At 41.9% G+C, this 144,179-nt stretch overlaps 1 protein-coding gene across 1 annotated transcript; it reads right to left on the bottom strand.

Annotated features, from left to right (window-relative positions):
* Nucleotides 1-91,767: 91,767 nt before the first annotated feature.
* LOC145404723 (uncharacterized) lies at nucleotides 91,768-137,850 on the bottom strand. The gene is made up of 22 exons (XM_080276273.1): nucleotides 137,708-137,850; nucleotides 132,121-132,394; nucleotides 131,374-131,511; nucleotides 125,960-126,196; nucleotides 125,245-125,467; nucleotides 124,175-124,281; nucleotides 119,857-120,001; nucleotides 117,977-118,126; nucleotides 116,661-116,851; nucleotides 116,075-116,313; nucleotides 112,727-112,907; nucleotides 110,333-110,440; nucleotides 108,664-108,819; nucleotides 104,362-104,500; nucleotides 102,436-102,508; nucleotides 98,854-98,914; nucleotides 96,907-97,001; nucleotides 96,047-96,171; nucleotides 95,805-95,885; nucleotides 95,650-95,695; nucleotides 94,347-94,429; nucleotides 91,768-91,956 (listed from the first exon to the last, which is right to left on the bottom strand). Exons 1-22 carry the CDS (start codon nucleotides 137,848-137,850, stop codon nucleotides 91,886-91,888), a joined length of 3,066 nt encoding a protein of 1,021 aa, XP_080132399.1. The 3' UTR covers nucleotides 91,768-91,885.
* Between the last annotated feature and the right edge of the window lie 6,329 nt (nucleotides 137,851-144,179).

The following is a 144,179-nucleotide window of genomic DNA, read 5'->3' as shown; positions in this document are numbered from 1 at the left end:
CACAGTCTCGCTTCTCACCATCTGTGGCAAAGTACCGGACGAGCATCCAAGTCAGGCTTTGATCAGATCCTGCTACAATAATTCCTCTACACAAGAAGTGAGCTAGGTCCTACCGGACTGGTAAAACACCTGCGCTAATTATTTCTGTTTGCACCGTTGATCAGTCAACAATGTTTACGTTCACTTCGTCTTTTCGGTATTGTAACAAAACATTCTCAGTTCTCTCGGTACTGCTGACGCTATGGGACTCACTATCACATCTCACAAAGCACACTCTTTACCTCGGTTCATATTATGTCAAGCTATGTTAAAACTTCTGTTAGTTTAAAAGTTTGCTGTTTAGTGACATTCACTCCATCTTGCTTATGTTGTGATAGTAGGTCAGGTGCTGGATAGGTGGCGCTGTCGTTCCCACTCTCGCCTCCCCGCCAATTTCAACTCGAATATCCATTTTTATCATTATCATTATTATTATTTGTAAACGATATGTATATTCTGATGTACTTTCCCTTCCGCTAAAGATCAGTGTGTACCTAATTATCACGAAAATAAGGCAATAGACACAAGTCTACGGAGGTACGTAATCAAGCAACAAGGTGGTCACTTCCACAATCTCAAAAACGGACATTTTACGGCAACGACTCAACGAACCCACAAAGAAAACCATAGTCTAGCCTGACGTTGCATCCTCTGAAGAGTAGCCTCAACAAAAGGACTTCTGGCGTGTCTATCCCGATTCAGCAACGACCAATCTTGTGACGCACCGGGATCATCACATTTACCTCTCCCTCTCCCCCCAGTCACCTCGTTCTCATAGTCTCCTAAGCTCTTTAAAATGCAGCATAGTGCCCCCTTGAACACCCAGAAACCCCCACAAGGAATCCAGCATTGTGCCCCCGTGAACACCTGGACAACCCCACAAGCAGCCCACGGAGGAGCAGCAGCAGCGCGCCGGGACTTGGTGCGACAACGGCCTAAGTCAGCCCGGGCCGAGCGCCCCTGTTACCTGGAGCCCGCCCGCCGTCACCATAGCAGGAATACTGCACTACCTTCCGGGCGAGCCTTCATCAACTAGCTAAGGGGTGGAGCTGCCTTTCTAGCTCTTGCCGGCACCCCAAAGGAGACGGCCAGTAGCCGCTCCCGCCTTCATCAGGAGACTGCCGGTAGCCTCTCTGAAGGTGTCTTCCTGTTTGAGACGGCTGGTAGCTGCTCACTCCTCGCTAAGGAGACGTCCTGCAGCCGCTCTGAGGGTAATTAGGAGACGACCGGTAGCCACTCCCGCCTTCGTCAGGAGACGACCTGTAGTTGCTCGGAAGGTGTTCTTCCGGAGATGGCTGGCAGCCGCTACAAACCCTTCCTGAAGGAGACGGCCTGTAGCTACTCCCACCTTCGCCAAATGGCCTGTAGCCGCTCAGAAGGTATTCCCCCTGAGACGGCCTGTAGCTGCTCACCCCTCCTGAAGGAGACGGCCAGTAGCCACTCTGAGGGTAACAAGGAGAAGGCCTGTAGCCATTCCCGCCTTCATCAGACGGCCTGTAGCCGCTCCACACCCCTCCTGAAGGAGACGGCCTGTAGCCTCTCCCACCTTCGTCAGACGCCCTGTAGCCACTCCGAAGATGTTCCCCCTGAGACGGCCGGTAGCTGCTCACCCCTCCTGAAGGAGACGGCCTGTAGCCGCTCTGAGGGTAACGAGGAGACGGCCGGTAGCTGCTCACCCCTCCTGAAGGAGACGGCCTGTAGCCTCTCCCACCTTCGTCAGACGGCCTGTAGCCGCTCCAAAGGTGTTCCCCCTGAGACGGCCGGTAGCCGCTCACCCCTCCTGAAGGAGACGGCCTGTAGCCGCTCTGAGGGTAACGAGGAGACGGCCGGTAGCTGCTCACCCCTCCTGAAGGAGACGGCCTGTAGCCGCTCTGAGGGTAACGAGGAGACGGCCGGTAGCTGCTCCCGCCTTCATCAGACAGCCAGTAGCCACTCCAAAGGTGTTCTCGCTGAGTCAGCTAACACCCCTCCTGCAAGAGGCGGCCTGTAGCCGCTCCCGCCTTCGTCAGATGGCCTGTAGCCGCTTCGAAGGTGCCCCTGGGTTTGCTGGCAGCCACCCACCCTCCCAGGCCACGGCCAGTAGCCAGGCCTTGCCAGCAGTTTGTAGCCGCGCCCCCAGGAAGCCACGGCCAGTAGCCGGGCCCTATGGCAGGAAGCAGCTGATAGCCACCCCGCTGCCTAAACTTGTCGCCTGTTCCCTGACCCCCGACACAGAGGGCGTAGAGGAGTATTGGAGAGGCCCTGTAGTCTCACCCAACCCCTGCTCCCTATGACTGGCTCTGGAGGAGGCCCACCTGACGGACCCTGATGCAGACCAGTGCCGCAGCCCCTTCCTATCGGCGCCGCCCAGCCCCGGGGACCTCAGTCCTTGGGAACCCCAGACCATCCTCAGAATACCTGGGCGGGAACTCCCCACACGTCGACAGCGGAGGTCCTCGTCCTCTGTCAGGAGCCTGAACGACCGGTTCAGGCAATTGTTCGGCCCTAGCCCTGAGGGCCACACTCCTGTCCCCAGCCATGAGAGCGCGGGACCCTTCGCCACCCACAGCCCTGGACGAGAATGGACGCCCTTGCGCGTGATCCCGTGCCCTCTGAGCACGGAGTCTCCTGGTGGTGCTCGGCCCTGTCAGACGCGGTTCTGTGTCGCCCCTCTGCCTCGCCCCTGGTGCCAGGTTCAACCATAGTGATTGTGACTGTGTGCAATAATAGTTGAGCAGTGACAAGGTGGAATAGTGAATTGACAGTGATAGTACCAAAGTATTGGAAAGAAGAATAGATACAGTGAACAGATACGGAACCATTCAGTAATAAGATAAACGCTAAAGCAGTGGAGTAAGTGATGATATAATTGATCAAAAGCAACATACGAGTAGAGAACAACAAAGTGAATATGCTACCATCAGACATTAGCTCATTCTACCATAATACATAATCAGACCCCAGTGCCTTACACCCCCCCCCAGTGAGAACTCTAGCATCTCCACTTGCTTAGAGACCCTGGACTACACCGATTTAGAATATTCCGCCTCAACTGTTATTTTCACAGTATCCTGCGAGATACTATTAACCCTATCTAGTTATAGGAGTTTTATAATCGCCCAGTATACTGTGTTTGTAACATCTACTTATTCCCCTGTCTAACTAAGTAATATACGTGTAAGGTTGTTGCCTGAAGTTTTTGTGTCCTGCCTCTCTCTTATTTGTCCAACCCCGGTCTCGAAAGAGAGCCCTGCTGTATGTTAGGCGTTTAAGGAATGGGAAGCCGAGCCTAAAACACCTAGCATTACACTGGTGGACAGCGGTGGTTCTTGACCCGGGCATACAAGAGAGGTAGTCAGGAAATACCGGAAAAATGGCAACCAAACCTCGACCCCGAACAGTACGATGTTCACACATACCTGGCGATCATCAAACCTTTACTAGATATCAGTTTTGAAAATGACCAACAAAAAATTGCAGTTACACTCCCACTGTTGGGCAAAGCGGTAGCTAATATAGCAACAAAAATCGTTCCGGAGCTCACCTGGCAGAATTTCACGAGACTCATGATCCAAGCCATCACACCATCACTATGGAAAGTGGTGGCACTATCCCAACTGGATAGTTTGACTTTTGACGGGAATCTAGATGATACCCTAATTCGGGCAAGAAGCCTGGTCACCGCTGCCTACCCGGAGGCAGATGATGGAACCTGAGAACAGCATACCTTTAATACTCTCCTGAGAGTGCTCCCCAGTGTTGTAAAAGAACACTTTACGATCCATGACCTGACTGGAGACATGGGTAGAGACATCCAACTAATACAGCACCTCCTGACCTCTCGTCCTACACCCTAGCAGAAAGAAAGTTTCCCACCAAAATTCTGGCTCCCCCAGTCAAGCCACGTCCGCCTATGCCCCGCACCAGCCCCACCCCAGCGCCTAGCCCACCTAGGGCACACCCCACACACCAGCGCCCTGACCACAGGGAGAACCTCAACCTTATCTTAGTGAATCCCTGGAAATTCTCAGCGTGCAGCTCCAGGTGCCCATTGCATGATATCCGGGACCAGTTGAAGGCTGCATGTCGGAAAACTACCACCCCAGGCCAAAGCATAGTCTCCTTTCTAGAGGACGAGGCAACAGAGGATGAACCTGCGCCTGTGGAGGAGACCGATCCTGGGGAACAGGAGCTGGAGCAAGAAGAAGGAGACCCCAGACAGCTGGAATTTTAGGCCCGCCCTCGCACCCTCCCACTGTGGCGGGGACCATTTCCCCCAAATATAGCCCCCCAGTTTACCACAAGATGAAGCTGAACAGGGTGAAAGCCAGACTTCTGGCCGATACAGGAGTGGCCAGATCCTGTCTTTATAGCCATTACTTCTCCCACCACAAATCGACCTTTGGCCTGCTCCGCCCCACAGCTACTCACTTTGTGGATGCGGGGGATGAACCCCTGCCCATCCGTGGGGAGACACGGGCCCTAAGAGTCGACGCCCACCAACCGGTGTCAACCCAGCACCAGTCTATAATTTTCGACTCTTCCTGCCGGAATTATGACGGGTACCTGGGGCTGGACCTGTTGCAGAAGCTAGGGGCCACCATAGATTGCCGCAACAGACAGCTCCAGTTCCATGTACCGCCCGACCCTACCCCCCGGGCCATCTGCACCTGCATGCCACGGCCACGGCTGGAAGACTCCACCCCCCCCTTCCTTTCTCTCCCCCCTCCCCCTCTTATTCCCCCAACTCCCCTCCCTCTTTTCCTGCCACTGTTTCCACCACCGTCACCATCCCCTCCCACCATGAAGCTTGGGTGCCCCTCAACCGGCCCTCCGGCCCCTCCATCCTATTCTCCCCACTCCTGCCGCCGGGAACCCTCTCAGCCTGCCTTCTGCCTCCAACTTTCCTCCCACCACATCATACGGCAGTCCGAATTGCCAACCTCACCCCTTCACCCCTCACCCTCCCTAAAGGCCCGTCAGGGATTGGCTGCAGGCACCTATGCTGGGGGAGTCTGGCAGCTGCTGGGGGCGTCAGGGGCTGTACTGCAGCAACAGGACACCTGGCCTCGGGTTGGTCTCATCCCAGGTACTCTCTGCTGGGGATCCTGTGAGGGAGCAGTTTCCACTCTCCGTGAAGGAGGGAAGGTGGGAGGGGCATCTCGCTCGACCACAGGAGGGGCAGACTGAGCAAGAGATGTCCCTCATGGGGAGCCTCTGGGACTGCAGACTGGTGGCCTGTTCCCCAGCCTGGTGGGCCTGACGGTCCCTGCCGAAACTCCATGCCGGGGCCTAGGAAGGAGGTCTGGAGGACACTCCCTCTTCTGGGCAGGTCCGGAGGACACTGCCTAGGCTCCCTCCCGGGGTGGTGGATGAGGGAGATCCGGTGGATACTCCCTCGGGATGGCAGATCCGGGGGACACTGCCAGGGGACCACTTGTCCAGGGGATGACAAGAGGAGAAGTCCCATAGGGCCTTCTGGGTTACGCAGCAGGTCTGGTAGACTCTGCTGCCCTCCGGGGATAGTGCAGCTGGGGGATGACCGGTGGTCTCTCCCCTTGTGGCAGATCCGGTGGATACCACCACGGGGCCCGCCACCCTCCTGGGGAACACAAGCGAAGGTCGTCGGTAAGACGGTCTGACATGCCGGCTCCTGGAGGTGGGTGGCAGAAGGAGGAGATATGGTAGACGCTCCTCCTACAGTAGATCCGCTGGATGCTACTGTGCTGCTGCTCCCCTGGGGTGAAGTAGGCTTGTGAGCACTAGCTGCGGCTCATCCTCTCTTGAAGGCAGGTCCGGTGGACTCTGCATCTGAGGGCGTACTTGGGACTTTCCTAGGGCAAGTCCCACCCCGATTCTGGCGATTGCTTGCTCCGTCGGAGAGTAATGCACTCAGTCTGAGTACTGCCTGGTGGTCCGGCTGCATGGAAGAGTGGCGTCGGGTCACGGGGGATATATGTCCTTGCCACGCGGAATGCAGATGTACCTCCCCATCGCCTCCTAGTGGGGTGGGGGCTACCTCCCTATGTCCTACTGGGGTGGTGGTGTCGGGCTCACTCCGTCGGTGGGTATTTCATTGAGTATATTCATTTAGTGCTAGCCAGAACATTGTATCAAAGTCTTCAGTTGTCGTTTAAGGGTTAAGGGTATATCACGATACATTTCAGATCAGTGTGATTCTTAAGCCATCTATTTACCTTGCATGCTAATGAGTGTCGGAAATCGCAGCATAGTGTATTTCTTAGTTGCCATGTAACAGTTATGCTGATGTAGTTAGGACTGATATTTGCCCTATGCAGTATACAGGGTGATTCACGAAGGTTTTTCATGAATAACAGCGTGAATTCTTGAAGTTATTTTAATACAAATTAATTTTGTGAGCAAGTTCTGATAACACAATCATTTATACATAAGATCGTATGCTTAAACTGGAAATCGCGAAGTGGGATGCAGACTCCAAGGATTTTACGATAATAATTAAAGCATTTGTGGTAGGTGGTGGCGACCATCATCCACTCACTTGATGTAGTGCTGCCTACTCCTTCCTTAGTCTTTATCATTCTTTTTCTGTGCCTGCCCTCCTCTCTTCCTATTTCTCCCATCTTTCCTGTCACTTCTTATTGCTTTTCTTTCCTTTACATGTGGCTTTACATTGAGTGACAAGGCAAATGGTTTCCTGTAAGCCAGGAAACCATTTACAACGCTGGGTGGTAGCCATATAACCAAACCATACGTGCTCCCTACGTGTCAATAAGTGGGTTGGTGGAGGCTTAGTGCCCCTCCCTGTAAAACAAATAACTCAAAGTCAAATGGCCACCCCTTACGGGATTATGGCGTCTGGCAATAGATAGATAGATAGAATTGAAGCATCTGACGATGGTGGAGTTTATTTGGCCTCCCTATATGATTGTTGACTGCATCCTGTAGTATGGGATCCAGGCTGATCATACGTAATAACCATAGGTGTTCCATTAACAACTGTCCTCCAACATTAGGAGTCCGCACTCTACTTTGCGATTTAAGGTTAAAGCATATAACCTTAACAGCCTTCGAGTACATATCACACTGGAAATTTCCTAAAATAGAAACCAGTAAAAAAAATCATTACTCTTTCTCAGTGCATGTGTCAGTGGGCAATGGAAGTCGGATGCATTGTTACTGGCTATTTCTGATTACACTAGCCTACAACCACTGCATACTCGTGAGGTTCAGTTCATCTTGTGCGAGGCTTAACAACTTAACACCTGGTGATGCACAGAGAATGTTTCTGGATGGAAATCTACCAGTATTTCCTGAAAACATTCCAAACAGGACTCGGCTGAGTATGTGGTTCATGCATAACCGAGCTCCAGCACTTTTCGCCCGTCTAACGATCAAGTACAGTACTCTGGATAGGGCGTGGTGGCTTAATTCCATGGGTGTCTTGTTCACCACTTCTGAATGTTTTTGATTACTTGATGTGAGGCCATGTGAAAGGCATTTTTTACGAATCGAAGGTTCATACACAAAGGTGTACAAAGGAGGTTCTGCGGCTGTCAGCATATCAGCGATAGCTTTTTTTTTTTTTTTTTTTTTTTTTAGCGAGTCTGATAATAAACACTTCGTCGTGCTAGGACATGAATACAAGTAGATGGGAGACAATTTAAGCTTTGTTGCAAATTTTTGTTATGGGAAATAAGTATTGTGCGAAAAGGCTACGACTGTTTCACTCCACTTTTCCACAGATATTTCTATACGGCTATCATATGCAAACGACGGTGTTTTCGGAGTCTACTCAGAGCAAAATGTCTTAAACTTACCCCAGGAATTCACCTCCACATTAATGAATGGCCTTGATAAATCACCCTGCATATGACATACGTACTGGATATTCTCTCCCAAGAATTAATGATGTTTGGAGTAATCCTTTGCATTTCATCATGATTTTTTTTTTTTTCATCTTTCGGTTCCTAGAACAGTTTTGTCTGGACATATTGAAAGGAAATTATTTTTTTCAGTAACGGTACATTTTTTTTGTTTTCCTTCCTTACATGTTCACGTGTCTTTTGTTTGTAATGTAGTATAATATAATACACAATAAAATGTATAGCACTGTATTTAGCTAGGGATTTATAAAGAATACAACTATATCTTCAACTTTTGGTGAAAATGTGGAGTTTCTCCTAGTAGTCCGCTTTAGTTATATTGATCACTGAAGCCATATGGATGTGTGTGTGTGTGTGTGTGTGTGTGTGTGTGTGTGTGTGTGTGTGTGTGTGTGTGTGTAAAGTAAAAGTAAAGTAAGACTATTTTTATTGCCAATATGAGAACACAATACATATATCAATACAATACGAAGTAAGAAGCGGCACGGTCTGCCGAGCCGGAGCTCCTTGGCAGACATGATAGTGGCTATATTGTTTCTTAGAGTTAGTACAGGCAAATACACAAATCTAAAATCCTGTATTATATATTCATACACATGTTACATATTAAACATTACATATGCATGCACACATACACATATATAGATTTACACATATACATACACATGCCCACAGATACACACATATATACGTACATAAATAACATTACTCCAAAATTACGAACATTGTAGAGTAAATAAATAACCTTTAATTTTCCTTTTAAATGAAGATCTATTACACGAGTTAATAAGATCCTTTATATCTGCAGGCAGAGCGTTCAATAACTGAGGACCGGTACATAGTATGCTATTTTTTTAAAAAATGTTCGAAATTGTGGACTTATGAGAATAATGTTATTCCCTATAGTGTTATGAATAGTGTGTACTAGTGTAAAAACTATTTCCTGAGCAGTCTTTGATATCATTAAAAACAAATAACAAAAGAAAATATTTATGAACAAATTGAAACGTGCAGTTTTGCAGACAAATATGTTGTCAGTGGAGTCAAATTTACCCTCAAAATATATGCATCTCAGAATTTTTTTCTGTGCTGCTATTACTCTGTTTAAGAATGATGGCCAGGTACAGCCCCACACAGACACACAGTAGATAAGGTGAGGGTACCATAACGTATATATGCTAATCATAGCTTCAGTAGTAAGCTGATAGCGGATCCTATATAGTACAGCGCACATTTTTTATAGTTTCGTGCATACTGCATTAATGTGACAACTCCAATTTGAATTTTCATCGATATAGATGCCAAGAAACTCTGTGTTGTCAACCCATTTTATTATTTCACTCTCTAATATCAAAGGAGGCATACTGTTTTTCATAAGACGATTTAGAAAGAAAATATAATTAGTTTTGGTCACATTTAACTGTAGTATGTTACATTTAACCCACTTAATTTATTTTAACTCTCTGCTCAACTAATTGTGTAAAGAAGTAATATTCTTATCTGCTAATAGAAGATCGGTGTTATCAGCATACATAACAAATTTGAAATTGGAGCTAGCACAAGTTATTCATATAGATAAGGAACAAAATAGTGCCCAAACTTGATCTCCGAGATACTCCTTTTGATATAGATTTAAAAAGAGAATACTTAGAATTACAATAGACTGCTTGCGACCTATTACCGATGTAGTTCTAAAATAGCTGCAGTGGTACACCTCTAATCAACATGTTTTAATTTTAATCTGTCAATTAATATATGATGGTTCAAAGAATCAAAAGCTTTGGATAAATCAATAAACACCCCTGCAACATACAACTTTTCTTCCAAATATTCGCGCGCGCGCGCGCGTGTGTGTGTGTGTGTGTGTGTGTGTGTGTGTGTGTGTGTGTGTGTGTGTGTGTGTGTGTGTGTGTGTGTGTGTGTGTGTGTGTGTGTGTGTGTGTGTACTTGTCAACTTAACAGCACTGAATGTGGGTTAACCAATGGCAGGTTGAGAGGAAATGGTGTATGGTGTGGGTTGGAGGTGGGATGGTAGGAGCGATGAAGTCGCAAGTGTCAGTGTGCTGAATGGAGTGGTACTGGTGAGAGTGTTGCCCCGTCTCAGTTCTGCATTAGGAGGGAGGCCGCTACACGACTCCTGGTAGCCTTCTGGGTTCATGAACTCCTCATCCTGCTCCCCGCCAAACGAGGATGCTCTCTTTAGGTAAGGGCAAGCTAAATACTTACATTTACAACATTCAGAAGAAAAAATAATCAATTTTCTAAATACATGAAAGTCTCAAATTATTGCAATGGTGGGTCCAGGATTTTCTTTTTTTCCCGTGAAGACGCATCGGACCTCACACTGTTTTACAAATCACAGACTTTACAGTATATTCAGTGATAACATGGACAGTTACCATATTGTCGAACAGAAAAACAAATACATTAATGTTTTGCAGCGTATTCGGGTCCAGACTCCTCGGGTTCAGATACGGTGCGGGCCTTGGGTTCTTTGTTCTTGATCGGGCCAGAGTATGCAGACAAGGACGTGAGGACCAAACACAAACTGATCAAATGCACACTTGTATTAAGCAGGGAACAAAGTACAAAAATCACAGACTACGATATACGCAACGGTGCATGACCAATCCTATACATTACAGATATATTAAATAATACAGAGCATGGCCACTTTCCCTCTTCATTGACAGTACTGCCACCAACCCTATATACCATTGCCTTTCTATCTTTACTCTCAAGCCGTTTTGTCCCATACCATCTCTCCACTTTCTAAATTTTTCCTCCGCCTCCCTTTCTTTCTCCACAATCAACAACAAATCATCGGCATACATCTCCCACGGAAGTTCATTTCTGAAGTCACGTGAGGGATTCAAGCGCCATGATAAAAATAAAAGGCTCAAGACTGACCTCTGATGCACACCAGCATTCACGAAAAACTCATCACTCATCTTTCCATTCACCCTTACGTGGGTGCAAGCACCCATATACATAGCCATTACCACTCCAGCCAGGCACTCCTCGATCCCAAGCTCTCTCATTGCCCACGTCACAACCTCTCTGGGGACTCTGTCAAAGACCTTCTCCAAATCAATTAAAACAAAGTACAGTTTCCTTTTCTTTCCTATATATTTTTCCTGAAGCTGTTGAACAATGAATATGGCATCAGTGGTCCTTTTGCCTGCCATAAATCCAAACTGCATCTCGTCAATATTCATTCTTTCTCTTATAATACCATCTAAAATTCTCCCCATTACCTTCATTATCAGGTCCACAAGGTTTATGCCTCTATTATTTCCTCATTCCAGGGCATCACCCTTCCCCTTGTACACATTTACAATCACACTCTTCAGCCAATCGTCTGGGACAACACACATATAATCGTATTTATCAAGCCAGTAACTAACTCCACTCCTATGTCTCCTGAGGCCTTCAACTCAGCAGTCCGCCCAGACACACCTGCTGCCATTCCCAAGCGCAACCTGCCTATTGCCCTGCTCATACTAGCAGCATCAATCAAAGGCCAAGGGCCGAACACTGGATCTGCTGACTGCAAATCTTCCCTGCTCCAGTCAAACTCCCAGTTCAGCAACCAGTTATAATGCTCCCTTCAGGAGTCTTTAATATCCGCACTGTTCACCACTACATTTCCTTCATCATTCTTCACACACTGCTCACTTATGATATCCCTGTTTTCCCTCCTCATCTGATTTGCCATATTAAATATTATATTCTTTCTCTGCACATTATATAGGTTATCCAAGTCTTTGAGTTAGATTTAGCCCTGTATACCACATTCTTAGCCCTACTCTTGGCAGCTAAGCATTCCTCTTTGTTACCACCCCTTTTTCATTCCCGGAAAAACCTTTTCTCCCTAAATGCAGCTTCGACACCCTCATCCCACCACCAAATTATTTATGTCTTGGGGGGAGGGGGCTTGTCTATGCAATGAATTACTTGTTATAGACTGATCTCAAGATTTGCAGCCTCTCTGTTGGACTAAGTGATTCTCTCAGTGGGAGGTATTAAGATGCAGATTGATCGTTTAGCATATAAAGGATTAATTTACACTTATTCTGTCGATTTTTCTGACCAACTTACCTCCCTCCATACCGTAATTTCCTGCTTACCTCCGTACCTTCTTCCACTTCCATCTACCGACCTGCTTTACTGGTTACCTATCTATCTCCTTCCCTGCCCACCTCCCTTCCTGTCTTCCTGCCTGCTCCCTACCTATCTGTCTGTCAGCTTCCCTGCCTACCTTTCTCTCTTTTTTCCTACCTGCTTACCTCCCTACTTATCTCCCTGCTTATTGAACTACTTACATACCTCCGTGCTTCTTCCCCTCATCAAGTCCCTGTTTACCTCCCTGCCTACCTATCTCCCTGCTTACCTTCTTCCCTTCTTATTTTCCTGCTTACTTTCCTACCTACCTGTCTGTCTGTCAGCTTCCTACTCAGTAGATCCTCAGTCGAATGATAGGAATTAGATGTAGGCTAGAAGGTCTATGAGGGAAGGATGGTATGTTTGTGGATGTTTGGGACGGTTTTAGTCATGACAAGCTTGTATGATCGGGGCGGCCTGTACCTAAATACGGTAGGAAATGCTAGTTCAATGGAGTTATAGATGATAGTGTTAGGCATGCTTTAGTTAGTGTTAGAGAGGTGAAAAGAGAGACAGTTTATGGTGTAGTAATAAACAATACAATCCCTGAGGCTAATGGTGGTAGCATAGGTGAGGTGAAGTCAGATCACCAGGACTGACAGGTAGACATGACTTTACCTCAGGTACAGGTATATAAAGTCAGGGGGTTTCTGGGGAGAGAGGGGACGTCACTTCAGTGATTCGTAGGAGTGTTGCAATCTCTGCTGAGGACAACGATTAAACAGGGCTAATTTTAGTGTGTCTCATGTCCCTACTAGATCCAGCTGTACTATGAATGTTATGTACATGAATGCGAGACGTTTTATTTCAAAGCGAGATGAATTAATTACTTTTGCAACTGTCGAAAATCCCGATATAATTATGAATATGGAATCATGGTTCAACCCTTGTGACAAGATTCTTATTGGAAAACTAAATATATAAAAACTGAGACTGCAAAAAGCAGGCTGAGGAGTTCTAATAATAATAATAATAATATATATATATATATATATATATATATATATATATATATATAAACACGTAAATGCAATACAGATCAATAAAGTGGATGTTGAAACATACAATTCTTTGCATGTCGAAATCTTCATAGAGTCATAAATACTTTCTTTTCAGTGTAGTATAAAGACCGCCCAAGTTAGATGAGGAAAACGATAATTTATTGTATAGTGAAATAAAATTAGTCACAGGAAAGAATGACAGCGTTATTTTAGAGGACTTCAATTATCCAATATTGAGTGGAAAAATTCTTGTGTGGAAAAAGATGAGAATATGTTGTTAGAATTGGCAGACAATGCATTGTTTAGTCGGGAAGTGATTATACCAATGCGTGGCTATAATATACTCGACCTTGCCCTGGCAATTGACAATGACTTAATAAATTTGTGTGATGAAGAAAATTTTTGTAGCAGCGATCTTAATAAGACTTGAAATTAAAATATTCTGTAAAACTAATAAAAGCAAAGTTTTAGTTCCTAACTTTAAAGAGGCTAACATCGATAACTGGGAAACAAAACTGCCGACACCAGCTGGCTTAAATTTCTACACGTGGATAACATTGAAGAAATGTGGGAAATATTCACTAATCATCTGATGTCTTACGAATGAAAAATACGAGTATACCTAGAAGTACCTGGAAAAAATAACTGCACTAATGAACCAGACTGCATGTCGAAAAGTTTTGAAGAAATAATCGGTCGCAAGGGAAAGCATATAAAAATACACACGTACAGAAAATCTATCTATCTATCTATCTATAGCCCGACGCCCTAATCCCGCAAAGGGTGGCCGCAGACAAAACGCCTCCAAGTTCCCAGCTCACTCCCCCCTCCCTCATATACCTCTCAACTCCATCCCTCCATCTCATCCTCGGTCTACCCCTCCCTCTCCCTCCCTCCACCTCACCTACATACACCCTCTTAGTCAGTCGTTCATTCTCCATTCTCTCCACATGCCCAAACCACCTCAGTGTATTTCTCCTAATCTTCACAACCACATCCACATCCACCCCACAACGTTCCTTCACTTCTTCATTCGTCAACCTGTCCCTCCATGTCACTCCACATGCTCCTCTCAAGTAACTCATTTCCACTGCTCTCGCTCTTGACTTGTTCCCCTCTTGCAAGGTCCACGCCTCGCTTCCATACGTAAGGGTAGGGATGACAATACTATCATGCAGTGACTTTTTAACTTCCATACTCACCTCCCTATTTCTCATCACTGCTTTCAGTGAACCAACAACCTTCCTTCCCTGCTGTACCTTTTCATGCACTTCATCCCCCAGAGTTCCATCCTTACTCATCACACTACCAAAGTACTTGAATGCACTCACATTCTCCATATCCTCACCATTCAACCTCACTGTACATTCTGTGACTTCATTCCTCTCAAACACCGTAACTTTACTTTTGTTTACATTAACTTTCAGCTTCCTCCTCCTACACACTATCCCAAATTCATTCACCAAACCTTGCAACTCCCATTCATCTTCACTCAACAATACTGTATCATCAGCAAACAGCAACACCGTAATCTTCCAAATCTCACCCCCATTCATTAGAGCCACCCCTACATCCACTGCCCTACCTTGCACCTCCTTTACAACCCCAACCATGTGTATATTAAACAGCCATGGAGACATCACACAACCCTGTTTCAGTCCTACATTGAGATCAAAGAACTCAGCTCGCCATCCACTCGCACCGTAGCCCTAACTCCTTCGTACATACTCATCACAGCACTCAACAATTTCCCCTCCACTCCATATATTCTTAATACCTTCCACAAACCTTGCCTATCTATTCTGTCATAAGCCTTCTCCAAGTCCATGAAGGCAGCATGCACTTTCTTTCCTTTCTCTAGATACTTCTCCACTAAACATACAGAAAATCAAGATGATAAAATACCAAGAAAACTAAGCGAGGATATTTGGTAGAAAAATTCCCGCTATGCAAACTAAAACCCCAAGAGATTGTTTCATTGAGGAATAAAAAAAAAAAAAAGTAAAAGCATTTGCCCATTAATATCCTTGGAAGGCAATCTCGTTTACGATAAACATACCTGACTGACGTCATTACAACCTATCATTAATATGTATAACTTCCCAAACATCGTGGTCGGGATGGCGTGAATTAACTACCACGTAGACAGCAATCAGTCAGGATGTGTGGATCAAAAAGGAAAAGCCCCATAATCGTGTGACTTCCACACATCTTTTAGCACCGCAGTGACCAAGGTGGGTTCGAGCCCCACAGTGTGGCGGTGCTGTACTTGCCCGATGTTATTTAAAGTAAAGTTTCAACCCACCGAATAGGAACTCGCAACTGTAGGGTTGTTTTTTCAGATATTTCCACACCAGCTCATATCAGAGCAAAAATTTGTTGCGGTGGCTTCATAAGACTATCAAATAACTTCTTGGCAATAACACAGTCTGTCTACTGGGTTGAGGTTGTGGATTTCACATGTGCTATGGCTGAGCTTACCTGGCCCACATCGATCAGTGCACCGTCTATGCAAAAGAAGAGTGTAATCAATTGGCGAGGATGAAGTGGACACAGGTGGCTTCTGACATGCCACACTTGCAGCTCCCCACTCCCCATCACACTCGCAAAGTCATCATTCTCGTCTCTCACTCGGGGCTGCTTCATGTATATGGTTGTTGAACTAGTCCAGCAGTCGCGCCAACAGGGGGTGAGTTCTCATTAAAGAAAACATACACATTAGGGCGGGTCTAAAAGTAACGAACTTAGGTCTGCCAGGTTGAAACATACAGTAGTCAGAATGGTGCTCCTTTAGAATGACAGTAATACTACGAAAAAAATGTTTCAATATGTACGTGCCCATTCCAGTAACTTCGATCTAAAAATAGAGTTATTTATCAAAAAACTTAGAAACACATGCTATTTTTTCGGATGAACTAAAATGCAATTTCTGTGTTAAACTTCAGTTTTAAAAGTAAAAGTAAGAGTTGAAATATATATATTCAAATAATATGCATGGCATTATTTTTTCATGAAAAAGAAAAAGAACAGTAGAAATGACATGAACTGTTGAACACATCAAAAGTCTTGTTTACCTTCACGCTTAGGGAACAAGCTGCGAGATCGCTTACATTGGACGAGCATACCATGACGTGATTCATGCCCAAATACTTTACTTGTGGTGGATGTGACGTCCTTGACGCAGCGTTCCACTCTTTGGGAATTGCAAGGGTACACGTCCAGTACGATGGGCTGGCTTTCGTCCATTTGGTAGTGTGTATTCTTCAGCAATGGAGGAACTGTGGCACAAGAAAGCTCTACCAGCTCAGTGTACTTCTTGGCATCGAAGTTTGTTTTCAGTGCCGATTTTTCAAATATTCCAACTGAGGCTTGGCCATTACTCTCATCCATCTGTGCTTGTTTCATCAACTTGATCGCCATCGAGCGTACGCCAACATCTTCATCAGCAACAGCCGACAACAGGATGTTCTCTGGGTGACATAAGTAGCTGATACTGGCAAGCACAGGGCGAATGATCGTCTGATCCTCAAACGGCAGCTTTTGAAGGAGCTCCACCATGAAGAAGAAATTTTAGGCCCCATCCTGACACGAGATGCTGGCTTTCACCCTGAACCACACAGGAGCCTAGTAGTTCGCAATGAATGAAACGAGACGTTTTAGGGTTGGTGATGGTTGCTCCTTTGACATGTAAAGTCGCAGTATGCGATTAGCTTTCGTAAGCCACCTGCATGATTCAGCGGTCCTGGTTATGCAGATGGTCCCACACCTTCATTAGCATCTCCACTTGGCAATTGCACTGCCAAACATGCACGGTACAGGTAGTTCTGTTCTTTGCTGAGATCGCTTACAACTCCCACTGGTAAAATGCAAGTTTTTCCAGCAACACGTTCATAACCAACAACTGGAAGATCTTTTGGGTCAAATTCAAGCGATTGACCTACTTCTCCTCTGCAGCCTTGTGGACCTGTTGTCGAACCATCAATTGCCTTGAAATACTTCGGAAAATGATTTCAACAAGATGCAACAAACAAACAAGACACTATAGTGGTCTGCCAAGCTGTGTTTCGAGCTCATGGATCACTGCATTTCTCTTTCCAGTATTGACATTCGTCCCATCACAGACGATAGCTTGCAACGAATCTGTTGAATCTGTTTCTCGAATGGCAGACATGACACTTCCTTGGCAATATCTGTTGCTCTTCCACTTTCGGTTGAAACGTGGTCGATGTAAACGGCGTCAAGAAAAGCAACTACTGAGTAGTGATCTTCTTTCACGATTACCTGACCATCTGGGGTTTTCTTGAGCGTCTGATCGATTTTTTCATCGAAACCGATGCAAACGAACTCCTTCAAGTCATTTTTATGCTGTTGCAATGTGACATCTCTCCAGTATTTTCTCTGACGGCTGAGTTTTTTTTTTTTATGCGAGGAAGGAGGAACCAAAGGCCATGAGCCCGCAATAACAGTTCCCTCCAAGAGAAAAAACAAAATACAAGAGAGAGCCAATTTCAAGATCCATTCATTTTGAGATGCCTGGACACACTGCGTTTGAAAGACTGGAGATCATAGGCAGCAGGAAATACAGACAGAGGGAGACAGTTCCAGAGTTGACCTGTTGCATAAATGAAGGACTGGGAGTAACGGTTAACTCTTGCATTAGAAAGTTGGACAGAAAAGGGATGAGAGTTTGCTGCTAGACGGGTGTTACGCGTCCATCGTAGAGGTGGAGGAATGCAAGCAGACAGTTCAGAGGAGCAGTGACCATTAAAGTAGCGATAGAAAAGAGATAAAGATGCAACAGTGCGGCGAAGAGAAAGAGGTCGAAGGGTGTCAGTAAGAGGAGGAGAATTAATGAGACGAAAAGTCTTTGACTCCACCCTATTGAGAAGAGCTGTATGTGGGGAGCCTCCCCACACATGAGAGTTGTACTCCACACAGGGGCGGATAAAACCCCTGTATAGAGTCAACAACTGTGCAGGGGTAAAGAAAGAACGGAGTCGGCTTAGCACACCCAATCTCATGGAAGCAGATTTTACAAGAGATGTAATATGATCTTTCCAAGGTAAGTCCCGAGTAAATGAAACCCCAAGCATGTTCAAGGATGATGCAGGATTAAGCTGAATATTATTAAACATTAGTGGGTACACCTGAGGAAGATTTTGACGGGTTGATAGGTGTAAGAACTGAGTCTTAGATGCATTAAAAACAACAAGATTATTTTTACCCGAGTCAGAGATACGAGCTAAGTCAGACATTAGGTGTGCCATAGCCTCATCCCTTGTTTGCTGAAGTAACTGCTGAGATGGGCTTTGCGGGAACCGAATGGAAAGGTGAAGGGTGGAGTCATCAGCATAAGAGTGGATAGGGTTAGATGTACAGCTTAGAAGGTCATTGATGAATAAAAGGAAGAGAATTGGTGATAGGACAGAGCCCTGAGGAACACAACTGTTGATAGATCTAGGAGAAGAACGATGGCCGTCTACAACAGCGGCTATAGAACGACCAGAAAGGAAGCTAGAGATGAAGGTGCAGACAGAAGGATAGAAACCGTAAGAGGGCAGTTTGGAAATTAAAGATTTATGCCAGACTTGATCGAAAGCCTTTGAGATGTCAAATGCAATGGCAAAGCTTTTGCCAAAGTCCCGAAAGGAGGATGACCAGGAGTCTGAAAGGTAGGTGAGAAGATCGCCAGTGGAGCGTCCCTGACGGAACCCATACTGACGATCAGAAGGAAGTTTGCGATAAGAGAAAGATGCCTTAAAATTTTTCTATCGAGAATTGACTCAAAAACATTTGAAATACAGGACGTTAAAGCAATTGGACGATAGTTGGAGGGTTGGGAGTAGTCACCCTTCTTTGGGACTGGCTGAATGAGAGCAAACTTCCAGCAAGAAGGAAAGGTACAAGTTGACAGACAAAGGCGAATGAGTTTGCCTAGGCAGGGTGTAAGCACAGAAACACAGTTCTTGAGAACAACAGGAGGGACTCCATCAGGCCCATATGCCTTGTTAGTATTGAGGCCAGCAATGGCAGAAAATACATCAGCTGAAGACATTTTAATGTCAGCCATGAGGAAGTCAGAGGGGGGAAGTGATGGAGGAACAGCACCGGAATCGTCTAAGGTGGAATTGGAGGAGAAAGTCTGTGCTAAGAGATCTGCTTTATCAGTAGAAGAAATAGCTACAGAACCATCAGAGTAGAAAAGAGGAGGGAAGGATGATGAGGTAAAGTTGTTAGAAAGGGTTTTGGCAAGGTGCCAGAAGGAGCAGGAAGAATTCGAGTTGGAGAGTTGAGAGCATTTAGTACGGATGAAATTATTTTTAGTAGAGCGAAGAACAGACTTAGCACAATTCCGGGCAGAAACGTAAAGATGATGTGATTCAGGGGTGGGTTGGCTCCGGTACCTTTTGTAGGCCCTCTCCTTGTTGCGGACAGCATTACAACAAGCATGATTAAACCAAGGCTTTCTTGCGTTAGTCAAAGGATATGAGAAAGGAATGTATGCTTCCATGCCCGAGAGAATAACCTCCGTAATGCGCAAGGCACACTCAGATGGCTCCCGGCCATGGAAGCAATAATCATTCCAGGGAAAATCAAAGAAGTACTGCCTGAGGGCCTCCCAATCCGCAGCTCCAAAATGCCACAGACGACATTTCCTTGGAGGGTCCACTGTTCGTACCAGAGTGATAGGACAGGTTAAGGTGATAAGGTTGTGATTGGAGGAGCCCAACGGAGAGAAAAGATTAACAGTGTAAGCAGAAGGATTAGTAGTAAGGAAGAGGTCAGTATGTTGGAGCTCTCTCCAAGGCGGTCTGATCAAGACAGAAAGGCCACTCCTCAGGCGATATCTTGTGTGCTCTAGCGCATTGACACTCAGACATCTCACGTGCATTGCAGTTTTTGAAACATTTGCAACGACTAATGTCAAATGTGTCAAAGCTGGCGAGTTTCTCTACGTAAGTGTTGGAAGTCCTTTAGCTCACTGGATATTTCCTAAGCTCCTGTGCCTTTGCTATCAGGCGTTTCACACGAATAACTACACTGTTGTAATCAATAGTTGAGATGGAGGCTTTCTCGTAAATTCCTGCTACTTCAGGTGCAACAGTTTCCGCAGAGGCTTGGGTGCTCAATGACGGATTTGTGGATTTACGTTCCAAATATACCCTTATGACATCAAAGCTAGTGGGCAACTGATTTACCGGAAGACTACGTGATGAGCCGAAAACAAAGTCTTTCGTGCTTTCTCGTGTGCTGCAACTGGTCATGATTCCAGTAAAATATGCAAACTCGTACAAAGTTCAAAACTGTAAACCAGTACCAGTTCGTAGTTGGTAACAGAAACGCAAAACAATGGGTTATCATTTATAGAGTTGCCAATCACCGGTAATCACTGAATGCTTGGGGCGTCAGTGCCGTAAAAACTGAATTGAAAATTGCTGGCGTACCACTGACTCATTTTTAAAAATACAATTAGTTCATGTGAAAACATACTATAGGTCATCAAAATAGCCATTTTTCGTCGAATTTTCAATTTTTTACCCACCTTAAAACACACACACACACACACACACACACACACACACACACACATCCTGCATCATCCTTGAACATGCTTGGGGTTTCATTCACTCTGAACTTATCTTGGAAAGATCATATTACATCTCTTGTAAAATCTGCTTCCGAGAGATTAGGTGTGCTAAGCCGACTCCGTTCCTTCTTTACCCTTGCACAGTTGTTGACTTTATACACGGGTTTTATTCGCTCCTGTGCAGAGTACGACTCTCATGTGTGAGGAGGCTCTCACATACTGTAGAGCTCCTCTCAATAGAGTGGAGTTAAAGGCTTTTCGTCTCATTAACTCTCCTCCTCTTACTGGCTTCCTTCAATCTCTGTCTCTTCGTCGCACTGTTGCCTCTTTATCTCTTTTCTATCGCTACTTCAGTGGTCATTGCTCCTCTGAACTGTCTGCTTGCATCTCTTCACCTTTACGACGGGTGCGTAGCACCGGTCTAGCAACAAACTCTCATCCCTTTTCTGTTCAACTCTCTAATGCAAGAGATAACCGTTACTCCCAGTCCTTCATTTATGCAACAGGTCAACTCTGGAACTGTCTCCCTCTGTCTGTACTTCCTACTTCCTATGATCTCCAGTCTTTGAAACGCTGTGTGTCCAGGCTTCTCGATATGAACGGATCTTGAATTTGGCCCTCTTTTGTATTGTTTTTTTTTTTCTTGGAAGGAATTGTTTTGCGGGCTCCTAGCCTTTGGTTCTTCTTCCTCGCATAAACACACACACACACACACACACACACACACACACACACACACACACACACACACACATGCACCCACGCCCTGGGTATAATATTATCATTTGATATAACTGCCCTATTTATTATAATACCAAACTTTTCTGTAAGCAGTATGAACTACCATATATACACATTTAATGACACAGAATTCTAGAATCTGAGATATATTCCCAAGAATGAAATATTTCTCACCAAATACGCTTGAAAATGCTGAAGAACTACTGTAAACTAATGGGTGCAAAAGGAACTGAACTAATATTACAACAGAATGTAATATCATGAAAACTGCAAATTCGAGTTGCGAGAATTCTGAAGAACGAGTGACGCTGGAAACGAGCAACATCTGAGGTGAATGGTATCCCAGCTTGGAAACGGGAAATATTTCCGATGTAGATATTCATCGAGATGCAGCATTAGACTGCCAGTACGTGCATGCTAATTTGTACTTTTAAAAAGTTCTAATTCTTGTGGAAATATATATTCCCAACCGAAATTAATGCAATCAATAGTACTGTTACTGGCAAAGTTAATTTTCCCTGTTCTTTCTTTGTTAACGGAGCTACAGTGAGTAAGCAACCAGGGTACTTGTCTCGTATCTCGCTGGACGAGGGATTGATATTTACAAACAACAGCAAACATTTAAATTTGGCGGCAGTAGGTAAGCTCATGCGTTAACACATCCTCCCGGTAAGGCTTTTCAGGGATGTATGCAGACCCTGTCAATCACGCGCACTGCAACTCCAACCGAGTAGCCCGCATCGCCACACGCTGTTATACCTAGCACTCAAAAAAGCCTCTCTAACTTGTACCTGTGCTCCTATCTTGGAGAGAGGTAGGTGCAGCACATTCCTCCAGTGATATAGAAGGCAGTGTGAAATACAGGATGATAAAATACCGTCTAACGTGGAGAGAGGCAGGAACAGTACATTCCTTCAGTGACAGAAAACTTTTTGTGAAATATCGGTGGCCAAAACAAAACTTATCGATCATTAAGGTGTTTGCAAGCTGTCTGCCACGGAAAACATGGATGTTCAGTACATTCTATCCATCTGTCTATTGCCAGACGCCTTCATCCCGTAAGGGGTGGCCACAAACAAATCGCCTCCACGTCGTCCTGTCCCCTCCCATTTCACTGCCCTGCTCTCAGCTCACATCCCCCTCTCTCATATATCTCTCCACTCCATCCGTCCATCTCATCCTTGGCCTCCCCCTCCATCTTCCCCCCACCACCTCACTCCCATACACTCTTCTCGTCAGTCTCTCACTCTCCATCCTCCCCACATGGCCAAACCACCTCAATGTGTTTCTCCTAACGCTTCCTATCACATCCACATCCACACCACAACGCTTCCTGACTTCCTTATTTGTCAGGCTGTCTCTTCATGTGACTTCACATGCTCCTCTCAAATAACCCATTTCCACTGCTCTCACTCTTTACTTCTGTCCCTCCAACAAGTCTCAAGTTTCACTTCCATACGTTAGAGTTGGTATTACAATACTGTCATGTAGTAGCTTTTTCATTTCCATTCTCACTTCCCTGTTTCTTATCACTGCTTTCAAGGAACCACCAACCTTTCTTCTCTGTTGTACCAAGTACTTAAATGCACTCACATTTTCCATTTCCTCCTAATCCAGTCTCACTGTACACTACATTCACTGACTTTACTTCTTTTGCAGACCATACCTTTACTTTTCCCTACATTCACCTTTAGATCCCGTCTCTTTCACACTCTTCCAAACTCATCCACCAAGCCTTGCAGCTCCCCTTCGTCTTCACCCAACAACACAGTATCATCTGCAAACAACAGTACAGGTAGTTTCCAAACACTGCCTCTCTCACTAGGGCGGCTCCAACATCCACTACCCTACCTTGCATCTCTTTTATAACCCCATCAGTATTGAACAACCATGGGGACATGACATATCCTTGTTTCAATCCAACCTTCAAATAGAAAAAATCACTCAGTCCACTATCCACATGCACTGCACCCGTAGCACTCTCATACACATTCTTCGCAGCCTTTAACAACTTCCCATGTACTCCATTTATTCTTAATACTTTCCACAATCCTTGTCTATCCAACCCGTCATATGCTTTCTCTAAATCCATGAAGGCTGCATACAACTTTTTTCCCTTCTCTAGAAACTTTTCCACTAAAGATCTAAGAATGAATATCTGATCTACACAACCTCTTCCCTTCTTAAAACCTCCCTGCCCTTCTCCAACTATTTCCTCTGTTATTTCCCTAACGCTGTCAAGATGTATCCTACCATATACTTTTCCTATTACACTAAGAAGACAAATGCCCTATGATTACCACACACTTCTTTTTCCCCTTTTCTTTGTAGAGGAGAATAATTATCCCAGACTTCCAATCCTCCGAGACTCTACCTCCCTCCCAGGCCGATCTGCATATCTTCCACATCCATTCAACTACTATCTCTCCCCCATTGTCATGACAGAACTCCACATAGTGTAAATTGTGAACGATTTGCTCGGTAGTTAAGGGTTTGTTTTGGTAGTATGGGATGTCTGTGGAATTCGTAGCGGAGTTTTGGGAATCAGTCATGCTGTAGTTCGAGGGTGAGGCAGTGTGGCTCACTGGATCACAGGTGTCTTCCTAAGGACGAGAAAGGATGGATATTGCCCTTATGTCCGAAACCCATTACTCTTATGTATCACAAAAGGTATGTTAGTGTTTACTATAAATATCAAATGTTCCGAGTGTTCATATTTATATAATCGGGAGTGAGACTACGTATAACGTAAACACGTTCATATGTTTGATTGGGAAATTGCACTCGTTTATCATTACAAACTAGTTGGTGAAATTGTACTACATGTTTTCGAGAGAACTGTTAGTACTTTAAATCGGTTATGTTGTGTTTATTTAAGGGGTAATTAGTTAAGGCATTGTGCTTCATTGTGAATGGGAAGTACCCTTCAGACATGTAAATTAGCAAAGGCAAATGAATTGCAGGAGTTCTTGCGAGCAGAGTGAGTGACGGAACGTGGGTGTGCAGAGTGCTCACTACGGGTTCGAGCAGGCGCCATAGCAGTGTGGGGCTGTGTCGCAAGAGGAATATGGGGTGCCAACATTAACTTCATCTTCAACTCCAACGTCATTGTTACTTATGGAATACTCCGCGTGTATTGTGACGAGAGGCTATTTGAGTGTTGGTATGAAGCGCAAGTGACGCATGGTTGGTGGTGTTAATCAACAGTGTTTATGAGGATTTAAGCTGTTACCTGTATATGTCTCTTTATATATATAGCTGGTTAATTATAATTATGCATATTTTGAGATTTGTTATCTGTTCCCTTACTACTGTGATACGACTCGCCAGGGTTCATAGCCGTTTAGTTAACTTCTGACCGTATGATACGAGTGTTTTCCGCAAGGACACACCATAGGTTCTCTACACCCATGCTTCAGCATTTCACCACGCACTCCATCAATTCCTGGTGCTTTCCCCATTTTAACTTTCTTCATTGCTTCAACTTCCGTCCTACTGATTTCTTCCTCTCATATCCCTGTTCTCACATCTCTCCTTCTCCCAGCCATTCCCCAGCCACGCATTATTTTTATTCTCTATGTCAACAATTCCTTCAAGCGTTCTCTCCATCTGCTCACTTTTTCTCCCTTCTCCACTATTAATCTACAATTTCTATCTTTCACTCCCCGACTCAGGGGCTCACCTAAGGGGGTTTCCTGGTTGCCTGGAAACCCTGATTCATCCAGCTACTGCAAGGTGTGATCTGACCAGGCCTAACTTTCATACACCTGAATAACCTGAATGCAATTCAGCACTGCCATACAGTGTCAAATATTTATGATGTCTGTTTAGTAAGTTATGATATGATGTCCGTTTAATAAAATTGTAAGAGCGTTAAAGCAAAGCAATTAATACAATGACTGGATTATTTTAATGCAGTGATCTATTCACCAATTATTGGTTAGATTTCAAAAAGAATTTCCTGAGGGGCCTACAGTACCCCTCATCCGGGAACTCACAGCTGTATGGGTTTGCTTTGCTCACAAGGACTTATCAGTAATTTGGAAATCTCCCCCACTCAGTTTCTGGGTGCGCCCCTGCCCCGACTATCTTCATTGCTACCCTGTCCAACTCTCTTTACCTCTTTCCAGAACATTTTCTTACATTCCCTCCCCTATACACTCAAGTTCCTTCCAAACTCCTCATCTACTCTATTCTTCTTCTCTCTTACTAATCATTTCACCTCTCTTTTCCTCTCTACATATAACTCTCTCTTCCGTCTCACAATTTCTTCTACGCCCCTGTTTCTCATCCACTCACTATATGCTTTCTTCTTTTGTGCCAGAGCCTCTCTCACCTCTTCAGTCCACCATGCTGTTCCCTGTACCCCCTTTCGTCTGCTCTTCACCCCACACACCACCTTATATGCTGCGCAGATTTCTTCTGTGAATATCTTGAGCTGGGGCGAGGGGAGTCAAATGGTGGGTGACAGAGTGACTTGGAGGCGTTTTGTCTGTGGCCACCCTTTGCGGGATTAGGGCGTCGGGCTATAGATAGATAGATAGATAGACCTTCCACTTCCCCCATCTGCTCCAATCTATAGGCTATTTACACAATTGCTCCACTTCCCTCTTATATTCTGCCTTTTTTCCATCCTCTTGTAACTTTTCCACCTTCCTTGTATGTAGTAGTAGTAGTAGTAGTAGTAGTACTCTACAATATTTACCAAAATATCAAAGAGTTATTTTGCCCACTTCCCCCATTTTGTATTCTTTATAAGTTTTGAAAGAGAAGTATCTCCCTCAAAATAATGATAAAACATATTATACAGTAGACGACATTAATCATTAGCTCCCAGGGTTCCTGTGTTAGGGACTGTGCCGGAAGGGTACTAAGCGTACTGCCCTCCGCTTATCAGTTCATGGTTGCGAGGCTCATAGGTCCCTACCCTGGGGTTCCCTTCTTTGTTAACTTTTGAAAATGCCCAGTTCCGTCCTACGCTGAGGACACTAGGCACAAATGGTTTAACAAGGAACTAGACGAACTGACTTCAGAAGTTGCTTTGAAATCGTGCTTACTTTCTCCTATATCTGATCGTTTTTATTTTCGGGAGGAGGGCTAATTCCCCCCAAGTCATTGAGGGGAAGGGGGATACGTTTCTCATATACAACATTACGGATGAGAGCTTTAAGCCACGGTTAGTGCACGTCCCACCTGCACTATGGGTAAAGTACAGCTTCAATATTCTCCGCATACAACTGCACTGCGTTAGTTTCAAAGACATAACAACACTCTACAGATCCAGGATTCCCGCAGGTCTCTGTGCTGTGAAGGATCTCTCTCTCTCTCTCTCTCTCTCTCTCTCTCTCTCTCTCAGGATTCTTGTCGGATAAGAAGCTTATGTGTTACCTGCTCAGGAAGAATTTTCTTATTTTAGCAGCCGGTATCTAGCAAACGTTTTAAGTAATGCAAGGCCAGTAACAGGTACTGAGTGTTCTAATTCATATTTTACTCTCATCTTATGAATCTCAAGATCTTCTGATTAATGCTACGTTCATATTATCAATCTATAACCCACTGACAGTCCCCCATATCTGATCCTTCGAGCAACCCATCAATAACTTCATTGAGTCGGGTGGCAGGTTAAGCAAGTGTGGCAACAGGTGTGGTCGTCTCTCAAATGTCACTTCTCTTAAAGAAGAAACGCCACATAAATAAACAAGGTGTAGTTCTACTGACGTTCACAAAAAAACTACCTGAACATAAAAAATATCAACAAAAGTTTTATTTCTCTTTGCATATACTCACAGGTAGTACATCCATTGAATTATTGATGCCCGTGACAAAGCTTACACTTCACACACACACACACACACACACACACACAGTGTGAGGAGTAGACTGTAGCACCAGTCGAGCAGGGCAGTACTCCCAAGGTGGATGGAAAGCTGATGACAGGGAGAGCTGGAGCTCCCGTTTCATCAACCCTCGGGACCAGGTCCCGACCATCCCCCTTTGCTGAACTTTTTCAGTGTCTCAGTAACACAGAGAGTAGGCCAGCATGCTCTCCAATACAAGTTTCTCTAACTAACTATCAACACCAAAGTACATGCACAGTACACATTTCACTTCCTTTCTCAAAATTAAAAAATCATGGCAGCACTACAAGTGGCCTTTGGAGTCCCCAGGGGGGGGGACAATTAATGCCCCCACCTTCTGCCCCTCTCCCGGTGACGATTCGAGCTGCCTGGAACCACTGTCTGACTCTCTTCTTCTTTATTTCTGCAACATTCGCGGCCTTTCCTCTAACTTTCGCTCTGTTGAGCACCACCTCTCCTTCTCGACAGAAAACCCTTTTCTGTATCCTCCTACTTTTTCTATACTCATTTCAAAGCCAAAGGTGGATGTTGCGTATATGTACGCAACGACCTATCTTGTTCCCGTGTTCCTGAACTTGAGTCTTCTGAATTCTCTACACTCTGGCTTCGGCTTTCCTGTCATTCCCTGACTAAATATATCTGCACTGTTTACTTATCTCCTAATTCTACTGACTATCAAAAATTCTTCGACTATCTTACTTCTACGATGGAACACATTCTACCCATTTCTCCTTTCCCTGAAATCTCCATTCTAGGAGATTTCAATGTTCACCACCACCTTTGGCTCTCCTCTCCTTTCACTGATCCACCTGGTGAATTAGCCTACACCTTTTCTATCCTTAATGACCTAGAGCACCTTGTACAGCACCCTACCCGTATCCCTGACTGCCTTGGAGAGAGCTCCAACATACTTGACCCCATCCTTACTACTAATCCTTCTGCTTACACTGTTAATGTTTTCTCTCAGTTGGGCTCCTCCGATCACATCCTTATCACCTTAACCTGTCCTATCGCTCCTGTACGGCCTGTGGACCCTCCAAAGAAACGTCGTCTGTGGCACTTTGGAGCTGCGGATTGGGAGGCCCTCAGGCAGAACTTCTTTGACGTTCCATGGAATTATTGCTTCAATGGTCAAGAACCATCTGCGTGTGCCTTGCGCATTACGGAGGTTATTCTCTCGGGCATGGAAGCATACATTCCTTTCTCATATCCTCTGCCTAATGCTGTCAGCAACAAGGACAGGGCCTATAAAAGGTACAGAGCCAACCCACCCGTGAATCACATCTTTTATACGTTTCTTCCCGGAATCGTGCTAAGTCTGTTCTTCGCTCTGCTAAAAATAATTTCATCCATACTAAATGCTCTCAACTCTCCAACTCGAATTCTTCCTGCTCCTTTTGGGACCTTGCCAAAAACCTTTCTAACAACTTTTTCTCATCATCCTTCCCTCCACTTTTCTACTCTGATGGTTCTGTAGCTATTTCTTCTACTGATAAAGCAGATCTCTTTGATCAGACTTTCTCCTCCAGTTCCACTTTAGACGATTCCGGTGCTGTTCCTCCATCACTTCCCCCCTCTGACTTCCTCATGGCTGACATTAAAATTTCTTCAGCTGATGTATTTTCTGCCGTTGCTGGCCTCAACACTAATAAGGCATATGGGCCTGATGGAGTCCCTCCTGTTGTTCTCAAGAACTGTGCTTCTGTGCTTACACCCTGCCTAGGCGAGCTCTTTCGTCTTTGTCTGTCAACTTGTACCTTTCCTTCATGCTGGAAGTTTGCTCTCATTCAGCCAGTCCCAGAGAAGGGTGACCATTCCCAACCCTCTAACTATCCCTTTAAGATCCTGTATCTCAAAAGTTTTTGAGTAATTTCTTAATAGAAAAATTTTAAAGCATCTTTCCTGTCACAACCTTCTTTCTGATCGTCAGTATGGGTTCCGTCATTGACGCTCCACTGGCGATCTTCTCACCTATCTTTCAGGCTCCTGGTCATCCTCCTTTCGGGACTTTGGCAAAAGCTTTGCCATTGCACTTGACATCTCTAAGGCTTTTAATCGGGTCTGGCATAAATCTTTAATTGCCAAACTACCCTCTTACGGTTTCTATCCTTCTATCTGTTCCTTCATCTCTAGCTTCCTTTCTGGTCGTTCTATAGCCGCTGTTGTAGATAGCCATCGTTCTTCTCCTAGATCTATCAACAGTGGTGTTCCTCAGGGCTCTGTCCTATCACCAACTCTTTTCCCTTTATTCATCAATGACCTTCTAAGGTGTACATCTAACCCTATCCACTCTTATGCTGATGACTCCACCCTTCACATTTCCATTCGGTTCCTGCAACGCCCATCTCAGCAGTTATATATATATATATATATATGCCTTTGTATGTCTGTCTCTATCTCTCTATATTCACTCAAGTTTTATATACTCACATTAGCTGAAGCAGTTCTTGATATGAACGTTTTGGTTACCGACATTTACGCTAGTTGCTGAGGGAATGACATGCATGTGTTTGTGTCTATGCGCAGGTTTGTGGTGGCGGCGTCGGCTGGGGGTTGTACCAGCTGGATCACTGAAGCTGGCCGCAGCCATTTCACTAGCAGCCGCCATTGCCTTTCTCACCGTCCATACCTCCGTACTGCATGAGGACAATCATGCCCGCCTGTTCATGTTGCGTTGGGTATCTCAGGTAATCTACACGTAGTCTGTTTTGTATTGTCCTCTAGCACTAAACTAGATTGCATATGGATGAATTAAAACAAAAATGAAAGGATCACCGAGATTGTGAATGCCATTTCCGGTAATTCGATAATTTGTGGGTTGCAGAAAGGATTAACATTCGTTCTCTGAAAGACCTGAATACTAATATGCGATATATCAGTGCATCTAAATAATGTGTTACATGCAGACAGAGGAACCCTTGTCTGGAGACAACAACGGAGCCTTGAGAAATTCACACAAAACCAAAGGCAACGAGAGGAAGAGAGAGTTACTACGGGACTACCCAGATCCATCTCCCAGCGAATCAGATAAGACGGAGACGAGAAGTAAAAGTATGGATGAGGCGAGGCACAAAGTGTCACACATCACAGACAGTTTCCTCTCCAACCAACCACAGCAGTTTCCTTTCAGGTGACTAACTTGCACTCGTATTATTTTATTTCATTACATTTATTTATCAATCCTGTGAAGCAATGTGGTATAATTTACGGCAACTCTCCATGTCCCCCTGGGCAATATCCAGCCTGTCTGTGTGTCCGTCAATGCCTTCACCACTCCTGGGCTATTTGATGGATATGAATGAAATTTTCTAGGTGAGTTCGTCTGGTTATTCCGAAAGCCTTCCACTATATACATATTTTTTAACCATGATTTTTAGGAGGGTCAGCCCCCTTACCAAATAAAAAAATATCAGCAATACTGAAAGGAGAGCAGATAAGTGTTTGATATCTTAGTATATGCTATACAGTGGACTTTCAATCGTAGTACAATATTAGGAAGCGTGACTCCCCGACAGATCAGAAGCAGACAAGAGTCGACCCATGGATTTCAACGAAACTTCTCACTGATAATGTCTTTCGCTATATAAAAATGTCAACCTTTAATTTTAAGGGAGGTCGGCCTCCTCCATGATACAAAATAGGGAAAGGAGGACAGATATCGCTTTGGTATCTTGGTAGGCTACATGCTGTAGATTGGGCCGCTATTACTATACTACTACTACCGTGCTACTACTACTACTACTACTACTCACTCAGTGTATTCTGGGATATCAACCCTCTGTAATATCTCACTCATATTTGCCACCATTGCGATCATGTGACTTTTACGTTATGAGACTAGGATCTTTTATGACGTAATAAAAAACTTTGCAATTCGGTTAATGAGCATGCATATCGCAGGACTGGGTATGCAGTTTCCTTTTTTTTTCCTTAATTCACAGGAAGAAACTGCATATGTGCATTATTTTTTTATTTTTTTAATAAGATCCGATAGATGCTGAAATCCTACAAGTTTGGAGGATTTCAGTCCTCTCAGTTTTTTTGTGATCTAACCTGACGTAACCCAGACCAACCTAACAAGCCTTAACCTACTCTAGCCTTAATAAACTGTTGGTAGTATGTAGCATTTAAATGCCTGCCTTACAAATACTGGAACTGTTCTCAATAAAATCTGCTTGAAAGGGTTAGAAGTTACTTCAGCATCTTTCTTGCCTATGTTGTACTGTATTCAGAGATACATGTAGGAAACGATGTTGTCCTCAAACTAATCAAGTAAAGATATTTTCTTCTCTCTTTATTGTATGTAATTTGTGATGTTATAAGGTGGAAGGTATGTCCTCGAGAGACAGCACGCTGACATTTTAGAGCTTCCTCTTATGAACGTTTTTAGTATTTTATTTCTCATAGGTATGCATGATCCTCAAATTAATTGTTGCTGACATGATTTTTATCCAGCAGCCTAGTACTGACGAGAACGGCTTTGCTAATGCAAAGACTGGTAAAAATATACAGGTCCTAAAAAGATTTCAAACATCAAAACATACCGTTTCCCGTTTCTTTAAGAACTTTTAAGCTGTATACTTTCAAGGTGGAGGCGATGGCTAAACCGGTAGAGAATTGGCCTGCAGTCCTACCGGACCCAGGTTCAAATCCCTGCTAGGGCAGGGAACAGTTTAAAGAGCCTGCATGACAACAGGAATGCCAGTGTCCATAGGTGGAAGCAAATCCGAGCTCTTCAATATGATTGTCGCTGTAAAACAAAGGTGTATCCTGGCTCCTGTCACTTTCAACATCTGTATCACTGCAGTCACCCTTTTAAGTCACAAACAAAACTAATGAACCATGATGATGAAATAAAAATCCATTTCCATCTACTGTAGATGGTAACATATTTAATCTCAGACGTCTTCAAGCACAAAATAGCTCATTTCCTAGAGCTGCAATATGTTGATGACTGTGCTGTCCTTGCGCTTACCCCAAAAGTCCAACAACGGAGTCTCACCATCGTTTCCAACATATGCAATGGAGCTCCGAATAAATGTCAATAAAACTGAAACAATATCTCAGAAACAACGCAGCAGAGAGTCTTGCATTTCAGATAAATAGCGAAAATGTGATACAGGTGGAGAATTTTACCTACCATGGAAGTGTGCTCATAGATAAACATAACATTGATGCAGAAGTTTTTGCACGAATCAGCCACGCCTCAGCCTCTTTTGGGCATCTCAGATCCAGAGTTTTTGAGACGAAAGTATCACTTTACACAGCTGTATGCCTCTCCACCCTCTCATACATTGCTGAATCCAGGACCATTAACCAGCATCACATGAAACAGCTTGAATCTTTTCACATTCGATGCTTACAGTGCATCCTAGGACTCACATGGGAAGATTAAGTCCCTCACTCACAAATTCTCAACCGGCAACGTCAACCAGCATACGAGTAGAAACCATGTGAGCTAAAAAAACAGCGTAGATGGGTTGGACACGTTAATCGCATGTCTGAGCACCGCCTTCCCCGCCAGGCTGTGTATGGGCAACTCTCTGCAGCACGCCACAATCCAGGGGAACAAAAGAAGAAATATAAAGATCATATAGACAACTCTGAAGAAATGCAACGTCATACCAAAAGATCTTGAAACCAGTGCCTGTAACAGAAAACAATGGCAAGTCCTCTGCAGCAAAGGAACCATTCATCTTGAAAAAACTCGGAACCTGGACAGAGAAGAGCGTAGACAATGGAGGCCAACCAAAACAGAGCCTTCCCAGCAAACCCGGACTTGATATGCCAACTCAGTGGCAATTTCTGCGGAACCAGAATTGGTCTGCAGTCACACACGTTGGCACTAAAGACTGAGAAACACACCCTCTTAGCGAGAGTAATAGCCGTCATCTTCTGTAGAAGAACAGCTTTAAGTGTGTGTGTGTGTGTGTGTGTGTGTGTGTGTGTGTGTGTGTGTGTGTGTCACTCGTGAGTGCATATTTCTCTCTCTCTCTCTCTCCACGTGTGTGTGTGTGTAATTCACCGGGTCGGTCAGGATCACTTGATGGTCGTGATCGTCAGCTTTTACCCTCCCGGAAGGGAGCTGAGAGCTCATATAGTCCGATCTAAGGGCAAGGCTGTGACCTTCACACACGCACACACCCGTCCCCTTGCTCAAGGGGGACAGTAACCACCCACTTCGTCAGTGAAACTTTTCGCAACCTGAGCGAGGCGCGAACTCCCGTCCACCAGTTGGCAAGCGAGAGCGTTACCACTGCACCAGCGAGCGGTGTGTGTGTGTGTGTGTGTGTGTGTGTGTGTGTGTGTGTGTGTGTGTGTGGACTACGGCATCACTCTGAATACCAGTACCCAACTAGAACACTACTCACCCTCGGGACACTGTATAATTAAATACGGTAACTTTTAATATTGTAATAAGTGAATATTGAATAAATTATTTATGTCATTCATTTACAGATATCTCATCAACGAAGAGCACTTGTGTGGCGACAGGGCAGTTAACATTATCAACATCATTCCCATCACTCCCGACAATCAAGAAGCAAGGGACAGAATCAGGTGAATCTTCCTACCATTCCATAAGCTCTGATTTCGTAAGTTAGAATATTATCTTAATAACGGTATTCTTGACACTAAGATGATCGTAAGTGTTATATTCGTGGCAGGAAACTGTGGGGCAGACTGGAGGTGGCACATGCGACACGGATGCGGACGGTGTTTATGGTGGGACTGGCTTCATCTAGCAGCCTGCAGGACCGCATCTACAGAGAGAGCCTTCATCACCACGATATCATACAACTTGATTTCGTTGACTCGTACAGGAACCTATCTCTCAAAACTCTGTCAATTCTACATTGGTCCCTCACCTTCTGCCGGCATGCCAAGTGGATCCTGAAGAGTGACGAGGATGTGGTTGTGAATCCATTTGGTGTAGCTAAATTCTTAACGAAGCACTACAACCACAGCTTCATCTGTCGAATGAACACACATCTAAATGTTTGTCGCCTGGGTGATAAATGCAATGAGAAGTGGGCAGTTAGCATGGATGAATACCCTCACAGTAGCTACCCGCCATACTGCGATGGGCCTGCCTACTTGGTGTCCATGAAGATGGCTTCCCTAATTTATGGGGCGGCCAACAAAACTTTTCCACACTTCATTGAGGATGCTTACTTCACCGGCATTGTTGCCGGCCGCTTCAGCCCTTCCTACATGGATATTAAGCGACGCAGATTTCCTAACAGGATAAAAAAATTGGGAAGGGGTTATTGGAATGGCTTTGTTCTCTTCATGCATAACTTTCATTCGCAAATGAATATTCTTACCGTTATATGGCAAAGGATCCTGAAGCATGATAGGATATTTCTTAATGAAACACTGTCTAATGCACAATAATAACTAGAAACGACTCAGAGAGTGCATACCTCTGCTAATGCCATTGCCATTAAAAAGGATTCGGATCCGGATCCGCTCCCAAATTTAATGAATTCTTTCTTGGCCCATGGCCGACTCTTCCACAAAATTTCATTGGAATTCACTGAAAACTTTTGGAGATATTTTGCGGAATACTCAGGAACCGGATCCGCATCCGCTCCCAAATTTTATCATTTTTTCCCTGGCCCATGGCCCACCCTTCAACAAAATTTCATTGAAATTCATTGAAAATTTTTGGAGATATCCTCTGAAAAAACAGACAGACATAGCCTCCTCATATTTCGCTGGCGGAGATAATTAGGGCTTATAAAATGACATTCTTTTTTACGCATAAACTATTATTACATGCTGTGTTGTAAATCTCCATTTTGCTAAGTCATGAATGGTGTCCTGTTTGTGTTAATAATTTCCAACTTCTAGTTTGTAAATACATTATTTCTAAAATGTTGACGCAGCAGATGCAGTTTATCTAATACCTTTGTTCTGATGGGGTTATACCATAACACATAAAATGTATATGAACTCTTATGTGTACTACATACTTCATATCCTTCATATCTGTTTATACTTCTTCATATACAGTATAAGATCCCTGTATTATATTCAGATTGATAATTTTTATATTAAAACTGATTTTAATATAAACGAAGTTTTAACATTTTGACACGTGAAACCATGCCTCATTATAAGTGAGAAGCTTAGATTGAGTCATAATGCCCATTTGATCAGTATTTTTAGAAGTACTTTACTTTGCTACTTTAAGTTAGAGTACTATCTAATTTACAAAATTTTCCTCAAGTTAAAGTATTGGGGAGTGTATTTACTCTAGCAAAAATTACAAGGCATCATGTTCAACAAGAACTCAAGTACTAGAGGTAAATAGTAATAAGTAATTTCAAGCCAAATCCAAGATATAAACTAGTTAATTATATGGTGTCAGAAATGCGACACTGCCAGAAGCGATGAATGCTGTGACGTGGTTAGAAAGCGGGAAGCCATCAGATGTTTGCAAACAAAAGGTAATAATAATCTGTAATCGTAACTGAAAACAGATCTTCATGTATTCATCGATTACATTCATACAACTTGCAAAGTAATTGCAATAGCAGTTGATTACTTTTGAAAAGAAATAATCAAACTTGCATTGTAAATACATCTCTATACTTATATCTCAACCCACATTTCACTCTCAAAATTTAGCTAAATTGTGTTTGTTACTGTCATTAGGTTACCTAAATAATGTTCTCTCTTGTACACCCAACCGTCTTTAACAACATGATGGCATTTTTTCCTGCGACGCAAGACGTCAGACTAATTTCAGCAACACAAGCGTTTGTTACTTTGTTCTTGCTGTCGTTGTTGAAAACTTTGTATAAATCTTCAGACCTTCAAACTTTTAACTCAACAGCACCCATTATCCAAAGGGTATACTCGCGTGGACTTCCCCATCCCCACCACAGTTCTCTCCCATCCTATTGGTGTATTTGTCTCTCATATCCACCGTGAACCTGCCATTCTTGGAGAATAGTTTGAAATCATCCTTCACTGCACTCAGACCACTAAACCAACAACACCCATTTTCAAAATGTGCATTTTGCAGCCCAACGCCCGCGACCTACCAAAATCCCGGTACATCCTGCCCATTCTTTCAATATCTCGCCTTTGACGGTTTCACGGTGCGACGTATGTCACGTGGTCGTCAAACGCGTTTCTTTTACTAGAATCAATATTAGTTTTTAAAGTGTTCATGAGATGCTTAAAAATTATTCTCGTATATCTATACAGTGTGCAGCCAGGGACTTAATCCAGCAAGCATTCCAGTACGAGAACAGTAACACTACTATTGCTTAATAACACTGGTCAACAGCCAAAATGGTTCTAACTAATTTGTTACCCCGAATATATAAACTGACCCTAAAATTTGTCCACCGTGTAACCTTGACGTCCATCGAAAGTGAGGGAAAATTCCATGAAACATGCAAATTCGTTAAATAAAAATAAGTGTCAATAAGTCTATATATTGTTACAAAAGTAATATACTTAGTCTTTAATTTATATCATATACTAAGCACAAAGCTATATATATACAAAACATTATTTCATGACCTTTGCACATTAGAAATGCCTCTGCATTTTGTATTTGTAGTATCTCTCACTCTGTAAAGTTCAACAATAGTCGCTCATCATGTCTGGATTAAATCGGCCTTGATATCCGCTCTTCATTATGACAAATTCGTGGTGAAACCTTTCGCCACGTTCATCATTGACATTGTCAAGAATAAATAGAAAAAAGTCCAAATGAGAATGGAAGAAATTTATCTTGAGCGACATTCGAGCACCGAGTGCATAGCAACTCTTCAACATTTTGTCCACAAGCTCCTCATAATTCGATGCTCTATAATTTCCTAGTTTAATTTTTGGTAAGAACCATGAAGTTCTCCCAAGCAGCCCTTTCCAGCTCAGATAAGCTCTTTACAAAGTCCTGACCGTTGAGCATAAGATGAATCTGAGGGACTATTGAAAAAACCTGCCCTTACTTTGGCCTCAGATACACTGCCTTGGAACTTCGTTGGTAAAGCAGTGGAAGCCAGCACCATCTTGGTCCATGGCCTTCACAAAGTTCATCATCAAAGTTTCAAATGAAGTAGAGGCAAGAATACCTTCTCAGGGTCAACAAGCGGTTTGTTAAGACAGTTGAACCTTCCAGTCATGTCTTCCGCTCACATTGGCCATTCCTTTTGTGTGGAATGCCTAGTGTCTGCCCTTCTGTCCTATGAACAGAGAAAACACATGTGCTTTGTGTAACCTTGCTAAAGTCCTAGAGGCAAGCAGATCACTTTCAGGTCCCCACAGATGCTCCATTGATGTGTTTTGTAGCCAGTAGCAGTCAACAGTGTACATATTTTCATAACTTTCATTCATTCCATGGGCATGCACGGTTGGAACAGAAGGAAGCTAATTTCCATTATGGAGAAGGACTGCCTTCATTGCATTCTTCCCAGAATCTATGGTCAACCGCCATTTTCCATTTTGATAAGGACTAGACTTACAATGGTGTTTCACTAAGGGTACAACATCATAACAGTAACAAATCACGCCATCCATCGTGAAGTACATTGAGAGCTTTTCATGTCTATGATGGAGGGTGGTGGTACAAACTCCACCTTGTAGCATGTTCCATTGCTTGAGTCAAGAGCCAAGGAAATCATTTTTCTCCTTGGGGGAGTTAAGGTCTCTTATTAGTCATGCAGCTCTATGTGACTGATGAGGTGTGACTCCTTGCTCTCTAAACCTTCTTGAAAGCCGGCATCTATGCAACACTCCTCCTCACTAGATTCTGTTTCACTTGTGGTGCTTAATGGAGGATCTGGAACTGGAAGCTCAGGGCCATGAGGTGCTTGCCTTAGAGAAGGTACGTAAGGATCCTTGATCTTGGACCGAGTTTTCATTGAATTCCCTTTTGTGTTAGTGAGGCAAAAGTATCAGACAGGACAGTGATCATTTGGGTCGCGCCAAACCACTGGTGCAGTGAAAGTCATACCTGATGGCCGTTTCATGTGGTTTACACTGAGCTTTCATGCAATATGGGGAGCCCACTTCTTGTCTTGATTACCATCAGGACATTTGAAGTAATGTTTGCAAGAGGAACGTGGAAGGGAGAATGAGAGTGAGAGGAGGGGAGGAAAAGGAGAGAGGCAGTTTGGAGTGAGAGGGAGAGAGTGTGAAAGAGAAAGAGAGAGGAAGGGAAGGAGGGGGAGGGGGAGGAGAAGCCAGTTTCCACAAAAGTAATATCAGAGTAAATAAACATCTGGTTAACCGGAGGGATTCATAACAATATTCATAGAATATCGTCCCAAGGTATGTAAATAGCTTGAAGTACAGTATATGTATGAAGGGAAAATGAGGTGGGGAACAAAGGACATAGTACATCAGTGGAGTCGCTGTTACCAGATGAAATCTGGGAGAGGCAAATCTGAGGTATGTAAGAATAGTTGTGGCCAATAGTAAATGTCAGGTAAGAAATCAACGGACATCAGCAACCAAATTCTAAATGTTTATCAGTCTTGGAATATTTTTACTTCGGCGAATTCATGTTAATCTCTCTGTAAAATCTTCTGAATTTCTTTGATGTAAGTTATTACGGCTCAAAGAGTACTCACGGAATGTCTTACGCCATAAAATGACCCTGTATGATGTTCAAAAGTTTTTTTTCTTTTTCTTTTCTTTTCTTTTTTTAATCAAGAGGCTTAAGATGCCATATCATTCCCTTAGTCATATAAATAAAAATCAAATCCCTTCTGACTACATTTTTCACTTTTTTCTACGACGCCCTTATCAAACGAAATTTAATGTGTTATTCTCTTGTTAAATGCCTGCTCATTTCACGTGTTGATCAATTTCTTTATACATGCTACTTCACTTCTTGTAGCAGGAAGGTTTTGAAAAATCTGTCGCATTTTTTTCGTTTTCTGAAATGTTTCAATTTTATCAGTAAATGGGCTTGTTTCTCGGCCGACTTATAACTTATTTAACTAAGTTGCATATATGCTGAAATCGCAATTAAAGATGAATCTTTTAGCATCAGTAAATAGGCTTGTTTCTCGGCAAATTAATAGATTATTTAATGAAGTTGCATATTTATTGTTTTCGCATTTAAAGACGCAGTATTTAGCGGTTACCTTTAGCCGCAACTCGTTACAAGAAATTTTTTTAAATTAAAGTGACAGCTACGTTGAATAAAAAAAAAAAAAAAGTCATCGTTCTGAACAATGTTCCTGGAAGCTGCATTTTTTTTTTTTTTTTTTTTTATGTTGTGGACGAGAAATCTACGTACTTCAGCAAAGAAATTCTGTTTATCAGTTCTGTATCAGTATTGGAAAGATTTACTTTGTAGAATTCAGTTTTTTCTGATTGTCAAAACCTCATTTTTTTTTTTTTTAAGTTATCACGTCTCGTAGACGCTTTACTAATAGCTGCATTTTTTTTTTAACATGCTCGAGAAATCTACGTACTTCAGGAATCAAATTCTAAATGTTCTTCAGTTTTACGTCAGTAATGAAGTTTTTTTTTCTCTCTCTCTGGAGAATCGACTTTTGCCAAAAACTCCTCAATTGTATTTTGCGAGTTATGACGGCTCGCAGTGACCTAATATATGGAAATATGTCTTATAATCTAACACGATTCTGTATAATGTTTTTTTTTTTTTTTTATAATTTAGTCAAGCGTTAAAATGCCATTCAGAGTGCTAATAATGATAAAAATAATATCCCTTCAAGATCTACATATTCTCTCTCTCTCTCTCTCTCTCTCTCTTTTGGCGTCATACTTATCAAACAAATCTTATTGATATTCCAACCTCAAATGCCGACTTATTTCAAAAGTGTTTTTTTTTTTTTTTACATATATAACATCATGTCCCCTTATAGCATTTTTTTTTTTTCTAAGTTGCGTCTTCTTGTCCTTTGACATTTTTCCAGACCTTTTTGAGCAGATGAATGTGTTAGGCGACAAATTTACTGTCCATTGAGGACGCGCCTATTCATCGTTTTCATGCTATATGGTGTGATTGGTTGCCCCACTCCAACAGAATCAAAAGAGCTACTCTGAACGCCATTACTTTCAGTCGAAACGATTTCACACTGTATACTATTGTTTTCGTTAATGTAATGACATTCGTTTAATCATGAAAAAGGCATTTGAGACATTGCTTGCTAAATTAAAAATCAAAAGATTCCAGACTTGACAGTAAGGCATTTGAGACATTGCTTGCTAAACTGAAAAGTAAAAGATTCCAAACTTGACATTTATAACAGTCCATGGCTATGCTCCTGCAAGCTGCAATTTCTTTTTGTACGTCATACACGAAATCTACGGACTTCAGCAACCAAATTCAATACGGTTATCAGTTTTTCATGTCAATATTGTAATGATATTTCCACTTTGTCGGTCATTAACATCCGACTGTGAAATGCCCCTTAATTATTTTTATTCGAGTTATCACGGCTCGCGGTGACTATAGGCACAGGAATATGCCAGTGATCTTACACGACCCTGAATAACGGCCAATTATTATTATTATTATTTTTTTTAATCAGGAAGCTCATGATGCCATATGAAATCCCCGGTCAAAAATAAAATCCCTATTACTCTACATTTTTTACTTTTCCTGACCAGGCCCTTATCAAACAATATATAATGTGCAATTCTCACTTGAACTGACAGCTTATTTGAAATGACAACTCAAAATTTTTGGAGAAACACTCCCAATTGTTGATAAAATTCTGGAAACTAACAAAAAGAATCAAATATGACTTTTTTGTTTTAATTGCTGCTTTACGTGGAGGTTATGAAATTGATCGATATGTAAAATTAGCTGTCAGTTCAAATGAGACCCAAACAATAAATTTTGTTTGATAAGTGCTTCGACAAGAAAAGGCAATGAAATGCTGAGTTACAAAGGATTTTTTTTTTTTTTTTATCTTTGTGACAAGGGCTTTCATGCAGCATCTTCAGACCCGATAAAATTTAAAAAATAATTTTTTGACTTTATAAAGGGTCGTGTTCGACCACTGAAATATTTCGGTGTTTAAGGTCACAGAGAGTCATGATATCTTGCACAGAAGCAATTACGAGTAACGAGGTTTTGACAGTGAGAAATAAATGAATTCGAGTTAAAATATCCTTCAAATATTGATATAAGAATCTGATAAACGTGTAGAATTTGGTTTCTCAAGTCCAAAGACCTCGTGCATGACGTACCAATATATTGCAGTTTGAAGGAACATTAACATGAACTGGTATAAATGTCGGCTTGGGAATCTTTTGATTTTTACTTAAGGAAGCAGGATCTCATAAATGCCCCCCCCCCTCCCTTTTTTTTTTTTTTTTTTTTTTTCAACGTATCAGTCATGAATAAAGAAAATGAGCAAAGTGTGAAAACGTTTCATATAAAAGTAACGGCGTTCAGTGTAATTCAAAATCACTCTGCTGGAGATTCATAATAACCTCAAGTTCGACAACAGATTTTGATGTTACAGATATCCGCTATGCCGCGTCCCATGACGCTAAACATAGAAAACGATATTCCCTAGGCAGTTAGAATAGAACAGAATATTTGATAGGTAGGGGAGGACTGAAGGAGAGGTTGGTCGGTGGGACGAGGTATTAGGAGGAAAGAAAAGGGATTAATCCCCGAGCTAGACCTCATCAGATCATATAGCCATGCTAAGGTTACACGAAAGCGTTACCCCTCCCAGCACAGCAACCATCGGGCGGGGCGCGAACTCGCAACCTCACGATTATGAGCCCGACACCCTACCACCGAGCTACCGCGCTCCCCGTAGAAGAAAAGAAATTTGCAGGAATAAAGAAGGTTTGTGTGGCTTGACCACCCTGCTTCGTGGCAAGGTGTGTGTGGAAGTGGACTGGTGTGGAGTAGGAGCGAGTGAGGATGATGGGTAGGTGGGAGTAGGGTCATTACCAACGTATGTGACCTTTGGTTTTGGTAAAAGAAATGCTATTCTCTCTGGATGAACAGTGTGTGAGCGTAAACACAAAAACAAATATAATGCGTCTGGAGCAAAGGAGGGCATGAATGTGTAATACTTTTATGAAAACTAATGTATGAATGTTTTAAAGAGAATATGATGATAATCAGTGTTTGTGGATGTTTTGTACCATCGAAACTATGATACAGCACCTCGAAGTATGCGACATCATCTGTGGACTGGACACCCGTAACACCGTTATTTCAAGTATTATAATGCCAGATATGCATTCACTATGCAAATACAGTATCTCATTACTTCCGCGTGATCCATCAGTATGACTGCACAACATTTTTGCACAAGCCAATAGCTGTCTCAGACTCAGAATAGCTATTATCATAATCCTATGCAATAGGACATTTACTTATTTCATGGCTTGCGAATGTAATCATTGCTTATGCACAACATGGTATGACCGTTGTGTCATTCATATTCATGAATCATTTGCAGCCACCCTGGTTCAACCACAAAAATATTACGGCAGTTGAGTCACACACTCACTAAATTCATGTGAACCACGTTTCGAGACACCGGACATCCCACTTTCTAACATTTATGCTCAGTTACTGTTGTTCAGCACATTGCATGACGAACAGTGACTCCAACATTCATCCAACACACGTTACTGCATATGGAGTTACAGATCACCTCAGAACATCGCTATAATCACAGCCTGCGTGTTTCTTAACGAAACACGACAAAGTTCGATACATATGCCCCCACCACCTGTCTCCCCTCCCCTCCGTTCCACCTCGCCTCACCTCTCTGAGAAAAAAAAAAAAAATGGGCGCAAATGGCAATACTATTTGCTTTTCTTTTTACATTTCACTATACCTACATAGTGAGAAGCTGTGTGCGTCTCCAACAGACACTACATCCTGTACATTGTGTTTATGAGATATATACTAATGCCTATATAATGTCTACAGGCTTGTTAATACAAGGATAGAAACCGTAGCTAGAAAGAAGATTAATAAACTGTTGGACGTTATTATCAATATTTTTTAATCAACTGATGTTGAAATCATCCAATAAAATACATGTTTTCCCGGTTGAAGTAATATTTTGAGGTATATTATCAAATGTTTCAATAAATAAGGGGATATTCGAGTTAGGCCTACGGTATATGACTCCAAGTATAATATGTTTCTCAACAAATAATGTTTCGATATAATCCCATATTACAGATATATCTTTTAGAATATTATGTGAAACGTGATTCTAGATATACATACATACTCCTCCCCCATAGTAATTTCTGTTGTTGGTTAATAATTAATAACCTTTGATAGTGTAAAGTCTTCAACATCGTTGCACAATTTTGTTTCACAGAATGACAAAATATTTACTGTTTGTTGTATGATTGAAATACCAGATTTTAGCAAAAAATTTTCTAAATTGTATGGAATACTATTTACATTGTACAAAACACTTATAGGTAAGGCATACACATAGCCACTGGGGGGGCAGGGGAGGCAGTTTGCCCCCCTTGGAAAATTTTGAGGAAATGCTGAAAGGGATTTTTGGTGTATTTCTTGTATGACAATACAGTTTTCCTAATTTTACCACTGGTATATTAAACATCATTATCTATTTCCAAAAATATTGATGTGGGAACAATAATTTCCTTTGAAATTGAAAACTAGACTAAATATTATAATACCCTTGAGAAAAAATGACTAGTTACAACTTAACAATTCTCCCTGTCACCTTAGATTATGTGGTTAATAGTAGAGCTCTAATTATGTTTTGCACTTGAATCCTGATGAGGTATGAAAATGGTTTTCCTGTCTCCTCAGCCACATCCTCTCACCCTGCAGTCATATCCTTTCACCCTATAGCCAGTTGTGAACAAACTGGACAATTATTGTTACAAACAACTGAAACGAGCAGAATTTTTGAAGGCTGCATGAAGCCATTTTGATCACCTCAGACTACATTTTAGAAGGTAAGCAGATATAAATATGTGTGCCCCCGGCCTTGTTTGAGTGGGGCACAGGGGGACGTGTCCCCCCCACTTTTTGGAGCTTGGGGAACAGAGTATCTTCCCCCCCCCCCACTTTTCTAGGTGAGAATTTTCAGGATGAATACCTTTACGCCGTTTTTCTTTTTTTCCTTAATGGAAAAAATCCTTTCTATACAGTACAGTACAGGTGATGTGAAAATCATTTCCTGCTGAGCGGGGAAGGTCGAGTGGTCACTGAGTCAAGGATTAAGAGAGGCTGTTTCCACATTTAAGGAAATTATCCTTTTCTAAAGAAATTTGGAGTCTACAAGGATGGATCTAAGGAAATGGCAATTCAAAGGAAATTCTAAGGAAATTATGGCAAAATAGTAGGGAAATTTAGAAAAAGTGAAGACATCAAAGTAATTCAACAAAATTTCACTATTGCATATTAAATATAGTTTTGGATCATTTGTGTTATTGAAAGCCACTGAAAAGGTCACCTCCCCCAGCAATCACTGGTACGGTACCAGTCCCGGTTTGATGATATTAACGACTTTGACTATCTTTCCTGTCTGTCTCCAAAAGTTACCCTAAACTTTACTCAGCTAGGCCTAGCACAGGTAATAGCTTAGTTACCCCACCTAAATGGCTTTGTTGATTGTCAAGCTGCTGACCTTGTGTGGAGACAACGAGCTATATTTGGAGATCGTGATGTTATTACGGCCTTCAGGAGGTTTTGGCATATTGTCTTTAATGCAAAAAATTCAGAGGGAGATCTACATTACCAAACCTATGCAAAGTTCTCTGCATATTGTTTTCGTTTCCTTTTTCAAATGCATCAGTTGAAAGAATCTTCAGCCAACTCAAATCAATAAAAACTAAACACAAAATTGTCCTGGAGCATGATTCTCTACTTGGGTTGTTAACAACTAAGCTTGCCTTTCAACAAAAAGGCAATTATCAGGCTGCAAATTCAGACCCACCTAAAGATATAGTTAACCTCTATTCCAAAATGCTCTCAAATGAAGGTAACACAGGATCAGCTAATTTAAAAAGTTCCCAATTAGAATATGTAAGACGTCTTCCAAACAACTAAATATCTAAATTACCAGTACAGTATACTGGAAAACTCCAGTTTACGCCAGTCTTGGATAAGTCCAACTCAAGGTTACAACCATTTTATAGGAAGAGAACAGAACTCTCACTAATCTGGGGTTCTCCTGTAGCCTACTGGTAACTGTTTTGTTTTCCACTCTGATATACAGTAGCTATTGTATTCATAAAAGTTTATTAGACTCCCTTTATTCACAGGAAATATGTTATTTTACAGTAAACAGTATTTTTTAAATGAATCTCATAATTGTCATTGAAAATCTTATAACTACAGAACAAAATACAGTTTACAGTATGTGGTTTAAATACTGGAATATAAATTGTAAATAATATATTTAGTCAATGGTGAGAGGTGTTGGTTTGGGTAACAGTTTGATGAAATTTTATCAGAGCAAGATTAAGACTATAATATTATACTCAGGAATTCTGTTTAAGAGACATGTATTTCTAGTCTGCTACTGGTTATAGCAATTTACTATTCAGTTTTAGGTATCCCATGTATTTTTATTTCTAGTCCACCACTGTCATAAATTAACAACAGTCTTATCCCTTTTTTTAGGCACATTTATTTTGTGAAGCAGTTTGTCAAAGCAGTTTACCGTTCTATTTTTGAGAAACATCTATTTTTATAACATTTTGCTAATAAACTGTACACTTCTGGTATTACGTATTTTATTTAGCATGCTCACTGTACACTAGTTGCTACAGTCCGCAGTCTGGTTCCAATGCAGAAGGAATCAATTATGTATGTGATTACAAATATTGTAACATCATTGGTAATAGAAGGCATTTTTTTTTTTAATGTACAGTACTAATATGGTAAAATTAGTAAATTGCATTGCAGAAAGTAATTATTATTGAAGAAATTGTATTTATTTTTGTTAATTACACACGGAAATTTTAAAGGAAATTCAAAGATGAATTAAAGGAAATTTGGACAACAATCCAAGGAATTTGATTTCCTTTTTGTGGAAAGACTGAAGAGAGGAGTCAAGGATTAAGAGAGGTTAATCCCACCAGATGTATATACTTAGGTCAGTCTCGACGTATGCACCACCCCTGATGCTTGAGCCAATGAGAATCAAACTAAAAGGAAGTAGTGGAAAACAGAATTTTTATTGGCTACCACCACAGCAGTAGTACAAAACAGAATACCAGACTAAGGGTGGATGCGGCAGCGCATTTTAATTTACACGTATATGCTAAGTGGAGAGAGAGAGAGAGAGAGAAGGGGGTATGATCCCCGAGCTTGACCTCATCAGATCATATAGCCCTGCTAGGGTCGCAGGAGAGCGCTACTCCTCCCAGCACAGCAGCCACCGGGCGGGACGCGAACTCGCAACCTCACAATTACGAGCCCGATACCCTACCACTGAGCTACCGCGCTCCCAGAGAGAGAGAGAGAACAGCAAAGGATAGAAAAATAACGATATTATCATGAATGTGGGAAAGTGTGTGTTCGGGACACTCACGCCAGATCTCGAGTTTTCATTGACCTATCCATTCCGCCATTTTTCTTCCAGCAGCCAATCAAAATACAAGGTTTATTTCCGAATATAAACTGATAATATGGACGCCACTGCCTCATGTATGGTAGGTGCTATGCCGATGCGTGGTATATTTCATAATTTCGTAGGTTATTACGCAAAATAGCTGTACTTCCGCATATGTACAGAGATTAAGACAGCAGGTAAATGATGCGCTATTTACCTGCTGTTTTTACCTGCTGTCACTCAGCGGCAAGGGAACATTCATTTCACTGTAATACTTCCATTAATCCCAAGAATTTCAGTATAATAGACATATGTACCAGTATGAATCTAAGAATACTAGAATCCATTCATATTTATAATTGAATACCGGCCCTAAACAAGTCAGACTGCTGTCTCTCTGAATATATTGTGCAGCTAAGCCCCCCTTGTACTTTAACATTGATTTTTTTCTTTGTTATATATGTACGACGAGCTCAAGCTCAAATAGTTCATTTAGACTTTTAATCACCTTACAGGTCAATTTATATTATTTTAGTTCCACTGAAGCTGACGTTGATGAAGATGTCGAAACGTGTGCACATAATGAATATGCTGTTCTTTGCAACAGTGGTATTGCTTTTTCCGTATAAATTGCAGTTCCCTCAGAACAAGCTTGTGTCAGTAGTTTACCTTTCCATTACCACTTTATGACTTATACAAAATGTGGATACCTAGTCCTCAGTCTCCAGTTACTCAGGACTTGTGATTAGTATCTCAGTGCTCTCCAGTTTCCTCTACCATAGTGGGAATGGCTGATTTATGGACAAATTATGATCACATGAAACACTGGATAATAATGATCTGATACAGTGGTCTTTGCAGACTTTTAAACCCGATACAGCCTCGTTATTTTATTTTATTTTATTTTATTTTGATTTTTTCTTTTAAGGATGCAGTTTGCCGAACATCACTGTTTCCTTCTGTATTATGCTATGAAATATGGTTAGATAGTTATAAGGAGCAGATCTATCTGCACTGGTGCTTTCATATGAAATGTGTACAGTACATTCACAATCTTATATCTGTGCACAAGACTTTTAAGCCATTCCTGGCTCTCCACAAATATTTGACGGTGTGACACTATTGCCTCTCTAACGAGTGTTCTGTTGAACATATTTCTTTCAAGGAAGAAAGAAGGAGAGGTTAGAAGCCAGCAACACTGTTTCTTCAAAAAAAAAAAAAAAAAAAAAAAAAAACAAGATATACTGTTCTTTGTTTCTTATAACATGACCAGTTGAGACTGATATATATATCTTTTTTTTTACAGTAATTTATTCCATTGCTGTCAGTAAGGTTTTGCAGCAAACATGATGGTCGTTGAAGTATTGTTCTTATCCTGTCTCATTGTAACCTTGATTTTGTCAACATTATGACAGATGATGGCCTCGATTCTAAAATCCAAGCCTAGAAATTGGTCATCTCCACAACCTTTGTCGTCCCTAACTTCTCCATCTTTTCATATATTAGGCACTTTCCGGTCTTGTGGTGTGCAGTAGCAGCAGGGAATGCGACGGATTCTACTTAAGTCTCTTGCTAGTGATGTGCAAGTAAACATCTGACGCATGCTACTTGATTACGTTATTCTTCCATACATTTAATGCATCAGCTAATTCTATAATGGCCACAAGACCATGGGAAGCCAGGACGAGAGTACTCATTCCAGCCATTTAACGCAAAAGAGGTATTACTCACCCTCTGTGTTGCAAAATGCGAACAGTAAATCGAAATCTCCCTCGGATTTAAACTCTCATAAGGCACGTTTGAGTTTTTCCCTAGAGGGAATTGTTATGCAGAACTGGTATTGCAGGAGGAGGATATTACTATTCTTCGAACAACAGCGTCATTTCATGGCACTCATAAGTGGAACCCGTGAAGAGTTTCAGAATAGCCTTTAATTCATCGTGTTTAACAAATTCAAACATAGTTTGTAGGTGAGAAATCCTTTATTATTGAATGGTGAAGTTATGAAGCTGTTGGGAATTTGGCATAACTACTGTATGAAAACATCCCAAGCACATATATATAATTGCAGAAAGAATGTATCAGTGCCTCATATTCCTGAAAATGGTACCCGAGGGTACAATATAAAGACTAAGCAAATAGTAATACTATTTATCCCAGACCCGCTGGTGTTTATGTTTGTGTGTGTGTGCATGTGTGTGTTTGTCTGTGTGTGTGCTTATGTTTGTGTGTGTGTTTGTGTGTGTGTGTGTGTGTGTGTGTGTGTGTGTGTGTGTGTGTGTGTGTGTGTGTGTGTGTGTGTGTGTGTGTGTGTGTGTGTGTGTGTGTGTGTGTGTGTGTGTGTGTGTGTGTGTGTTCGTTTGTGTGTTTTACCTGTCTGTCTTTTCTTATCTATATAACAAGAATGTCTCGTCCATAATCTCCCGTCCTGTTGTTCTGTTTCACCGTTTCCTTAGATATCCTAGAGTGTGCGCATAACTGTGATCAACAGGAGGGTTTGCGCCACATCCTGAGGAAGTACTGGTACTGGACCCTTAGTTTCTGCTGCTCGTTCTTGTTCTCCATTGCGTCCATTATTCTGAGGAAGGGAACACATGAAACCGGTATCGGTTGTTTATAAATATGAATACCCGTGTTTATATATATATATATATATATATATATATATATATATATATATATATATATATATATATATATATATATATATATACAGTATATGGTAGGTGGAGACGCATATCATCCACCCATTTATTGTAGTGGTACTCTGTTTTTGGGTAGCATTACATCGAGTGGCAAGCCAAATGATTTTCTGTAAACCTGGAAAGCATTTACAGCGCTGGGTGGTATCCTTATAACCAACCGACACGTGTTCCCTACGTGACAGCAAGTGGGTTGTTGGAGGGTTAGTGCCCCTCACAGGAAAGCAACTAAAAAAATGCCAACAAGAAGCCTCGGACCAGAACTGACCAAAAGATGACGACTAAGGACCGAAAAAAGGGCGTGATACGGATGGCGACGTGCAATGAAAGGGGTGCAAAGGATGAGGTGCTTGAGAGTGCGAAAGTGGATGTATGTGGATTAACTGAAACTATATGGTGAGGTGAGAGGTGAGAAAATGAGAGTATGGATGGGGTGTATGTGCAGGAGTAGATGAGAATGAGAGGGCAAGAGAAGGAGTGTGTATTGTTGTGAGTTACAGATGGATGGAGAATATAAGAGAGTATGGATCAGTTGGTTCAAGGATTGTGTGGGTAAGACTGAAAGTTGGACTACAAATGTGGGCGATTGTATGTGTGTAAGTGCCAATGCAAGATCGTGCAAGCAGAGTGAGAGAAGAGTTCTGGACAAATGTGGAAGTGTGCATGGAAAAGTTTGAAAGGAATGAGAGAGTGTTTCTGATTGGTGATATGAATGGTAAAGTAGGGAATGTGAAGGTGAATGGAGTAGTTGGTGAGTGGGGTGTGCCTGCTGAGATAGATGAGAATGGCAGTGCTTTAGTGGACATTTGTGCAGGAGGGAGTTGGTGATAGCCAATACCCTCTTCAGGCACAAAATGATCCAAAGGTATACATGGCAAGTGATGAGAAGGGTGGGTGGTGAACTGAATGAAAGGAAGGCAATGGTTGATTATGTGTGCGTGGATGAAAGGATGTGAAGATCTGTAATGGATGCAAGAGCATATAGAGGTTGGGGGAGTGGACTTTCTGACCACAACTTGGTGGTGGTCAGAATCAAGGTCCAAGTAAAATGGAGAAATAGAAGAAGGGAAGGACGGGAGGAAGGAGTAGATGTAAGGAGGGTGGAAAGGTTACAATAGGATGAGAAAAAAGCAGAATATAAGAGAGAAGTGGAGGAACGATTGGGTAATTATGAACTGAAACAGATGGGGGACGTGGAAGGTGTGTGCAAGATATTCACAGAAGAGATATGTGCAGCATGTGAGGTGGTGTGTGGGGTGAAGAGAAGATGAAAGGGGGTGCATGGAACAGCATGGTGGAATGAAGAGGTGAGACAGGCTGTGGCACAAAAGAAGAAAGCATATAAAGAATGGATGAGAAATAGGGACGTGGAAGAAGGTGAGGGACGGAAGGGAGAGTTATATGTAGAAAAGAAGAGAGAGGTGAAAAGATTAGTAAGAGAGAGTAATAATAGAGTGGATGAGGAATTTGGAAGGGATTTGAGTGTAAAGTAAAGGGAATGTAAGAAAATGTTCTGGAAAGAGGTAAAGAGAGTTAGACAGGGTGGCAATGAAGTTAGTAGGTGAGTGAAAGATAAAAATGGTAGATTACTAGTGGAGAACGGAGAAAAAGTGAGCCGATGGAGAGAACATTTTAAGGAATTGTTGAACATAGAGAATGAAAGAAGTGCGAGTATAAGTGGCTGGGGAATGGCTGGGAGAAGGAGAGAGGTGAGAAGACAGGAAGAAATCAGTAGGACAGAAGTTGTGGAAGCAATGAACAAAGTCAAATTGGGGAAAGCCCCAGGAATTGATCGAGTGTGGTGAAATGCTGAAGCATGGGGGAGAGATGGTAGTAGAATGGATGTGGAAGATGTGCAGATTGGCCTGGGAGGAAGGTAGAGTCCCGGAGGATTGGAAGTCAGATATACCCCTGTACAAAGGGAAAGGGGAAAAAGAAGTATGTGGTAATCATAGGGGCATTTGTCTTCTTAGTGTAATAGGAAAAGTATACGGTAGGATACCTATTGACAGAGTTAGAGAAATAATAAAGTAATTAGTTGGAGAAAAACAGGGAGGCTTTAGGAAGGTAAGAGGTTGTGTTGATCAGATATTCATTCTTAGATCTTTAGTGGAAAAGTTTCTAGGGAAGGGAAAGAAGTTGTATGCGGCCTTCATGGATTTGGAGAAAGCATATGACAGGGTGGATAGACAAGGATTGTGGAAAGTATTAAGAATATATGGAGTAGATGGGAAGTTGTTGAATGCTGTGAAGAGTATGTATGAGGGTGCTAATCCTGCAGTGCGTGTGGATAGTGAACTGAGTGAATTTTTCTATTTGAAGGTTGGGTTGAAACAGGGATGTGTGATGTCTCCATGGTTGTTCAATCTGAATATGGATGGGGATATAAAAGAGATACGATAGGGCAGTGGATGTTGGAGTGTCCCTAATGAGAGAGGGCAGTATTTGGAAACTCCCTGTACTGTTGTTTGAAGATGATACTGTGTTGTTAAATGAAGACGACGGGGAGTTGCAAGGCTTGGTGGATGAGCTTAGGAGTGTGTAAGAAACGAAATCTAAAGGTGAATGTAGGGAAGAGTAAAGTTATGGTCCTCGAGAGAAGTGAAGTCGGTGAATGTACAGTGAGTTTGGATGATGAGGAAATGGATAATGTGAGTACGTTTAAGTACTTGGGTAGTGCGATGAGTAAGGATGGAAGTTTAGAGGGTGAACTGCTTGAATGGGTGCAACAAGGAAGAAAGGTTGCTGGTTCCTTGAAAGTAGTGATAAGAAACAGGGAAGTGAGGATGGAAGTGAAAAAGTTACTACATGACAATATTGTGATACCAACTCTAACGTATGGAAATGAAGCTTGGACATTGCTGGAGGGACACAGGTCAAGCCTGAGAGCAGTGGAAATGAGTTATTTGAGAGGAGCATGTGGAGTCGCATGGAGAGACAGACTGACAAATGAGGATGTGAAGGAGCTTTGAGGTGTGGATATGGATGTGATAGGAAGTGTTAGGAGAAACAAACCGAGGTGGTTTGACCATGTCGAGAGGATGGAGAATGAGAGACTGACGAGGAGAGTGTATGTGAGTGAGGTGGAGGGGGAGAGAGGGAGGAGGAGGCCAACTGTATAATATATATATATATCCTCCGACCCTTTGGTCAGAACAGAGCGCTCTAACCCACTGAGCCATGGCTGCTAGCTATATATATATATATATATATATATATATATATATATATATATATATATATATATATATACACTTATAGCTATGCATGCAATCTGCAGGTAACAAGAATAAATATATTCGTCAGTGTACAGAAGGGATTAAGTTTATGTCCTTCAGTGTTTGACTTTTTTTTCTGAGTGTACAGTTTGGTACATAAATAATTCATTTCACTATAATTTATATCGAGGAAATACGGAATAAATTCGAAACCAAGAGATACTCACAACATAATCCAAGAATGTTTTGTAATATCAAGTAAAACAGGAGTAGCATTACTGGAACAGTATTATTATCCACAACTCTAAAGTTAGAGACAAACTTTTGCATTTGCTCTATTATTAAACTGCATCTACTGCACACATAGGGAAATGTCCGCCATTTTCTCCCTCATGCATCATAGCAAACAGTATCATCTAAGAACAGGGAAGCATACTATTCCCCCCCTCATACGAAAATAGCAGTCTGCAGAGAAAATCTAGAAGCGGAAAATAAGAAATTACGCTCTGTTATTGTTCCCCGCCGTACCTTTGTTTGGCAGAGTTCAAGACCTGGTCAGTATGCTGATGACCATACTTGTCCCTGGCTTTCTGACACACTGCACTGGAAAGGTAAAAGTCCATGTACGTATCCACGGTCTCCTCCTTCTCCACCTGGAATTTACCTTCTGCTGTCCTGGGGAATAGATATGATATAGGTGGCTCTTATTAGAAATGCGGTTGTACCGACTTAACTTTGTCCTGGCCATAATTTAAAAAAAAAAAAAAATCTCTTCCTCCAATCCGACGGCTGAGCTGTAACAAGAGATTAATTTTAGGGTATGGTTTTAGTCAAGAAGTGGAATGGGATGGACGTTGAGCCTTTTTCTCTGCCGCTGAGCTGCTGAAAACACGCTGCAGAAAGACTATAATCTCAACCAGGTAAACAAAACTGAGTAATGGCAGTTCTATTCAGCAGTTAGTCCTGTTTAACACCCTTGAATGAGGGTGATGTCAATTTTAATGTATTGCTGCTGCTAGAAGATTTTCTTCAAAATACAAAGGGCCCAATATTGTAAGGGGTTTATTATGACTGTCAAAGACATGGTTCAAAGTGTCTTACTCAGCTGAATAAGGTCATTGGGAGAAATCGGTTGAAATGAAGGGTCAGACACCATGAGGCACTTAGCCGTGGTGCTTATGTCAATAACTTAGGCCTTTGAATCTATGGTGGAGTGCTTACTTACCACTAAAGGATGCAAGACCACAGCATATCCAGGTTACCACAATTACCTCCCTAGGTGTTACCCTACGTACCTATTTTACCTACAACCTACATAGGGTAGATGGGTACGAGAATATATATATATATATATATATATATATATATATATATATATATATATATATATATATATATATATATATATATATATATATATATATATATATATATATGCAGTTTTCAATGAATATTCATGAGCATTTGTTTCTGGAAAAAGTTACCATGGATGAAAATCGAGTGGAAGTTTTGCCTCCCTGAACCCCATTTACATTTGCCATCTCTTATCGCATCATATCACTGACTACCGTGACATTCATCATTAGCCTTCGTTAAATCATTCTGTCCATTACTGGCTCACCACAACCACGCAAGCCCTGGGCAAGGCTACAGTGCTGACACACTTCAGACAAGTTGCCTGTCACTCGCACTGCGTGGTGTTTTCAACCCCCCCATTTTTTTTTTTTTTTGGGGGGGGGGCAATATGCACTTGGAGCGACTTAGCTCACTCATCGACAGGCATTCATTTGATGGATTAGCAGCTGAGGCTGATGAGGTGTATGCTGTGATGATTAAGTGTAGTGGAGACAGCGGAAGGAAGTGCTTATTGGAGATAGGTAAGAAGGCGTGGATGAGTGAAACTGTCAGCAGAGTGGAAGAAGGCTGTGATTGTAGTCCTGTACAAAAATAAAGGTGAGCGGAGTGAGTGCAAGAATTATCGTGGCATAAGTTTATTGAGTGTAGTAGGGAAGGTATCTAGAAGAATACTATAGAAAAAGTAAGAGAGATATCAGAAGTCCTAGCGAGTGATGAACAGGATGGCTTTAGGAGCGGCAGAGGATATGTGAATCAAATATTTGCAGTGAGTCAGATAGTGGAGAAGGCTTGTGAGAAGGGCTACAAGGTGTTTATGGCATTTATGGATCTGGAAAAATCATACGACAAAGTAGACAGAGAAGGATTGTGGAAGGTTTTCGCATGTACGGCGTAGATGGCAAGTTGCTAGGTGCTTTCAAGAGTTTTTATGATGGTAGTGAGACATGTGTAAAGGTAAATGGGCATCTAAGTGAATGGTTCACGATCAATGCGGGCGTGCGACAAGGTTGTGTGATGTCCCCATAGTTGTTCAATATATATATATGGATGGTGTGATGAGAGAAGTAAAAACACGAGTAATGGAGAGAGGAATGGCGTTGGTAATGAATGGTAATGGATGGAATATCTCAAATTTGTTGTTTGCTGATGATGCAATATACCAAACAAGAACTTGATAGTGCAGTTTTGCCGATGTCTGTGAGCGTCGTGCCTTGTGAGTAAATGTGGAAAAGAATAAAGTGATGGTAATCGAGAGGGAGGGTGACTCCCAGCGTGATATTACAGTGAGTGGAGAGAGACTGGAATTGGTGAGAGAGTTCAAATACCTGGGTACAATGAAAAGAGAGGAAAATGTGCAAAAGAAGTGGAAAGTAGAGTGACAAAAAGAAGGAAAGTTGCTGGTGCTAAGAAGGCCTTGATAAGAAACAGGCTTGAGTGTTGCAGGTGCCCGAGGCTTACATGAAGAAGTGTTAGTGCAAACTTTAACTTATGGGTGTGAGACTATGGTGTGGCATGCAAAGGAAAAATCAAGAGTGAAAGCAGTGGAGATGGGACTGCTGAGGAATGTATGTGGAGTACAGAGAGTGGATAGGATACGAAATAATATGATTCGTGAAAGATGTGGAGTGAGGAAGTCTGTGGACACCAGAATCTAAGAGTCTACTGAGATGGTCTCGTCATCAAGAGGGAATAAATGAAAATAGGGTGGTGAAAAAGGCATATCTGAGTTAATCTGAAGGAGAGACGAGGCGAGGTAGGCCAAGGAGAAGGTGGAGGGATATGGTGGATGAGTGTGTAAGGAAGAGAGGTATGGAAGTCGGTGAGGCTAGAGGACTGACAAGAGATCGAGCTGGCTGGATGAATGTTGTGAAAAGTGCATGATCGGGGATTTGGCACCCCTTTTAAACGTGGCAGCGTTCAGATTGACTCTATCGGATGTGTTTATGTGACGCCACAGAATGTGGTGAAAGTTTTTTGGCGTATCAAATACAGCCAGGATTCCAGAGGCTTGAATGATGAATGAACGGAAGCGTGGCCAATTGGATTGGGCAAATTTGGGCTGTTTGGACATTGCTACTCCTCACCCTGCCCTAGGGTGGGAAAGGAAGTCCGGATGATGATGATGATGATGATGATGACTACCCAGTGTAATAAATGATGTTCTAGAGGATAGGGATCCACTTGGCTTGTCTCATAGTGTAAAATCACCTGTGGTCACGCCTGCGTCAAGTGAATGAATTGTGCATGCCTCTGTTAAAAAAAAAAAAAAAAAAAGTACAAAAACAAGCAGAAGGCATTCAGTTCGAACTATCAATAGAATGTCCACTGAAATATGCGAGCCACACATTCCTTCACTTGCCATTTAGCCTTTCAGATTAATGGCTTCACTTCTTAGGCAAACCCACTGGTGCACGTACTGGTATCGACTAAACAATCCGTTGTAATGAATATCCAGCTAAAAGAAGATAATATGAACCAGTGTCAAAATATCTCTCGATATATTTTGACACTGACTTGACTGCTGAGTAAATATTTATAAACTCATGAGTAATTCATACAACAGTGTAGCAGTTTTTTTTAGGCTCAGTAGCATCAGATGTGTTATAAGCGAAGCTAGCCACTGTGTACGGGATATGGTTGTAGACACCCATTGGAAATCTCGTGCCCTTCGGGCAGCACAACACTTCACCATTTACACTCGCATTCTCCAATCAGCACCTACCCGTCTAATGACTACCTACCTTCCCAATCCCCACTAACTCACCTGATCGTAACTTGCTCTTGGTAGAGGTCGGGCACTTCAGTGTATTCACTTTGAAGGTGGTGATGAGTTTGGAACCAAATTTCCTTCCAGTAGTCCCATAACTGTAACATTAATCACAGTCATCATTATCTTCATTATTACCATCACTTTCATCATCACTGTCAGCGACTGTAGGCTACGACAAGGACATAGGCTATATTTCTCTGATATTGGTAGGAAAAAATAATGTAAGCTTGCAAGTAATGAAAATTTGTCCATGAGAGTACCAGTATAACAGTTCAAAAAATTGATGTGCAATAGTGAAACCTGGAAGATATTTGCGAGACATGAATGAAGACTAAGAGGTTTTGAAGTACATTACATCACTATTGTTTGTGGAGTGATATGGCAAAGTAGATGGAGAAATTAAAGGATTCGTGATGACTCAGTTGTGGAGAGAAATAAACAGATATATTTTAATAATTAAGCACTTTGCGGCGGGCTGACCATGTCGAGCACAGGGAGAATGAGAGGTTGACTAGGAAAGAGTATGTGAGTGAGGTGGCTGGGAGAATGAACAAAGGGAGACAGTGAGGTGCAAGGATAAGGTGTCAGATCTCCCGGCAGAGAACGGCGAGATTCAGGTATGTTTTACCAAAGAGGAAGTGAACTATAGAAGCAAAAGGCTGGGACAAAATATGGAGAAACTTTACACAGGGGTGGCTCTCAAAACTGGTGTTAATTTAGTATCCTCTCATCAGCTCAGTTTGTTTTGTAACTCGTCTAACTGTACTGTGCGATATATGAATGTTCTGGAGAAACACTGAGGGGCCACACAGGCACGTCAAAGATTTCCCTTTTGTAGATAAAACCATATACTTAATTGTTGATACCAGTATTCAAATCAATTATCCTTACTAATATTCGTTAGCATTGCTCATCCTTTCGTTTTCATCTGCATGATTAAATACAACTGCTTCCAAAAGATTTGGTGTGCTAAGCCGACTCCGTTCCTTCTTTGCCCCTGCACAATTGTTGACTCTATACAGGGGTTTTATCAGCCCATGTGTGGAGTACAACTCTCATGTGTGGGGAGGCTCCCCACATACAGCTCTTCTCAATAGGATGGAGTCTAAGGCTTTTCGTCTCATTAACTCTCCCCCTCTTACTGACTCCCTTCAACCTCTGTCTCTTCGCCGCAATGTTGCATCTTTATCTCTTTTCTGTCGCTACTTCAATGGTCACTGTTCCTCTGAACTGTCTGCATGCATTCCTCCACTTCTACGACAGGGGCGTAGCACCCGTCTAGCGGCAAACTCTCATACCCTTTTCTGTCCAACTCTCTAATGCAAGAGTTAACCGTTACTCCCAGTCCTTCATTGATGCAACAGGTCAACTCTGGAACTGTCTCCCTCTGTCTGTATTTCCTGCTTCCTATGATCTCCAGTCTTCCAAACGCAGTGTGTCAAGGCATCTCGAAATGAATGGATCTTGAATTTGGCTCTCTCTTGTATTTTGTTTTTCTTTTGGAAGGAACAGTTTTGCGGGCTCATTGCCTTTGGTTCCTTCTTCCCCACATAAAAGAAAAAAAAAAATTCGGGAGCCGAAAGCTAATCGCCAGGCAGAATATGCTATTGCCCAAGTTACAAGCGTTGTTCCCCCTCCGGGAGGAGGGGGCGGGGAGCAGTGCCCCTCCCTGAGGGGGCCGGGGGCGCCACCCCAGAGGAAGCTGGGGGCGACGGCGCCACCTCTTGGAGGGCCGGGAGGCCGAGCCTCCCCCCGTGGGGGGGGGGGAGGGACGGAAGATTTTGACCATATCTTGATACCCTGAAGGTTTCATGTTGACAGCTCAAGTCGTTCACGAGATATAATAGCTCTAAAGGCTGGCGATAAAAACTAGTTGACCTTTGGCAGCCATTTTGGTGACCTTGACCTCGACCCCGACTCCCATTTTCGAACTCATCCAAGATTTTGACCATATCTTTTCACCCCCTGAAGGTTTCATGTTGATGGCTCAAGCCGTTCATGAGATAAAATGGTGCTAATGGCGGGTGATGAAAACTAGTTAACCTTTGGCAGCCATTTTGCTGACTTTGGCCTTGACCCAGAGTCCCCATTTTCGAACTCGGCCAAGATTTTGGCCATATCTTGATACCCTGACTGTTTCTTGTCAATAGTTCAAGCCGTTCATGAAATATAATTGGAACACCCACCCACCCACACACAGAGAGGCAGGCAAAAACTTTATCACTCCGCCTTGGTAAAGGTTGGCGATAATAATCCCCTGATTTTACAGTAAACTTATAATAAACGAGGCAATATTTTTGGAGGTTTCCTCTCACTCAACACGCCTTTGGCCATTTTCTCTTCTTTCACGCGAAGCAATACCGTGTCTGTGAGGCAATCTCAACACCCCTCAAGTTGCAATAGAATGTTTTCACTTGGCAGGCATTCTAACGTAGGCTGAATAGCTCTACACTGTAAAACTGTAATAGGCCTTCGAACAGTGGAAATAGTTTAAAGACACATGATCAAAGCCTGGATATACGAACGCACCTGAGGTGCTAGATCTTTCTAAGATGCTGTAGGCAATGACTTTGACACTTCAAACTCATGCACAGAAAGTTAAGGCAGCCATCTGGCTCTGAATTTTAGGCTCCGATCTGAGAAAGGTGAGGAGGTACCGCAGCCGATTGAATGCATGTTAAGCCAAAATCTAGTGAATTTAGCGTCTCTCTTGAGACATTTTACAGTGACACACGAGTGTATTAGAGGTACTGCAACCAAATAAGTTGTATCATAGTTATTATGCAGTGGAATGCTTATGAGCCAGTAGGTGCACGAGAATATGGTAAATGTATGATACCTGCTCGATACCAACTCACGCCAAGCCGTGAGTGCAAAGGCTATATTCGTTTTACCTGTAAACAATATACAGTGTGAAACACTACTCTGAAAACCCTAATACTGTAAATAGTTTCGTTATAAATAAACCGCTTTAAGTTGGTATTTAATTTCCTTACTACATTGCAATTTATCCGCTGTTACACCTAGTTTTCAGGGCGATCTCCTTCAGTGTTTAAAGGTAACTGAAGCCCGTGTTCCTAACTAGCGAGCTTTCTCCGTAACACATTTACTGGGAAGGCGGCATTCTCTCCAATAGTGCTTTCTTTTTGCTAATCAAAAGCTCGAGAGTTCTCTTAACTCGTGGCATGCGACTTATCCATTTCAGTCCACTCTGGGGACCTGAGAACTACCTCAAGTGACCGGGATTATAAGCAATGCACCACGAGGTTTCTCGTAGGTGCAGCGTCACACAATCTTTATGAGATATTAGGAATTCTGTCATCTCCAATCCCTACTTCCTAGATTGAGCCCAGAAGCAAAGTAACAGCAGCTACTATTAACAAAATTTATTTACTTCCTGATCCATTTACAATGGTGTTAGCACCCAGGGAAGGTTCAAGCCTTCCTCGGAAAACAAGGCATTAATAATAAAATCGAATGCAAGAACAACAGAGACTTAGGGAATAGAGTGAGAGATTAACTAAATTCTCAAAGTCAGCACGTGACGCTCAAGTTATGGCTTATTGGGATAACTGGAAGCTCACTGAGGCTGTGACAGGAGTGTGACACTCTCATACAGTGCTGGTTCCCTCCAATTAAGCAATTTCTGACCACAGTAAATATAACTTTTAATTGTCATTTGAGCTAAAATAATTCATGGGTAGGTGTGTAGTGTGTCAATATTTGTTTTCACTTTCTGTATTTAAGATCATGTACGGGACAACCTTCGGTACAAACAAGGTGTCCTGGAAAGGAAAGAACTGTACTATTGGCAGCAGTCTTTTCACTTTTCCTGCTTGTCTTGGCCGGGAGCTTTGAAAATCCTTGTCTTGCTCGAGAGCTTTGATAGTCAGTCCGGTGAAATCAGAGCAACCAAGAATGATGATTTCAGTTGGCCAGAAATCTGTAATTAGTGTCAGCTAACTGCAGATTCGCCAGACCGGTATCCAAGTAGAGTAGTGAAATAGGTGAAATGAATTTTGTTGCTGACAGTAAAAGCTGGAAGGTGTAAGAAACTGAAATCAAAGTTCCAGGGAGACTGAATCGTTTGAGACGGGAGAAATTTTGTTGTCGATAGCTCAAGCAGAAAGATGCGACAGAGTGAAAGCAACTCAGTGCAGAGAGAAGCAGGAGAGTGGACTTGGCAGTTGTTTCTGTTTGTAAGTAAGAGTCGTGCTTTGGAAGAAACTGCCGCCAGTTACCTCGTCCATGATGTAAGTCAGGTCCTTGTCATTATAGAAGATTTTGGGAATCCAGTATGAATAACATGCTAACACCCCGCCAGGGCACAGGACTCGCCTCGCCTGGAAAAAAATATGGTATAATTGAAGTCAAAAGTCTTTGGTACTAACAAGAGCAAAAGTTTGCCAACAGTTTCCTGGCAACATTGTGTTTGGCTTTCCATAATTCTCATTCCTTGTACTACTCTGTGCAGCAGAGACATCGACGCTGTCTTAGCTTGAGTACGTGCACAGCGATTTACTTCTGGTTAACGAGTCATGTGGGAGAAGGGAGTAGAAGCAGTAAACAGTGTGTGGGGGGGACGGTACTACACGAGGATGGGAGTGCAAGTAAATAATATGTAACTGGTTTTCCTACTTACTATGTTGTTTTTGAATACTTGAGAGCTGAAGTATATTAATATTATACAAACCATTTTCACACATAAAATAAAACTGTTTACCATCACTTCATGACTTTTGCTTGTTCAATAGACCAGCCTTCATAGCCTCGGAGGGGGGGTTGGGGATAGAGATTACAGGATTTAAGGTCACTGGTAGATTGCCAAAATATTAGTTGCACCATATTAGATGGAGCTTTCATTTATATCTGCTTGCACTGATCTCCTCATATTTAAGCAAGAGAAAGATTAATCAATTAATAAAGATGTGCCGCAAGGCATCGGTCCTGGTTCCAGCCTTGTTCCTCATTCATAGTATGATCTTCTGTCCGTCATCCATAATCCCATTCACGCATATGCAGATAACTCAACGCTTTAAGTTCCTTTGCTCTTAACCACTCTTTCACAAAGTTTGATATCTTTAAGCCTCAATTTGGCACAGCTATCTCCTTAAATTAAGACTAATCTAAGATCATCGAATGGGGACAAAATAGTATTGTCACATTTATAGCTAGGAAAACCAAACACACACAGTTTACTGATAGACAGATATTGCCTGATTCCTACATTGCCTTCACTGAAACCACTATTCTCCTGTCTCACTGTATTAAAATTCTTGGTGTTTCGCCTAGCAATACTCTCAGTTGGACCCCTAACGTAAGAGCACTTGCTAAAACCGCCTCATAGAAACTTGGATTATTGTACAGAGTCTGTACCCTCCCCACTGATGAGCAGTTTGCTATAATTTACAAGTCACGTCCACTGTGAGCGCGAATATTGCTCACCCTTTTGGTGTGGATGTGAGAAAGTTGCACTAAAACAACTAGTCAAAATTCAAATCAAAGCTTATGAAATATTTAATAACCCAGCAATTACAAACGAAGTACCACCCCAACAAGAATTAATGTTGCCTCTGTTGCATTATTTTACAGATACTTTTACAGTAAATGCTCAGATGAAGTGGCACTCATTGTGCCATCTCTTTATGCGCAACACGGGCATCTAGTAGCTCTCATGACTTGACCGTCGCAGTGTCATATTGCAGAGCTTCTGCCTATCATAAATCCTTTATTCCTTTAACAACTTCTCTTTGGAAGTCGGATCCCCAGATTAGTTTCTCCCCCCCCCCCTCATACTTCAACCCACAGCAATTGAAGTTTAAATGCTACAGCTTTTTTATGGATGAAAGACACCTGCAGTCACACGTGTGGATTTTTTTTTTTTTTTTGTATTTAACTTGTCTCTCCATTTGTTCATCACCTGTAAGAAAAAAGACGCCTTTGACTCTACAGTAAGAAGAAAATATAGTTTTACATGACCATAATAAAAAAAAAAAAAGCTTTATATGACCATCACGTCCGAGGAATACTGCTTCCCGTCATGAATTGTGTTGATACTGTGGTAGTTCTACCATTACTACCCCTAACTCGAGAAAACAGTATTGTAAACACTTATATTACTGCATTAATAGTAAATGTGATTGCTTTCGCAACACTTATGTATACAATGAATTTATGTCACTGAATACTGCAGTCTAATGCATAACAAAGGACGTATTTATAATTAAGCCACCACTGGAAAATCCAGGTACAGTAAAAGGATAAGCAATAAGGCATAATGCAGCTTCAGCAACCATCGTACTACCAACGAAGATGAAAGTTGTAAGATTCTAACTCAAATAATAATATCCTCCACAGTGATAACAATACTGGTATGTGAAATAAGCTCTCTGCTCTCACTCTTGACGGGAGCATAAGATTTGTGTCATTTCAGACGAGAGCAAAGGCTTTGGTGTCATTTCAGAAGGGAGCAAAGGTATTGGTGACATTTCAGTGCTGTTGGGCAGTAGACATAACGTGCACTCATTTATGACAATAAGTGACTATCTTATCATCGCCATCATCTGCACTATCCCCCACATACTGTGCGTGGGGTGAAGCTTTCCCACAACGGGTGAAACACCAAAATATGAACAACAGGCGCCCCTAAACCTGAGCCACACAGCCACTCACCAAGAATTCGATTCTGTTCTTATGGTTCGACTAAACAGGCAAAGACCTGTCCGTACACATTTAAATGATTACATCGCGAGAGTGGTGGTTATGCTTTAATCGGTGTGTGTGTGTGTGTGTGTGTGTGTGTGTGTGTGTGTGTGTGTGTGTGTGTGTGTGTGTGTGTGCTACAGTTTGGATCCAGTGTGAACCACATTTGGTGGAATGATCTGTGGTCAGCCAACGAGTCGGGTTTGAAAATAATAGGTTGAATGCCTAGTTCACAAGGTCAACTCACACAGTTTTGATATGTTGTGGGCCAGGCTTGATAGAAGGGTGGCGTCAGCTAAATGATTAAGATTTGATTATGAGAGATATTGGCCAAATGTCACTGTCATATAATAAGGACATGAATCAGCCCTTTGACAGCACTATTTGATGCCTCAGTCTTGTTATTATTGTAACGCTGCTATAATAGAGCCTCTGATATTTTGCAAACTTGATATAAAATGGTCAGTGAATAAGCTCACAAAACAAGCACTAGAAAAAGCATACCTTAATGGAACGTATAATTCGGCGTATTGGTATCGTGCCCATGTGCGAACGTACCTTAGTTAAAACTGACAGAAGGGTAGATCAAACTCCGGGCAGGATAAAATAAAAACTTTTCCTCAGTAACAAAGGCTTACAGAGTACAACAATTATTATCATATTATTTTTCATCAATAACTTGGCTGGAAGTGGACTGATAATGAAGAGATGCGTAACTGTGACTGAATGCCATTGATGAATCGTTATTTAGAAACCTTCGGTGCAGGTCCTGCACTTCTCCCAAACCAGTTAAAGAAAATCAACTTTATTATCAGCACTATCTTATCGGTCATCATCTCAGTTGAGTTGACCTTGCGAACTTGGTATTTCACCAAATGTGAGCCAAACTGGATTCGAATTGTAATGAATACACACACACACACACACACACACACACACACACACACATACACACACACACACACACACACACACACACACACACACACACACACACACACACCACACACACACACACACACACACACACACACACACACACGTACGTTAGATGTGAAGAGCGGCAGGAGCAATCAGAGCGTTTGCCATTACCGTACACCCCTGACCCAGTTGTGCCACGGGAGCGTTGAGTGTACGCTTCGTGAGGCATGACGGGCCGACACGTTATTGGCACCCTCTGGTTCTGGGTGTGTGTGTGTGCACCCCACGGACATGCCACACTCACTCACTCACCTGCTCCCTCATTCATTCACTCACACTCCCTCACCTGCTGACTCACTCATTCACTCACCCACTCACCTGTTCTCATACTCAGTGACTTGCTTGGTGACGCTCGCTCGCTCACTAACTCCACGTTGTTGACACTTGGCACTGAGTGGTTGTGTTTCATCGGCTCCCCGGACATGGCTGCTTACTTACTCTTGTGGTCGTGGTTGGCTGTCATGAATTGCAGCAGCTTGCCACCACACAGCTTTGGTCGGTCGCTGTTGTTCACCAAGGAGGTTCCCCTTTACCCTGTCATATCATTACGCCTCTGCTATTCGGAGTGGCTTAGAATATCACCAAATTCCCTCACGCAGCAGGTGATGAGATCTACTGAAGCATCCTCAAAAGGCAAGCTATCAGCACTGCCTTCCCTGACAGGTGTAAAGCAATCAGTGGGCCACTTACATGGCCATAACTTCCATTGTGACATTCAGGCCTAGGTATTTTGTTCTCACTATCTATGGGAAAATTTATATAGAAGAAAGAAGTCCTATGCAATTAGAATCAGATTTAGTTGAAAAAATTCCTAGTTACTGTAAACAAACGAGTTTATCTTCCCATTAGGAATAGTCGTGGGCTTTTGTCTGTGGTCAGCCTCCACCCATACCCTTGACCAGAAAGAATCTCAGACACACAATGGGTCCTTTGGTCCAAGTGTTACGTTGATGTTACCTGCAAAAATAGGGTGGGGGTGGATGGGCGCTTATTGTTACTGAAGTCGAGGACACAGAGGAGTGCAATAAGCTGGAGCCACACGTGCTCTGAATCGCACACACGTAGTTGGTAACACTGAGCTGATTCATTCGAGTACTCATAAGTTTAAGACCAGACCGACATAGTTCATGATTTACGTCATGTTATGAATGATGTAGGTATATTGCGTCCTATACAGCAAATAGTGATTTGATTTTGCAGATAAAAAATATATATTGTAGCTGTTCAATTTTACGGGGAATGTTAATTTTAACTCCCTTCATATTGTGAATACAGTAAATAACTGAACTTTAACAAAACTGCGCAGCAATTTACAGCATTACGACAATGTCCTTCACACTCTTATTACACATGAGTGTCAAAGAGAGACTTCGCACACCACAAACAGTAGTTAGTGGTGTCTTGTGCTGTTCATGCTTCCTAATGTAAGTTTTGTAATGCAAAGGATCATTTTAATGCCCATTGTCATCACGAACTGTTCCTAATACAGTGTAGCAAAGTTACAAATTGCCACCCTTACACTGGACAAAAGGTCTTCGTTTGGTGATTGTGTAAACCCCAGCAATGTCTTCCCTCCAGACAAGGGTGGGATTAGAGGATGGTCAGAAAATATGGCTCACATGTCAGTGGGTCACATATAAGAAAAAGAAGAATTTAACTTTTTGCCTGTTGACTACATGAGTCATTAAGACAATGTGTTTTGGGTAAAGCACTTACTTATAAAACATGGGACAGGACCTCAGTCAGTTGTTGTTACTTCCAGCTATTCTTGCTCACTTTAAGAGAAATACATTGTTCCGAAAAAGTTAATGAAAGCTAAAGGCTGATCTAACCGTTTTAGGTAAAAAAGTTCTCCTAAGCTGAATGAGGAAGTCTGGAGTTAGCAACAATAAAAAGTCGAATTGAGTGGGTTTAATACAACCAATTTTTGCTAAGGCACTCACTTGTGAGCAACTTGCTTGGATAACAGATGACTTTATTTCAGCTAACAAATGATTTTATCCAGCTGATTTAAGACAATTAATTTTTGGTAAACCAAACACTTGTAAGGAACTTGCTTGGTAGAACAAATAACTTTCTTTCATCTAATTTTTATCTAGCTGACTTTAGATAATCAGTTGTTGCTATGATACCTACTTATAAACAACTTGGCTGGAATAATTAGAAATTTCATATTAGTTAACAATTGATGATTTTTGTTTCCCAGTTGAAAGTAAATTAAAGAGGGCTGAGTGTATTGAAACAGTATATATGCAACACGGCACCCACTTGTAAACAACATTGGCGACGGTGTTCTTGGTCTTAGCAGCAGCCACCTGGTAGGGACTGATGTCTAAGCCGATCACTTGCTGGAAGTAGTTTGCGTAGAGCGCGGTGCTCTGGCCAGACCCGCAGCCCACGTCTACGCACAGCTTCATGTCGGTGTCACCTTCATCCTGCCCATACGATGCGCAGTGCACACACACACACACACACACACACACACACACACACACACACACACACACACACACACACACAGTTTTCATATATGAATACATCAGAGAAAGAAGGTTGTAGGTGTACTGAAGATAATGATAAGGAATACATAAATGTGAAGGGAAATGGGTCATTGCATATTCCTGCGATCCTCATTTAACCGTAGGGAAACGAACCTTAAACTTTGTTGAATAGACAGGAATTAAGAGTGAAAGGAAGGGAATAAACTATATTAGAGGTACATGCGCAGCTATTTTAAGAGACAATCATAATTATCAGTGAGAAAGTTTCGGAGTCTAACGGTATTGATGCGGGTGTTCTGAAATGCGGTAGAAGTATCCCGCAATGATTCTTGCCATATGGGGAGAATGGTGAATGAGAGCCTGTTCTGGAAGAGTATGTGAGTAGGATGGAGTTGCAGAGGGTTAGGGGCTGATGAAGGATGAGGTAAGGTTCTGGTGGTACTTGAAAAAGCGTGGTATGATCTGGAGAAAGGGCAGCCTGATGGGGTATGACAAGATGACATGGAGGAAATTTGTTGGTGATCAGCCTTTTTGGGGTTAAGGCGTCTGGCTTTCATCATATAGACAGGTAAGTGGAAGTAGGCAAACGCAGGAACATTATCATCCTAACCGTTTTTTCTGTTATCAAAAGAGTGTTCACATTGAATCTCACTGTGAATCCCGACACCCACACAGGACACCACATTAATACCAGTAACGTGAGAACACCAACGCTGGAGCATCATATTATAAAATGGGTGTTAGGGGAAAGCCAGGGACGCAACCCTGTCATAGCCAGGTATTTACTCTGGCCAACACCAGACGATCTCATTTAGCTGAACGTGAGTCATAGCAATTTGAAAATGTTAATGCAATCACCATGAACACTCTCATTATCGGCACAACGGGATTATTCTCTTTTATTTAACCTCAGATGGTTTTTTTTTTTTTTTCATCTGGAGGTGAGTATAGGAACCAGACGATGCTATTAGTCACCGTTAACGGGACAACAGGATTATTTGCTTCCATCATGTTTTTCCCGTTCCATCTGAAATTTAGTCATAGGAATGTGAGACTTTATACTGCAACTACAAATCCTCTAAACGTCTGGAAAATAGTATGTGGAGTTGGAGCACTTACAGTTTTTCATATCAGTTACAAATACAGATACTTGCCCGATTTTTTTTTTTTTTTTTTTTACAATTAAATTTACAATTTTGATCACCATATTCAATTACATTACAATTACAGCATGAAAAGAAAAATGTTCAGTTACACGTAGCATTGCAGTAACGACTGCTACATGCAAAAACATCCTTTGAAAAGAAAACCGTGATGTTTCCTGGTTGTATATATATATATATATATATATATATATATATATATATATATATATATATATATATATATATATATATATATATATATATATAATGTGTCCGACTCTGGGCATAGGCTTCACAGCCTGCTCCCAAGGCCTAGTAGTCCTCCTGCATACCACACACCTCCACATGTCACCACTTCGGCGCTAACACCCACCGTCCATACTGAATACATGCCAGGGCTGTCTCATACAGGATTGATGTATTGGTATTAGCGGGGGTGTTTTTACGACATGTCAGCATGTCTTCTGGTAGATCAGTAAAGTCTGATTTATTCAAATCCTTAAACTGTTCCCTGCTCCAGCCGGGATTTGAACCTGGGTCCGGTAGGACTGCAGGCCACCTCTCTACCGATTGTACCACCGCGTCCCCCAAATGATATCAATGTGCTGGTTAATAAAGTTATTCAACACAATGGCTAACTCGGTTGTCTCCCTAAATTTTTCGCTTGATTTTGCAGAAAACTTTACTTATATTGTTTACTTGCAAAGAGATACCAATCAACACCTTCAGTACATGCTGACGAAGTACCAAGTAATGCGGGAAGATGTGCAAAAATGCCTGACTGCGTCCGCTATCAACATTGCTAAACAATTGCAGTATCACACGTGGGTGGCATTCAGTAGCATGACTATGATCATGATGGCGGGTGATTTGGAAATTGAATGGGGGAACTGAATTCACAGCTTCTTTTAAAATTCAATTGCATGATAGTCATTTTAAACTGAAACTATAATTGTCATAACTTTTTTCATTTATAGTTACTTTTACAATGTCTATGTTTTCAAAATTTACATTTCAACTATATTACAAATGCAATTACTTCAACCCTGTTATTATGCAATTACAGCAAACGTCATACTATTTATTCTTTTGAGGGTACAGGAATCCAAAAATGATAATATCACCAACTCTCCCATCGTTGGAACAACTTTATTGTTTTCCACCCAAAGGCAGACGACTTTATTCAGCTGTGATACAGTCATAGGAGCCTAAGAGTGATAAGTTCTGTTTCCCTAATATGATGAACAACACAGCGCCCGACTTTGAAATTTTCCCTGATCCGGGATATATGAAGCCGAAATGTCAAAGAAAATTGTAGACCTGATCCTCATGATTATTTTATTTTTATTTGTTCTTGCTACATTTAGACCGTTTTACATGGGAAAAGCTTGTCCTATGGAGAGACTAAGGAAGACTACCTAACCCCAATTCGAAAATTCTCCCCCAGGCTCAATAAAAATCCCTGAAACAAACAAGAACAACAAGAAGCACTCGGAGTCTTCAACATTTGCACTTTACGATTAGCCTAAAGCCCGAGCAGTTATTTATTCTCTGTGACTTCAATATTTTGCCAAGTGTTCTCAAAGTCGAATTTCTTAAATCCTATGAATGTGTTGAGCTTAATATGTGACCTGGACCTTTAGCCTACTTTTCTCAAAAACAAAAGGCTGAAACTTCCACCAGGTTTGGTTAAGGTCAGATCAAAACTATTTTGTTGAGAGACAGACAGACAGACAGACAGACAGACACATGTCCCTTGATCCTACGGGCACGGGAGTAATAGAATAAGAAGGGTAAAGCTTATACCTGTATTTCCCCCCCACACCCACCCATTTTATTCACTTGTCACTTTGAATGAGTCACATTGGTTATTTGTTTCGAATCTAAGAAATTACGCCAACAACCATGTTGTTTTCAATTAATCAAAAACTCAGTTCCTACATATTTTAACCTGCCAAAATCTTCCGCAGAAGCATCTTTAATGTTAAACAATATACGGCTCAGTCCATCTTCATCTTACAATAAACTTGGGTTCATTTTCTTGGGATCTATCATAGATAAATTTGCTCTCTTGCAGAACACGCTTACAAGAGACTGGCTGTGTTAGCCGATTCCTCGAACTCTTTACCCCCACACAGTTGTTGACTGTACCAGGGTTTATTCACCTTTGCGTGGAGTACAACATTCATGTAGGGGGGGGGGGAGTCTTCACACAGCTCTTCTAAGTAGGGTGGAGTCAAATGTTTTTCTTCTGATTAACTTCCCCCATCCTCTCCTACTGACTTACTTCAACATTATTTTCGCTGCACTGCTGAACCTTTTTTTTTTTTTTTTCTTACTATCACCACATTAATGGTCACTGGTGTTCTGAACTGTCTGCTTGCATGTCTCCATATCAATGCAGCGCTCTTGCAGCACCTGTCTAGCAGCACACTCTTACCCCTTGTCTACCCATGTTCGTAATGCATGAGTTAACCGATACTCTCACTCATGTATCTCTGGATCTGTCTTCTTAATTCTGTATTTTCCTCTGTCCATGACATCTAGTTTTTAAACGCCATGGGTCTTGCCATCTCGAAATGAAAGGATCTTGAAGTTGGCTGTCTTTTGTAGTTTTTTAAGGAATAAATTTAACAGGCTTATCGCCACTGTTTCTTCTTCTTTGTGTTAAGAAATTTTTTGATATTGTACAGTATACTGTATACACTGAAGACACACCTTACATGATGAGGATCGATGTCGGGCCCAAACATCTGGATCATTAAAAGAAATAAAAAATAAATAAATAAATAAATATGTGGGTAAAATTTCTTCCATTTGAACGGGCTACGGCCCTTTGGAATAAATACTCGTTTGCCTGTCTTACCTGTCCCTGCCTGATGTACTCAACGACAGCCTTGGCAAGGTTGGCAGGGGGACTGTGTCGGAGTTTGACGTAGTACTTCGCAATCTCTGGGTTGGCAAAGGCTAATTCACTCATTTTCAGTATAATCCAGCTGAAACGGATGTTGTCGTTGAAAGCAGTTTGCTAAATACTTCACTCCATGTTCTAGACGCACACGAGCTATTTCTTTGAGAAAGTATCCACTATATTAATCAACTCCCGTTAATTACAGTCAGCCAGGATTTAGGGACTTAGTACTTCATTATCCTCAAACATTAAACAAAACATTTTGTAATCTATTTCTTAGCCTCTCGCAAAATTAATGAAGTAAAGCATGTGATAATTGTGATATAAAAGCATACTGAAATTAGCAAGGGGAAGAAGTCAGACGCTAAAAAGTGATTGAACATACGTGTAAGCTTGGAGTCAGAGTGGGTCGACTGCCGGAGAGCTACTGATATTCTGCCACACGCACACACACCCCAACACCACCTCACAACGCACCCACCAACCTCGGCCTCCAAACACCCTGCGGTTTTTACGCACCAGTCATACCTAAACGTAACACTCCAAAACAGGTAATTATTATTTTCTAGAGCTGTTACATTATATACAATGCAGAACCACAACGTAATTCACAGTCTTCCCTGGAACAAGACTCGCAACTTTCGATGTTACACTCAGGTCTCAAATTATACTGCTGGGTGAACAGGAGTCTGACCACCCCGAGAATCGATCTCTGTTTCAGTCACATGCGAGCTGGATGTGTAACCCATTCACCATCGACATCCCCAAATGTAGGTAGGGCTACTGTACATTTGGCTCCAGTTTGGCATCTTAGTAGCGAGAAAAGGGAAATGTGGCACCACCGCAGTTGTGTGTGTGTGTGTGTGTGTGTGTGTGTGTGTGTGTGTGTGTGTGTGTGTGTGTGTGTGTGTGTGTGTGTGTGTGATTTAAGAGATAGTGGAAAAAGGAGAACAAATGAAGAGAAGGGAAGAAGGGAGGCTATGAAGACAGAAAGGGAGCAAAGGGAAGGAAAGGGAAGAGGTAAATAAAATAAAAGAGAAAAGGGATAACAAGGACGAAATAGAGAGGACATGGAACAAGCAGAGGTGAGATAGGGCAAGACCAGTCCAAATGGTTTATGGTGCAGTCAGGAGAAGAGAGAGACGGGGGACGAGAAGGAGAGGAAGGGGATGAAAGATGATGAAAGGGAGGCAGAGAAAAGACGAGGATGAAACACGAAGGTAGGGTTGAGACTAAAAGTGAGAAAGAAAATGGAAACTTATGGACATGGGAAGGAGACGACGCAAGGTGAACGAAGTGTCTTACAGATGAGGATAAAAGGATGAAAGAGAGAGAGAGAGAGAGAGAGAGGGCGGTGCTGGTGAGAGAGAGGGCGGTGCTGGTGAGAGAGACGGGGCAAGGGAGGGTAGTGCAGGCTAATTATTTGAGCAGTCATATTATGGTATTATGGGACGTGGTAGGGCATAGGCGGCACGTCAAACTGTTTTTTTTTTTTTTTTTTTTTAATGTGTCCGACTCTGGGCATAGGCTTCACAGCCTGCTATCAAGGCCCAGCAGTCCTCCTACATACCATGCACCTCTACATGTCACCACTTCGGCCCTAACACCGTCCATATTGAATACATGCTAGGACTGTCTCATACAGGACTGGTGTACTGGTATTAGCGGGGGTATTTTTACGACATGTCGGCGGGGCTTCTGGTAGATCAGTAAAGCCTGATTTAATGTAATTCAAATCCTTAAACTGTTCCCTGCCCCAGCGTGGATTTGAACCTGTGTTACCCACAGTTATTTATTATTTTCATTTTATTTCCTTGTAAAAGCCAACTTTTCTTTGATACTACTTGCATTCACTCTATATTCTAATTATCTTATATTCACTAATAGTTCTTATGGAGAATACTGGTAGATTGCCGAGTAATAACACAAATTTCATTCAAATGTAAGTAGTATCTCACTTAAAAATAAATAAATAAATAAATGCTAGGGATATAACTTAGAGACCATGAGAATACATACAATCAAGTAATGACTGCCAACACTCAAAGGAACGTGCAGGATGGTCTTTACACAAAATTCTTACACTGACGTAATTCCGTTTGGACTGTTATGGTGAGTAATGAACATGATCCCCTACACAGCTAAAGTACACTGACATACTCCTGCGTGAATTGCCATGATGAGTAATGAACTTTTAAGAACACAGGATCCCCCAAATACCTCATCAACTGATCTTTGCTCTCTCTCTCTCTCTCTCTCTCTCTCTCTCTCTCTCTCTCTCTCTCTCTCTCTCTCCGCACACACACACACACACACACACACACACACATCTTTTTCGTATGGTTCGACCTTATCATTAACAGATTTTTTTCTCGTTCACATTTTTTTCAGAATCATAACAGCCGCCATATTGTGACAGCAGTCCCCCATCCACTTTTGACACCAGCCTCTATCTTGACGTCTGTGGTTCAAGATTTGTATTTTTGTTTTCCTGATCGGATTGTGTAAATGTGGTTGTTTACGTGCATGTCCTGCTTTTTTTTCTTGAGCCTGGCCTAAAATTTCCATCTTTCCATCTACAATGTTGAGGTGTGACAGCATATTAACACTGGATCGTACCATACATCAAGAAGTACTATGGAAATGATGTAGAGGCATAGTACTGTCATTCTGTCATTAATATTTGGGCCAAGTTAAGGGGAGAGTTTTTTTTTTTTTTTTTATGTGAGGAAGAAGGAACCAAAGGCAACGAGCCCGCAAAACTGTTCCTTCCAAGAAAAAAACAAAATACAAGAGAGAGCCAAATTCAAGATCCATTCATTTCGAGATGCCTGGACACGCTGCGTTTGAAAGACTGGAGATCATAGGAAGCAGGAAATACAGACAGAGGGAGACAGTTCCAGAGTTGACCTGTTGCATAAATGAAGGACTGGGAGTAACGGTTAACTATTGCATTAGAGAGTTAGACAGAAAAGGGGTGAGAGTTTGCTGCTAGATGAGTGCTACGCGCCCGTCGTAGAGGTGGAGGAATGCATGCAGACAGTTCAGAGGAGCAGTGACCATTGAAGTAGCGATAGAAAAGAGATAAAGATGCAACAGTGCGGCGAAGAGACAGAGGTTGAAGGGAGTCAGTAAGAGGGGGAGAGTTAATGAGACAAAATGCCTTTGACTCCACCCTATTGAGAAGAGCTGTATGTGGGGAGCCTCCCCACACATGGGAGTTGTACTCCACGCAGGGGAGGATAAAACCCCTATATAGAGTCAACAATTGTGCAGGGGTAAAGAAGGAACGGAGTCGGCTTAGCACACCCAATCTCTTGGAAGCAGATTTTACAAGACATGTAGTATGATCTCTCCAAGACAAGTCCCGAGCACCCCAAGCAGGATTAAGCTGAATATTATTAAACATTAGTGGGTATACCTGTGGAAGATTTTGTCGGGTTGATAGGTGTAAGAACTGAGTCTTAGATGCATTAAAAACAACCATATTATTTTTACCCCAGTCAGAGATACGAGCCAAGTCAGACATTAGGTGTGCCATAGCCTCATTCCTTGTTTGTTGAAGTAACTGTTGTGATGGGCGCTGCGGGAACCGAATGGAAAGGTGAAGGGTGGAGTCATCAGCGTATGAGTGGATAGGGTTAGATGTACAGCTTAGAAGACCTGACAGGTGGAAGGAGAGTCCACGGACCTCCTTCCTCTGTCCCGGAGTGGAGTACCGGTAGAGTCCATCGGACCTGCCAGGCTGAGGGAGAGACCACCAGTCGTCCCTCCTCCACTACCCCAGAGGCTCCCTTCGAGGGCACCTTCTCTGGATCCCCACCAGGATTCTTGTTGGAGAGTGTCTGGAGTGGACCTGTTGTGAGCCTGGGAGTCCTGTCCCTGCAGCCCAGCCCTTGACACCCCCAGCAGCTGACGGACTTTCCAAGGCCAAGCGGCTGCAAACGACCCCTGACGGCCTTCCCCTCCCAGCGAGACCGCAGCCCTCAGACCTTGAGGGGCACCCCGCAGCCGACCCCAGGCCTGGACCAGCCTGGACTCTCCTCCAGGACTCCAGTCACGGCCAAGGGCAGGTGCCGGGCAGCACGCCTCTTAGTCTTGTATGGCCACAGTCCCGAGGGCCACCACACTCCTAAGGATCCCACCAGGAAGGGGCCGCCCACCACGCCACCCTCCAGTTTACTACTGGACTCCAGAGTTCACAGCCCAAGACTGGCACCCCTATTGGGAGCGCACCCCTGACAGCCCTCCTCTCACACTGGGCCGTCACCTGTACCTACCTGCGACTTAGCCTCTGTGCGCCTCAGTGCCCCACCAGTGGTGTTATCGACTCTGCAACACTTGTGCCCCATCCATAGTGTTATAGACCCTGAGTGATATTTATCCCCCTCTGTCCAGTGTGTCAAGACCCCTGTGTAATACTTGTGACACCCCTATAGTATCACGGACTGTGTGTGTTATAGACTCTGTGTAATATTTGTGCCCCGTCCATAATATCGTGACCCCTGTGTAACACTTGTGACCCCCCTATAGTATCAAGGACCCTGTGTGTTATGTACTATGTGTAATGTTGTGCCCCACGACTCGTGTAATACTTGTGCCCCAGTTGCAGTGTCACGACCCCTTGTGTAATACTTATGATCATCTATGGTGTCATAACTATGTGGAATACTTGTCCCCTTTTGATACATAGTGTTGTGAGATACACCATACTTATACCCCATATATAATGTTGCCTCATGTACTAATTGTGTAAAGTCCACTGTATTTGTTTGTAAGGTAATGTACATGTAAGACTGGTTAGCCTGTGTTTGAGCCCTGTCCCTTGTTTGCATGCTCTAGCCCGGTCCTGAATAAAAGAACCCCAAGTCCGTGCCCGTATCTGAGTTCAAGGTGTTGGACCCTGAATGTGCTGCATAACGAGCATTATTAAAACTAATGTAATCTCTGGGTTATAAAACCACTTGAATTAGTCATAAACTCTCTCCAGGTTTTCCTCTGCTTTTAATCAGGGACAACTATTTTAAAAGGTAAAGAGCGCAATCGCTCTGGGGGAAAATATTTCCCACACATACACTGTCAGTTATATTTACAGCAAATGATGCAGGTATACATGCACTGTCAGTTACATTTACGGCAAGTTGTGCAGGTATACATACACGGTCAGTTACATCTGCTTCTACAGCAAGTGGTGCAGGTATATGGGTACGTAGACGGTCAGTTATATCTACTGCTACGGCAAGTGTTACAAGTATGCGTACACGGTGAGTTACACCTGTTTCCACAACAAGTGATGTAGGTATACATACACAGTCAGTTACATTTATTTCTACCTTAAGTGGTGCAGATATACACACACAGTTATTTACATCTACTTCCTAGCATGTGATGCATGATCAGATCCCTCAATGTACTGGTTCACCTTCATTACTTAATTAAATCTACAACACGACTCTTCACCAGAGGCAGTCAGTCTCAGATGTCCATTTTTTTTTTTTCCCCTGTAAGACAGGTTTCCGCCCACCCAGATACCTTTGTATGACAAATAGTTAGCTATTACTAAAGAGAAATTCTCCCATGGCTATTAATTGTCATGTTTATACTCCCATGACAGCCATATAGATCATTCACTGTGTCGAAATTAATGGATTAGCAACCCAGGCATAAAAGTCTTCCATCACTATTGTGTGTCGTACATTCACCACATTTGTATTAAGAGCATCAAATAAGATGTTACAGTAACTTGAATCCTCGAGAGGTATATGCACGCCACCACTTAACTTTAGGGAAACAAGACAGTACTACCCAAATCTGTCCTTCATAACTCATGTCTACACCTTTATTTAGTTCTGATACCAGAAGTATTATACCTTCACGGTGCCCTCCATGCCTTGAAGGATTAGAACAGATTATGAATCCTGGTGCACTAATACTTAGGTTTGTCTTAGTTTCTGGCAACCATATGTGAAATGTTAACAAAAACCTTTTAGCTTATCTCACAATCCTATATCTAACGAGCAAAGTTCGTCTTTTCTGTATTATCTGAAGTTACATATCCACGGAAAAATATGGGGTGTACCTCTCAATAACCTCTCCATCTCGCAATAGCAAGCCTTGTTTCCAAAATATTCATTCCAACATTCTCAAATTTCTTTTTTTTTTCTTCTTCTTCTTCGTTTTCCTTAAGGCAATCTCGCCATCTCTTTCCTCGCAGCAGGGTGTAAATCTTTCTTGATGTACAGTACACATATGATTGATTTTCCCATGCCTCTTTTAGGGTCTAAGCATGCTCCAGAACTGTGTTCCGCACCTCCTGGCTGTAAACTGAGATTCGAAATGGTCGATTCCCAGGGTCGTTAGGGAGTCCTAGGCTTCTCATCTCCCATGCAGCATGATTTAAGGTGTCTGGTATTCCAGCCGCCTCGAGCACAGCCTTCGCCTTGGCAACGTCTTCACCTAATAAGTTGTCTTCTTTCACTTCATATATGATGAAGTTCTTCCTTCGTTCCCGAGCATCCAATGCTTCCAAGAATTTTTGTTGGTGATTAATTATCTTGTAAGCATCATTCAGTTGTGACGAAAGTTTTCTGACTTCATTCTTTACCAACTTTAATTGTATAACTTCAACTCACAGGCGTCGCATGACATCTAGTAGCACTGCATTTGCTGTCAATTATTTATTAACATGAATAATTGTTGTCAGAGCCTCTTTTAGCTGTGCGTTTGTGAGTTATTTATCGGCGTATGTGAAAGGGACCTTCACAGCATCTGAACGGGCGTAGCCATGCGTTATTATAGTTTCCCTTCCGTTTTCTGTTTTCTGTTATTATTCCGCTGCCAGGAAAAACCAATGATGTCACCGTTGCCAGGGTAACGCGTCACATCCGAGCGCATGAACCAACTTTGTTCAAAAATCTGACAGGAAGGTCGATATATTAAACCATCTGGATTATGAACTTCACTCACTGTCAGTTAAGAATACGCCTGTTGTGCACAAAACCACTGTACCTTCAGGGATTTGTTTAATGGATATGTCGGCTCACGCAGTCCACAGGAACCGATAATCTTGGAAAAACTATGGACACACACACACACACACATGAGGGTCCCTGCACGCGCACTCAGTAACACATCACACAACCACAAAACTGACTGACTGACCGATTTATTGGGTGACTGGTTAACTAATTGAATCGTTAACTGATTGACTAACTGACTGAGTGAAAGAGTGAGGCGTCGACTGACTGATGATTTATTACCAACGAACACAGTGACTGACTGACTTATTGACTGACTGGTTTACCTGTTAACGGACAGACTAATTGAGTGATTCATTGAATGACTCTTTGAATGACTGGTGTATTAACGAACAAACTGACTGTGGTACACCCGCGCACCAAAGTTTCTGTACCCCTCTCGGTCGAAGGAAGTGGAAGTCAGGGTTAGAGAGAGTGCAGGCGAAGAGACAAACGGACAACTCCGAGTGGTAGTTTGGTACGGAGCTACAAGGCGAATGGTGAGAAACTTAATGAAACTGGATACGAAACATTTCCATGCTATTCACCTGCAAAACATTATGCGTTCGAAACATACATAGCATATATTATAACATAGACTACTGTGTTATCATGGAGTCCTGTGGTCCAGACACGACCCGTCTATTTCGGATCCTCATCATACAAATAAAGCACCGAGCCAGTTGTATATAAGCTGCGAATACTCATTATCACTGCAGTGATCATGTTTGTGAATATGTTATTCCCGGATTGTCTATATCTATAATGTAGAATGATTGTGGATATAATACTGATTCCCAAAGACAACGTCCAGCCGATCTTTGTAGTCGATAATGGGGGGGGCCAGATGGGCAACCCCCCTCGTCAGCAGGGGGGGCCGCCTCCTCCACCTCCTCCCCATCTGAGGAACTGATCGTCGACTCCTCAAGCATGGGGACAGAGGCAGAAGAGGCTTCCCCCTCCTCTATCTCAGGCGGCTGAGGGTGGATATCCACCGATTCCGTTAGCATGGTCGAGGCCGGTCCGGGGTCGTCATCACGGGAAGCAGTCCGCCGGTTGAGGGGGGCGTCTAGCCGCAGCCGTTTCCGCGGTGTTGTGCGGGGTTTAGGCGACGGCTGCGGCCAGGCCCGACGCTCCCGCCGGCGAGGTACCGAGTGAACATCGCGGGCAAAGCACTCGGGAATGACAAGGCTGGGCAGCCCATTCTCCTCAAAGATCTTTGGGAGAAGAATGCGTAAATCCCCCTTGTCACCCCCAGCAAAAGCCTTTGCCGTCGCGATACACATCTCAATGATGGTAGCAGTCCCCCCAGGACTCCCATGACCCTCGGCTCCGCGCCCCCGAGCCGTGGGGCGCCACCGTGCATGGGAAGAACCCTGCACGGCAACGCCCCCCGGCCCAGTGACGTCACGAGCCTCAGGACCCTTGGGAGTCCCGAGAAGACTGAACTCCACCAATTCCCCGTCGCCGGGAGAGCGCCGAAGGTGCCGTGGGTTCGGTTCAACGATCGCCGTGAGGTGGACGAAAACATCAACGTCATTGTCATGGCGCTTGATGAATCCGTATCCCGCAGCAACATTGAACCAAACCACAGCACCAGTTAGCTTAGTCTGGCCCTGAGCTGGCTGGAGTCTACTCTCTGCCCCCCTCGACAGGTCGCAGGCAGAAGAAGACGGCGGAGCAGATGCGTCTCGTGTTGCCTCCATGACTGCGAGCAAGCGAGTCTCCGAGGAGTACAGAAACTTTGGTGCGTGGGTGTACTATAAGGAACAAAAGTTCGTTCCCCCAACCAGCCACTGTGTGAATCCGAAACACCTGAGGATCGAATAACGAAGCATCTGGAAGAAGTGCCATATTCACCCAACAGATGGCGACAGTAATGTTTATGAGGGGGGCCTGGAAGTTGGGAGAGGATGGTACGACGAGCGGAAGTTCGTATCTGGGAGCAGTTGACGTAGCTTAATCACCAGATGTTGATATGGTTACGATTGTGATAGAGATGAATTACAGTAAGACCGATAAATAATTTTCGGTAACAATATTTGGATGCGTGGTGGATGTTGTAGCAGCAGCAGTGGCCGAGTTAATATTATGATTACTAGCAATATACTGAAATCACACATTTTAAGTGTTAGAGTAAGGGCATATGATAATTATTACTAATATACGGTATTTGGGATATTATTTTCAATGTCAATAAACGGCCATCATTCAGACAACCTGCTTAACCAAACAATAATTTCTTTTGTCCGGTATTTTTTTTTTTTTTCACACATTACAAGGCATAGTCAACATCTCGCAGATAAGCAAATTCATCGAACTCTGTTATGTGTATATCTTCAACAAATATTGCCCCTTCCCTACCAAGTACTAAGTATATTGCAGGAATTAGTGGCTGAAATACACCTACGGTTACACCTGGCAGGTTTCCCTCAACCTCGGGTCGACGTAACATCAAAAGCGGTATTTTTTTTTTTTTTTCACTTTACCCTACTGACGGGCTATTTCAATACAAATGAGTCAGAATGATAAGTACATGTAAACAAACAGCAGCACGTAAATTCCTGTTTTAAATAAATAGCACTAACAGAGAAAGAAACAGTATGGATAATTATAAAGCCTACTGGCCGATCATCGACTGCACCGAACTCGATTATCACTGGTTAATTAGGACTGGTAATCCATTTAATGTGACATTTTATTATACAAAGATAATATCGTGATAACTGAAACGTGTCAGTAATTTCGTGTTTAGCAAATATCTTTCTTCTCTTGTGGTGAAATACCAAGTTCACAAAAAAAAGAAAAAAGGAAAAAAAGAAAAAAATGCAAAAGACATGATACGTTTTTATACATGTTGGTGGTATGTCTAAAATGTATAGGTCATTCCTAGGAGGTGTTGTTCACTGCCGTCCAGGCCACGATCTGGTTGCACTGGCCTCACACGGTGCCTGTGAGAGGCCTGTACACAGGGGCGTCATTTGGGGGGGGGGGCAGCGAGGGGCGCTCCCCCCCAAGCTTTCCGAGGGGGCCTCCAAATCTACTACAATTGATGAAAAAAATATAAGGTTAACATCATGAAATTAAAAATAATTTGTATTTATTTATCCTCAGTACGTTTTGAGTGAAATATATCGTGTGTGTGTGTGTGTGTGTGTGTGTGTGTGTGTGTGTGTGTGTGTGTGTGTGTAATCACAATAATTTGCTAGGTGTATTAAAGGATGTCATTGTAAATATATTCCTAGCCCCCAGTTCAGTTAACTTCAGTATCGAGCTGCCTTTTTTTAATGTATTCTGGCTATCATTAAAAGCTTTTCTTCATCTTAGGAAGTACTTACCTGTAGGTAGGAGTCTTAAGACTTCATTTAGATCAGTAGTTCCCAAAGTGGGAGGTGGAAAGATCCAGAGGGGAGGGGAGGTACCATGGGACCGTGAGGGAAAAGGGGACTGTAGGGGGGGGGGACAGGGTGGCATCAGAACCAGTAAACATTTTTTTTTACAAAATCTATATGACAAAATCTAAGTCACAAACACTTAAGTGCCATGTATGCTTAAAAAAAGAAAGAAAAAAAAAAAAAAAAGGAATTATACACGAAAGCATGGTTTTATTTTATTTTGTGGTTCGACGTCGGAATTGAAAGTTCGAATGTTTTCTTTATATCTTGGTAACGTGGTGTGGACACGATAGGCACCACAAGCCAGCGGCCAGCCAGTCAGACAGCAGACACGGTGGGGAGTTCATTCTGTAAGGGCTGGTAAAGTACATATGAACACAGTTCTCTCTATCTATCTCTTGCCAGACGCCTTAATTCCGTAAGGAGTGGCCACCAACAAATCGCCTCAATGTTGCCCTGTCCCCCTCCATTTCACTGCCCTGCTCCCAGCTCACACCCCCCTCTCTCATATACCTCTCCACTCCATCCCTCCATCTCATCCTTGCCCTCCCCCTCCCTCTCCCCCCACCTCACTCACATACACTCTCCTCGTCAGTCTCTCACCCTCCATCCTCTCCACATGGCCAAACCACCTCAGTTTGTTTCTCCTAACGCATCCTATCACATCCACATCCACACCACAACGCTCCTTCACTTCCTCATTTGTCAGTCTCTCCATGTGACTCCACATGCTTCTCTCAAATAACTCATTTCCACTGCTCTCACTCTTGACCCGTGTCCCTCCAACAAGGTCCAAGCTTCACTTCCATACATTAGAGTTGGTATCATAATACTGTCCTGTAGTAACTTTTTCACTTCCATGCTCGCTTCCCTGTTTCTTATCACTGCCTCCAAGGAATCAGCAACCTTTCTTCCTTGTTGCACCCTTTCAAGCACTTCACCCTCCAAACTTCCATCCTTACTCATCACATTACCCAAGTACTTAAACGCATTCACATTTTCCATTTCCCCCTTATAGGATCTCACTGTACATTCATTGACTTCACTTCTCTCGAAGATTGTAACTTTACCCTTCCCTACATTCTCCTTTAGATTCCGTTTCTTACACACCCTCCCATACTCATCCACCAAGCCTTGCAGCTCCCCTTCGTCTTCACTTAATAACACAGTATCATCTGCAAACAGCAGTACAGGGAGTTTCCAAACACTGCCCTCTCTCATTAGGGCCGCTCCAACATCCACTGCCCTACCTTGTATCACGTTTATTACCCCTTCCATATACAGACTGAACAACCATGGAGACATCACACATCCCTGTTTCAATCCAACCTTCAAATAGAAAAATTCAGTCAGTTCACTATCCACATGCACTGCAGCCTTAGCAACCCCATACATACTCTTCACGGCATTCAACAACTTCCCATCTACTCCATACATTCTTTATACTTTCCACAATCCTTGTCTATCCACCCTGTCATATGCTTTCTCCAAATCCATGAAGGCATCATGCAACTTCTTTCCCTTCTCTAGAAACTTTTTCACAGAAGAACTTAGAATGAATATCTGATCTACACAACCTCTTCCCTTCCTAAAACCTCCCTGTTCTTCTCCAACTAATTCCTCTGTTATTTCCCTAACTCTGTCAGTATGTATCCTACCATATACTTTTCCTATTACACTAAGAAGACAAATACCCCTATGATTACCACATACATCTTTTTCCCCTTTTCCTTTGTACAAGGGAATAATTATACCTGACTTCCAATCCTCCAGGACTCTATCTTCCTCCCAGGCCAATGTGCACATCTTCCACATCCATTCTACTACTATCATTTCCCCATGCTTCAGCATTTCACCAAACACTTCATCAATTCCTGGGGTTTTCCCCATTTTAACTTTCTTCATTGCTTCCACAACTTCCATCCTACTGATTTCTTCCTCTCGTCTCTCACATCCCTCCTTCTCCCAGCCATTCCCGTCATTTACACTCACATTACTTTCATTCTCTAAGTTCAACAATACCCTAAAGTGTTCCATCTGCTCACTTTTTCTCCCTTCTCCACTAGTAATCTACCATTTTGATCTTTCACTCCCTAACTAACTCTTTTGACACCCTGTCTAACTCTCTTTACCTCTTTCCAGAACATTTTCTTACGTTCCCTCCACTTTACACTCAAATTCCTTCCAAATTCCTCATCCACTGTCTTCTTTCTCTCCCTTACCAAACTTTTCACCTCTCTCTTCCCCTCTGTATATAACTCTCTCATCCGTCTATAAACTTCTTCCACACCCCTGTTTGTCATCCACTAACTATATGCTTTCTTCTTTTGTGCCACAGCCTCTCTCACCTCTTCATTCCACCAAGCTGTTCTTTGCATCCGCATTCTTCTCTTCTCTTCTCCTCACACACCACCTCACATGTCAGATTAATATATGATATCTTGCCATGTAACTATAATAAACTCTTGGAATTGGTACAGTATAAAGCTGCTGTAGGTAGAATATACGACATTATTCACTGTGGCATGTAGGCCACAAAGGGCACTACAAATAACCTTGCAAAGCAGAGATCACGGAGATGTCCACTGTTGCAGTAGTTTATTCCTTTATCCAATGCAATATATATACGTAGTTTAGTTTTCAATATCCTCTAATGATTTCTGAAATTAATATATTCTTATGTGAGCGTCTTCCAGATTTAAAAACCATCATTTTATTTCTCCCACCTCTTGGTGTAGAGCTTACTTTTTCACATTACTTTACATGGTTCATGGTATTTTTGGGGCTAGTAAGCTAAAACCTTTCCATTTTTAATTCAGTTACAAGTTTACAACATTTCATTCTAAATTTTATATTCATTATCTTTTCATTAGGCTATATGAATGAAGACAGTTTAAGCTTTCACCAATACAAATATTTTAATTGCTATTTTGTCTCTTATCTAAGACCATTAGCATATAATGCAATGATATGTACTTTACCATGCACTTTAAATTACATATTCAACTTCACACAGAAATACTGCCAGTGCTAGAATATCCATTAGTGTGTGTGTGTGTCAGGAAGTAATTGGTTCAATAAATAATTATATACAGTATATATATTTGTTTACTGCTTTAATTCTCTAAATATAGCCTTGCATGTGCCTTCAAAATGCTTGCTGGCCACCCCCCCTAAGTGGGGAGGTGGGAGTAGGGGGGCATTCTAAATAGTCTATGCCCTCCCCCAAGGAAAATTGAAATGACGCCCCTGCCTGTACAACAATATGCTTTACAATACGAAATATATGAGCAACCGAATTGTACAAATACACATGCAAACATGTTTTATAAGGCATAGCCAGACAGAGGAGGTAGGAACAACGAATTAGGTTTATGAGGCACGGGGACGGGGAGACTAGAGCTCCTGAACAGATCACCACCTGTCTATAGGTGGTCCTGACATGTGATAACCAGTCAAATGCATCATAAACAGATTAGGACTCATAACAGAGTTGGAATAGGCTCTTTGTGTTTTTACATAATTTGTGGACCTCACGTTTTTATTTTGCTTAAGATAGTAATAGTACGGCGTGAATAACTTCTGTAATTGCCTTTTTATCACACTGGTGGTGTCCGCCCCAAGTATGGGCTGGCTGTCCCACCCTCACCAAAGCTGGGCTTACATTGGCAGGTTTCCCTTAACTAAGGAATGGGCTGGCAAGAACATCAGTATTCATATTTTCATTGTTTTACAATATATCCCACTGAAGGTGCTACATTTCTGAAGGAATATAACAACATAGTCTATTTCCACAATCAAGCAGCCCGTCAATGGGGTTTTCAAAAATGTATACCACTTGTTACTTATACTGACTCGTGGTTGTTAGAAACCTGCCAGTGTGACCACATCTCTACGTAGGGCATCATTTCCTGCAATACACACTCATTACGGGTGAGGGTGGGCAGTGGATCACATTTGTTCGCAATATTCACATAACAGTGTGATGCTAATCCCATTATAACAGATGGGCCAATTTACCTTGTGTTGGTAATGTGTGGAATGAACTTGAAACATTTATAATAGCAAACAAATTATTGTTCGGTATAATAGTTTGTCATGAGTGATGGTCGATTTTTGGAATTTGATTTATATAACAAATATATTAATAACACGTCACCTACACCTAAACTTACTACTGTGGTGTCCGCCTCTCCCAACCTCCCCGACCCCATCATAAACAAATACAGAAGCAAACATTTCTACAAAGGACAGACAGATAAAGGAGAATGATAAGAGGCGTGGAGACCACCACTCTAGAGAGTTAACCACCTGTTTATGGGTGGTCTTGACATGCATTAATCAGTCACGTGTATCATAGACAATTTAAGACCCACAATAATCTTCTAGTCAGCTATTTGTTTATTACATAAGTTGTGGACATCACGTTTTTGTTTTTTGCATGGTGATAATAACGGAGTGAACAACTTATGTAACTGCATGATTACTAGACCTCTTTAACGAGTCTAGGAAGCTGATAGTGTCTGCACCATGTGTGGTCTGCCTATTACACATGCACCAGTCCAGTCAGAATGAGGCTAAGGTTACGCTAACAGGTTTGTCTCAACTAAGGTTCGGGCTAACAATAACTGTAGTCTACATAATATGCCTTTTTGTACAGTTTACCTCACTGAAGGTGCTAGTTTACAAAGACAGTGGGAGAGAGAAAGAAAAAAAAACTGCAGTGCTATTTTTGCTCATTAAAATAGCCTGTCAGTAGGGTAAACATGAAAAAAAAAAAAAAACGCTTTTGATGTTATGTTGACTCAAGGTTGAGGGAAACCTGCCAGGTGTAACCGTAAGTGTATTTCAGCCACTAATTCCTGCAATATACAGTACTTAGTACTTGGTAGGGGAGGGACAATATTTGTTGAAGATATACACATAACACATCGGCCACGGCCAGTAGCCGGGCTTCAGTGACGACCAGAAGCCGCTCCTCTGTCAGGTGCTGCCACACCCCCACAACATGACAACCTCCAGGAGGAGGGTCCCAGTCCTGAGGCCCTGTGCTATCCCTAGGGTTGTTCTCCGACCAGCCAGCTCCAGAGAGACCCTACCTGACGGACTCAGACAACAGCCGATGCCGCAGCTCACTCCTGACGGCTTCCCCGACAGCAGGAGACTGCAGCCACCAGGCCCTCGAGACCGCCCCCAGGACCCCTGGGCGAGGCCTCTCCCCACCCCGATGCAGACGACCCTCGTCCTCTGTTAGGCGCCTGAGTGAGCACTTCAGGAGGCTGTTCGGCCCCAGCCCTGAGGGCCGCACCCCAGCTCCCAGCCCTGACAGTGCAAGGCCCTTCGCCGCCCACAGCCCCAGACGAGAGAGGACGCCCCTACGAGTGATCCCGTGGCCGCTGCATACAGAGGCCACAGGCGGGACCCAGCCCCCATCAGGAGTCAGGCTGTGAGTCCTCCCGCCGCCCCCTTCTAACCACGCCGCCGCCCCACAGACGGCGAGTGACAGTGAAGAGTGCAGTGACAGCGTAATAGTGACTTGAATATCGGGCAATGTATTATCCGAGGGAATCTAAGTCCAAGGCCTATTCATGTGCGATAGTTACGATTTGGGCAGAGAATGAAATAGTGAGAGCAAGAAGAAAGATCTAATAAGAGTGCAGTGATTTCAGTGAACGTCAGACTCGGCTTTCATAGTGTAATTCCTCTGCACTGCAAGACCTGTGAGTTAGTTGCCCGGCCTAAGCACAGTTTATATTTCCCTCTAAGTGACAGTGATCTATTCCCCTGCCCAAAATACTGCAAACACTGTTCGTTGTGCTGTTCACCTGCTGTCCTGAATTATTGTCTAAATAGTATTGTTGTGACATCTACCTGTTCCACGTATATAGAATTAGTCAATACACCCGTAAGGTTGTTGCCTTGAGTTTTTGTGTCCTGCCTTTCTCTTATTTGTCTAAGCTCCGGTCCAGAAAGAGAACCCAGCTGCACAAACTTAACCTATTTTACGTTAACTTAACCAATTTTATAAATTGTTAATCCAGCCTAACTTATCTTCATACTCGAAAACGCACTTCTGTGCACCTGTAAAAAGCTACTGAATCAGTTCAATGGTAGGTAATTTTTATCTAGTGTCTTCTATGTCTCCCAAAGGATTACCTCGTGATTTATAGATAATCTGGAGCCCTCCTGAGATGTCCTGTTCAAAGTGGACCTTAAATCACGGCAAGAAGAACGGCAAAATATTTACTTCTTCGTTTTGTTACGGTTTTGGCGCGACATAACTCGCGCCAGCTGATACCATTCACCGCGTGCCCCAGACTCCCCATGAGAGTGGGAGTTTTCGGCTTATGTGAACCCGGTTATCTCAGTTTTTCCCATGCTAGAGTTTATTTCTTTGGACTGACAGGAAAAAAATATCCGTAAACATATGATCAGTTTAAGGTGCAGTATACCTTACCGGTTTGGGGTTTCTAGACGAATTCTGGGTTTCTAGATTGATTCTGGAGATTGTGGGTTTCTAGAGGGATTCTAGGTTTCTAAATCAACTCTAGGGATTTTAGGTTTCTAGAGGGATTCTTGGGCTTCCAAGTCTCGATGGGGGTTCTAGGGGTTTCAGGTTTCTGGAGGGATTGTATGGATTTAAGGTTTCTAGATATATTCCATACTTCTAGAGGACTTCTAGGGATTCTAGGTTTCTATAGGAATTTTAAAGATTTTTGGTTTCTGGAGGGATTTTATGAATTATAGTTTTCTAAAAGGATCTTAGGGATTCTAGGTTTCTAGAAAGATTCTAATGATTTTGGTTTCTAATGGGATTGTAGAGATTATAGGTTTCTTGACGATTTTGGGATTCTGGAGGTACTCGAGGATATCCAGATTTCTAGGGACTCTAGGTTTGTAAAGTGATTCGAGGATTCTAGAGGATTCTAGGAATTCAAGAATTTTGAGGTATCCACTGATTCTGGGTTTCTAGATGGTTTCTAGAAATTGTAGGTTTCTAGAGGAATTCTTGGGATTCTAAGTTTCAAGAGGGAGTCTAGGGATTTTGTATTCTTTGAGATGTTCTAGGAATTTTGGGTTTCTAAGGGGACGGGAGGGTTTCTAAGTTTCAAGACGTATTCTAGAGATTCTAGGTTTCCAGAGGGATTCAAGTTTCTAGAGGGGTTCTAGGGATATTAAGTTTCCAGAAGGATTCTAAAGGATTCTGTGTTTTGAGAGAAACTCTATTTTTCTGGATGGACTCTAAGAAATCTAAGTTTCTAGAGGGTTTCCAAGGATCCTAGATTTCTAGAGGGATTCTAGGGATTCTGAGTTTCCTGGGGTTCCAGGGATTCCGGGTTTCTAGACAGTTTCAAGAGATTTTAGGTTTCTGGGGGGAACTCCAGGTTTTCAGATGGATTCTAGGTTTCTACGGGAATTTTATGGATTCTAGGTTTTTAGACTGAATCTAGTGATTCTAGGTCTCAAACATTCTAGATTTCTGAGGGAATTCTAGACTTCTATAAGGATTCTAGGCTTCAGGAAGGCCACCAGGCTTGCAGAGGAATTCTTGGGATTCTAGGTTAGTAGGGGGATTCTAGATGTCTAGTGGCATTCTAGGGATTCTTGTTTTTTAGAGGAATTCTAGGTGTCTAGAGGGATTTTAGGGATTCTTGGTTCGTAGAGGTATTCTAGATATTCCATAATTCTAGAGAGAGTCTTAGTTTCAGGGGAATACTAGTTTCTAGAGGGATTCTGCGTTCCTGGAGGGATTTTACGTTTGCAGGTGGATTCTAAGAATTCCAGGTATTTAGAATGATTCTAGTAATTTAAAGTTAATTGAGGAATCTAGGATTTCTGGATTTCTATAGGGACTCTAGATTTCTAGAGGGATTCTAGGATTTTAGGTTTCTAGAGGAATTCTGGGGACTGTAGGTTTCTAGGGGGATTCTAGGATTGTAGGTTTCTAGAGGAATTCTAGGGATTGTAGGTTTCTAGAAGAACTTTGGTGACTAGGTTTCTAGAGGGATTCTGGGGATTGTAGGTTTCTAGAGGAATTCTAAGGATTGTAGGTTTCTAGAGGTATCCTAGGTTTTTAGAAGATTTTTAGAAATTCTAAGTTTCTAGTGGGATTCAAGAATTTTAGAGGATTTCTAGGTCTCTAGTGGGATTCCTGAAATTGTTGGTTTCTGGAGGGATTCTAGGTTTCGAGAGGGATTCTTGAGATTCTTGGTGTCTAGAGGAATTGTAGGATTTCTAGGTTTCTAGAGGGATTCTACGATTCTGCGTTTCTAGTGGTATTCTAGGTTTCTGGACTGATTCTAGGCTTTTACCTTCTTCCTGGCATAAAGCAAAATGTTCCCCTGCCTTAGATCGCATGTTTTTGCCTCCAAAGAAACTAACACTGGCCCTTTTAGCACAGTCGAGAGTCCATACACTGGTCCCTTTCCCCAACCCCGCACTCGAATACTGCATTTAGTGTGTCCAACGGACAGTACTGCGATGGAGGAGGAGGAAGGGCCATTGGGCAGACAATGAGGAACTTCTTGACCTGTGAGTATGGCATCTCATGCCAAGTACCTGCCAGTTTTATTGTTTAATTTTCAGCTATAACAATTATAATGATGCGCACAGAATGAAATTTTATTTTATTTATTAAACTGATGTTAACTTTTTTTTTCTTCTGGAAGGAAGACCACAAGTATTATATGTCAATAGTCTTTCGTTCATTACCATTAAAATGGGAAAGGTTTTGGCATCGTAATGTAAAAAAAATTATGCGCCACTGCCTACATCGCTCCCCATCATCGCGCTACAAATAGCAATTATCATGATTGCAAATACGCTTACCATTTATAATATGAAAGCCTATTAATTCCCTGATTTTTAAAATGGATCAAAAAAGAAAATTGGAGCGGCCATTACAGAACCACTAGCTTTCAAATCTTTAAGCGCGCTTCTCTCGACACTCTACAGTATTATGGTTGGTTGGCCCCTCCACGCGACGCCTCAAATAACAGTCTGTCTGCTACTCCACTTTCTCTAGAACTACAAAACAACATTAGTCCTGAACTGGTAACTCATGGTATTCATATCATTATTAGTTACTTGGTGTATAACACATCCCACTAAGGAAAAAAAAATAATAATGATTGCCGTGGATTTATTGTCCTGAAAAATGCAGATAAGGAATTGACCTATTGTGCTTCCTATACGGCTTATAAAGAATTAAATATGTTATGTCTATTTATCTATCTATCTATCTATCTATCTATCTATATATATATATATATATATATATATATATATATATATATATATATATACAATATGAGTTTTATTCAGAATTCATTTAGGCGGGAGTTGGGCAACTTTGTTATCGTGTGTGCCCCTGAGAGGAGAGTGTAAAACCTAATTAATGCAGCAGCTCACCTCCCAAAGATGAGAAGCAGAGTAAGGTATAAAGAAAAGACCGAAACTAATCAACTTGAACCTTCATGAATAACAAACTGAAAGTGACGTAATTAAGGGTGTGTCCAACGCCTTCAGCCCGAAAACGTCTCATCTAAGTTAACCGAAATAAAATGGCATTAGACAAAATGAAACCTGTCAGGCATTTTTAGGCAGGAGGCTCTCAGTCAAGGCTGCGTCCAAACCTTTCTAATGGAGGACCTCTCACCCAGTATTATTTAATCCATCTAGTGTCCCCACCCCCAAAGAAAAGGGCCTTAGAAGATTCCAACTTCCAGCCCAAGGTCGTCTAACCTGGGCAGAATATAACTGTTTGACATTAGCTAGAATAATGTATACAATAAATCTTTGGGGTGTGTTAAACATACATAAGATATATATTGGCAGAACCACTTCAGGATTAACATGCCTATATCCTGCACTATAGGTTGGTATATCCGTGCACACTTTTCACCCTATCCTCTGTTTCCTGCCTGCTCTCACACCCTTTCCTCCCCCCTCCCCTCCCACACACCCAGACACTTCTCTTCCCTGCTTGCCTCTATTCACCAGTAGATGTTTCCTATCTTCTTCATGCATCACGATCATGGTTCACGGTTCTCATCATGAGGAAAGACAGGATTGGCGGTGCTGGATGGTCCTCGTGAGAGTGGAGTAGAGAGTACAGCTCCATTTATTCAAGCTTCATGGCATAATTACAAAAGGCATTCCATTCTCTTCACCGCGGTTTATGATCTCTGTATACTGTATATCTTATCAGTATTTGCTGCTTCCCGTTCTAGTCTCTTAGCAGCATTCTTCACTTCTGCCAGTGACATTCTAAATAATGTACCTTATTCTTCTCTATATATCACCAAAACCAATCAAATTTACCGTCACACTGCTCTCACTACTCCAATAACTGTAATGACTCGACTCGATTTGACTCTTTCGGCCTGTAGACAGCGTTGGTAACCCAGTGACAACTAGAACCTGCAGGATTTCCTTGCAGATGATTTTAGTCGAAAGCCTTCAAGCTGTGCAATTACTTCCCCATCTGCAAAATAAAAAGAAGAGAATATAGCCTTGATACATACATGCATATGAATACATACACATATACATACATGTCTATTTACGCTGAAATAAGGAATTAAAGGCTGAGTGCCTGCACAAAACTGTCCATTTCTCCGTCATTACTCTAACCCCATTTCCTACCAATCAGCAGGATTTGCAGGATCCGGAAATATAAGAACAGACATAAAGTAGGAACCACAATTAGAGGAGGCTACCCAGTGAAATGAAGCCTATATTCATTCACTCCTCACTCACTGAAGCCGTTAAGATTCTCCATGTCACCTCACAGGTGTACAGTACGTCCTCCACACAAATGATCATATTTAATATCATTACGTCAACTTCCCAATGCTTGCAGGATCGACTGTCAAGTTGAAACTGATGTGAAACTGTGACGCCCTTGTTACGTATATCTCTTCGTAGTTTATCATACCCTTCAATCAGGTGTCAAGTTATTTCTTTTTCTTCAGCTTCCATATCTTGCTTTCTCATACAGTCACTTGGAGTACAGTAACTATACATCATTATCTCGGCAATCCTCGTTTTCTCTGACTCTCAGATTATACTTGTAGTCATTCTTTGTGATAATACCATCACCGTGTACTGTACGTGCTCTTCTATTTTCTTTACCAACAGACATCCCTGTTACACATGTTTAAACAATCTTTATAATCCTTATCCCAGACATGGACAACCTGTGGTTTGCATGCCGCATGCGGCCTGAGTGCACCATCCGTGCGGCCTACCGAACTATGTGATAGTTAAATTATTTTTCGCCTAGACCTCATATACTCGTAAACGTAAGCAACAGAACCTTTCTGTGGAATGACCTACCATATTTGGTACCCTAGGCTATCATTAGCTCGTGTCTGAGATATTCCCTAGTTTTATATTAAATTATTGCTAATAGTAAAAAATATTGTCAGTACATCTTCATGGTACACATTTTTGCACATTTTCAGTTCATGGAATACAGTAATTATCAAGAAATATAGTAGTTTTACAGAGAGAGAGAGAGAGAGAGAGAGAGAGAGAGAGAGAGAATGTGTGTGTGTGTGTGTGTGTGTGTGTGTGTGTGTGTGTGTGTATATATATATATATATATATATATATATATATATATATATATATATAATTTCACTATATTGTGTAGTTCCTATTGGGGTTCTACGAAGGTCAGTGGGACTTAGCGAGTAACTTTGCACTTAATGTCGTGAATGTCATTTAGTTCATGTGCATAGAGTTTGGCTTCGCAAATGTTTTAGTGGGCGGGTCCCAACTTGACAGTTAGCCGATACTCACAATCCTTAATGTATGCAACAAATCAGCTTTGGAACTGTCTTCCTCAGTCTGTATGATTCCCAGTCTGTAAAACAGTCTCCAGACACCTTGTAATGAATGACTCGTTTATTAAGCTCTCTTCCTTTTATGTTTCCCTGGAAAACAACAGCTTCGGGGATTTTAGCTTTTGGTTTTCCTTCTTAGCAAAAAACAAAGGTTAATGTCTTCAAAACGTAAATAAATACATGTTCATGACCAGTGTGATATGTGCTACACTTTCATATGGTTACAAGTGGTTTTTGAATGGGTCGGTCGTATCTAGTTTCTCAGGGAAGCGAATATTATTTCTCCCTGAGTTTGAAGGGTTATGGCTTATTCTGCATAATCATGTACGAACGATATCAAATGGTTATGTACTGGCCCAAGGTTTTGCATCCACTTTGTTAGGCTATGTGATCCTTCCACCATGAAGCATTTAGGTGCAGGGTATTCCTTCAGCATATCTTGCACTTCTTGTCACTTTTCCATATGAGGTTGCATAACAGGAGCACATTAATTAATTTATACATTTTTAGTTTGCCAAACTCCAGTGGGTTATATAAAAATCGTGATGAGAGCATAAAATTACTGCATTCTGAATGCAATTTCCAATGATACCAGTTCTATGGCTATACTCCTGTCAAGAAATTTGTTAGGCTTTTTTTTTTTCTTTCTTTCATTGTGACCTTGGGGCTGATTTGAGCATGTTGACCACTAAGCCAAGGAGACACTTTCAGCTGGTAAGGATTCATATGATACCTCAGTAGTCAATATTGACCAATACTCGTAACTGCAGCCTATAGAGCATGATGAATTAAACGGAAGGACAGACGAATGGACGGATGGGAAACTCTCATTCTGGCTCAGCTACCCATGGCCCAAAACTACTACTTCTTCAGCTACGGATATCTGCTGGGATTTATGTGAGAGCTTTGATACTGATAATGGGTAGAAAATGCAGCTTTATTATATCCCCTGGCTAGACCTACGAATGATCAGTAAATCATTAAAGAATCCCTAGCTAAGATACTGATGTTGTAAAATACTCACCAGTTCCATGATTTGCCATCATATAATTGGAGTGAATAGTGTGAGGGTGCTTGACGTGATCCAGTAAAAGTCTCTGCTTGAACCTGAAAGTATATACCGGTATACATTGTTTAATTTACTCTGGTACTTGTATAATTCTACACAGACTATAACATCTACCATCAGACGACCCTGATATGTTGCTTACACACACACACACACACACACACACACACACAAACGGAGTACTTTTTGGTTTTATAAGGAACTGAATAACTGAGGAGTGACAAAGAGAAATGGAAAACAAAACTTCTCTCTCTCTCTCTCTCTCTCTCAACATACAGTTGTATTTCCACCTCTCAACACCCGCCATTCCTCAACGCCTTATCACTATATGCTTTCTTCTCTTCAACAGCAGGTTTCATCAGATCATTCGACGATGCTGTTCCCTTTGCCTCTTTATTCTGTTCCTTTCCCTGCACAGTACCTCACTTACTGAACAGATTTCTTCTGAGAATCTCATACATAAATTCCATCTCTTTCATTTGTTCCAAATCTTACTTGCCCAGTCACCCCTCCAGTTCTCCCTTTTATTTAATGCCTTCCTTGTTTCCTTCTCCTGGAGCCTTTCTATTCCATTTATAGCAATCGTCTCCTGTTTTCCTCTGCCTCTGTTCACTCACTGCTTTTGCATCTTTATCACTGACATTAATATGTAATGATCAAGCAATCTATTCCCCAAACGTTTATATACTTTTTAGTGTCAAGTTAAGCACAAGTCTTCACATTCGGTCATCCAAACACACACACACACACACACACACACACACACACACACACACAACAAGGAAGCAAACGAGCAAACAAATACAACTAGCATATGCTCAGAGCTGATTCTGTTGGATTTATATATTTATTTGCGAGGCTTTCCAAGACGAATGGTATTGGCAGATGATCCTACTTTCTTCAGTTCCTTCCCTTCCTGAAGCCAAGATGGAGTGCCATAAAATTAAGGGATGCTGGGAGTGTGGACAACAAAGTGAGTTGAAGAGTGCGTGAATGAGCAATAATTTGAGAAGACAGGCGTCAAGGAAGCAAAGATGGAGAAAAACAGGCATGGAGTGAAGAAGAGTAGAAGAGAGGGATGGCAAAGGCAGTATGAAGGAAAGAAGGAAGGAAGGATGGATGGATGGAGTGAGAGAAAACAGATGGAAAGGAGGGAGGAAGAATGGTAAAGAAGATGGCTCAATAAACTAACAGACTTAACTAACATCTAGAATATCAAATGCTACTTTTTTCATTGCAATACTAGACAATTACTAACCTTTGAACTGTGATATCGTAGTCCTTATCAGTCATTTCTGAAGTATCTGTGAACAGAACATGAAGTATATAATTTTAGTGTTAACGCTGTTGATAATCATAGCATGATAAAGATTTTTTTTTTTCTGGAAACTACTATATAAAAACATACCATACCTGCAATATCAATATTGATGGACACATGGCTGGTCTCCTTACAGATGCTGAACAGTTTAGTCACAGGGACTCTCTCTGACCCTGAAACGCATCAATTCATGGCTTTAAACCAGGTATGGAAATATGTGATATATTTGCCACGTAATTTACACTCATCCCATATATAGGTGAATATTCCCAGGGCATCCAACAGAATTTTTTTTTTCACATTACAGTCTCCATAAACAGGTACGGAAACGTACTTTTCTTTTCCTTCATTTGCTCCAGCAACTTGAAGTAAACTTTTAAGGCTTCTGGAGAGAAGCTTTCGTTGATAGGCTGGGCTCGGGGATCCGGTAGGAACTCTCGCACCTTCATCAGGTAGTCGCTGGGGAACATACGGGGAACATTTGATACATCTCTTATTAGATCGTCTTCAATAGCATTACAGAATTCCTGAATTAATGGACAACAAATGACTTTACACAGAGTCAGTACCACCTATCTTACCACCATCATCATCACCATCATCATCATCATAACACCATTTCTCATTTCCATGGGACGAGATGGCTCCAGAAACAGGAACAGGATAGTATAATAGTAAGAGAACTCATCACAGTGTCCAGTCAAAATGAGTACCCACATCCATCCACTTATCATTCAAACCTCGGAAATTCTTGATTCCACCTCAAAAGCTAAACGAGTCACACAAAACTACAGTTCGTAATGCCAGTGGGAGGGAACTATTTCGTCAACCTCCAGGTAAAAAGAAAAAAAAAAATAGATCCAGTCTTCTTCAGGTGCTTATCCATACAAACTTCAACCATTCAGTTTTGTCCTTTGTTCATTCTTCAGCTTCCCCAAGTTCCACATCTCGCTTATTTACTTCTCATATCCTAAGACTCACTCATCTATGTCCGTTTCACTATCCTGTTTACATCAGTTCTTTCCATGTGACCACACCATTTAAATTCAAGAATTTTCGTGCCATATGAACAATACACTGGCTTCCTGGAGTGGTTATTTCTTGAGGTCATTTAATTTTTATACTCACGCTCCCGATATTGTTTTAACTGACAGAGAGAGAGAGAGAGATAGAGAGAGAGGTTCTTATTCTTACCTGTTACTTTGTACAATGTGGGTTCGTAATGCAACAAGGTCATACAGATCTCTTCTGAGTAGTTTAGGCAATGTATCCGTCACAAGTGCCGTTATCTGAAAATGTAAGTAAATTGTGAATTGATTATCACCGTCATTATCATGATCATCATCACCACCTTCAATTCGCTTTAATCATGGGGTAGGAAGGATCCAAACAGAATCAAGAAAACATGAGAATAAGAGGACTGCCAACAAAGAGACCAGTGCAACAGGGAGTATATGATTATACTTTCCATAAATATGCCTTATAAATACTTCACGTGAGATAGAGACCATTCCGTCCAACGTCATAATGATAAACTGATACAACACTTGTCAGTGTAATCATGTGCATGTCCATCCATTCATTTATATAATTCGTCAGTTTTTCCTTTGTACCGTACTGTATTGCAGAAAAAATTACGGCCACCACTAATTTGTGAAACAGAGATCCAGCGGCAGGAGATGGATGTTTCCAGTGTCAGCAGTGACAGTGAAGATGACGATGGAGGCCCTTAGGGGGCACAGTTAGGACACCACAGCTCCGATACCCCCTCCCTCCTTCCCCCGCAAGCCCAGCCAGCCCTTGAGTCAAGGTACTAAATGTAGTTTTTTTTTTTATTATTATTATTATTATCCTTACTCGTATCTTTCTTGCAGGAAATATACTTATTTATACTGTATGTATGTGTATCTGTATTATATAACTGTAAATGAAAAAAAAGGGGAGGGGGAGAAATTTTTTAACTCGGGTGGGGTGTGCACTATATACCCTTTAATATATGCTTTTCTATGGTGCCTACTTTGCGATTTTGCAGTATGCGGCCCATACACTCGCAAAGTAGGCGAGTGTACTGCATCTATACAGGCACTACTACTACCGTTAACACAAATCTCTTCACTTCGGCGCTTCTTAACATCTATGTAAAAGTGACTGTGAATGGTAAATTATCCCTAGTGGATAAATACTCAGTCTGAAAATATCTGTACCAAACATGAGTACCAGTTTATCAAAATATACAGAAGCTTCCTTCCATAAAACTTTCATGACCACACCGCTCGGCACTTCGGAGCATTTGGCGCCCAGATTTTTTTTTTTTTTTTTTTTTTTTTTTTTTTTTTGGAGTGTTTGTCAGCCTTCTTCAAAAATTCGGATTATTGGGATTATCGGATTATCAATGTTCGGATTAATGGACTTTTACTGTGTATTACTCTGGTTTATTCATTATCTGGAGGGAAATTAAACCACAACACAAACTCAGTAACAAAGAATGTACAGGATAATAAGTCAGCATCTATTGTGAAAATGTTAAAGCATTCAGCAGTCTGTCATACAGGCTACACTCGTTTTATCATTATTATCCGTTTGTCTACTGCTTGTCGCCACAGCCCATAGGTCATGCAGGGGCGGCTTTGACATGCACACCTCTACGCATTCCTATTTCCTCTCCAGTAAGTTTTTATTATTTTTTTTATTTTACGACACACTACGGCACACCTGTCTTTATAAACTCTCCTACCTTGATCGTTGGATACCCACTTCTCTCCTATACATTCATAGTTAACCAATTAGTCCTCATGGTCTTAAAAAGGAAAGATTTGGGCATTTTCAAAAGTTAATCATGGGAGGAACCCCAGAGTTTGGGTCTATGAGCTTTGCGACTATGAGTCAGCGACCAAAATCCCACGCAGCAACCCTGGGTAGCAGTGGGTTATTCTAATACCTTCCTTCATCGCTCCACATGGTCCAAACCACCACAGTCAAAACTGTGGACATGCAGTCAGTTTTGCTTTCTTAGTTTTAACTTTTAACTCCATCAGTACAGTGTCATTATTATATTAATTTCGTTATTGCTAGGGTCTTTTACCTAGTTAAAATGTGAGCTTTTCAGTGAAGATATTAAGACCGCGTTATCTTGCTACTGACCTTGAAGCCGGGCACAGCATTTTCCTCGTGAAGACCGCGACGTATTTCAAAAGTGGCCCATCTGAAAACAATAGTGAGAAACTGGGTTATATGTGAGTTCACAGTTGTTATTGCTGTATGTAAGAAAAGGTGTCTTTACGTGTAGTGAGATGCATACAGAACTGTGTACATTGCACTTTATATTCACGTGTAGTGAGATGCATACAGAACTGTGTACATTGCACTTTATATTCAATCTTTTTAAATCCCAGTTGCTGTCGTGTAGATTTCGTTATTAATGCAAGATTTTATTCAACAGGAAATTTACTTTAGCAGCGCCCAAAAAATTAACCTAAATACATTGCTGTTTTGACCTAACTTTCCCAGGAAAGTTACGCTAACATAAGTTAAATCAGGATATAGGAAGGTTGGCTAAAAATGAAGTTAAATTAGACTCGATCTCTTTACCAGCTGGTGAACAACAACCGTATCTCCCATTGGCCATTATACCGCACCAAAGAGTACCCTAATGGTGTCATGGCTACTTACTGTTGTTTAAATAATCGAGTGACACAGGTCTTGTTCTAATATCTATAATAAGATACCTGAAAGTACAACTGTATGAAGGTGACTGATTAGCTTTAGGGACGGGGTTTACACAAGAAGGGGAATCACCTCATCCGTTTACTGCTCAGGCACATCGTTGTCAAAATTTCCCCGACAATTATTTATACATGCATGCATGTTATTTACTTAAGGATGTTTATTAATTTATCTGTTTTAGGTGTCGTCGGTTGTAGTGTAAGGGCAGGAGAGTCAAGAACTGGTTGATGCCCATATGTTTATAACACTAGAGTGAGCTGGTTTAATATATGTGGCAGGTTTAGTCAAAATTAAATACAAGGAGTTTCCAGACAGGCGGGCAGCTGGTAGAGAGGCTGACGCAGAGTCCAACCCTACGAGATGTGATATGCGGAACTGAGGGGGCTATAAATGAGGGTGTGGGAGCAGTGGAGTTAAGAGGGTTGACGCCCATTTATCTAAGACACTTATATTGGCCGGTCGAATATCCATGGTTAGTTTAGTAATGCAGTAATAAACTACTCACTGAAGATTTTTGGCAAGTTTCTGGAAAGACAGACAACACACGGACCGGCTGTACCACAATGTTCTAACGTACGAGTTGCGACTCATTAAACTGACAGGTACTGATCTGGGACAGCTTTTTTCCCCTTTCGTGTTCTGGACGCTCAGTTTTCTTCTCCAACGCATCATTTCTGAAATATGCCCACATGCTGCTTAGAGGGGTAAGGCTGCATATGGAGGTAGCTGTAAATTCTTCAGATCCAAAGGTGGTTCTCTATTAAATGTCATGAAAGTGGTCTTCGGAGGTCCCAGAGGAAGGCTGGCCAAAGAGCTTCAAAGAATCTCGTGTGGGTACAGAACACGGCATGCACAAGCTGTGCTGCATCAAGGGAGAGGGAAGGGACCTAGAACCTTGACAGTAAACAGACTGGTTTTATCTTAAGACAACAGTCTCTGCAGTTTGAATAACGAAAGGAAGTCTGGTTACTGATATAGAGTGATATCCAAGAATAAAGTAATTAAAAAGAGATGCAAGATGATTTGGGCAAACTGCCCAAGTAAGACATCTGCAGGCGATCTTGGACATCGCAACTTCCATAACAGTAGTAAAATTAATGCAGTAAACACTCTCAACATAATTCAAATTTTCGGCCCACCTCAGGCCATCATCAAGAATTACAATTGTTCAATTACAGTCAGCTCAGACTTTATGAATATAACAGAACTTTATTGAACCATAAAACAAAAACAATAAACAAGTATAAAAGCAAGTAAAATCAACCCTCCTCCCAGTATAAAAGCTCAAACAGAAATGCCAAGAATCACTCAGAGAAGACCCAAAAGAAAACTACTCAAACCCCCCACTGAAACATCATTCGTCTGTTCGAACACTAAACTCAAACCCCTCCCAAACTGAAGCAAACAAACCAAAGTATATACAAGAGATTTTCTTAAGACAGATCCTTATGGAAGTATATCATTTTTAGATATAAATATTGCTAAAAGTAATGAAGGACTAGTAACAGGGGTACATAGAAAACCAACTTTTACAGGTCAAGGCTTAAATTGGTACAGTTTTTATCCGATGATATACAAAACTAATTCAATTAGAACTTTACTGAATCGAGCATACGATGTTCGTTCGCATTATATAACTTTGCATGAAGAATTTCTTAAACTTAGGGATTATTTTCTGAACAATAATTATCAGATACACATGTATGATAAGTATTTGAAGTCTTTCCTCTATACTAAACTAAAAAGTAAATCTGTATGTTCTGAGGTGAAAAAATTAGTTAAATATGTTAAATTGCCTTTCTATGGAAAAATCAGTTATCAGTTTCGCAATTTGATACTTAAAGAATTAAAAAACAGTTTTCCTTCCGTGAATTTTAGGATTATACTTACCAATGACTTTAAGATCAAGAATTTTTTCAGTCACAAAGATAGAGTGCCTACTCCTCTATGTTCAGATGTTGTTTAAAAATTTACATGTCCTAGTTGTAAGGCTGGGTATATTGGATGTACAAGTCGTTCATTCAAAATAAGAATATCTGAACATATGGGAAAGAGCTACAGGACAGGGCAATATTTACATCAGATGGCTTTTTCAGCTATTAGAGTGCATTCATTAACCCATGACCACCCTTTCTCTTACAATGATTTTCAGATAGTAGCTAAATTCAGTAATTCGGCTGATGTTTTACTAGGAGAAAAATTACTAATAGAAAAGAATAGACCTGAAATCAATGTAGCAAATAGTACTTAATGGTCTGTTCGAATCTATAGGTGGGTTTGGTTTGTTTGCTTTATATATATATATATATATATATATATATATATATAAATATATATATATATATATATATATATATATATATATATATATATATATATATATATATATATATATATATATATATATATAAAGATTATTTTCCCAACCAGAAGTACAGATAATTGGAATACCTTGGAAGGGGAAGTGGTGCAAGCAAAGAACATCCGTATATTCAGAAACAGTTTGGGGAGATGTAGACATAAAGACAGGACAACATGAGCTCAGCTCAAATCCTGTATACTGCAACTAGGCAGATAGAGTTTCCATAAACTGTGATGCGTGTGGGGTGCTGAAGAAGGGGATGGGGGCTTAGAATCTTGAAGATCGCAGGGCTTAGTTTTAACACTGCCATAATCAAAGGTGATGCAGTTACTAAGATGCGGCGTCCACCAGCTGTGAAGCACGGAGGTTAGGTAGATCGGTGGGTGGATTGGGATACTAGAGGAGGGAGGATAAAAAACTTCGGAAGTTCATAAGCTGGGGCTTTACCATAGGTCTACTGTTTAAGCACAGTTGTACAACTCAAAATGCCACAGTAAGAGATATACCATCCACAAGCTGTGATGCTGCCAGTGGCAGCAGAGTCATTGAAGCTAGCGGAGACAGAGCACCACTAAACGAATATTGTTTGGCCACACAAGTGCATCCACTCAACAGACTCGTCCTGCTGAAGAACTCACCGGCTGTCAATGAGGTTTTCTGATGCCACTACGATCATTCTGCGGGAACTGCTCACTGTTCTCTCCACACTCTCTGTTGGTGGAAAACATCGTGTTGTAAATAGTAATCAGGTATGGACGTATAGAAACACACTTGCTCACATAGACATGCCAACACGAATATTCACACTCAAATCCCACCCTACACTCCCAAATTCTTCGGTAATTACAATATACTCATTCATGAAGCACTGGGTGGTGGGCAGGTTACCTCTCCAGAGAATGAAAATGGTAATCCGCAGTCCTATGGATCGTCAATCTTCCAGGACTCCTAAAAAGAAGCTTGATCATGCTCAGTAGTATCAGACGTTTGCAAGCCAGCTACTACAATACAAAATTATATGCAATTACCCCGCTGTGGTAGGAAAAGTGGCCATCTACTTAAGAGGAGTAATGGCTACTGAAGACCAGGGTAGTGTCGTACAAGGAAGGGGTACATACTGTACGTGGGAGCTTTACTAAACTCCTTAACCATAAAGGCGTTTTTTTTTTTTCCTACTTTTGATGTTGAGCTCAACTCGAGAGGGTCAGTTATCAGTTACAAATTAAATTCTCATATCCTCGGGCCACTCCACACTTTTAAGTCAAGAAACCGTATTTATCAGGCGAAAAATGAAAAGGTCACTTGGGTACGATATGCAGGATGGTGGAGGAGTCTGCAGTCTAAGGATCTAAAGAAGATGAGCTGGAAGCGATCTTCTGTGGTGTATTATGACTTCTTAGGCAGTACATGAGTCCTTAAAGTGCTTACCCTATAAACATTATGCATGTGACGTCATGAAACAACACACCGAGGTGGACGTGGTAGTTTATACCATGGACCGAATATTAAATGGTTCATGAGATTTGGTGACACTCGTTTGGTTAGCGATTTATTCTGCACAACACAACCTTATATCCTCATGTATGTTGCTGTTGAAAACCATGTAGACAGTTAAACGATACTAATAACATGGAATGGAATGTTAAGGTGTTATATGCAAAATAAATCGCTTAGAAAGACTTGATACAAAGCCTCCCATGCCACCTAGAATAAAGCATGACGACAACATTTGTGCCAAACAGAGGCTTGAACAGTATGTCTATTTTTTTTTTTTTTTTTTTTTTTTTTTTAGTGGAGGAGGGTATATTGGACATTTTCAAATAGCATGGTTTCTCTTGATCTCTTACACCTTTTTTAATTAAAAAAGATCGGTTCAAGGCTTATGCTTAAAAATTAATAGTACCGTCTTTTATATCCAGAACATCTTTGAGTGATTACTCTTGCAGAATTTCACTTCGAAACACTCGGAGATCATTGAAATGACTTACGAACGGGTTTGGCAGGTTTTGATATTAAGAAGAGAGTATTTCAGCCTCTTGAGAACAATATCTGTGCCAGTCACTCTGCAGAAGGACGTCTTTCGTGCCTTGTACATCAAGATTTTGACTGTAGCATTAGCCAACGTTGGTCAGCAAATCAGTTACCCCTACCCTGCTTGTTTTGTTCAGAACTGGTCATTGAGGTGACTGGGAAAGTTTAGCTTAGGTTTCTGGATTAGTAAAGCCGCATTAAAAAGAAAATATTACTGGATTTCTCCAGGATTAATCCCCAGGTCTCCCGTGGACACGAAAATGCGGTTTTAAAACGTGCAGGTGTGTTTGGTCAAAGAACTAAGTAATTTGCATTGATTTCTTCAAGGCCTCGAGATAGAGTATAATAACTCATTGGCGACTGAGTGACAGCAGTAAGCGGACAAATAAATGTGTGTGACATCAGGCCAAAAGTAGACGTAAGCGTGGCACAGATTACTTAAAAGGAATGTGCGAGTATTTAAGTAGTCTAGGTATACAAGACACTGTATAAATAAGCAAAATCGGTAAGACTGAGGAATGCCGAGCACTTACCAACCACCCATTCTCCAGGTATGAAAGCATTGTCGTGCCAGGCTACCGAGTATCCGTGGCTGATGAGTGGGGCGATGACCATTTTTTTCACCAGCTCGTAGTCCTTGAAAGCGTGGCATACAAACACATCAAACTTCCTCTGTTGACGGAAAAAATGTTCCATACACAAAATCAGTTATTTGGAAAGGAAATTGTGTTATTAGAGCACACGGTATCTTGTAGGCGTAAAGCAAAATATAACTGGGAAAAAATAATAATGATAAAAGTAATAATAATAATAATACAGAACCGTGTTGAAACTGTTGACACCAACGGAGAAGCTTCCCTCTTACAAGTATTACATCCTTGAAAGCGTCTCGCGGTCGGGTAGGTAAAGCTTGCTTCTGCCAATTCAATTCCACCCAGAGAGGGAGACTGTAGAACAGTATGTCCTTTTCATATGATTTCACATGTTCGCATCTTGCCGAGGTTCCTTTGATGTCATGATCAGACTCTCATAAACACAGCCATTACAACACAGTCTCTAAATGCACTTCTCATCCCAGACTCAAAAAGTATCCCACGAGTCATGGGTGAAAAAGTTAAAGAGTGAGGGTGCAAGGACTGAGCCATGTGGAACTCAGATAGGGTTTTGAATTTAGATTTGTCGTTTTAGTGGAACACTTGATCATTTTTGTGTGAGAGGAAGCTGTCTAAAATTTTATTTATTAGGATGTGTCTTAATGTTGTTTCAAAAGGTTTGTATACGCCTATTGCCGTTAGTGTATGTTTTAATGTTGGTTGTTTCTTGTCGAAACTATTAAGATGAATGAACTTGAAGAAGTGAAAGGTGGTTGAATACTTAGGTCGAAATAATCCAAGTCTGAGTTTTATAGAGGGATACTGAGGGAAATTTTTTTTTTTTTTTTTTTTTTTTTTTTTTTTCATAATTCTGGATAGTGTGCAAAACAGTGATATAGGTCTGTATAATGTTGGACTGTTGGGAGGTCTGATGGTTGCATTCTTCTAGATATCAGGAATTTGACTGTGAGTCTAGGAGAAGTTGAGAATTTCGGTAAAGGCATTTATTGCTATGGAGCCACAATGTTTCAAAAGAATGTCTGAAACATTATTACGGTCCTGCTGCTTCTGACTTTTCTTGTGCATCTGGTCGTCGGCTGCAACTGTCGTGAGGTAAATGAGGAGGTGTATATTTAATTCAATTTTTAAAATTTTGGGGGGGTATGGCTTTGTTTAAGGATTTACATTTTTGTGACATATTAATGCATTATAGTCTGTCAGCTTGCTCGTTTGTTCCTTCTTGTTGGGGATGGTTCGATCATTGTTTAGTAGGGCTTCGTGAGTTGGTGAGGGGGAAGTTTTGGATGTATGGATATTTTTATTGTTTTCCAGAATTTGCTGCTGTTCTTTTTATGATCGACGATGTTCACAATTTTTTTTCCAAATTTTCTTCCTTGTGGGTTTTGATAAGTTTATTTATGGTGTTATTTAGGTTGTGCACGATCTCTCGTCCTGCCTGGCTTGGATGAATTTGACTTCTTTATGTCCTTGATGAGCTGTTTTATTGGAGGGGAGAAGCTAGGATTGAACTCTTTAGTGCTGCCACCATGGAAATGAAATTTGTTGGCTGTTATAATGCTGAAGATGGTTACTGCTTTGTCAATGTCCTAAGAAGAATCAATGTTAAAACTATTTAATACTTTCTCTACGTCTGGAGTGCACTGTGCCCAGTTTGGCTTCATGTAACCGGGGAAGTACAGATTTTCTTTGTCCGATATTGCTTTTATTGTGTGTGATATGATAATTGGAAAGTGGTCCAATGAAACATCAAGTGTTGTTTTCCATGATGTCCGAATGGCTAATGTTAAGGGGCATAAAGTGTGTGTGTAGGTTGTGCTGGGAGGTTTAAAATGTCTGAATGTCCAAAGAGTTCTAGAATAATGGCTCCTCGGCTGGCTGTATTGGCCAGGAGGGCTCATTTTCATTTATAAATAAGTGGCCATCATGACACAGGGAATGTGCTGGAGCCAGATGAGGGTGGGCTCTATCCTGGGGTGCATGGTGTAAATGGAGGCATGTACATGTTGACCATGAAGTGTTTCACTATGTATTTTGATTTGTTTTGATGTTATTTTTGTGGTGTTGCCACTGGATACGTGTTGTTCTGTTTGTTATGCAGTGTTTGTGAATGTACCTTTCCTATCAGAACCTTCTTTCCGATTGCTAGTATGGGTTTCGCCAGGGACGATCCACTGGCGATCTTCTCTCCTTTCAGACTCCTGGTCATCCTCCTTTCGGGACTTTGGCGAAAGCTTAGCCATTGCACTTGATATCTTACGGGCTTTCGATCGAGTATCGCATAAATCTTTAATTTACAAGCTGGTCTCTTACTGTTAATATCGTCTATCTGTGACTTCATCTCTAGCTTCCTTTCGGGTCGATCTTTAGCTGCTGTTGTAGACGGCCACCGTTCTTCTAGAACTATCAGTAGTGGTGTTCTTCAGAGTTCTTTCCTCTCACCAACTCTCTCCTTTCTATTCATCAGTGACCTAAGCCGTACATTAAACCATATCCAGGAATATGCTTATGATCACTCGTCACCTTTCCATTCACTTTCCACAGCGTCCATCTCAGCTGTTTTTACAACAAACACGGAACGAGGCTACGGCACACCTCCTGTCTTGGCTCATATCTCTGTTTGGGGAAAAAGTAATTTTGTTTTTAATGCATCAAAAACTCAGTTCCTACATCTTTTGGCCCGTCAGAATCTTCCGCAGGAGTATCCTTTAATTTTTAGCAATATCCACCTCAATCCTGCATCATCTGTGAACATACTTGGGGTTTCACTCTCTAGGAATTTATCTTGGAAGGCTCATATTACCTTTCTCGTAAAATCTACTTGCAAGAGATTGTGTTAAGTCGACCCTGTGCTTTCCTTACCCTCACACAGTTATTGACTTTATACAGAGGTTTTATTCATCCCTGTGTCGAGTACAACTCTCATGCGAGGGGAGGTTCCCCACATACAGCTCTTCTCAACAGTGTGGAGGCAAAGGCTTTTCGTTTTATTAACTCTCCTCCTCTTACTAACTCCCTTCAACCTACGTATCTTCGCCACACTGTTGCATCTTTTTCTCACTTCGGTCGCTGCTTTAGTGGTCACTGAACTGTCTGCATTCCTCCACCACCACAGCTGGCGCGTAGCATCCGTCTGGTAGCAAACTCTCATCCTTTTTCTGTCCAGCTCTCTAATGCAAGACTTAATCGATATTCCCAATCATTCATGTATGAAAAAAGGTTAACTCCGGAACTGTCTTCCTCTGTATTTCATGCTTCCTATAACCTCCAGTCATTTAAATTCAGTGTGTCCAGGCATCTCGAAATTTGAACATGGCTCTCTTATTATTATTTTTTTCTTGGAGCAAACAATCTTGTGGGATTCTAGCCTTTGGTTCCTTCCTCCTTGCATTAAAAAAAGGGTAGCTGCATACCTGCGATCGACGGGTCTGCTTGGCGGAGCAACAACAGCATTTTTTTTTCTTTACCAATGTCTTCACATACGTCATTTGTCAGTATATTTCCCATGTCCTTTTAATCATTCTAAAATCAAGTTCATCCGTTCATAATTCATTTTCACAGACACATATGTTTTTTTTTTATTATATCTAGCACCCACTGATTTTTTTCTTTGTTCTAATGCTTCGCCTCTTTTTTTTCTTTCATGCTCTTCTCAAGTTCACGGTAATTACTGCCATCTCTTCAGTAGACAGTCCTCTGCACGGTCTACTCTCAGCTCCTGTCACAAACACAACCAAGCATAATCTTCGCTACAAGCACACATTAATTTTCTAGTTGGCTTCTTTCCATACTCATTTCACTCCTTCTGTGCAAAGTATACATATGTCTATGCATTTCTTGTGCTGGGTAATATGAATCATTCAAACAAAACCTTGTTTCATGTACTGCGTATTGCAAATATTCATTATCATTTTTCTCCGACTCATTAAACGGTTCGCTTCAAGACTCACAGAAGACCATCCACTCATACAACTCATCACAAAAACGTTATGTTCGTGGCATGTGCTATTACTTTATCTAGCCGATTCCAAAATCTGTCTTTCTCTTCCACACTCTTGTCATCGCAGTGTATACATATTCACTTAGAACATACCCTTTCATCACTCCAGACTTAAAATTTGCAAGCATATATCCTCTGCAATTGCAGGCTAATGTTTGTACTTGATCAGATCTAGCAAAATCTTAAATATATGCCACTGAACAGAACAAGAAACCATGACATACCCCCTGGGTCATATCTCTGTTGCTGGATCTTGAGTGAATGCGAGCGCACCGTGGCCATAAATTGCAGCAAATGAAGATGGCGATGACTGTAATGACGAAGTAGCCCATGTACCCCCAGACGGTGCGTGCTCCAATTTCCTCGTCTTTCGGACACTCCTGTTAAAAAGGCAGCTCTTGTATTACCAGTACATGCATATCAATAATCGACGGCTCTCTTCTTTTGATGAAAGAACAAATTCATTCCTTCAGTCTGATGACGTACGTATTTACTAAAGTAATATATAATAATTTCGGGGCTAATGATGATTATATACTCTATAATTCATGGCGCTCAAAAAGTATCTCCAAAGCTAAATACAACCAGCTGGTGTTAGCAATAATTCATTTATATATATATATATATATATATATACATATATATATATATATATATATATATATATATATATATATAAGAGAATGTTTGTCCGTCTGTTCTGTCAGTCTGTCTGTCCTGTCTAGAATTTTTTTTTTTTTCTTTTTTTTATGTGACCGACTCTGGGCATAGGCTTCACAGCCTGCTTTCAAGGCCCAGTAGTCCTCCTACGTACAGCACACCTCTACATGTCACCACTTCGGCGCTAACACTCACCGCCCATACTGAATACATGCTAGGGCTGTCTCATACAGGACTGGTGTATTGGTATTAGCGGGGGTATTTTTACGACATGTCGGCGGGCCTTCTGGTAGATCAGTAAAGTCTGATTTTATGAAATTCAGATCCTTAAACTGTTCCCTGCCTCAGTTGGATTTGAACCCGGGTCCGTCAGGACTGCAGGCCAACTCTCTACCGATTGAGCTACCGCCTCCCCCTAAATAGAGGGGAATGCATACAGAACTCTTTAAACAGCTCTAACTGGTGTAAGTTCTTACATCCTCTGATGGCAAAGATTAGAACTAATTAGAAATAATGAAGTCAGCATGGTGGAAACATGGTAGCCAGTTACTGTTGAGTGTTTTACTTCTACAACCCTATCATTATTAGCTACAACGTGTCGGATGGGTGGACAGCTTGGTGCGGTGGGCAGAGCAGGTGAGGTGGGTGGGCAGGGCTAAATGGATGGATGGCTGTGGAGGGGCAAGGTGAGTGAAATGGGTGGGAGGGAGGGTGTGCTGGAGCAGGGTGAGTAGGAAGGTGGACATGGTTGAGTGGGTGTGTTGGGACAGCATGGGTGAGAAGGATAGGTGAGTGAATGTGAGTGGGTGGGTGAGCAGCATGGATGGGTAGGGTAGGTGGGTGCGTGGGTGAGCACGGTGAGTGGGGAGCATTGGTGGGTGGGTGGGCAGTGGGAAAATAGGTCCATGGCAGGAATAGGTCCATGGGGAATATATCTTTGGGGAAATGGGCCCAAGAAGGAGTATAGGTGCAGTGGTTGAAATGGGCCCCCGGAGATCTTCTCCCTCAGAGGAGTGGCCATCCAGGGTCCCTGCCAATGCCGTTATGCATGATCATAGGGCTTTACCCGGCCAACGCCGGGTACCCCTGCTAGTGAAATATATATATATCGTCAGAGTGAAGTGTTTAAAATAAAACGTCAGAATTAAAAGTAACTGGTCTAAGACGGAAAAACATGGGAGATAATTTTCAAGGGTACCACTATTATGGATACTAATACGTTGGCAGACTAACCTTAGTGATATTGAGTTGGTAGAAGTGAAAGTTAGGCCGATCCCTGCACTGCATGGTGCGCACAGCATGACCAAAGGCATCATTAGCTATTAAGCTAATTATTCGATCCTGAAGGCAATAGAATACAAAAGGTTACTTTCACGACTGCTAACATATGAACTGAATGATGCTTACAATACGTAGCTCCTAACCCTGTTGATGGAAGCTCTCACGATGAGTGCTGTTGCTGCTTGTAATTTTGCAATAAGGAAAATACCCCTGTCCGTACTGTGTATTTCATGTGCTATATCAAGTTTCATATTTACCAAGTATAATTAGAAAATTATAACAGACATGCACATAATTATTAATTCATGGAGAATATCTTACATTGTCATCCAGTGATTAAAATTTCAAGACGGAAAAATAAGGACATGTTATGCACCGAGGTTAGATGAATTAGGAAAATTAGTTGACAGCATGAAAAATTTTTGCTTAGGAATGATAACATAAAGTAGTGTGTATAATGGGTACCTATTAGTAAGAAAACAAGAGCATGATGGTCCTTTTGGGCTACTCTAGATCCATTCGAAAGTTTTTGTCAAGGCTGTTCATGTCATCGTAAATTCTTGTTAATCATCCATATTAATCTCAGCTAGAATTACAACCAAGCAGGTCAAATCAGGCCTATTTTTGTCAATTTAGTTTCTTTCAACAGTGTTCGAAATGCAGAGGGGGGGGGGGATCGAAGGTTGACCTCTAAATACACTTAAGACCCATAGATATTGACTAATCAGGAGGACCCATCCTGGGTCCTAAAAACATACCTTCAAATAAGATATGCAAAGGATATAGTGTTTTATATGCATGAGCATTCAGATATCGAATAAAATGTTACCTTTACTATCTTTACTTGTAAACTATTATTGATAGACATCAAACTGCAAAGAGGAATCCAGTCGTGAAGCAGGCAATATTGTCCCAAAACTTATCACATTATTCGTCGCCACTCAAGCTTCATTCTGTCGCGTGGTTTAACGTTACAGAAACATCCGAAATATCGTGACTTTAATAAAAATTTGTCTTTTCATTTAAAAAAAAAAAAAAAAAAGCAAACAAGTTAGAGGAACAATGTCAACGTGTAAGCGAAAGTAGGTAAAACTTTAAAGAAATTTTGAGCGTATTGAACAGCGCGTAACTTTCATAACAAAGAGTAATTCACCCCTAAAGCTCGTGATTCAGGGGAGAGTTTGAGGGTGACACGCACGCTGGTATCGTACATCTTTTAAATTATGAAAAACCCATGATATTGAAAATAATCCATTCTGAATCCTAAAATATGCTCTACTGACCATTATCAACAGCATATGGTTTCACTCACACACACACACACACACACACACACACACGTGTATATATATATATATATATATATATATATATATATATATATATATATATATATATATATATATATATATATAAACTTGCAGGCTCCAAGTTGTAAATGCTTGATTCGGTGGCCACCCTCTCCCCCCCCCCACACACACACACATACACACACACACACACTCCAACTCCTGGTAGAGGGCCGCCACTATCGATGGTAATGACCCTCCCAAATACACTGTCTTGTTTCGAACACAGATTTCAGGTCCATTCAATTCCGATACCTCACACGGTTTTAAAATAACAAAAGATCCATGAAAGTCGTCATGGAAGCGTGTTTACGCAAAGAATCAGCCGTACAGATGAAACTATTCTCATAACAGATCATGTCTTTGAGGATCTTTTAGTTTCAACGGGTTCGCCAAATTCATTCAAATTATTCTGATCGAGCCTAGAAAGCTATGTGCCCCAGATGAGCCCTGCTGATGCAATGATTTTCCATTATACAAATAAAAGGGACTATCAACGCTATTTCATATGCCTTCTGCATGTATATCGGTAATACAATTTCAGATTACTACAATAGGTGTACTAATATTGGCAGTAGCCGCAGCATTCATTCTTAAAATATTTACTGTTCAAATTTTCTATCTTAGTAAAAATTAGGTAAGCTAGGGTGAGCGGAAAGTGTTGGACGATCTTTGGTGGCGATAGACGCTGGGGCTGGATGGCCGTGAAAAGACTCAGGAAAAAGCGAATGTGATGATGGTTCTACAACATAAGGAGAAGTACCAAAGGAAAATAACCATTCACGCACTAACTGGAGCACCGGAAACAATTTACTGGGCAAGATGATCAGAAGGGAGTAAGATGTAGTTTAAAAGCATTAAAAGAAAATGTTTCTTATCGGATCATTAGAGAAAGACAGGTCAGAAAGAAACAGAATAAATTATACCGACCTACAAGGGTAATAAATCAGAGCATTTCAATACTGTAGTCGGTCACGGTATCAGAGAATAAACTTACCTGGATTTTAGACAGGCTTTTACAGTCGCATGACCAGGGATTATCATGGAGAGACAGTTTCTTGAGGGTGTTTATGTGATTAAGATCAAACACTGGCAGTATCTTAGAGAAGTTATTGTGGTTCAGATGGAGTTCTTCAAGAAGGCTTGTAACACTCGATGAAAATGGAAATTCTGGAGCGCTGAAAAGTGATGTGTAATTTACCATAATTTCTACTGAGCAGGAACCTGTTCAAATTCTTCAGTACATATACAAAGCTCTTTGCAAAAAGGAAGCCATTTGAAGAAGTTAGTGCATTTGATAATGGAACAGCTACACACATTGCTGTAAAAAAAAAAAATGGCACTATATGTACGAGTATTCTAATAATGCTTCACAATTTGAGTTGAATTCCATTTCTTTCTGGGCGAATCTGGTGATTTGTATATATATCCATATCTATATCTATATCTATCTATCTATCTATCTATATACTGTGTATATATATATATATATATATATATATATATATATATATATATATATATATATATATATATATATATATCCACGAGTATATAGCCTCTAATAATTTACACGGCTAAGTAAAAATATTTTTATGAGAGAGAGAGACAGACAGACAGACAGACAGAGAGACAGACAGAGACAGACAGAGTTGCAAAAAGGCAGCATAGATTCATATTTGAAAATATTATCAGAAATGTAATTTTAACAGTTTGTTTTTTGCTTTTGGTTTAAAGTACTTAGGAAAACTTCACGGAGTTGTTCTGCAATAGATACAATTGCGGCTTAGCCCTCAACGAGTTAAACCGACACTGTACTGGCAAAAATTTGAGTGAGGTTACTAAGAATGAACGACTGACAACATGCTTGGTGATCAATTACTTGTAGAACTGATGCCGTGATGCGATTAGTAGCATAATGACCATAATCAGGAATGTAAGCAGTATGTTTAACTCCACATGTTCTCACCGATGTTTGAAAAATAATGACAGCGGAGAAAATGAGAAATTAATGAGGATGGGTCAGACACTATAATGTACCATAAGACTAATTTGGTTTGGTACGGTATGAGATCATTTAGTACGTTGGCAGTGCATACAATATTGAACGACTGTGTAAATAAGAGTGCAAGAAGACGCAACAGATAGCCTTGATGGTACAGTGCCTGCATCATGTTCCTTTAGTTGAATGTTTTAATTTCTGGCAGGGTAACTAAGGCGTTTGACACTGGGTGGCATATGACACCAGTACATCTTTGAACAAGGGGACAGAGCAGTTCGGTGGCAGGGAAATCAAGCACATGCACTTAGGATAAAAGTATTACTGCTTCTCTTTTGTATATTCCAATATTACTATACTTACTGAATCAAAGTGTATATAAACGCACACTAAATAATGCTTTTGAAATTTGTATTGCCTTCTAAGTATAGCCTATTTAAATGCAGTGTTCGAAATATGTGTGTGTGGGGGGGGGGGAGGTGTTTGAGGGCAAAACCCCGTGAAATACACTATGTACTATACGAGGCTCCGCAGTGAGTCATAAAAAGACCTTTCAAATGTGTTCATTTTTGTTAAGAGGTGCATATTTATTGCATATTTAAGTTGGTCATGATCATCATCATCATCTAATCATGTGTTGCCCCATGAGGAGCGTAGGAGTCCGGGACTAAGCAAGTTGGTCCTGATATTTAAGAGGAAAGTGACCAGCCTCACTCATCCCTGAGTGGCATTACGTGATCAAAAAACCCCAACCATCCGTTGGATATAAACCTGCACAGGCTCAACCCGATTGGAGCGCCTTAATTACCCACTAAACCACCAGGCGCCACCACCAGGACCAGGGTTGTGCCCTCGTGACAACCGGGACCAGGCCTCCCCTCCATGCATCCATCTGCTGCTGCTGGAGAGCTGGGCGAGTTTCCATCGCCCTTTCCACCAGGGGCTGGGGGCTGAAGGTAGTGTCAGGGCGGCCTTACATCTCAACACTTTGTCGGCGCCCCCTCCATCGGCGCCACACAATCCACTGTGCTTCGCCGTCCCGCCCTGCCCTCCTCGAACATCGTGTGCCAGTTTGCCCTAAGCACCGCGCCTTCCCCTTGCCTTGTTCGCCTCCTCGTCAGCCATTTTGCCGGCCCAGCTATGCTCTCATTGGAAGGCCATCACCTGCTGCTTCCCTGACGGGCGCTTTGTTTGCCCGTGTCCCACCAAGTGTGGGACAAATATTACACAACAACAACCAGGCGCCATAATTTGGTTATATGATTACCATCCGGCGTAGTAAATGGTTTCCTGGTGTATGGGAAACCATTTGGCTTGTCACTCAGTAAAGAGTCATCCGTAGGCAGAAGGAAAAGGAACGAATGACGGAAAGAAAAACAGAAGAGGACGGAATTGGAAAGTGAATAAAAATTAAATCTTGACCATTTTCAACGTTAGGAGACATAGCAATTCGCTTGCAACCTATTAACGATGTTCATCACATTGTGAAGAAGACTTAAGTTGCTAAGTTAGCCATATTGTCCCAAAATTTATCACATGATGATTTTTAGCCGCCCTTGCTTCATTCTGTGGGATGGTTTGATGATAATGAAATGTTTACATTTGAAAAAAAAAAAAATCATTACAAGAAAATTCTGAAATAAGCTTTCTAAGAGCTGGTGATTCCTGGGAGACTGAAGATGACGCACATCATATAAATTTAGTAACAGAAAAAAATTTCTGATAATGGGAATACTGCATACTGAATCTTTGAATAGTCGTCTGGTATCAGTTATCTCACTGACCTGGATTCACAAATATTTACCGCGCGGTGCTTACAGGACCCCTCTGTAACGGGCTGGTACTGTTCACCTCCCCCTCCCCGCACCTCCCCCAGCTTGGCCAGCCGCAACTGTCGGAGGTGATGACCACCCCCAAATAAAATGGCCTACTCCAAACATTGTATAACTGGAAAACCAACACTTCAAAGACTGATGCATAGTCTAGAAGGGCTCATGATACTGTTAGTTATATACGTGTCTCATACAGAATAAGTAAAACTAGACGAAAAGCAATAGAAACTGGAAAATTCTCTCAGAATTCTGTGCTCAACAAGCGCTGTAATTGCTTACGTTCTTGTACACTCGAGATGCCGACGGATGTAGAATAACATTAAATCTCAGTAGTTCACGATCACTCTCTGGTGAGATGCATGCACTTCTTCATTTAATGTTAAGAACTGACTTGCTTAAAACATTAGCAACAAAATATGAAAAAAACAAAACAAAAAAAAACAAAACAAAAAACAGAAGTACCTGAAATTATTGATGATTTGAAGAAAGCATACGTGTATAATTAGTAGTTTACCTGACTTCCGTGAGATTTGTCAAGTCGTTGTGACTGACATCAAGAATTCTGAGCTTAAACATAAATCTTGTGATGAACACTGGGAGTGTCTTGAGGCTGTTGTGAGCAAGGCTGAGTTCCTGGAGACTGGGGTACGTTGTGAAGTCTGATTCAGTGAGGCTCTGTATGCTGTTGTGATTGAGAATGAGAGCATGTAGTTGCTGTAGAGAACCACAATGCTCTATCCCAAGCGATTGCAGCTGAAAGTAAATTAATCCTCTTGTAATAATCAAAGTGGAGAATATAATTAATTATTATGGTTGATGTTATTATCTATTCATAGACCTACAAACTCTACAAAACAGTATTAACATGAGTTTCAGTGTATTATGGATGTTGTAAATTGGTCCAGCGTTTTACAAAATAAAAGTCAGGAAGGTTTTCTCTGATTATACATTTGCTCTCTTAATATTCGTTTTGTGTAGCCTACATGTGACTGCTCTATTATTTTATACAGAGACACCTACTGTACGTCCCAGCAACGCTATGGAAGAGAAGAATTGTGTTTGAAATTGGAAAATGGCAGTGATGATCTATACATTATTACCATATTCCACGACAGGTCCAGCCTTCTCACAGAATACAGCAGCTGACAATCACTTTCACTCAGTTTTTTGATGTTGTTGTGGCTCAGCATCAGATTTTGCAGGTACTGTGGGAGACAAGTATTTCTTGTCTCATTATCAACACCTATATCTTCATCACTGAGGCAGCTGCAGGCTCCATCACTCTGTGGAACTGTGGGAAAAATACGTTTATTTTCTAATTACCGTATCATAGTTAAGGTACATTAGTGTTGGCTCCCGTTGATATGAGATTAATGCCTGCCCTGTTTTAACAGCAGAATGAGTTCATGCTGCAAACTGAGTCAGATTTTTAAAGGAAAAAAAATAAAGTGACAAGAATTAAGAATTTCAGAGTATGGTTTAGAAAAATGACAATCTTACAGTTTCGAGTAATCATAAAAATTTTTAGGGCAAAGGATAATTCTTCAGGTCAAAGACTATTTTTCATGGCAAAAACTAATTTCTCAGGTCAGATCCTTCTTACGGTGTACAGGATTCACTGGATGGAATTCTGGTTAAGGCTACTAGAATCCTCACTTTAATATGAAGGTATATGCCTTTACGTGTCAGGGTAAACTGATTTAATTGCTCTCAGTTGGTTCTGATATTTATTCATCACTCACTATCAGTTTTCATGCGAATACAAATCTGAACAAGTGATTTTAAGCATACAAATTACTTACACCTATCTATTCGTGTACTATTCGTGTACTGTGCATTTTTAATAATAATAATAATAATAATCTAAAGATCAGGGCAAGTTCGAGCATTTTCAGGGTAAACACCTTCCGTCTCCCCCCCCCCCATGAAACGCCTACTTGTACGCTTATGTTGTGCAACATAAATTTAAACAAAGCATAAAAAAGTTGATACAACGTCCATCATATACAGGCTGGGCAGAAACATACAAATTTAGAACGAGTTTATTTGCTCTTATTAATTAATCAGGTTGATGGATGTAAAAATCCCCGTCGCAATTGCTCATTTTGTGTTTATTGAAGATTACGTTTTTACATACTTTATTAGGCGAAATTAGTGTTAGTTACTAAATATACTGACCTTGGGAAAATAACTTAAGTGATATTTGGCATATAAAGGTTAAAAGGTGAAGAGAGAGACACAAGCATAATCCTCATATCTGACGCATACATCGCGGAATATTTGAAACATCTGACACCCGCACTAGTTGAGATAGGGTTTTCATTGTATTTCGCAATTGCAAATTTTCTTCAGATAAAACTGGGATGACAGTTGTTTCTTTCACTGTACACTTGCAATACAATAAACAACTACTTACCAAGAGTTTCGAGTCGATTATAATCAGCTTTAATTGTGATGAGGTTACACCATACTGACGAGGCGAGTCCGCTCAGGTCAGACAGATAGTTATGCTGCAGGAGGAGAGTCTGCGTGGCAGCGAAACCCATGACTGGGACAGATGACAGACCTGTGGAACACATTGATCTTATCATCTCGCTATTCTCATCTCAACCATACTCATAATAACAACCGATAAGCTGATCATTTCTAAAATTAATACTTCCTTCCATGATGGTAAAATGTTCGTGATCCAATAATGGGTATGGAGCTACACTCAAACACTCTATTACAGAGTTTAGTATACTAGCAGTAGTGGGTATGTTTCTATAGGACACCTCGTGGGAGGTGTTTTCTCAGAGGCATCCCCAGTATGATTACACAGGATGATTTGAAGATCTTGCCAGAAAGCTGCAGAGTTAGGTGTGCTTTAAGTTCGAGAACATTAAAAAAAAGTTATTTATGCCACTACCAAAAGCTTGAAGGAGGAAAAGAGAAGTTCGATTATATCAATATGTCGTTGGTAGTGAGGTTTAGCAAGCAACTGAAAATCCACACAAAAAGTTTGTTTAGCTGTCCTTGATTTCCTTCACAGTAGTTAGTGTTACCGCTCAGTGGGTATTTGTAGAGACCGAGGGCGTCGTACTGAAGAGAGTAAAGAAATGAACTGTTGTGAGCTTGAATCAATAGAGGCTCGCCATGAATATATATTTTAATTTCAACATTAATTAAAACATGCTACTGTCATCATGTGAAAGCGTAGTGCATCCGTTGCCTATTCCTCTCAACAAAATAATCAAGACACTGTAAGGTGTGAACAACTTAATATACAATTTTATGACTTTAACTGTGAGCCAGTCATGTTAATGTAGTTGCATCTCATTAACTCTTTCACTGTCCCACGTTCACTGAGATAATTTACTGTGACTAACGCATGGCTATTCATTTTAGCTAAGGTAACCCCAAGGTGAAGAAGATTTAATGGAGTGAAAAGTATTTCGTTGACGAATAAGTCGTCAGTGTCCGATGTATTAATAATGATTCAATAATGGTTTATCTCAACTGATGTGTGAGTAAGCCGATGGTGGAGTGGTAGCACATCCAGTTCCCAACCAGATGTAGCCCGAGTTCAATTCTGCATTGGTTAGACTGGTGACCAAGGCCTCTTTCCCCTTTGCCCATGTTCAAGCACGAGTATAACTGACGATTTGGATGCAGTTCCACTGTTGCTCCTCGTCTTCATGCGAAAAACTGGAACATTGCACAGGTTAATTGTTTGCTTTAATGACTCGTGCAGGCAATAGACATTAATACCATCCTTATTCTTTGTCTATGTGAAAGCGTCAAAAAGTCATGTCTCTGTTGTTTTCAGCATAATGGAAAAGTTCTGGCAACATCCGATCCTTCACAGCCACCCCTGACTCGACAAACCTCGCTTGTGTAACTCCTCTAACCACAGCTTACCGACTCCCAGAACTTGTCGCGAATGTGTCTACTTAATATCTGTTTTATAAATCGCTGTATTTGTTGTGTATAAGAATAAAAAAATATACTTGATTTCTCTTGACAAAACTGGAATATGTCCTTTATGTAGGAAGACGGTAAAAACAGATCCATGTGGAAGCAGGTCCATTGGAGAGAATAGGTCTATGTTGGAAACAGGTGTCTCCTCAGTGGGAAAAATGGGTTTATGGGGAATAAGTCTTTGGGAAAATTATTGCTTCATGCAGAAAATAGGTCCATGAGGGAAAATAAATGAGTGAGGGACTGACCCGCAGGAGGTGTAGCCAAGGACGGGCTTACATTGTTAGTATTTGCTTAAATACCTTGAAATATTCAGAGACATGCCATTGACTTTACCTGATGTCTTGAGTGTAGCGTTGTTTGAAGACATATTGCTCACTGATGAGAAAGGTAGACGAGTGAGACTGTTATTAGCCACATTTAGGTATCTTAGGTGAGCTAAAAGTGTCCTGGCAGATTCGGGGTCCTCATCTTGACTGTCCTGTTAAAATACAAGTTAGAAATATATTACTAACCCAATAATAACGACAAACGCATTCTTGTATTTGCCCCTTCTCTAGGATATTTGCTAGAATTAATTCGTTGATGTCGTGGCTCCAGGTTCGTCTGTGCGTGAGCATGGTGGGTTGCCTGCTGAAGATACTTCCCACAGGTTACCACCCTAATCTGGAGGATTGGGAGGGAGCTGAAGAACTTTTGTGTCAGTCATCGCGTGAGAGTATCCCTCGCCAGCACCTATTCATTCCTACTCCCACCAGACAGTTTTATTTATTCATGAATATCCGTTTGGACTAAGGAAGTTAATCAGACATCAAAGGTTGAGTGGTTTCAATGGGTATTACTTTTATGAACTCTGAACTGTATGTTATATTCATCTTGATCCTTTTTTCTCATTTAAGGATGGGGTGAGGCTTTGTCCAGAGAAGAAAAAAAACCTGAAGGAGGGAAAACTAACAAAAGTCTCCCCAGCTGCATAGGCCACACTCTTTAACTCACAATTTAAGTCCCTGGGATTCTAACTCTATCTCACAGACACATATTTCCACATATAAGAGCCTCATGATTACCTATCAGCTAGAGACAATCTGATGACTATCACAACATTGTTGTAAGGTGCATTAAGTTCCTCTCGCGCATTTTCCGTTTTCCTCGCCACTGTGCACGTGCAACCTCCACGTTTGTGAACAAAGGTACGATTTTTGTATTTGTATTCATCTGTTACTACCTAATTTGCGCAGTATGAGGTTATTATAATGGGTGAAGGGCAGTTAAGTTAGCAAATGCATGCACAGAGGTGAGGGCAGAATCAAACGCACGAGATGAACTAAACACGTCATACCGGAAAAAACGGAGTGCCAAGCCCTCTTCAAATATTCCTCCTTCCAGAAATCTTTCAACCAGTGCCTTACACTCTCACTTCCCTAGCCTCATCATCTTCTATACTTCGCTTTCTCAAGTAGGGATGAGAGAAAAAGTACAAAAACACGAGATGTAAAAAATACAATAACAAGACAGCATTTGGGAGAGAAGGAGATTCAGTTTTATATGTATTCCACATTATAGGCCTACTCAAATAACGTGTCCCCCCCAACCCCCGCCTACACTGGGGAAAGTCATCACTTGATCACTGAACTGGAGGTGTTGGTGAGAGATATGGGAGTGAGAAAAGAAATACATAAACTGAACAAATTTTATATAGGAGTAGGAAGCACTCAGAAAGCGCATACCTCCGCCAATGCCATTACCATTTAAAAGGATCGGATCCGGATCCGTGGATATAGGATCCGGATTCGGATCCGTCCCCAAATTTAATCCATTGTTTCTTAGTCCATGGCCCACCATTCCACAAAATTTCATTGAAATTTATTAAGAACTTTTGGAGATATTGTGCGGGATACTACGCATCCGGATCCTCCCCAAAATTTAACAAATTTCTTCCTTGGCCCATGGCCCACCCTTGCACAGAATTTCATCAAAATCCGTTCATACCTTTTTGAGGAATCCTGTTAGCAGACAAATAAACACAAAAACAAACAAACGCGGGCAAAAACATAACCTCCATGGTGGAAGTAAGAAGTAGACTTCGGCTCCCTAAGCCATTATTTTGATAGCGCAGACTGGAATGGAATGGAATGTCAGTATCGATGAGATTTAATATGAATTTAGATGAAAATATATGAGGGAGGTATATGTCCTAAACTTTGCTGTAAATGGGAAAGGACTGGGATTGGTTTATTTACAGATGTACAAAAGGACTTGACCGTGAAATATGGTACGGAGAATATACAGTAAGACAGGGAATGAGTACTAAGAGACAGGAAATGACTACGCAAAGACACAAACAGAAAAGCAAATGAAATAGGAATGACACATAGTGACTAAACGTGAAAGAGAACGCAACAGTACTACAGATATATCAATGACAAAATGAATATAAGGATCATTATAGTAACACTGAAAAGTAATGAAAAGGGTGAAGTAATAATTAACATTAAGTTACAGTCACTATTTGTAATGGATGATGATTTTATGAGGCCTGTTTAAGATGTATGGGTTCAGCAATTAACCAACAGTGGTTAGCAAATACGAGATATTATAACTGATTAAAGAATCAGATGTTGGAAAAAGCGATGCGACCAGATGGGGTGGTTGGATGGATTCTGAATGAATGTGTGGATCAGTTGGTGTTCCCAGATCGCAACAATATTTGGTCGCTGGACGGATAATTACCAATTGGCTGGAAAAAAGAGAGAAAATAGCTCCGATTTATAAAAACAGACAGAGAAGACCTGCTTAGTTGTAGATTGGCATCCCTCACCAGGGTTGTTTGCAAACTATGTGAAAATTTACAGTAACTCGAAAACGGTTTTCGTCAAATAAATGAGGTAAGAACAACAAAATTTGGATTTAGGGAAGGCCCATCTTGTGTCTCTATCCTCCTGAGTTTGAACAGCAGTGTTGGATATTTTACAGTAAAGGGAAAGGGATGAGTAGAGTCACTAGAGTGCGTCTACTGTGCCTGGATCTGAAGAAGGCATTCGATATGGATCTTACGGAAAAGATTTTTATGGAAATAAAAAAATGCTGGAGGGGTGAATATGAAGTTGGTGAAGTGGAAGATAAACTATCTAATGGGAAGATAACTGAGAACATTTATAAGAGAAATGTGTTGTATTCTGAATGGAGTAATTTGACTAGTCGAGTAGTACCTTAGGTCTCTTTGTTGGCTCGTATTATGTTCCTGATACATGTAAATGACATAGCAGAAGGTTTTAAGAATGATATGATTATGTTTACAGATGATGCGTACTGAAGTCAGTGAGAAGAAAAGAGCCTCTGACTTCACCCTGTTCAGAAGTGATGTATGTGCTCCTACACCCCCCTCCCTCACACATGAGCTGTTCTCTGCATAGGGACAAATAAGGCCCTTGTGCAAGGGTACTTGCTAAGGGCTTCAAGAATGCAAAGAGTCGGTTCACCACATCCAACCTTTGTCAGGGTGTTTTTGCTACAAAAGCAATGTGATGTTTCCAAAACAGATCATTCAAAAAAGAAACACCAGTACACTGAGAGATGATGAAGGGAATGAGTTGCACAAAAACCTGATCAAGGGCAAGTGTATAAATTCCCTCTATACGTGAGACAAATATGCACATACTCTCTCTCTCTCTCTCTGTATATATATATATATATATATATATATATATATATAATCAGGAAACCATTTACTACGCTGGGTGGTAACCATATAACCAAATTTTGGCGCCTGGTGGTTTAGTGGGTAATTACGGCGTTCTATCGGATTAAGCCGGTGAAGGTTCATATCCAAGGGATGGTTGGGGTTTATTGCTCACATAATGCCACTCAGGGATGAGTGAGGCTGGTCATTCTCATGTAAAATGTCAGGACCAACTTGCCTAGCCCCGGGCTCCTACGCTCCTCATGGGGCAGTGTAGGATTGGATGATGTGCCCCAAGAGGAGCGTAGGATCCCGGGGCTAGGCAGTTGGTCCTGACATTTAAGATGAGTGACCAACCTCATTCATCCCTGAGTGGCATTACGTGAGCAATAATACCCAACCATCCCTTGGATCACAATAATTACCCACTAAACCACCAGGCGCCAAAATTTGGTTATATGGTTACCAGTAAATGGTTTCCTGGTGTATGGGAAACCATTTGGCTTGTCACTCAATGTAGAGTTACCCACAGGCAGAAGGAAAGGAAAGAAAGAAGGAAAGAAAGACAGAAGAGGGAGTGTAACGTCACCCGTAGGCAGATGGACGAGGAAAGACTGAAGGAAAGAAAGACAGGAGAGTACGGAAGGAAAGAAAGATGGAGGAGAGGAAAGGGCAGACATCCGAGAGCAGCACTACATCGAGTGAGTGGATGGTAAGCGCCCACATCTACCACAGATAGATAGATAGATAGATAGATGGATATATATATATATATATATATATATATATATATATATATATATATATATATATATATATATATATATATATATATATATATATATATATATATATATATATATATATATATATATATATATATAAACTTATTTAACTTTTAAGGGACTAAGATACTTCTCTAAAAGGATACTGTACATTATAAACTAAAAAACTAGCAATATTTGAAGCACATACCTTATTAAACACAAACGACGACTGATCTATATCCCGCAGGTCAGTGGAGGAGACATCCATGCGTATAAGATTCGGCATCTGCTGCAGTAGAGTGGGCAGACTGTCCGCTGGAATAAGGCATCATTTTTTCTTTTTATCCTTAATTATGAAGTAAGCTGGCTGGTATTATTTTAAAATGATTTTAACTTCTGATAATATTTCTTTCATTTCATATGAAGTGTTAAAAACTTTTTTTTTTTTTTGGTGCAACTGCTTTTCATTCATGACTCTTTTTCAAAACCATATAATTTTAAGTGTGATAAGTGTTCATCAGCTTAAATATCACCATCACCACCGCCAATGTCACCACCACTAGTACAGCCTACTATTCCCTCTAACATTCTGAGTGCACATTCCAAAACGGTCGACTGCATTCCTTCATACTGTCCCTTGTTCTTAACTACCTTAAAAACGATGATCTGATCACACCCTAATGCCAATTTTAGCATTTGTATTCTTAAGTAAAACTATAGATTAGTGGTAGTCTGCCACCAAGCATTACAGTTTGTGGATACCGAAGCTTAGTTATCAGGCCACTTTCGTTTTTGGAATTTTACCTCAACATATGCCTACAGGACAGAACTATTGATTTTAATGATTATGTCACCTTTTCCCCCTCCCCTCCACCCCAGCACCTCTGCATTACAGTTTGTGAGCTCAGTAACTGGATCAGTTTAGGGTGTTCAACTTTTACATATACGATAGGCCTACGGCAAAGACCTAAATCGTTAATCTTCGACGTTATAGGTCTCCCCTCCTCTTCCCCCCTCCCCCTCACTATTTCCAGTAAACCCCAGAACATCACAGGTTGTGTGTGATGTACCGGTATGTCAATCAGTGGGCTACCTTTCGTTGGGCCACTTACACGCACTGATGAATGATATTGTTCAGTTATCGAGACTATTGCTCACTGATGAAGACTATTGCTCACTGATGAAGACTATTGCTCACTGATGAAGACTATTGCTCACTAATGGAGGCTGTTGCTCAATGAGGAATGATATTACGCACTGATGAATGCCATTACTTACTGATGGTTGCCAGAGCGGAGCCACGCAGACTGAGCTCCACCAGTCCCGGCAGCGGGCCAAGATGATACAGCGAGGAAGCATTGAAGTTGGGGTTGTGGGTGAGGTAGAGTCTCTGTAGCTGGTTAAAGTTCTGAGGGTGGAGGGAAATAACATACAGGGATAAATGTTGAAAGAAGAATGAAATAAAAGATAGGGGGGTTGGAAGAAAGTCTGGGAGATGAAACTGACATACTGGAATGATTGTAGAATGAACAATGAACTAGAGAAATGAAAAATACGAGGAAACAAAGAAAGATGGAAACACGGAAGAAAATATGGAAGGAAAATAACGGAGAGTAAGAATGAGCTCTTAAGCCCCCCATACACGCAGTTTTAACTGACAGGCCGACTGACGAAACCAGATTGAACCGGTTTCTTCAGGCCAGTTTGAGGGTGTATGGGGGTATTTTGAACTGAAGGGAGGCCGGAAAGGCGATCGGATGAACTGAAGCGCATGTCGAAAAACTGGCCGTCAGTTCTCGCGAACCGAAGGCCAGTTTGCGCGTGTATGGGGCGGCCTGCTGTCCGGGCGTCGGTTCCACAGAATCCACACCAACCGTCGTGGTGACCACATAGGAGGCGCATATCAGGGAATTTTATTGGTTTAATGACAATAATATATATTTTCAAAAAGCGTGTTATATTTTATTACAACATTTAACCTGTGTCTACTAACCTTCAAATACTCCTTTCCAAGTGTTTGCCATATTGCATGGCAAGTTTCAGGTATAATGCGTCCAAGTGCTTGTGCTGACACTGCTGTGGAATATTTCAAATCTTCGTACGACCTCCCAGTTGCAAGGTATCGCAGTGTAGCTGTTAACCTCTCATGAGCAGATACGGACTTCCTCATGCAGGTATCTTGTTTAGTGATGAGAGGCTCAACGACAGACTGCAACTTGTAGTAGGTTTCCTGGTCCATCCACAGGTAATTAAACCAGTCACCACTCTCAAAACGTAGTTCTGATAACAGTTTTGTGTGGGAAAAATTTCCCCTACATAGCAGCCATTGTTTACACCATTTGCTTCGGCGCTTTTTTTTCATGCATGTCAGCACCCCAGCTAGGCTGAGAAGCACAGTCTCCAGATGTTGGGGAGGAAGAGATGTTGCCATGGTGCTGGCTGGGTGTCAACTGAGGTTAGACGGAAGACAGGACTGAATAGTGTGTGGGCACACGCGGCGGCCTGCAGGCCCGTCAGTTCAGTCGACCTGTCAGTTAAAACTGTGCGTGTATGGGGGGCTTTAGAGGCTGGGGAGGTCATTAGTGTCTTGTTCTTACTATATCCTGCGATTTCATTTAGTTTAAGGGAGGCTCTTAGTACTGGACGGGTTAGACACAACCTTTGTTAACCCTTGAATTATGAAAGGTGTTTCCTCAGCTTAATAAATAGAATAAAATAAAGACGTCCTACGGCGGATAACAGAACAAGACAAAGGACACATATGATAACCACACTCAACTCTGCAGTATTCTGGGGGAAGAAAATAATTATTTTCTTATTAAACACTGACACCCTGGCCATCCCAGTGCAGCTGACTCCCCAGTGCTCTACCCTGTCCCTCTGCGTCATTTTTAATGCTATTTCGGCACGACGCAGGTGCGTAGTCAACTAGATGCAAAGCACAAGGCCCTCAGACAAGGCCCTGACAAGCCCCAGACGCACACCAGACACACCATCAATACCTTGTCAACACGTCCTCTATAAGGTCTGGACGCCATCCTTCAAATGATAGTGAGTAAGAAAGGGGGTTAATGACACAGTTAAGGACACATCTGGGTTTGGCTGACCTCCCTCCTCCCCTATGGATGAAAAAAGAAAAAAAAAAAACTGTTAGAAAGGGATGTGGTGTATTATCTATATGCAGGTAAGGGGTGCTTAGAAGTGGCAGATCAAGATTAAAAGAGACTCAGAGACGGAACCAACATTTTGTTATTTGGGGAAGGGGGACTGAAATTTTGGCTGTTAGTACTCTTATGATACAGCTGCTTGGAAAGTAGTATAATAGTTGCTAGATTAAGATAAAATGTATCAAGTGTCAAATAAAAAATGCATTCCAGGAAACAATCAATATTCCCCAAGTCAGTAACTGAAAATATAAATAAATGACTAAAAATACTCGTAACTACCTTACCTCATTCTGTTAGAAAGAGGAGGGGGTCTCGCCCATCTCATGTGAATGCGCCCATGATGGGAAGGACATGTTTGTTTCGGTTTATTGTGGCGGACGTTGGTTGGTGGCAAGGGAGGGTGAGGAGTAGGGAGGCAACCTTAGGCCGCAATCTTGTCAGCTTACGGACTTTGTAACACCATATGTTTAAAGATTTGTTTTGTATCCTTCATTTTACTTTTCTCGTGTGTTGTTTGTCTCATTAGTACAATGGTTTTCAATCTTTCTTGTAGTAGGGCACACTAAAAGAAATCAAATATTTTTCCGGTACCCCCTCTCTCTCTCTCTCTCTCTCTCTCTCCTAAATGTATTGGGAAAACATTAGTATTCATTAATACTGAATAATGAGTCATATATAGATACGTATTTAAATGCGCGGGGAAAAAACTACATATAAATACAAGCATACAGGCACAAATTATTTATCACGTATTTAAATACTGTCCATCTCTGACTGTAATTATCCTCATGAACCTTTTGTGAGTCAGCCGGTGATTGAATAATGATGCATTATTAGGTGGGGTTTATTGCGCTTCTGAAAAGTGACTCAACACTATGATTTGGTGAGCTTTCTATTTTTTATGCAATGAAAAAGGAGCCAAAGGTCAGGAGCCCGCAAACCGTTCCCTCCAAGAAAAAAAAAAAATACAACAGAGAGCCAAATTCAAGGTCCGTTCATTTCGAGATGCCTGGATACACTGCGTTTAAAAGACTGGAGATCATAGGAGGTAGTAAATACAGACAGAGGGAGACAGTTACACAGCTGACTTGTTGCATACATGAAGGAATGGGAGTAACGGTAACTTTTGCATTCGAGAGTTGGACAGAAAAGGGATAAGAGTTTGTTGCTAGACAGGTGCTACGCGCCCGTCGTAGTGGTGGAGGGATGCAAGCAGACAGTTCAGAGGAGCAGTGACCATTGAAGTAGCGACAGAAAAGAGATAAAGATGCAACAGTGCAGCGAATAGACAGAGGTTGAAGGAAGCCAGTAAGGGGAGGAGAGTTAATGAGACGAAAAGCCTCTGACTCCACCTTGTTGAGAAAAGCTGTATGTGGGAAGCCTCCCCACACATGAGAGTTGTACTCTGTACAGGGGCGAATAAAACCCGTGTATAAACTTATAAAGCCACCTGTGCAGGAGTAAAAGACGATACGAAGTCGGCTTAGCACACCTAATCTCTTGGAAGCAGATTTTGCAAGAGATATAATATGATCTTTCTAAGATAAATCACGAGAGAATGAAGCCCCAAGTATATTTAAAGACGATGCAGGATTGAGCTGAATATTATTAAACATTAGTGGGTTCTCCTGTAGTTTTTTCGGGTTGACAGGTGTAAGAACTGAGTTTCTGATGCACCAAAAACAAGATTACTGTTACCCCAGTCAGAGATATGAGCCAAGTCTGACATTAGGTGTGCCATAGCCTCATCCCTTGATTACTGAAGCAACTGCCAAGATGGACGCTGCGGGAAGCGAATGGGAAGGTGAAGGGCGGAGTCATCAGCGTATGAGTGGATAGGGTTAGAAGTACAGCATAGAAGGTAATTGATGACTAAAAGGAAAAGTGTTGGTGATAGGACAGTGCCCTGAGGAACATCACTGTTGATAGATCTAGGAGAAGAACGGTGGTCGTGTACAACAGCAACTATAGAACGACCAGTAAAAAAGCTAAAGATGAAGGCAGAGATAGAAGGATAGAAACCGTAAGAGGGCAGTTTGGAAATTAAAGATCTATACCAGACTTGACTGAAAGCCTTTGAGATGTAAAGTGCAATGGCAATGTATTCACCAAAGTCCTGAAAGGAAGATGACCAGGAGTCTGAAAGGTAAGTGAGAAGATCGCCAGTGGAGTGTCCCTGACAGAACCCATTCTGACGATCAGAAGTAGGTTATTGAGAATTGACTCAAAAACTTTTAAGACACAGGAAGTTAAAGCAATTGGGCGATAGTTAGAGGGTTGGGAACGGTCACCCTTCTTTGGAACGGGCTAAATGAGAGCAAAATTCCAGCAAGAAGGAAAGGTTCTTCTTTGGAACGGGCTAAATGAGAGCAAAATTCCAGCAAGAAGGAAAGGTTCAACTTAATAGACAAAGGCGAAAAACTTTACCTGGGCAAGGTGTAAGCACAGAAACATAGCTCTTGAGGACAACAGGAGGAACCCCATCAGGCCCATATGCCTTGTAAGTACTGAAGCCAGTGATGGTAGAAAATACATCAGTTGAAAAAATTTTAATCTCAGCCATGAGGATGTCAGAGGGGGGAAGTGATGGAGGAACAGCACTGGAATTGTCTCAGGTGGAATTAGAGAAGAAAGTCTGAGTGAAGAGTTCTGCTTTATCAGGAGAAGAAACAGCTACTGAGCCATCAGAGTGGAAAAGAGGAGGGAAGGATGATGAGGTAAAGTTTTTAGAATGGTTTTGGTACAGTGCCAGAAGGAGAGGGAAAAATTCGAGTTGGAGAGTTCAGAGCATTTAGTACGAATGAAATTATTTTTAGCAGAGTGAAGAACAGACTTTGCACGATTTCGGGCAGAAACATGAAAGGGATGAGATTCAGGAGTGGGCTGACTCTGGTACCGTTTGTATGCCTTCTTGTTGTGGACAGCATTAGAACAAGCGTGATTAAACCAAGGTTTTTTTGCATTAGTCAAAGGATACAAGAAAGGAATGTATGCTTCCATGCCCGAGAGAATAACCTCCATAATGCGCACGGCATACTCAGATGACTCTCAGCCATGGAACCAATAATCATTCCAGGGAAAATCAAAGAGGTACTGCCTGAAGGCCTCCCAATCAGCAGTTCCAAAGTGCCATAGCCATTACTTCTTTGGAGGGCCCACAGACATTATTGTAGCAATAGGACAGGGTAAGGTGATAAGGGTGTGATCATAGGAGCCCGACGGTGAGGAAAGATTAACAACGTAAGCAGAAGGATTAGTTGTATGGAAGAGGTCAAGTATGTTTGAGCTCTCTCCAAGGCGATCAGGGATATGGGTAAGGTGCTGTATAAGCTGCTCTAGGTCATTAAGGATAGAAAAGATGTAGGCTTGTTCACCAGATAGATCAATGAAAGGAGAGGAGAGCCAAAGGTGGTGGTGAACATTGAAATCTCCTAGAATGGAGATTTCAGAGAAGGGAAAAATAGAAAGGATGTGTTCCACCTTAGAAGTAAGATAGCCGAAGAATTTTTCAGAGTCAGTTGAATTGGGGATAAGTAAACAACACAGATATATTTAGCCAGAGAATGACGAGAAAGACGAAGCCAGAGAGTAGAGAACTGAAGATTCAATTTCAGGAACAAGAGAACAGGATATGTCGTTGCGTACTAATACACAACAGCCACCATTGGCTTTGAAATGTATATACAGAAAGCAGGAGGATACAGAAAAGGGTTTGCTATCAGTCGCCTCAGACAGCTGAGTCTGTTAGGAAGAGAAGATGTGGTTTAAAGGAGCAGAGGCGGTGCTCAACAGAGAGAAAGAGGAAAGGTCCCGAATGTGCTGAAATGAAGAAGTGAGTCAGACAGTGGTTCCAGATATCCTGCTTGGTCGTTACGGGGAGAGGGGCCGATGGTGGGGGCATTTATGGTCCCTCACCCCTTGGAGACTCCGAGTCTTAATGATGAGATGCCATTTTGCTGAATTTTGAATTGAAAGTGTAGTGTGTAAAGTGCAAGTAGGTTGGTGTTGACAGTAAGATTAACTTGTATTGGAGAGCATGCTGGCCAACTCTCTATATTATTGAAACACTTGAAAAAGTTCAGCAAAAGGGGATGGTCAGGAGCTAGCCCTGGGGGGTGATGAAACGGGAGCTCCAGTTCTCCCTGTCATCAGCTTACCATCCACCTCTGGAGTACCGCCCTGCACAACTGGTCTGGTGGTTTTAGTATGATAGATGTATCCAAAGATCTAGTTTACTTACCAGGTTGCACTGAGTGAAGCCTGTGAGGTTGGCACTGGTGATGTTGAGGTATATGAGGGTGAGATTAGTCAGAGTACACAGATCAAGCTGCCCCTCCACTCGGCTGACGTGGACGACAACACTCCTGTTTCCAGTCCTCTGTGTGCAACATTATCAACCTTGTAGTGATTCATAGAGTGCAGGGTGTTGAGGAAGATGTGGGGGAAACTACAGAGGGTTTTTCTTGGTCTTTTGTTCAATGAAGAATGCTAATAAGTATGGGTCCGGTTCTCAGCCGTTACTTAGCTACAATTACAGATAACACTAAGGGTCAAGTATGACACGGACAGTTTTCACCCATACGGCCATCAGTAACTGTTGCTCCGGAACGGTTGGGTATTGGACCCATGTTTACAGCATTTGCTACTAAAAAATTAGGCCAAGATTTATCTGCAACTTCTCACACATAGCCTATCCTAGAACAATCTGTAAAAAACACTTCTGTTACAAACAGACTGCACAAATATGAAGTGCAGCTTTCGTCATATGAGTAACAGTGAATTTCTGTGATATCCTGACTTCATGTTTTTTTTGTTTTTGTTTTCATAATTTTGCTCCAATATGGGTAATAATCCATCATCACCACAAGTGAATATTGCAGTTCATCAAGTCATAAACTAAAAATGATATTGTTTTCAACAGGCTACTGGACTAATGAGTGAAAGAAAAAAAAATAGATACTCCTGTATGTATATCTTCTCTAGGTACCTGTGTTGCCAGACTGGAGAAAGCTGTAGCATTCGGGCAGTTGAATGTGAAGTTATCTGAAGTTTGTTTTACATCGCACTGGGTTAGCCCTTCGGTGATTTGCTTGTCATATGACCTGACCTGTTTGATGTTGTGTGTCAGGTCTGCCACTGACAGTCTGGTATGTATGAGGTCTCTCACTGATAAGGTGCCGAGATCAGACCTAGAATCATCAGGGCGGCACCCAACACTCACCACCCACACCACCACCACAAGCAGCACGCTCATCTTTACTCTGCAGTGTCGGGTTCCAAGTAAATCTGAAACAAAATCTTAATTACCTGGATGGTCACAGAAGTTAGGCCAAACAGACTCATCACTGAGATGACATTAATTTTGAGGGGAGTGTACATGACTTTGCCGCAGTAGACCTTGCAATGAGACACAAACTGTCCACGTAAAAACCAGTCAGAGGCATAACTACTCTTTCAGCTTCATCAACTACTCTTTACTCAGTCATTTGCCTTCACTCTCACTCTCTCACTCAGGCTGCCCCACAGACTCACTAAACCTCTTTCTGTCACTCATTCACTGTCTCTTGCTCTCATATATTCTTACTTTCATATTTTTAGACCATCAAATTCTTTTACCCACTAATTCACCATCTCTTCCTAACTCTCATTTCTTCACAGCCAAATATTTTTTCTAGGGAGTAGGCTGTAGCACCAGCCGATCAGGGTGGTACTCCCAAGGAGAATGAGAATGCTAGTGATAGGGAAAGCTGGAGCTCCAGTTTCACTAGCTACCAGAATACCTGACCATCCCCCTTTGCTGACCTTTTCAGTGTGACACTAACATGGAAAGTAGACCAGCATACTTTCCCAAATACTTCCTCTAACTATCTCATCCACTACACCACATGTCCTTCACATACCACACACACACACACACACACACACACACACACACACACACACACACACACACACCACAAAACTAGCAAGAAGACAGGACCCTTCGGGACCTCCCAAGCCCGGTCTTCCCCCTTACTATATACAAGTCAGCCCACACCCCACTGACCGGGCTAATGTATGGCCCGGCCTTCACTATAGGTGACGGGAATCTTTGAACCAACCAACCAACATACCACACAACGTACCCTACTACGTCACAGGAGTTGACGCCAGCAAGGACCAGAAAACTTTGCCCCTGCTACCTAGTGGCAGACCTATTGAGGAAAGGCATGACGAGGGCTGTTCCAGAATAGACTCTAGGGCCGGGATGGGATGGGACTCGAACCAGTGCTAGAGGATACAGGGCATTGCGGTTCCCAGGCTGCCGCTTCCGCCCAATAGAGAGGGGCCCGAACCTGGGAGTAGCGCCCCAGGAGGCTGCCCTATCAATGGGTGTATGATGGCGAGTCAGTTACAGTGCCAAGGCAAGCTTGAAGGGCGTCCTTGTAGCCGTCCTGATCGGGTACCTCGAGGCCACTCCCACAGCCAGTGGTCACTGCTGGTGGGCAATGGGTCCCAGATCCAATGCCTGGAACTGTAACTGTGAAGGTGGGTGGGGCCTATGGTATTTCTCTCCCCATTATTTATTTTACCGATATTGACAAAAAAGAAAGAAATTCAAAGTAAGCCTGAGGAAACTGAATCACCCATGGGGATTAGAGTGGCGTCATGGAATGTGGGAAGTTTGAGGGGTAGAGCGGGGGAAGTAGCTGAGGCACTGAATAGGAGGTGGGTGGATGTGCGATGTGTGCAAGTCAGGTATAGGGGAGGATCAGCCAGAATGATTGCTGGGAGGGATTGTCCTTACAAGCTGATTTTGGCAGGGCAGGGCAGATGGATAAGGTGGTGTGGGTGTGTTGCTTAAGGAGAAATGGGTGGAGTTTGTCATGAATGTAATGAGAGTCAGTGAAAGGATAATAGTAGTGAAAACTGTGTTCGGAGGGATAATGTTTGCATAAATATCGGTGTATGCTCCACAGGCAGGCTTGGTTGAGGTAGAGACGGATATTTTCTGGGATGACTTAATAAGTGTAGTAGGTGGTATGGGGGATGATGAGATTGTAGTTTTGGGAGAGGACTTAAATGGTCACGTAGGTGAAGCAGCTCAAGGATATGAAGGAGTACATGGTAGGTGGTGGCGACCATCATCCACTCACTTGATGTAGTGCTGCCGACTTCTTCCTTAGCCTTTATCATTCTTTTTCTGTGCCCGCCCTCCTCTCTTCCTATTTCTCCCATCTTTCCTGTCACTTCTTATTGCTTTTCTTTCCTTTGCAGATGGCTTTACATTGAGTGACAAGCCAAATAGTTTCCTGTAAGCCAAGAAACCATTTACAACGTTGGGTGGTAACCATATAACCAATCCATACGTGCTCCCTACGTGTCAACAAATGGGTTGGTGGAGGGTTAGTGCCTCTCCCCGTAAAAACAAATAACTCAAAGTCAAATGGCCACCCTTATGGGATTATGGCGTCTGGCAATATATATATATAACAGACCCAGTGTCTGGAGATACATAAAAGTTACATTCCTAAAAAGAATAATATTGGGCAAAACCATGATGTATTAAAATCGAGATTCTTTAAAGGTTGGAGAAAAACAGCTTAAGAACAAACTGCACAGTTGATAATCTGCGCATGTGAAGTGCGATTTCGGATGACTCTTCCATTGCAGAGAAGGACACAAATATGGAGAGAATGAATAACTAAACAGATCACGTGCCCAGCGTAATGGAAGAGGGATGTAAGCTGAGTTCTGAAGAGCAGTGACCAAAATTTTTAAATTTACATTTACTGTATAAACATACAGTGAAGTGTTATTACAATTCTAAGTTAAAAATAGTGTATCTAGATCAATCATATTGCCAGTTTCAGCAAATTTTCTTGAACACTATACTTTGACGTAAACAAGGTCAAGTTGCCGAGACGTGGCTCTTAAGTAAAGGCCCACAGGGTAAGGCCAGTGTCGCGAGAGACTATGATTTAATTAAGCCAGCTATATTTGTTTCGCTTTCACAACGTGACCCAAGATGATTTAGTCTAAGTATCACATTATTACATCTTCCTCCACTTGATAAGCTGCCACAGAACTATCCATCTATCTATAGCCAGGCGATTTATTCCCGTAAGGGGTAGCCACAAACAAATCGCTTCCATGTCGCCATCTCCCCTGTCATTTCGCTGCCCTTCCCCCAATTTACACCCTCCCCTCCCATACATCTCTACTCCATCCCTCCATCTCATTCTCGGTCTCCCTCTCTCTCTCACAAAGATAAATAGAATTAGTATTAAATCGTTGTTTTTTCTCAATCCTTAGATGTTACTCATATGACGGAGTGAGTTTCAGTAACTTGAGATTGGTTTATTATACTATACTCCATTTCTCCAACTCTGGCACCATCAGTGATCTCCTCAGCACCTGTAGCACTGATAAAGGTCCTCAGAACTGGATATACCTTTATTTGTTGCCTTTATATATTGGTTCTCAAGGTAAAACATAGTGGTTTACCTAGTGCTGAGGTTTTACATCAACGCTTCCAATGTTAAGGACATCACTGACAGTGTCAAACTTTGTGAAATGGAGTATAGAGTAGTACCAGGGCTTCAAAACTATATGCCTTGCTTTAATACGTTGCTCATACACGTCTTGCACCCTAGCTCCAGAGAGTATGGGACTAAGGTTGCATACCCAGATGTGAACATTATGAGACCAGCGACGACAGGTATTGGGATGTGCCAGTTGTTCCGGTCGCATGTTGGCAGCGCTGTACTCCCGCTGAGTTGCCAGCGTTTATATAGGGGCATATTTTGTCGTAAACATTCCACACGTTTATGATTACACAAATATCTACATAAAAGCACCCACTAACTGACCAACCCTCCCGACATGTCGCAAGTTGAACGTATCTTTTCAGTAGTCGTCGATCACACCGTGCACCGATACTTTATGGAGCTAGTGTACATACAGTCATTACATAAAATCTTCAGTGCAACTCTGTATGTCTCTTCCCTTTCTCTGTCCCTCCGTTTCTCTCTCCCTCTTCCCTCTCATCGTCTGCCCTCTTAATCTTCTTCCTCTTGATCAGTCTCCTTGTCCGTCTCTCTCTCCTCTTTCCTCCGCCTCTCCCTCTACCTCTTTCCCTCTCTAGGCTTCTCTCTCAGTCTACCTCTCGCTCCATCTTCCTCTCCCTGTCTCCCTCCCCTTTTTCCTCTCCCTCACCCTTTCTCTTCCTCTCCCTCTCCCTCGCTCTTCCTTTCCCCATTCTTATTCTTCCCTTCCATCCATCTCTCTCTCTCTCTCTCTCTCTCTCTCTCTCTCTCTCTCTCTCTCTCTCTCTCTCTCTCTCTCGGAAAATTTTTCATACTCCGCGTACCGCCGTTTAAACATTAAGCTGGAAGCTGCCCAGCTGTTGTTGCATTTTCACACAAGATGTATACTATGTTACTTCAGCAATAATAATTGAATACACTCATAAACAAGCCACTCACCCCTCCTAAATAATCCATATTCAGAGGCGTCGGGACAGTCCCATAAGAAACAGATGATAGGTGAGCGTTTATTACTACAGTATTTTAGGGGAAAGAAAAGTAGGAGAAAAGCAGCACGGCGAACGAAATCGAGAGTGTTCATATGAATGCAGTGGATGGGTGGGTGGCTGCATGAGTGAGGGAGAGGAGGGACCGTACCGTGCGTAGTCACAAAATTTCTCCCTAATTCATTATCGTAAACAAACACTGCATGGCTTGCTCATGTATCACAAGCTTACAGTGGTACCCTATTGTCCAGTAATATAGTTCAGACTACTATATTCCTCCATCATATATTAAATGTTATATCAATAAAAATTCCTTTGCCCTCTTCCACCTTCTTCCATCTATACTCAAACCCATCTCACCACACCACCCGTCAGCTCAGCCCACAGCCCTGCACCCCACTCCTCTCAGCTCAGCTGTGAATTTGCTTCGAATCTCGGGGAGTTCAGACCTTGCACAAGGAAAACGTTGTTAACATCAGGTGTTAAAGCTGGAAACTTGGCCAACTGTACTTTCATGATCTCCTAAAGGATAACCCATAACACTTTTGGAAACAGAACTGAAGAAACAGTCCTTACCTTTAGGAAAATCTTGAGGTTCACTACGTCGATTTCTGGTGCTGCTTGACTCCTCTGTATTTTATGGTAAAGATGAGAAATGTAATCGGTATATTTCGATACTTTTTTCTATGTTCGAGGATGATTGTAAACTAGATGCTCAAGGGCCAAAGCCTTAACTGGAAGATATTTGGCTGCCTAACTAACTTTGTTACGCAGAACATTGGAGGCTAAGCGATATAACTAGCCTAATACAGTTCTTTAACAGTTAACCCTTTTTAGATGAGAACGTCATTTTATTGTTATCTCATGCTTAATCACCTGATATTCTTAGAAACTGAATTCTGTCAACATTACCCACAAGACGTCGCCCATAAAGTTGGATATTATAGTCTGTTAACAGCAAGCATGAAATTAAGAGAATGTGACCGTATCGAAGGGTTTAAAGAGTTATGTTCCAGTGCAACGCATTTTTAGTTCCGTCACTTGAGCTGTACGTACACACCTTCTGCGGCCCGCCTGGTACTCGTTACTGATGCGGTCTGCGGCACGCCACTTCCCAGTGGCCACAACAGGAAGGGCAGGGGAGTTCCCGTCACACACAATCGTACGCACAAACACGTAATCGAAACAATAATACTTATGCATCACGCCTGATATTATCAAACATAAAAACTAAGATAAGCAGTCATACTATGCATCTGAAATAAACATCGAACTAAGTCGTAGTGCACCTTGATACGAGTACAACCAACATGAAGCCTAGTTGCCAGTCAGTCAGTTTAATGGAAATTTATGTGATACAGAATCACAAGTTCCCAAGGTCTGACCCTGGAAGAGTATTATGTGTTAGTCCTTTTAAATATATGGAATAATCAGATCAAATCAACAACGCAAAGAAAAAAAAAAACAGTGGTACTGACATACCACGAATCAGACTCCACGAGAATAACTATGGAAACTATCTAGGCGCAGCGTAATGAGAAGATACGCACACTAGTGAAAAAACTTTAGCGAGACTCTGGGAAATCCTTGACGTCGCTGACTCACTGGTATTGCAGGACGCACGGGACGCTGGGATGAACGTTGGGGAGTGTGACAGGCATGACCATCATGGACCACCAAGGCGTTCAGTGGCTACATAGGCTACAGGTGTAGGAATAAATATTTACACCTCCAGGACAGTCGACACAGCCATATTCAGCCGAGAATGGAAAGAGGAGTTGGCTCATTTTCTATGGGATCGTTGAATGAGACAGAGTTTAACCTCTCAGCCCGAGTACGTCTTTATTAAGTTGAATAGAGGTGTTTGGCGTTGTCAGAGTAAAAGAACGTCCTCAGGGTGAAGGAATTAACTAAAGGGTAATTACTATTCTTGAGTTGTTAGGTAATGGGAGCAGTCATCTGAACAAGACAATATGACCTTGTGTTTTCTTCACATAGAGAGAAATCATCACAGATTATCGATTACATACAATGCATTAATATAATCAATATGTAATCATATTATCATCACCCAGTCCTAGTTCCCACCTGCGATGAGGTGCTCTAATCTTTGTTATTAGACTGTACTACTTTTATGTATATTGAACCAAAGCGCAAACTTTTATTTTTTTCTGCTTTAGGTGATTACTAAAATTTATGAAATGTACCATATATGTGTCCCCCCCCCCTGTGGCGGGGGGGACAATCTGGCGGGGGGGACAATCTGGCCGCACTATGGGGTGGTACTACTACTTTGCGGCCAGGTTGTGTTAGGAAGAATACTCCCACTGTATTCCCTGCGTGTCGTAAACGGCGACTAAAAGGGGTGGGGTGAGGGTACTAGGGACCCCCTCCTCTGATTTTTTGTTCCTAAAAAGAGACAGGCCAGAGAAAGGAATGGGGGACTGAGTTATCCCCGTACCCTGAAGATTGGGTCTATGAATGTGGATGTAGTACGACTGAGGCTAAAAGGGAGGAGATTGGGAAAATGTTTGTGAGAAAAAAGTTCGATGTGTTAGCTTTGAGTGAAACGAAGGTGAAAGGGAAGGGTGAGTCTATGTTTGGAAGTGTGAATGGAAGATTGTCAGGTGTTGAGAGGGGAAGGGCAAGAGAAGGTGTGGCCTTGTTATTGAGTGCGGAAGTACAGCAGTGTGTGATTGAATGGAAGGAGGTGTCATCGAGACTGATGTAGGTGAAGGCGAAATTTGAATCTGAGTTGTGGGTGTTTGTGAGTGCATATGGGCCTGGTAGTGAAAGGGATGAAGAAGAGAGGGAGTCTTTCTGGAATGATGTTGATGAGTGTCTGCAGAGTTTTGGAGGGAATGTGAATGTGGTAATGATGGAAGATCTGAATGCTAGAGTGGGAAATGTAGCAGTTGAAGGTGTAGTTGGTATGCATGGTGTGCCTGGAAGAAATGAAAATGGGGAACGAATGATAGGGATGTGCGTTGAGCGAGAGATGGTGATTGGAAATACCCTTTTTGAGAAGAAAGATATTTATAAGTATACATGGGTGAGACAGGAGGGTGGACGAGTTGTTGATAGAGCCTTGATGGACTATGTGATTCTGTCCAGGAATGTAATAGGAAGATTGTTGAATGTGAGAGTTCTGAGAGGGGAGGGTGGAGGTATGTCTGACCACTATCTGGTGGAGGGAAAGTTAAGAGTAGGTAAGAGATGGGTGAGAGCTAGGAGAGTTAGGTGTGACAGGGAGGTTTTGAAAGTGAGTGAGTTGGATAAAAGAGAGAAAATTATTATCAGGAGAAACTGAAAGATGAGTGGAACGCAGTGAAAGATTAGGAAAATGGCAGTGTGGAGGAGGAATGGCAGTTGTTTAAGAGTGCTGTGGTTAGGCATGCAGAAGAGGTGTGTGGTGTGAGACGTGTGGGTGATGGTGTAAGAAAAGGAAGTGAAGGGTGGTGTGAAGAAGTAAGTATGGCTCTGGCTGAGAAGAGACGTGCATATGAAGTGTGGCTGCAGAGGAAGGATGAGGTGTCATATAAGAGGTATAAGGAAAAGAGGAATAGGGCGAGAAGGGCTGTGTGTGATGCTAAAGTGGCAGCAGATGAGAGGTCGTAGGCGGTTGACTGAGAATTTTCAACAGAATAAGAAAATGTTTTGGAAAGAGGTGAAAATGGTGCGAAAGGGAGAGTCTGGGAAGGAATAGCGAGTAAAAGCAGAGGAAGGAGAACTGGAGTTGTTCGTGAGATGGCTGATCGAGTGGAGCAGAGGGTGTTACGATGGTTTGGGCATATGGAGAGAATGGATAATGAGCGATCGGTAAAAAAGATAACTAGATCTGATGTGAGAGGTGTAAGGCTGAGAGGAAGACCACGAATAGGATGGATGGACAGTGTGAAGAGAGCGTTGGATGCGAGAGAGATGTCTGTTGAGCAAGGAAGAGTGGCTGTGCGTGACAGAAATAAATGGAGAGAAATTGAGATGGATGCAGTAAGGAAGAGATGGGCAGAGTATTTTGAAAGACTGTTAAATGTAGGGGAAGAAAGGGTGGCTGAGATTGTGGCGGATGGAAGGGTGCAAGGAATAAATGTGTTGGGAGAGTTGAACGATTTTTTTTATCACGAAAGAGGAAGTGCAGGAGGCAGTATAGGAGATGAAAAAAGGGAAAGCTGCAGGTATGGATGGGTGTGCTATGGAATGCATGAAGGGTGGTGGAGCGACTATTGTTGGCTGCATAGTAAGATTGTTGAATGTGTACTTTGTGAAAGGTATGGTGCCAATTGACTGGGCAAGTGCTTGTGTGGTCTCGTGGTATAAAGGCAAGGGTGATACGTATGAATGTACTAGCTTTAAGGGTATAAGTCTGTTGAGTGTTGTAGGTAAGGTGTATGACAGTGTGTTAATTAAGAGAGTTAGAGAGGGTACAGAGGGAGTGATTGGTGGTGGACAGTGTGGCTTTAGGAGAGGGAGGGGATGCGTGGATCAGGTGTTTGCTGTGAGACAAGTGTGTGAAAAGTATTTAGCGAAAGGCAAGGATGTGTTTTGGGCATTCATGGATTTAGAGAAAGCGTATGATAGAACTGATAGGGAGGCTTTGTGGACTGTTTTAAGTTTGTATGGACTTGATGGTAGGTTACTAAAACGGGTGAAAAGTTTTTTATGTAAATAGTAGAGCGTGTGTAAAGGCCGGTTCACACGAACTGAATCGCGGCCGTTTTTTCCGCCGATTTGCGGGGAAAAAATGCCGATTTTCGGCATTTCTCCCGGAAAGGTGTTCACACGTGCTGGGACTGTAGAGGCAGGAACGCGGCAACAGTGTTTACAAAGATGGATCACCGTACTCGTACTGGGTGTGCAGCTCTTGCACTTGCACTTTTCCAACTTCAAGATGAGCCCTCACGGCCGCGATTTAGCTCCTGTGAATAGGCCTTTACTGCCACTCAGCTTTCCGGGGGCTTCAGGGGCCGTATGCATAAATTTTCTTAAGCATAAAATCATGTACAAGACTCCTTTACCTTCAACTCATTTCCTTTAACTCATACCTAAATAATCATACTTTTATATCAGATACACCCAAACTGGAATGAACGCTAAAGTGAGATACAGTAAGTTGTGGTAGTATTGTAAACAAGATGTCGTATTCGTCTTCGTTCCCAGAGCTTTGGCTTGTTCAGTGCGTCCATTTAAATCGGCCCGGCTACTTTCTCCCGATTCCGGCAAAAAAAAGACCGACACGTCGGTCTCTCCATCCTGGCGAAAAAAGCGGCCGGAATTTCTACCGGGAAGCGAATTCCGGCAAAAAACGACCGCAATTTTGCTCGTGTGAACCGGCCTTAAGAGTGGGAAGTACTGTGAGTGATTGGGTTCCGGTGAGAGTGGGGCTGCGGCAGGGATGTGTGATGTCGCCTTGGTTGTTTAATATTTATGTGGATGGTGTTGTAAAGGAGGTGAATGCAAGAATTTTAGGTGGAGGTCTGAGTCTGGTAAATATTGATGGTAGAGAGTGGAATTAGAAGCAGCTGCTGTTTGCAGATGATACTGCACTGGAGGCTGATTCAGAGAAGAGATTGAGGCAGTTGGTAGAGGAGTTTGAAAGGGTGTGTGGAAGGAGGAAATTGAAAGTAAATGAGTATAAGAGTAAAGTGATGAAGTGTACGAGGTCGGTAGATGGTAGGAGGATGAATATAGTTTTGAATGGTGAGTTGCTTGAAGAGGTAGAGTGTTTTAAGTATTTAGGGGTAATATGTTGCTATGGATGGAAGAATAGATGCAGAAGTGAAGTTTAGAGTGAATGAACTAGGAAAGGTGCTGGGAGGAATTAAAAAAGTGTTTAGATGTCGTTCACTTAGAATGGATGAAAAGAAAAGGCTCTATGAGGGTGTTGTGGTACCGACTGTGTTATATGGGGCTGAAACATGAAATATCGGTGTAGCAGAGAGGAAAAGTTTGAATATAATGGAGATGAGGTGTCTGTTGAGTATGTGTGGAGTGACACGTATGGATCCAGTAAGAAATTATAAAGTGCGAAGGAGAACTGGAGTTGTTCGTGAGATGGCTGATCGAGTGGAGCAGAGGGTGTTACGATGGTTTGGGCATATGGAGAGAATGGATAATGAGCGATTGGTAAAAAAGATAACTAGATCTGATGTGAGAGGTGTAAGGCTGAGAGGAAGACCACGAATAGGATGGATGGACAGTGTGAAGAGAGCGTTGGATGCGAGAGAGATGTCTGTTGAGCAAGGAAGAGTGGCTGTGCGTGACAGAAATAAATGGAGAGAAATTGTGAATGAATAAATGATGATGCAGCCCTGAGGAGATATTCTCCCCCGTTTGGTCTGATCAGCTGATCAGGTCAGGTGCGGGTAAGGGGATGGGTCTAGTATGATGTGGCAGGGGTAAAGCAGCTCTGCTGTCCGGTTCTGCTGTGGATGTCACTGATTGCATTGCACAGGTGACCCTCGTGCGGTGTGGTGCGGTGAGGATCTTTCCCTTCTCCCCTTTGGGGCTAAGATGCGAATGAATGTGTTTGAGTGAATGAGTAAATTGGGAGTGTGTCGTCCTGTCTCGGCTACTTCCCTTTCCTTGGGTGAAGGAGCCTAGGTATATAGATAGATAGATACACCACATATGTTGAATTCGGCAGTAAACTGAAAATGAAGAATGCATCTTCACACACACACACACACACACACACACACACACACACACACACACGCTTTGATACAGTTTTGATTTAGTCGACAGACGTAGCTAACTTAATAATTAGCCATTAGTGGTGTCAGCACCAGTCGGTATCATGAACACTGAGGTCAGACATGCACTCACAATGAATGGTATACTTTTGTGCACTATCCTACTGTGAAACAACGTCACAGTTTCAGAGAATAATCAAATGACGCCATTGTATGTCCAAATGATACTTCCTAACTGCCCACTGAATTAATCAAATGGTATTTAAGTACAAACTGATCACGTGATGAAAAGCAGCATTCATTGTTTCAAGATGTGCGCCACTAAGAAATATGGAGGAAAGGTAAGCTTTCCCCAGACTCTGGAAATTGCCCAAGCTGAGTGGTGGAATCTTCAGCTATATAGGGTATGTACTATGAATAGGGGGGAAACGTACACGTGCTTTTTCCCTATTGCTAAATACTATTACTTAATTGGTTTTGTGGGTTTTAGAGACACTGGAGAAGCATACAATTAGATACACAGTTTATACAAGGAAGTGACGATCGCATTTGAGAATTTATGAAAAAACGAAAGGGGAGACACTCGAAAGGTAAATTCCCTGGTATGTACAGAGAGAGAGAGAGAGAGAGAGAGAGAGAAAGGGGAAGGATGGGCTTTGGAACAGAGTTCATTCCATTCATGTCATGCATATTCATTCAGGTTCAGTCAGGTCAGGTTAGGCTAATTCATCTTTATTCAGTTCAACTTAGGTTTAATCAGGCCCAACTTGCAGCATTCAGGGCCTTTGCAACCAACGGGTTTTAGATCATTAGGATAGCTAAGATCACTCTGCCACTGTA

The sequence above is a fragment of the Coenobita brevimanus genome, chromosome 64, assembly GCF_032717465.1.
Source record: "Coenobita brevimanus isolate Jiangsu-jjx chromosome 64, ASM3271746v2, whole genome shotgun sequence".
NCBI classification, from domain to species: Eukaryota; Metazoa; Arthropoda; class Malacostraca; order Decapoda; family Coenobitidae; genus Coenobita; species Coenobita brevimanus.
The sequence above is the reverse complement of the archived record's forward strand: the minus strand, read 5'-3'. Positions and strand labels throughout refer to the sequence as shown.

What these genes read in the sequence shown, in the direction of transcription:
- LOC145404723 (XM_080276273.1), bottom strand. Translation starts at nt 137,850, where the DNA reads ATGCATAAGTATTATTGTTTCGATTACGTGTTTGTGCGTACGATTGTG. An exon ending in TTGGAAAGGAGTATTTGAAG is followed by an intron (nt 125,468 to 125,959) that starts GTTAGTAGACAC and finishes CCAGTATGTCAG; the next exon opens with TTTCATCTCCCAGACTTTCT. An exon ending in ACCAACTCAATATCACTAAG is followed by an intron (nt 108,820 to 110,332) that starts GTTAGTCTGCCA and finishes CCTTTTTAACAG; the next exon opens with GAGTGTCCGAAAGACGAGGA.